The sequence below is a fragment of the Phoca vitulina genome, unplaced genomic scaffold (assembly GCF_004348235.1).
Source record: "Phoca vitulina isolate PV1807 unplaced genomic scaffold, GSC_HSeal_1.0 scaffold17, whole genome shotgun sequence".
NCBI classification, from domain to species: Eukaryota; Metazoa; Chordata; class Mammalia; order Carnivora; family Phocidae; genus Phoca; species Phoca vitulina.
This window is the reverse complement of record NW_022589720.1, coordinates 33,683,056-33,827,234: the sequence shown is the minus strand read 5'-3', so window position 1 is coordinate 33,827,234 and position 144,179 is coordinate 33,683,056. Positions and strand designations below refer to the sequence as shown.

General features: G+C 40.9%; 4 protein-coding genes and 1 long non-coding RNA gene across 11 annotated transcripts in view; 4 read left to right on the top strand and 1 right to left on the bottom strand.

Annotated features, from left to right (window-relative positions):
- The window catches only part of CUNH5orf34 (chromosome unknown C5orf34 homolog), a 35,280-nt gene extending 5,453 nt beyond the window's left edge, over positions 1-29,827 (top strand). Inside the window, exons 2-13 of the mRNA XM_032415311.1 lie at positions 384-617; positions 779-868; positions 3,445-4,091; positions 8,782-8,880; positions 9,983-10,106; positions 16,466-16,557; positions 17,050-17,119; positions 17,901-18,071; positions 18,481-18,575; positions 20,261-20,359; positions 24,846-24,886; positions 29,634-29,827. Of these exons, the coding sequence (XP_032271202.1) occupies positions 423-617; positions 779-868; positions 3,445-4,091; positions 8,782-8,880; positions 9,983-10,106; positions 16,466-16,557; positions 17,050-17,119; positions 17,901-18,071; positions 18,481-18,575; positions 20,261-20,359; positions 24,846-24,886; positions 29,634-29,827 (1,917 nt within the window). The 5' untranslated portion in view covers positions 384-422. The remainder of the gene's footprint in view (positions 1-383; positions 618-778; positions 869-3,444; positions 4,092-8,781; positions 8,881-9,982; positions 10,107-16,465; positions 16,558-17,049; positions 17,120-17,900; positions 18,072-18,480; positions 18,576-20,260; positions 20,360-24,845; positions 24,887-29,633) is intronic.
- Positions 29,828-31,483: 1,656 nt separating this feature from the next.
- TMEM267 (transmembrane protein 267) lies at positions 31,484-63,887 on the top strand. Of its 5 annotated transcripts, none has more exons than XM_032415397.1 (5): positions 32,275-32,309; positions 34,605-34,719; positions 44,120-44,507; positions 47,464-47,800; positions 63,819-63,887. In XM_032415397.1, exons 3-4 carry the CDS (start codon positions 44,196-44,198, stop codon positions 47,797-47,799), a joined length of 648 nt encoding a protein of 215 aa, XP_032271288.1. In that variant the 5' UTR covers positions 32,275-32,309; positions 34,605-34,719; positions 44,120-44,195; the 3' UTR covers position 47,800; positions 63,819-63,887. The 5 variants fall into 5 exon arrangements, with proteins under 5 accessions (XP_032271284.1, XP_032271288.1, XP_032271287.1 ...); XM_032415396.1 differs by lacking the exon at positions 63,819-63,887 and adding an exon at positions 47,956-47,990; XM_032415395.1 differs by lacking the exon at positions 63,819-63,887 and adding an exon at positions 41,634-41,727 and having other exon boundaries at positions 47,464-47,949.
- Positions 63,888-64,932: 1,045 nt separating this feature from the next.
- Positions 64,933-95,004, top strand: CCL28 (C-C motif chemokine ligand 28). Its single transcript, XM_032415306.1, has 3 exons — positions 64,933-66,002; positions 89,480-89,606; positions 94,812-95,004. The coding sequence occupies exons 1-3, from the start codon at positions 65,939-65,941 to the stop codon at positions 95,002-95,004; spliced, it is 384 nt and encodes a 127-aa protein (XP_032271197.1). The 5' UTR covers positions 64,933-65,938.
- On the bottom strand, positions 71,157-76,807 carry LOC116639157. The gene is made up of 3 exons (XR_004300775.1): positions 76,334-76,807; positions 72,567-72,753; positions 71,157-71,816 (listed from the first exon to the last, which is right to left on the bottom strand). It is a non-coding gene; the product is annotated as an uncharacterized LOC116639157 (long non-coding RNA).
- Positions 95,005-121,992: 26,988 nt separating the features above from the next.
- Positions 121,993-141,906, top strand: HMGCS1 (3-hydroxy-3-methylglutaryl-CoA synthase 1). Of its 3 annotated transcripts, XM_032415256.1 has the most exons (12): positions 121,993-122,128; positions 125,316-125,861; positions 127,796-127,856; positions 132,758-133,215; positions 133,541-133,666; positions 134,199-134,363; positions 135,466-135,631; positions 136,436-136,606; positions 137,295-137,401; positions 138,440-138,565; positions 138,793-138,956; positions 140,115-141,906. In XM_032415256.1, coding segments are annotated over exons 2-12 (1,635 nt in total). In that variant the 5' UTR covers positions 121,993-122,128; positions 125,316-125,860; the 3' UTR covers positions 140,205-141,906. The 3 variants fall into 3 exon arrangements, with proteins under 3 accessions (XP_032271147.1, XP_032271148.1, XP_032271149.1); XM_032415257.1 differs by lacking the exon at positions 125,316-125,861; XM_032415258.1 differs by lacking the exons at positions 125,316-125,861; positions 127,796-127,856.
- Positions 141,907-144,179: the final 2,273 nt, after the last annotated feature.

The following is a 144,179-nucleotide window of genomic DNA, read 5'->3' as shown; positions in this document are numbered from 1 at the left end:
GCCAAAGGCAGACGCTTAACGACTGAGCCACCCAGGCGACCGAAATTTTTTTTTATTTTAGAGAGAGAGAGAGAGCATGGGGAGAGGAGCAGAGGGGGAGGGAAAGGGAGGGGGGAAGAATCTCAAGCAGGCTCTGGGCTGAGTGCGGAGCCCAATGTGGGGCTCGATCTCACAACCCTGAGATAACAACCTGAGCCAAAATCAAGAGTTGGACGCTTCACCGACTGAACCACCCAGGTGCCCCAATAATCCCTTTTCCTCCAACAAAAATACAAGGGAAATACATTTTGCTTATGTTCTTAGAAAATGCATCCATTTTCTATTATAGAACTTTTGTACATTAAAGGAACTATTTGTGCTACCCTATTTCCTATTTCCTTCAGTCTTCACCCTGGAAGGACATTTTATCCATAGTCCTAGTAATGGCAGCGGAAGTGCGAATGGTACTTTATGAAGACGATTCAGTGCAAGTACAATATGTTGATGGTTCCAGACTGCAGCTTTCTCCATGTGGCTCTGAATTTTTATTTGAAAAGGCACCTCCTGTTTCAGCACATCCTTTAGAACAACCAGAAAGAATTCGTCAAAGGACACACTTTGTTATTAGCACTTACCGAGTAAGTAAAGATGACACAGAAACAACTCTTTCTGATGCCAGAATATTGTTGAGGTAGTCAGAATATGGAAAGTAATCAGTATTCCAGATTACTGTCACTCTAAATTGATTTTCAAATTATTTTACATTTTTTAAGGTTACATTATGTATTTCTTTTTGTAGGAGCAACTACAGCGAGCCCTAGATTTTCGAAATTCTTTTGCTGTTTGCCCTTTTTTATCTGAAAGCATCATACCTTCTGAAAGAAAAGAGGTAATTTTTCAAAGATTTTTTTATAAGTAATATTTGAGGGCAAGTAATTAGAAACAGGTAGTTTCATATTTAATCTTTTTCTTTATGAGACTTGGGAATACACATGTTGCTGTAGAATGCATAGGCTTATATTTTTCACCAGACTAGGGTGTTCTGGTATGTTAAATATTGATGAGACCCTGAAGGTACATAGTTCAGTAGTTTATGTGCAGTTACTGTTCAATAGAGATGTTTAATTACTTATAGATATGCACATTTTATTTTTTTGCTTATATTCTATTTTGAAGTTTTATGAATAATAATATAGCTATCATTTATTAGGATTTACTTTGTGCCAAGAATTAGAAATGATATTAAAAATATTTAATAACACCAGTCAGTATGGCATGGGTTCCTGATAATCAAAATGGATGTCCAGCCAGTCAAAACAGGTATATTCAGGTATATTTTTACAGGTGAGGGCACTAAATCTCAGAGAGTTTACCTAATCTGTTCGTGGACATTTTCTAAAAGGCAGTCAGGATTTGAACCAAGTTTATCTGACTCTGAAGGCTATGTCTTTTAATCACTTTCCACTACTGTCATGATGGCAAAGGAGCCAAGAAAAATTGTAAGCTGTAACTTAGTCTATAAGAGTATTTGCTGCTGATGCTGTAGTAGGATTATTAGATAATCTAATTCTGGAAGAGAGAACTTTTTTTTTTTTTAAGATTCATTCATTTATTTGAGAGAGAGAGAGCCCGAGTGAGGGGAGAGGCAGAGGAAGAGGGAGAAACAGACTCCCTGCAGAGCAGGGAGTCCGATATGGGGCTCAATGCAGAGCTCCATCCCAGGACCCTGGGACCATGACCTGAGCTGAAGGCAGACACTTAACCGACTGAGCCACCCAGGTGCCCTGAAGAGAGAACCTTCTTAACTGACCATCCTTACAAGCCAGCTTTGCCATCAGTGAATACTGTACTAACATCTGTACACATAAATAGCACTATAAGTTTAAGAAGCTTTCTTGACACTAGCTTTTGTACATTTAAGGTTTATATAAATGGAAGCTGAAGTGTTTAACTGTTGCCAAGATTAATTGATTAAAAGACTGTTACGTGAAAAACAAACTGAGGGTTCTAGAGGGGAGGGGGTGGGGGGATGGGTTAGCCTGGTGATGGGTATTAAAGAGGGCACGTTCTGTATGGAGCACTGGGTGTTATGCGCAAACAATGAATCATGGAACACTACATCTAAAACTAATGATGTCATGTATGGTGATATAACATAATAATAAGAAAAAATTTATGGGTTAAAAAAAAAAGACTGTTAGGTGACACCTCCTGTTTTTATCTTACATGAGGAGATGTAGGCCCTGGCACCTGTTACGAGTCTGTTTGCTATTGGTCAGGATCAGTTTACCTTTGAGTAATTTTTTTTTTTAGATTTATTTATTTATTTATTTGAGAGAGAGAGGGAGAGAGGGTGCGTGCAAGTGGGGGAGGGTCAGAGAGCGAGAACCTCCAAGCTGACTCCCTGCTGAACGCAGAGCCCGACACAGTTCGATGACACAGGGCTCGATCTCACGACACGTGAGATGATGAGCTGAGCTGAAACCAAGCGCCCGACGCTCAACTGACTGAGCCACCCAGGCATCCCTAGTAATTCAGTTTTTAAAAAATGTTGCCCTTTAAGCTACCTGGAATTTATTTTAGGGTATGGTATGCCAGGTGCTACCTAGGATAGGTACTTTATACATGTATTTAGTCTATTGGATAACCCTTTGAGGTAGCGTTTCCCACATGCTGTTCAGTAATTCCAGTACCATTCATTAAGTCATTCTCCCCTTCCCTCCTTGTTTTGGAAAGTTTATGTAATCACATGTAACATCTTAAGATATGGTTGATTCTGTTTCCTTATTATCTGAGTTGCTCTGTCAATGATTTTTATACTAGTTCCATACCATTTAAGTTGTGATTGCTTTTAATATAGTACATTGTGGTGGTGTTTGTACATTGTAGTGCTGGTCTTCCCTCATTAATATTCTTTTTCAGGGTAGACTTTTGGGAAGGGCTGAAAATCTATCTCTTTTTCTTCTCTTTCATTTTTTATCTCTGTGTGCGTGTGTGTGTTTTACATCTCTCTAAGAGAAATAATCTTTTTTTTTTTTAAATTTTTTTATTGTTATGTTAATCCCCATACATTACATCATTAGTTTTAGATATAGTGTTCCATGATTCATTGTTTGTGCATAACACCCAGTGCTCCATGCAGAACGTGCCCTCCTCAATACCCATCACCAGGCTAACCCATCCCCCCAACCCCCTCCCCTCTAGAACCCTCAGTTTGTTTTTCAGAGTCCATCGTCTCTCATGGTTCTTCTCCCCCTCTAAGAGAAATAATCTTAACAATATCAAATATTCTGTGGAAAAATACATATAGGCCGACACCTGGCTCGCCATTTTTCATTCTTTCTAGGTAGTAAAACACAAACCCAACTTCAAGAGCTTTCTTACGCAATATATAGGCATCAAATGTATGGAAACATTGGACTGCTGACAAAATGCTCCCCATCTCTCTTTCTCCCCTCCACTCAGCGTATCTTCATTGACTTCTCAGAAGTGAGATGGCCCAGTCCTGACACTGCTGATGGTGTGGTATGTACACAGAGGGGCAGCGTGAAGATAGCATCGTTGGATGGGCACGCATACCTTTGCCTTCCCAGATCGCAGCATGAATTTATAGTACATTTTTTGTGTAAAGTAAGCCAGAAGCCAGACTTGTCTATAGTATTGTCAGAAAAGAAGAATCAAGCCAGAAAGGACAAACTAGTTGAGAAAGCAGGCAAAATCTGTACATATGGAAGTTTATCAAGACAGAGACTGAAGAATAAAGAAAATGACCTTTATTGTCAGCTCACGAAATCCAAGGAACCTTTAGAGAAGAAGAGCTGTGTAGATGGAGCCGAAGGGAGGGAGGAGCCACCCCCACCTGGTACACGACACACGTGTGTATACGCATGGGTGAAGCAGCGCTGGCCTGTGGCCTCCTGTCCAGAGGAATGGAAATATCCTTTGTCTTTAGCACTTCATTTTCGTAATAAAATCAGCAGTATGTCAAGAAGTGATGCAGACATCACCCAGAGTAGAACGTTAACTTCTGAGATTTCAGAGGAAAGAGGAAAAGAGGTTTCTGCTCTTCCCAGGGCCCTGTTACTCAGCTGTCCTGTCCCCCACCTGCACAGGTAATGGAAGAATGGCTTCTTTGTCATCAAGCTCTTCTCAGAGCCAGTCCTTAACTAAAGATAATTTTTCTTTCTCAGTCATCTGCTACCATTCTTAAGGAAAGTTCATTGATCCAATATTTTGCTAATAACCGATAGTAAATCATTCCCCTAGCCCATGTGTTGCTTATGTTCCTTACTCTGTGCTCATGCATTGAGTGTTTATGGAAGGCTGACCGTACACTACATACTTTGTAAAGCACAGAGACTATAGAGATGACCAAGACACAGTCCTTGCTTTCTAGGAGCTTGGACTCTATGAAGGTCACTGTCACTGAAAAGATGATTAAAGTGTGGTAAGTGTTGGCACAGGGCTGTGGTGGGGAGCACAGAGGAACATCAGCTGCGTCTCTGTGGAGTCCTCCCATTGGTTGCTGGAGCATGGATCTGACTGATTTATGATCCTGGGTTCTTTCTTTCATACCTACTCTCAGAGGCCACACCTATCTTTGGTTAGCTGACTATAAATTGATTCATTGAACATTTTTGAAACAAGTGGTAAACGTGGAGAGGTTTCTGGAGGCCAGATATAAACCTTTTCCCTCGACTAAGAGGTGAATAACCTCTGTAAGTAGTACAGTAGTGATGGTAATAGCTGACACAAAGTGCTTACGTGCCAGGCACCTCGGTACTTCATCTATTGGATTATCATAGAAATTGTATGAGTTAAGTATGCTTATCACCCCATTTTGCAGAGGAACTTGAGACACAGGAAGGTTATGAATTTTTTTTTTATTATGTTATGTTAATCACCATACATTACATCATTAGTTTTTGATGTAGTGTAGTTTTAATGTAGTGTTCCATGATGCACTATTTGCGTATAATACCCAGTGCTCCATGCAGAACGTGCCCTCTTTAATACCCATCACCAGGCTAACCCATCCAGTACCATACTCTCTTGATGATGACAGCTTTGTAATAGAGCTTGAAGTCCGGAATTGTGATGCCGCCGGCTTTGCTTTTCTTTTTCAACATTCCTCTGGCTATTCAGGGTCTTTGCTGGTACCATACAAATTTTAGGATTATTTGTTCCATTTCTTTGAAAAAGTGGGTGGTATTTTGATGGGGATTGCATTGAAAGTGTAGATTGCTCTAGGTAGCATTGACATCTTCACAATATTTGTTCTTCCAATCCATGAGCATGGAACGTTTTTTCCATTTCTTTGTGTCTTCCTCAATTTCTTTCATGAGTATTTTATAGTTTTCTGAGTACAGATTCTTTGCCTCTTTGGTTAGATTCATTCCTAGGTATCTTACGGTTTTGGGTGCAATTGTAAATGGGATCGACTCCTTAATTTCTCTTTCTTCTATCTTGTTGTTGGTGTGTAGGAATGCCACTCATTTCTGTGCATTGATTTTATATCCTGCCACTTTACTGAATTCCTATATGAGTTCTAGCAGTTTTGGGGTGGAGTCTTTTGGGTTTTCCACATAAAGTATCATATCATCTGCAAAGAGTGAGAGTTTGACTTCTTCTTTGCCAATTTGGATGCCTTTTATTTCTTTTTGTTGCCTGATTGCTGTGGCTAGGACTTCTAATACTATGTTGAATAGCAGTGGTGATAGTGGACATCCCTGCCGTGTTCCTGACCTTAGGGGGAAAGCTCTCAGGTTTTCCCCATTGAGAATGATATTCGCTGTGGGTTTTTCATAGATGGCTTTTATGATATTGAGGTATGTACTCTCTATCCCTATACTCTGAAGAGTTTTGATCAAGAAAGGATGCTGTACTTTGTCAAATGCTTTTTCTGCCTCTATTGAGAGGATCATATGGTTCTTGTTCTTTCTTGTATTAATGTATTGTATCACATTGATTGATTTGCGGATGTTGAACCAACCTTGCAGCCCAGGGATAAATCCCACTTGGTCGTGGTGAATAATCCTTTTAATGTACTGTTGGATCCTACTGGCTAGTATTTTGGTGAGAATTTTTGCATCCATGTTCATCAAGGATATTGGTCTGTAATTCTCCTTTTTTTCTTTTTTTTAAGATTTTATTTATTTATTTGACAGAGAGAGAGAGAGATGGGGAGAGCAGGAACGCAAGCAGGGGGAGTGGGAGAGGGAGAAGCAGGCTTCCCACCAAGCAGGGAGCCCAATGCGGGGCTCGTTCCCAGGACCCTGGGATCATGACCTGAGCCGAAGGCAGACACTTACCGACTGAGCCACCCAGGTGCCCCTGTAATTCTCCTTTTTGATGGGGTCTTTGTCTGGTTTGGGGATCAAGGTAATGCTGGCCTCATAAAACGAGTTTGGAAGTTTTCCTTCCATTTCTATTTTTTGGAACAGTTTCAGAAGGATAGGTATTAATTCTTCTTTAAATGTTTGGTAGAATTCCCCTGGGAAGCTATCTGGCCCTGGGCTTTTGTTTGTTGGGAGATTTTTGATTACTGCTTCAATTTCCGTAGTGGTTATAGGTCTGTTCAGGTTTTCTATTTCTTCCTGGTTCAGTTTTGGTAGTTGATACATCTCTAGGAATGCATCCATTTCTTCCAGATTATCTAATTTGCTGGCATATAGTTGCTCATAATATGTTCTTGTAATTATTTGTATTTCTTTGGTGTTAGTTGTGATCTCTCCTCTTTCATTCGTGATTTTGTTTATTTGGGTCATTTCTCTTTTCTTTTTGATAAGTCTGGCCAGGGGTTTATCAATCTTGTTAATTCTTTCAAAGAACCGGCTCCTAGTTTCGTTGATCTGTTCTACTGTTCTTTTGGTTTCTATTTCATTGATTTCTGCTCTGATCTTTATTATTTCTCTTCTCTTGTTGGGTTTAGGCTTTATTTGCTGTTCTTTCTCCAGCTCCTTTAGGTGTAGGGTTAGGTTGTGTATTTGAGACCTTTCTTGTTTCTTGAGAAAGGCTTGTATTGCTATATACTTTCCTCTTAGGACTGCTTTTGCTGTATCCCGAAGATTTTGAACAGTTGTGTTTTCATTTTCATTTGTTTCCATGATTTTTTTTAATTCTTTAATTTCCTGGTTGACCCATTCATTCTTTAGTAGGATGCTCTTTAGCCTCCATGTATTTGAGTTCTTTCCGACTTTCCTCTTGTGATTGAGTTCTAGTTTCAAAGCATTGTGGTCTGAAAATATTCAGGGAATGTCCCAAACTTTTGGTACCAGTTGAGACCTGATTTGTGACCTAGGATGTAATCTATTCTGGAGAATGTTCCATGGGCACTAGAGAAGACTGTGTATTCTGTTGCTTTGGGATGGAATGTTCTGAATATATCTGTGAAGTCCATTTGGTCCAGTGTGTCATTTAAAGTCTTTATTTCCTTGTTGATCTTTTGCTTAGATGATCTGTCCATTTCAGTGAGGGGGGTGTTAAAGTCCCCCACTATTATTGTATTGTTGTCGATGTGTTTCTTTGCTTTTGTTATTAACTGCCTTATATAATTTGCTGCTCGCATGTTAGGGGCATAGATTTACAATTGTTAGATCTTCCTGTTGGATAGACCCTTTAAGTAGAATATAGTGTCCTTCCTCATCTCTTATTACAGTCTTCGGTTTAAAATCTAATTTGTCTGATGTAAGGATTGCCACCCCAGCTTTCTTTTGGTGTCCATTAGCATGGTAAATGGTTTTCCACCCCTTCACTTTCAATCTGGGGGTGTCTTTGGGTCTAAAATGAGTCTTGTAGACAGCATATCGATGGGTCTTGTTTCTTTATCCAATCTCATAGCCTGGAGAAACAGGAAGGTTAAATAACCTGAGCAGAGTCACATAGCTAGCACGTGTAGAATTGGGCTTTGATCCCAGATTGTCTCTGAATATATATTTGTTATTTAAAGCAAAACAGGGGAGTGATTTTTCAGGCTTGTCATGATTATCTAGTTAAAATTGGAAGTTCCAGTATTATAAATACACATTGAAAGAGATTTAGGCTTCCAGATGAATAGTTTTCAATAACTTGCTGCTAACCTTAAAGTCCATTATCTTTAAACATGGCCTAATAGGCCTTCCATTTTCTGATCCCTTCAACATCTGTAATCCTCACCACGCTTCCCTTGCTTTTTCTACTCTTGGCCTTTTTACAATCTCTAGAATGCCTGTCCAAGCTTTGTTTCCCACCTCACCTGCTCTGTCCTTGGCCAGGAGCACTGCTTTATCTTTCTCAGCTCACTAACTTGTGCGCATTTCCAGGTCTCAGCGGAAGTTTTCTTCCTTCGGGTGGTTGTCCTAAAGTTCCCAGACAGGATTAGGTTCTTCTCCAATCCCACAGCATCCAGCAATTCTCCTTTCTTTGTGTTCTGTATCTGCTGTTTAACATCCCTGCTTGATAAGAATCTTCACTGAGGGCAGTGACTGTGTCTGCTTTTTTGGGTGTTATATCCCCAGTGGGTGTGGCATAGATAGTGTAGGAAATATTTGTTGTTTGAATCCTAAATTTTAAATGTTAGTAAAACTGTTCATTTATGTAATTGTGCTGAGATTGAATAGTGAGATTGTTAAAAATACTGAAAAAAATACATGGAAAAATAAGTTTTCAATTTCCTTCATATACCTTTATGTTAATTTTTGCTTTTCTTTGCTCTAGCAAGTTAAGCAAGAAATACATCTTGTTACAGTAGCACTATTTTGTTGACTTCTAAAGGTAATTATGTTAAGTGACCAGAATTACAAGCTTGTACTTTGTCCTTCACAGGTGGAATTTTTGTGATTCACTTTCACAACGACAGTTTGATGTAGAATATTCCTATGCTGAGCTAGTGAAAGTGGTTTGGTACAAAGGTGTAACTTACCGGTAAGGCACCTGTGTTGGAGTGGGAGCTCTTCAGCGATGTCAGAGGGGAGGGGACTAGCCCTGCAGACAGACTCCCACAAAACAACAGTTTGGCCAGGGCCATCATTCTTCTGTTTGGTCCTAAATTTTATAGGTCCCAAAACTTAGTTTTATGAGTGTACATAGGGGTCTTGTGACTAATTCACATTAACCATATTCACAGGATTTTTGTGACAACTCCAGAGCCAGTGAGGACTAGTTTTCCTGGTGAATGAAATACTCATGTCAGTTATTTAGGATTCCTCTTCCAAGCATCAGGGGATCTAGCTGTCTGAATTAGTCACATCAAAATGTTGCCTGTTGAGCATGGAATTAGAGAAGATTAGAAGCTCCTCTGTGTCTGCACTATTCCATTGAATTATTCCTACCCCACCACAAAGTATACCTCTCCGGTGACTAGAATACTAATATTGGCTAGATTCATGGTTTCACTACTATAAATAATGCTGGAAGAGCACTGCAAAATTTTGTTCTTTGGGCTCTCCTTTTATACATGAAAGCCCACTCCCTCCTGACAATATATTCTTCATATATTTTTTTAAAAAAAATAGACTTGGCTGAAGTTTTTGTACGTTATATACCCAATACCTTGATTGTACTTGGCTGCTTCAGATATGATCAATCACCTTCTCTTAGAGATGGTTCCTTTTACACATGGCTAATCTCATTCATCAGATATTGATTCTACTAGTTTCATTATTGAAGAATAATCCTATTTTCGGGTTCTGGAGTTGTCATATTTAACTTCTTTGCAGTGGGCATTTCTTTGGTGATTAGTGTATGCCAGCTACCATGATTGGCAGTGGATACCAGGATGATAAGATGCCTGACTTCCAAAAAGTAGGCTTAGTTGTTGAAATAGGTATGTTAACCAATTCTATGTGTTTTATTTATTTTTTGGAAAAAATTTAATATAGCTGGTTGGGTGCAGAGTTTGCAATTATCCATTTTGCTGGGTAGGCAAAATCCCCTACTAATTTGTTTGTTTGTTTGTTTGATTGCTCTCATTTATGTTTTACTCTCAATTAGAAAAAAAAATTTAATGATTATTTTTCTTCCTTAGACTAAACCATAAAAATGTGAACTCAATAGAGATTTATCCTGGAGATGGATCTGTTTTCAAATCAGAGGGAGCTTATTTTGGGAAGTATTTTACGTATTATTCCATTCAAGAAGGATCAGAAGAGGTAAGCTGACAATTAGGTCTCAGCTCAAGAATTTGTATATAGCTGTTTCTAAATAATTCTGAATATATATAGGAAATTTGATCTTTACATAACATGGCTTGCCTACTACTACGCAGTCTGGAGAATTCATATAACCTTTTGCCAACATTGTCACAGTGATTACTAGCCACCTTATTTTTATTGCATTTTTATCCTGTATTCTGCCAGTCATTTGCCTAAGTAATTTGTGTTTGTTTGTTTGTTTTTTAAGATTTTCTTCTTAAGTTATAAGCTCCACACCCAAGGTAGGGCTCGAACTTAACAACCTTGAGATCAAGAGTCACACACTCTACCGACCGAGCCAGCCAGGTGCCCCAATTTATGTTTAAATCGGAAGTTAAATTTAAACTTCTCATGTCATAGAATTTATCAATAAGGAAACACTAAAACCAGCAGCATTACTTTGAATCAGTATTCCTCTTTGAATTAATATATGCACATTCTTTTTTTCCCCACCATGTAACTGTTTGCATATTTAAAATACCTCTTAACTCCTAAATCTTTATATACAACTAGAAAGTTGAACAAGGGACACCTGGGTGGCACAGTCAGTTGGGCATCCAACTCTTGGTTTTGGCTCAGGTTGTGATCTCAGGGTTGTGTGATTGAGCCCCGTGGTGGGCTCCATGCTGAGCATGGAGTCTGCTTGGGATTCCCTCTCCCTCGGCCCCTCCCAACCCTCTTTTAAAAAAAAAAAAGAAAGAAAGTTGAACAAGATTGTTCTCTGTTTTTGAAAGTAGTAAAACATAACATGATATATTTAATTTATCAGACCAAAATGTAGTCATATGGCTATATTATTAATAGTCTAAATTTGCTTATTCCCAATCTGACATTTGACATCCACCGTTATGTAAGGATCACCGTAGTATCACCTGGCTTTGCTTTGCAGGATGGAACATAATGAATATGTTTTCTTTCCATATTACAGAGTGGAATTTTGAGTGATCATTTGTTTATCCACTTGTTCCATCTATACTTCCCACTGCCCCTTCCACTCCCTATTTATATTTTAAGTAAATCCCAAATATCTTTCCGTTCATTAATATTTATATATATATAACATATATATAGGAACAGATTTCCCACTGGGTCTATTTGTAGGAAAGTATTCATTTATTCTATACATATTAATTGAATACTCCTAAGCAGACACTCTGTCAGGCACTGGGTAAGGATGAAGAACTCCTGCCCTCAAGCGTTCACAGCCTAGTAGTCATTCAGATAGGCAAACGAGCAAATGAAGTAGAAGTATGACCAGTATTCTGTGTGTGTGTGTGTGTGTGTGTCTAGTGCATGAGACAGTCAATTAAACAGGCAAATAGAGTGGGTATGCATACCTATACTGCTGACTGCTATGTATTGGGAATTTGAAAATGTATAAGATAAATACGCTACATCTTCCTGGAGCTTCAGTTTTACTCAAGGTATAAAGGGGAGGGATGATAATTTTTTTTTAAAGATTTTTATTTATTTGAGAGAGAGAGAAAGCACGAGTGGGGGGGAGGGGTAAAGGGAGAGGGAGAAGCAGACTCTCTGCTGAGCAAGGAGCTCGACACAGAGCTCGAGCCCAGGACTCTGAGATCATGACCTGAGCTGAAGGTGGACGCTTAACCGACTGAGCCACCCAGGTGCCCCAGTGATGATAATTTTTATACTGAAGCAAACATATCAGGGAGGAGAAACATGAGCTTTTGGGATAAAACAGAACGTCCAGACGAGTTGTGCCTTTGTGGTGGCCTGCTTCAGGCTTCACTCTCAGACCACCTCTGTGAGCAACACTTCAGCTCTGTCCACTGGAGTGAAGAGATTTAGGAACAATTGGCTGTCTTTTCAGGATAAAATTGTTTGCTCTTACTTTAACCCATACTCAAAAATAAATTCCAGATGGATTAAAGGGCTAAATGTAAGAAACCAAACTTTCTCATGTTAGAAAATATGGAAGAACAATATTTATAATCTTGGGGGAGGGAGGTCTTCTTAAGTACAGTACAAAACACCAGAAGGCATAAAATAAAAGTTTGGCAACCTTGAAATTTTCATACTTATGTTAAATTTTAAATATTTAACTTCTGTTAAATTAGATAAAGCTAAAAAGATAAGCAAAGGCCTAGAAGAAAATATTCTACACTATAAATCAGAATAAAAAGACCAAAAAACCCCCACAAACTCTTGTAGAAAAATGAGTAAACAATAAGAATGGTTAAGCCATAGAAAAGGCAATATAAATAACTCCTAATATGTGGAAACATATTAGGCTTTGCTGCTTGCATCAAAGAAATGCAAATTAACATGTTTTTACTCATGAAATTATCTAAAGTTTGATAGTGTCTACTATGGGCAAGGGTGTAGTGTAAAGGGTGTTTCACAGTGCTGGTTGGGGTGTAAATTGATTCACCCTTCATGAAAGACAATTTGAAATATCAAGTTAAATTGGCTAGAAATTCTGCCTCTAGGTATCTATTCTAGCAGAATATTAGCACATATATACAAAGAAATACGGCAAAGGCTGTGGATTGTAGCATTGTTTGTAGTAGCAAAAAACTGGATGCAGTCTAAATGCTTATCAGTAGAGAAATGGTGAAATGAGCTGTGTGGCCAGATTATGGGGATGCTGTGCAGCAGTTTAAAGGAATGAGGAAGATGTAGATGCATACAGAGAGAGAGAGATTGAAAGATCTCCAAGACACTGAAAAAGGAAAGTTGCAGAACAACATGTACAGTGGTATCTTCTGTAAAGAACAAAAACCCCAAACCCAAATATATTACTGTATAGAATACACATGTAAATGCACAGGGGAAGATCTGGGCAGATAAAAACCGAACTGAAGGGACACCTGGGTGGCTCAGTTGGTTAAGTGTCTGACTCTTGATTTTTGGCTCAGGTCATGATCTCGGGGTTGTGAGACTGAGCCCGGCATCAGGCTCCATGCTCAGCAAGGAGTCTGCTTGAGATTCTCTCTCTCCCTCTGCCTCTCCCACTCATGCTCTCTCTATCTCTCTCTCTCAAGTAAATAGATAAATCTCTTAAACCTTAAAACTGAAGTGGTTACTTTTGGGGAGGAGTGTGGGATTTTGTGAGGGAGGGACTTAAATCTTATATTTTTTTAGCTTTGTTTTCTTCCAAAAAAAAAAAAATAGTGATGTATTGCTGCTTGTACACTTAAATTTTTAAATAGGAAAGATGTAATTGCTTCTGTAGAGATAAGAACTTGGTGCTCTGGAACCACATAAGGAGGGGCACCTGACCTAGTTTGGGGGGAAAAGTCTTCTGGAGGATGACATGGCTGAGCTAGGATCTATAATTACATTATATTTTATTTTTTAAGTAGTCTCTACACCCAACATGGGGCTCAAACTCACAACCCCAAGATCAAGAGTTGGATCAAGAGTCAGATGCTCTATTCTGAACCAGGCAGGTGTCCCTAGACCTATGATTTTAAAGAAGGAGTTATACAGAAGAAGGGTAGAGGTTGGAGGAGTATATAGCTGAGGGAACACTACTTGCTCCAATCCTTGCATGGCTGGCTTCTTGTTGGTAAAATTTCTATTTAAATGTCATCTCCTCAAGGAGGCTTTTCCTGACTATCCAAATTCAAGAAGCTACCTATGACACTGTCTGTCATGGTACCCTCCTCTTTTTTTCTTCCCAGCAATTAATACTATGTGACATTTTCTTACTGATTAATGTTTGTTTGCTAACTAGCCCACACTAGAAGTCAGCCCTGTCTTGTTCAACACACTATTATTGCTAGAGCATCAAAGAGGTAGATGAATGTCACCTAACTAGAGGCTGGGGCGAGTGTGAGGTGTTGAAGGAAATGAAAATGCTATAGATAGACAGAATGCTGTAGAGATCGAGTGTTGGGGTAATGTCTGGGGAAGAGACTAAACCACTAAGTTTGGCCAGCTCATAAATGGGGCATGAGAAACCATATTGCTTTGCAGAGTCACTGAAGGATTTAAGTAGGGAAGTGACATCCTATTTTTGTTAGGTCATTTCAGAGGAAGATAAACTGGAGTGGGGAAGAGGTAGACCAGTTAGAAGACATTTATAGCAGTTCAGGGAAGAAAGTATGAGGACTAGGCAGTGGTAATGAGAATGGAAACACAGGAATGGACACAAGAAATATTAAGGAAACAGAACTGATGGCTGACTGGAGATTGGGGATGAGGAAGGAGTTGAAAATGATGGCAGATTATTGAATAAATCAATGAGTGGTGGTGGCAGGCACAGTATTAAACCAAAATTTTATCAAATCTAAATTGTTTTGATGATGACTGCTTTTTTATCTTGCTGGGAGGTGTCAATAAAACATTTAAATTCTGTTAGATCTCAACCCCATCTGCCTAAAAGTGAGATACTCTTAATTATAAGATGTATCCAGATGTCATAGAGGTTAAATTGTGAAAAATGAGCACCTTAGAATTGATGAAATAGGGCAGTGGAAAAGACAAGAACTCTCAAGGAACTCAGTATCCAACAGAAAAAGATGTAAATAGTTAAAATGCAATAGTTTGAGTGCCTATCATGTGCCTTAGCACATTGCTAATAAATGCTGGGGATACAGAGGTCAGTAAAACAGACACATCCCCTACCTTCATGAAGCTCTATTCTAGCAGGGAAGACAGACATTAAGTAAAAAAGTATTAAATTGAAATCATAATGAAAACCAAGAAGCTAGAGTGGAGGGTACTGTGCTTGTGGACATAACTAGGGATTTCACCTAGTCTGTGGGACCTCAGTAATGGCTTCCCTGAGAAGAAGGGAAAGTAGGCGTTAGACAAAGGGAGATGATGGAGGAGGGAACTGAATTCCAGGGAGAGGGAACACACCACGGGTATATACGAAGTAGAGAAGGAGAAAATGTGAATTTTGAAATGAAGGTAATTCCATTTTCTACATGTTATAGTGAGATATCCAGCGGAGAAGCCTAGTAGAGAAGAGGAGGGACTATTTTTTGAGTACCTACTATATACTAAATTCTGTCCTGGGTGCTTTATATATGTATTATATCGTTAATCCTCAGTCTAGGTGGTAGGTAGTATCCCCATTTCACAGGTTGTAGGCACCAAGGTTTAAAAAAGTCTGCATAAGGTGTGCCTGGGTGGCTCTGTCGGTTGGACCAATGACTCTTGGTTTCAGCTGGGGTCATGGTCTTCTCTCCTGGTTGTGAGATTGAGCCTGCCTGGGTGGGGCACCGGCTTACTGTGGAGTCTGCTTCAGATTCTTCCTCCCTCTCCTCCCCCGCTCTGCCCGCCCCCCCCCACCACCACCCTGCTGCGTGCACTTTCTCTCTCTCTCTCATGAATGAATGAATGGATGAATAAAATCTTAAAAAAACCCAAAAGGTTACATAAACCTGCCCGTCATTATAGTTAGTAAGAGGCATACTTGTGATTTGAATCCAGCTTTGTCTTAACTTCAAAGCCCATCTTCTCTCACTGATGGTAAAGCATGTATGGGCTATATTCTCTTGTGGTTCAAATTAGATCTGTGCTACTTCTTAGCCCTCAAATTTCGGTTTCCTCATCTAAAAGAAATAGGCATTAATAGTTCTTATCTCAGAATTGTTTTGAGGAGTAAATGAAATAACCATGTAAATTACATAGCATAGCACCTAGCATATAGTATCTGTTCAATAAATGTTAGCTGTTGATATTATATTTATTATGAACACAACTTTGGACTCTGCTGGTATTACCCAGGAAGAAGTCAGGAAATCAGAAAACAAGGCTGGAGACAGAACCCAGGGAAACACAAGTGTTAAAGAGCCTGAGAAAGAGGGAATTCAGAGGGAATAACAAAATTTTTTTTTTAATTCAAGAAGCTGAGCTTATACATAATATGTCTTCCACAAACTGTAGCAATAGTTCTTCCATTAAGAAAACATAATAAAATTATATAATTTGTTCAATTAAAATAGTTTTTTAAACCTATATAGGCTTTTTTTTTTTTTTTTTTTTTTTTTTTTGGTCTAAAGGTAAAGTGAGGCTTATATGATAAGTTTTCTGCTAAGGTGTAGGAAAATTAATTTGGTTGCCATATTAAGTATAGCCAAAATTTAAAGTGGGCAGTAAGTTATAGGGTATTAGAATGCAACTTTTGTAACTATCCAGGATGAAAGCTAGACTTAAAAAAAAATGGGAAAAAAGGAAAAGCATAAAATAACTTTAAAAATATACCTTTTATGGGCTTTTGATTAAGTTAAAATAACTGCTTGCATCGTCACAATATAAATACAAAATTTAAAAAGAAGAGTTAACTAATAATGGCCAGGATTTATTATTGAGCTATTTCATTTTAAATTAATTTTCAGAGAGAAGAGAAAACTTACTCAGTAAATAACCTTCCTCCGGACAGACCAGGAAGTCTGTTCTCTGTGTGTTCTCTACTTAAACAGGCAACCAGGTAAGTTCTTCACATTCATCTGACTCAAGTGTTATGTGTCTGAGAACCCTGATACATTTTCTGGTGGTTAGGGGAAGACTAAAAATTTGTAGGTACGGTGGAAATATGTGTCTTTGGTAGAATCTGTCAAGTTTTCTGGTCTCTTCATTTATAAAATAAGGTAATCACATCATTATAAGAGTACTTCTGGCTTTGACAAACCTTGCAGGTGCTGTGAATCCATCACCTCTTAGGAGCACCTGAAAAGTCTCCATTTGGAGTCATTTCATTGCTAAAAAATTAGAGGAGTAGCCTTCACTATGTAAGATTAACACAAAGGAAAGCAACCCCCCTTCCAGGGCATAAAGGATTTCTGGAAGAAAAGTGTTCTGAACATATTTTAGTGGAAATGAGTTACTTGCCTAACATGTTGTATAGCAGTAAGAATGCGATGCTAGAATTGGAAAATGCCATTATTTGCAAATGTTTAAGTACTGTTTTTCATGTTCACAGAATTCTTCAACACTGTGCCAAGACAAGGCTTTCTTTAAGCCATAATTATCGTATATGCTGCTGGAAAATGGTATCTTAAAATTATTATTATTTTAAAGATTTTTATTTTTAAGTAATCTCTATACCCAATTTAGGGCCCGACTCACAATCCTGAGATCAAGAGTCACATGCTCCACTGACTGAGCCAGCCAGGGGCCCCTTAAAATTATTTTAGAAAAAAGATCTTTAAAATTATTTTATTGTTTGCATACATACCTCTAAGTTCAATTTACTTTCATCTAAGTCATGTGAGAAATTCTTTGTAACATTAATATTGGTTTATTCAGAAAAATATCCACTTACTAGAAAAACACTGCAAAATCCAGCTTTTATGTTATACTTTGTCTATAATTTGTTTTTGTTTCTTTTTTCTTAGTGGAGGGGGAAGGGCAGGGAATTGATTGGATTTGAAGTTTGTGGAAACATAGTTCTTTTAAACTATGATATTACAGTATTCTACTGTATTTCCATAACTGTACAAGTAAATTCTTTAACGTTGACTTAAAGGAAGTGATTCTCAGACTTTGATTTCTATATCTCTACTAATTTAGTTATAAACCTATATGTTGCTGTAGTTCCTAATGTTTTTCTATGTTCTATGTAAAATTCAGCAGAACAGTGACTTTCCAAAGATATTAGAACTTAATCTGCTTGTAACAGACTAATTTGGGTATCCACTTCTGGAAAAGTCAAAATATATGTAAGGATTCTACAATATTCAACTTCTGAATAAAGTTGCCTCTTAGTTTATTAATCATTTAAGTAATAATGGATAACTCTCTTTCCTGCTATTTTTATTAACTTGGTTTTAGGTACCTGGGATAAATGATAGCAATATACTGCCTTTGCTTTTGAGAGAATCAATCATACCCAGCGTGGGAAGATTTCTTGCATACTCTGATGACAAAGTACATGCTGTCTTTTTAGATGGCATTACTCTAACCCTAAATTGGAATTTCAGCTCTTTTATTGAAAAGAGACAGGTGATTATATTTCAGACTGAAATCTATTTTTTATTGTTTTCTTATCTGTGGAAATAGAACAAAGAAAATAAAGTACCACACTATTTCAATTTATTTTTTGAACTATAAAGTCTGTTAAGAAGCTTTAGTGATCTCATTGGATTTCCTAGCAAAAATCAGAAAGGATGACAAAGAATCATTTTTATAAAGGTAACTGATTATATAGAGAAGGACTGGTATAGAGGGGTGGTTAAATAATACCCATAATCCATGTAAAAGATAACTTTTAAATTAATCAAAATAAAGTTTTAATGATTCATCTACTTATTTTTTAAATTGATAATTTAAAGAGGCTTTTGTTGCATTTCATGTTTGTTTTTTGTTTCAGTTTTGGAATGATAAAACTTACCTTTCCTCTTTGCTTCTTAAGGTAAATCAAGGTCTCAACTTAGGTTGGTGTAAGTTAACTTTTCCCGATGGACAAGATCAGTTAATTCAAATTGAACACCCTGGACCATATGAAAGGTACTGAAAAGCAGTTTTAAAAATTCTTTTCCTTTTCTTTTTTTTTTTAAGATTTTATTTATTTATTTGTCAGAGAGAGAGAGAGCACAAGCAGGGGGAGCGGCAGGCAAAGGGAGAGGGAGAAGCAGGCTCCCTACTGAGCAGAGAGCCCAACCTGGGGCTTGATCTCAGGACCCTGGGATTGTGACCTGAGCCAAAGGGAGACGGTTAACCTACTGAGCCACCCAAGTGCCCCTAAAAATTATTTTCATGATAGTAAGTAAATTTTACTTTTAGACAGAGGGGAAGCATATAAACATGATTTAAATGTTATATATATATTTTTAGTTTTTCCGGGTAGATAATGTACATGATGTCATTTCAACAGGTTTCAGAATTTACAGTAATATTGGCATCTAGCATAACTAAATAAATCAAGTCAACTTTAATCATTTCCATTTGTATTCAAATGGTTTGTCAAAATAAATGTTTTAAATATAACTGGCTTGCTGTGGAAATTGGACTGTGGACAGCTGTGTTACCAATTAACTAATTAATGCCTTAACCAATTTGAGGTAAGGTTTGCACAAATAACTAAACTTAGGTATATTTCTGTAAAGTGGAATAAAATTAATTCGCTGATGCTTAAGTTGGAGAAGATTCTTAAAATCAGCTTTTTATGAATATGCTTTTTTGCTTTTGTTTTATGTAATTTGTTATCAACTTGCAATGTTCTCGACATGTTAGTGATTTTACTTGAGAATATTCACAAAAGAATTGCTTTTTTACCTCATGAATTTATTTTTCTGTTGGGAGTTACTGCATTTTGGTGTAAATGCTCCAACATTCATTGCTAGTTTGAATAATTTGCATCAAAAATACAGTGTCTTGAGGCCCCTGGGTGGCTCAGTTGGTTAAGCATCTGACTCTTGATTTTGGCTGAGGTCATGATCTCAGGGTTGTGGGATCAAGCCCTGAGTCTGCTTGAAATTCTCTCCCTCTCCTCCTCTCCTCTCCCCTTCCTCTGCTTGCATGTGCACCCGAGCATGCTCTCTCTCTCTCTAAAATAAATAAATAAATCTTTTAAAAAACTAGTCTTTGGCAAACACCACTATTTGTTTCAGCCCATCACTTCAGATCATTCGTTTTATTGACCTTGATAGTTGTTTTGTATATTCAGTGAGTTATATATAATTACACATTTATGTATGTGTGTGGGGGGGAATTAATGGGTGTGTTCTGGTTTAAATTTTATTTTATTTTTTTATTTTTGGTGGGGGATTTTTGTTTTTTTTATATATATTTTTTTAATTTTAGAAAGCAAATGCTTGCTTAGTCATAAAGACATTTTCGTTATAAAACATAATGAAACTCATTTTACTTTGTAAAACTAAAAGGATACTTTAGACATTTGAATTTGAATTTTGAGTGAAATCGAAGTATCACTTTGTTCTGATTCTTAAATCTCATCTTTATTAATCATGACTATGAGTAAATCATTTTCTCCTTGCTGAATAATGAGAAAAACTTGCCTTTTCCATTTCCTTTAAAAAAGATTCAAAAAATTGCTCAGTAAATGCCTCACTTGGGAATTTCTTTATCCTTTTCCCCCAAGTTGTCTTAATGATTTTTCCTTTTTAAAAAAATGCTTTTATAAATATTATACAAGTTCATTTTTCAAATACCTCTTTTATTTTTCAATCTAGCTATGTGATAGCGGTTGTATCATGGTGCAGAAGACTGACCCAGACTGGTGAGAGAGAGATGCCCACACATTCTTCATCTTCTGTTATTGAAGAAAATTGGTATTTATATTTCTTTTAAGCTTCATCTGTGTAGAAGAGACACAAAAAATGTCAAATGGTAAACTCCTAAGACTTTTCCTGATAGCTTAAGCTTGAAAATAATTTATCTTTAATCAGATATCTAATTTATTTCATTTCATCATATTTTATCTGAGGTCAGAAAATTGCATTGAAAACTTCATATCAAAATGGGTGACTTTTAATGTGCTAAATTCATCCTGAAAACTTTGTGGAAAAATGTAAAGGAGATTTTTAAAATTTTAGTAATATTAAAAGAAATAGAATGTTGACTAACATAATAAACTTTCAGAAAAAGTTGATTTTGAAATCACTTCTATCGTGTTAATTACCTTTCCCAAATTAACTGGAAAATCAACAAATAAAGTATTTTAGTCCTTCCTGTGTGCCTTTCAGTGTGCAGGGGACTGGAACTGGGCTTCAAAGGAATATTTAGGGAAATTAAGACATTTTAGGGAAGGAGCAAGAGCAGAGGTAAAAAGCATATTTTGTCCTGTGGAGACAGTGAGAAAATAGTTTTTATGGAGCAGAAGCTATCTGTTAGGCGGTAGTGTGAGTTTCGGTGGGTAGAAATGGATCTTGTGATCAGTAGAGGAGCTCAGACTTGATAGAATTACAAGTTCCTAAGTAGAACAAATGGCAGAAAGAAAGGTCATTAGGAAGGTTAGTATCACTGAGAGGATAATCTGAATATACAGGTATCCCCCACTTTTTGAAAGTTTGCATTACACCACTTCGCTTTTACGAAAGACCTACATCAGTGTGTACCCATTTTTCTACGGACATACCACCCTGAACACACCTGATCTTTTCTCATATCAGAAACTAAGCAGGGTGGGGCCTCGTTAGTACTTGGATGGGAGTATGTACCTGTTTTTGCTAACTGAAAGAAATCCAAAAAGGATTTTTGCTTTTAAGAAAAAAGGCAAAAAGTGAAAATAGCATTCAGTATTTGTTTTGCAATGAGCTCTTATAGAGGCAGTTTGCACCCCAAGCAGGGAGAGTGGTACCTCCGAGCTCCTTCCCTGGAACTACACTCAGCATCTCAGCTTCAAGCCGCCATAGCTTTGAACGTGTCTGTGAGCCTCTGTGCTTCATCTCAATTTATTTTGTGCATCCATTAGCAAGATGAGTCGTCAGGTGTCAAAAAAAAGCCTAAGAGAGGTTATTTTTTGCATGTGGGAATGATCAAAAAATTTTCCGTAAAAATTAATGGTAATTGTTTTTCAGCTTTTGGATAGTGGAGGAAACCTGTATTGGGAAAGAGGGGAGGCGCTTGGGTAGCTCAGTCTGTTAAGCGTCTGCCTTTGGCTCAGGTCATGATCCCAGAGTCCTGGGATCGAGTCCTGCATGGGGCTCCCTGTTCAGTGGGGAGTCTGCTTCTCCCTCTCCCTCTGCTGCTCCCCCTGCCTGTGTGCTCTCTCTCTCTCTCTGTGTCAAATAAATAAATAAAATCTTTTTTAAAAAAAAGGAAAAGAGGTATAACAGGAACAATTTAGGAAGGTTTAGGGTAGTTTTGTAAGGTGTCTTAGCATAGCATGGTGAAAAAAATATAAACATTAAACCTGATCCTTCCTTATCACCTTTTCCTAAGTTACTTAGAGAAAGAGATACAAATCAAATCAGTCGATGTTATTTAATATCTTAGGTTTCCTAAGGATTCAGCTTTCCAGATCTTCCATTCTTCAGCTACAGCCTGTTTGGGAGCAGAAAAGTTGCCCAAGTAGCTGGCAAAAAATGTAGTTGGGATGAAAGGGAAATTGTATATGACTATAGGATTGGTCACTTCATCATCGCTCAGCTGACAAGGTTTTTAAGATGCTGGCCTTTTCATATGAAGGCTTTGAAGAGGATAACTGTCAAGACATACTACAAAGTGAGAGCGTGAGGGAAGTGCATATTGGTGATAGTAGCTCTGGGGGGAAGCAACAAGGAGCAGCAGAAAGACAAAGGAACTGAGGAAGAGTAGGGAGAGGAGAGGCAGTCCCTGACAATAGCTCCATTTCCCTTGCAATGCCTAAGACCTCTCCACTGTGATTTGTTTCCTTGTCAAAGAAGGAGGGTTGAAGGAAGACAAGTGATTGCACAATGAAGAGCTACCTGAATTTATTTCAGTATTTTTTTTCCAACTTACCTTCTATTTAGATTAATTTAGTGATTCAACTTTTTTTTTTTTTTTTTAATTTATTTGACAGAGAGAGAGAGAGCACAAGCAGGGGGAGCGGCAGAGGGAGAGGGAGAAGCAGATCCCCGCTGAGCAGGGAACCCGATGTGGGGCTCATTCCCAGGACCCTGGGATCATGACTGAGCTGAAGGCAGATGCTTAACCAACTGAGCCACCCAGGCACCCCTGATTCAACTTTTTAATAGGGATGCTAGTCAAAACATAGAACAGCAGATCGTTCACAAGAAGTTGGTTCATCATATGAGCAACAGCATAAAGGTAGTTTGTATTGTTTGCTTATGGCCAGAAAAATATGTCATATGTGGGGGAAAAAAGGTGTTTTGCAATGATGAAGAATCAGCAGGCTTTGGAGTAAGTCATATCCAAGTCTTTACCACAGATGCTTAAAATGTTGAAAGATCTCTTTCATTCTCCATCCATAGGCTAGAGTACAAGGAAGGAGTGCAAGTTGACAAGTACTGTAGTAAAGCCAGTAAAGCAGACAAGTTCTATACCCCTTTGTGAACTGTGAAGACTATTCTAGTGACTTGAATAGAGAGATCTTTTAGATATTAAAGTCCTCGTTAATTTTGCAGAGAGCTAGTTGAGTTACACTGTTTTCTAGTTGTGTCCACTGCTCATATTTCATTCTAGCTTAATGAGGAAAAAGAACACACACATAAGAGATTCTGCTGAAGTTGTACAAATTTAGCCCTCTGCCCCTTACCAGTTGCCCAATATCTGTTTCTGTGGAACATGTTAAGAGCTAATGTTCATCGTGTTAACCCTTCCAATCAAGGAGAAGAGAATGTTTAGTATGCTGTGTTTAATAAAACAATAGTCTATTCTAGAAGAAATTTAATAGAAAATACTTATTATTTGGGAGTACCTGGGTGGCTCAGTCGGTTAAGCGTCCAACTCTTGATTTTGGCTCAGGTCATGATCTCAGGGTTGTGAGATCGAGCCCTGTGTGGGGCTCCATGAGAGTTTAAGAGAAGGTATTGCAAATAAGTATATGATTAGTTGACATAAGGCTATAGGAATTTAAGGAAGGAGAGAGCACTCTTTTCATAGAAATGATAGGATTTTACTAGTTTTTATTTTTTTTAAAGATTTTATTTATTTATTTGAGAGAGAGAGAAGGAGAGAGTGTGTGCATGCACTCGCATGCAAGAATGGGGGGAGGGTCAGAGGAGGAGGTAGAGGGACAAGCCGACTCCCTACAGAGCATGGAGCTTGATGCGGGGCTCCATCCCATGACCCTGAGATCATGACCTGAGCCGAAATCAAGAGTCGGCTGCTTAACTGACTGAGCCACCCAGGCGCCCCTAATCTTAGTAGGTTTTTAAAGCTTGACTAAACTCTGAGGAGGAAAGCAGATGGTATGCCAGGTTAGTATTAAGAAGTTGTAGCAGGCAGGGCCTGTGGGTGGAGAGGGTCCTAAAGGAATGGTGCCTGGCACTCCAGCAGAATATGGTAGAGGGAGAGAAGAGTATGAAGGCCCAAACAAAAAGCTCTGATTTTATTTTATTTTTTTTTGATGTGATATCTATGTGATTTCATTCCAGTTTGTTTTTGTCTTTTCTTGGTTAGATACCAGTCCTTTAAATTCTTGCATTTTAGTGAGAAAGCTACCTCTTTATGGATGTTAGCAGTTTATTGACCTAATATTTGCAAATGGTCTGTTTGGGCAGGTAAAATTAGGTAATACAGTGTTTCAAACAGGGGAATTTTTTTCCCTTTTTATTTCCTTCCTTTATTAACTGTATAATGTCCCTCAAGTTATAGCAGTGTACCTTGTACTGCTGAATTTCCAAAGTGTACCTTTTTTTTTTTTACTGTGCTTCAAATAAATAGAAAAAAATGGTTATTTAAAAAAAAAAAAAAGAGTTATAGCAAGAATGCCCATTATATTCAAACATCAATACCCGATTCAAAAGTCCTTGAGGTGGGGACTTTTATTCATTTTCCTTATTCATTCAAAGCACTCAAGTATCGGTTGAGTCAAGTTGATGTGTTGCTAAATAAAGCCAATATAAAGAGAATTCTTTTTTTTTTAAGATTTTATTTTTAAGTAATTACACCCAACATGGGGCTTGAACTTACAACCCCAAGATCAAGAGTCACCACGCTGCACTGACTGAGCCAGCCAGGCACCCCTATAAAGAGAATTCTTAACTTCTGGGCTCTTCTACCTACAGTTCTAAATTTTATGAAAAAAAATCAAGTATGCCTATTTGAAATATTGTAGCTATAAAAGACTCAGATAACTATCATGAACTTACTTTTTTTCTTTTTGCACAGGTCTGTGGCCTCTGAACTTGAAAAGATAAAGAAATTTAACTGTATCCTTTAAACTGAATTTATTGTCCTGCATAATTACCCCTTTCCATTCTAGGCTTACTTCATGACTCTGTACTTTATATTAATCCATACTTATATATTCTGAAGCTTTATTGAATAACATTAAGATATATCTTGTCTATAGAAGGTACATCATGTCAATATTTATACTTTTGAGTGGGCTTAAAGAGGGCAAAAGACAGTGAACTAGGGATAGGTCTCCTACGAAGACTCATTCACTTATATAATTATATTCTAAATTATAACAGACCTATGTCTTTTTCTTTCTTTTTTTTAGGATATTTATTATGAATTATTTTTAATTTCAGCCTTATTGATGTATAATTGACAAAAATTGTAAGATATTTAAAGATATTAACAAAATTGTAAGATGTTTAAAGTGTACATCATGGTGATTTCACACACATATATATTTTGAAAGGATTACCCTGTCTTGTTAATTAACACCTACATCACCTCACATATCTGTCCCTTCCTCCCCACTCTTTTTTTGGTAAGAACATATGAGTTTCATCCTCCCAGCAAACCTCAACCATACAACACAATGTTATCTACTGTAGTCACCATGTTATATATTAGATCCTTAGACCTTATACTTTTTAAAGCTGAAAGTTTTTATCCTTTAACCAGTCTCTATTTTATCCACCTCCCAGCCCCTGGAAACCATCCTTTTTATACTTTGTTTCGGTCAGTTTGACTTTTGAAAAAAGTTCCATTCCACACATAAGTGACACTGTACAGTATTTGTCTTTCTCTGTCTGGCTTATTTCACTTAGCATAATGCCCTCAGGATCCATCTGTGTGGTTGTAAATGGCAGGATTTCCTTATTTCTCATGGTTGAATAGTATTCCATTGTGTACATATACCATATCTTTATCCATTCATTTGTTGATGGACACTTCGGTTGTTTCCATATCTTGGCTATTGTGAATAATGCTGCAGTGAACATGGGAGTGCAGATCTCTTTGAGATCCTAATGTCATTTCTTTTGGATATATATCCAGAATTGGGATTGCTGGATGGTATGGTAATTCTTTTTTTAAATTTTTTGAGGAGCTTCCATACTGTTTTCCAAAGTGGCTATACCAATTTACATTTACACTAAGGTACACAGGGTTTTCTTTTCTCCACATCCTCACCAACGCTTATTAACTATTATCTTTTGGATGATAGCCATTCTAATAGGTATGAGGTGATACCTCATTGTGGTTTTGATTTGCATTTCCATAATGATTAGTGATATTGAGCACTCTTCCGTATACCTGTTGACCATTTGTAGGTCTTTGGAAAAATGTCTATTTAGTTCCTCTGCCCATTTTTTAATCAGATTTTTTTGCTATTTGTATGAGCTCTTTATGTATTTTGGACATTAACCTCTTACCAGATATATATTTCAAATATATTCTCTGATTCCATAAGTTGTCTTTTCATTTTGTTGATGGTATCCTTTCCTGTGCAGAAGCTTTTTAGTATGATGTAGTTCCATTTGTTTATTTTTGCTTTTGTTGCCTTTGCTTTAGGTATCAGAACCAAAAAATCACTGCCAAGACTGATGTCAAAGAGCTTACCCCCTATTTTCCTCTAGGGGTTTTACGGTTTCAGGTCATATGTTCAAGTCTTCAGTCCATTTTGAGTTGATTTTTGTGTATGGTGTAAGATAGGGATCCAGTTCTCCCAACACCATTTATTGAAGAGCCTGTCTTTTCCCCACTGTGTATTCTTGGCTCCTTTGTTGTAAATCAGTTGGCCATGTATGCAGAGGTTCCTTTTTTTTTTTCTTTTAAGATTTTATTTGAGAGACAGAGAAAGCACACACATGCAGTCTAAGGGAGGAGCAGAGGGAGAGGGACAAGTAGACTCTGTGCTGGGCACAGAGCCCAATGTGGGGCTCGATCTCATGACCCAAAGATGATGACCTGAGCCAAAATCAAGAGTCAGATGCTCAACTGACTGAGCCACCCATGTGCACTGCATGGGTTTATTTCTAGGCTCTCTATTCTGTTCCATTGATCTATGTGTCTGTTTTTATGCCCATGCCATACTTTTGGGATTACTATAACTTTGTGTTATAGTTTGAAATCAGGAAGTATTATGCCTCCAGCTTTGTTTTTCTTAAGATTGTTCTGGCTCTTTGGGTTTTTTTATGGTTCCACAGAAATTTTAAGATTGTTTGTTCTATTTCTTTGTAAAATGCTGTTGGAATTTGATAGAGATTGCATTGAATTTGTAGATTGCTTTGGGTGGCATGGACATTTTTACAATATTAATTCTTCCAACTCATGAGTACAAGATATCTTTCCATTTATTTATGTCTTCTTCAGTTTCCATCATAAATGTCTTTCAGTATACAGATCTTTCACCTCCTTGCTTAAATATATTCCTAGGAATTTTATTCTTTTTCATATAATTATAAATGGGATTGTTTTCTTAATTTCTGAGAGTTATTAGTGAATAGAAATATAATTGATTTTTGTATATTGATTTTATATCCTGAAACCTTACTGAATTTATTAGTTCTTTTTTTTTCTAAGAGAGAGAGAGGAAGGGGAGGGGCAGAGAGAGAGAGAGAGAGAGAGAGAATTTTATTTATTTATTTATTTTTAAAGATTTTATTTATTTGAGAGAGAGCATGAGAGAGCACAAGCAATGGAGAGGGAGAAGCAGGCTGCCCATTGAGCAGGGAGCCCGATGCAGGACTTGATCTCAGGACCCCGAGATCATGACGAGCCGAAGGCAGACATTTAATGGACTGAGCCAACTGGTCCTGGGCTCTTATTAGTTGGGAGATTTTGGATTACTGATTCAATTTCCTTATTAGTGATTGGTCTATTCAGATTTTCTATTTTAAGATTCAGTCTTGGTAGGTTGTATGTTTATAGGAATTTTTTTTTTTTTAAGATTTTTTATTTTTTATTAGAGAGAGAGTACAAGCAGGGGGAGCAGCAGGCAGAGGGAGAGGGAGAAGCAGGCTCCCTGCTCAGCAGGGAGCCCGACATGGGGCTCGATCCCAGGACCCTGGAATCATGACCTGGACCAAAGGCAGCCGCTTAACCGACTGAGCCACCCAGGTGCCCCTGTTTCTAGGAATTTATCTGTTTCTTCTAGGTTGTCTAATTTCTTGGAATATAATTTGACTCATTTTTCTTATGAAATCTTTTGTTCTGTACATTCCTACCCCATTCATCTAATTTTTTATCATGTGATTTTTTAAAAGATTTTATTAATTTATTTGAGAGAGAGGGAGTGAGAGAGCATGAGAAGGGGGACGGTCAGAGGGAGAAGCAGACTCCCTGCTGAGCAGGGAGCTTGATGCGGGACTCAATCCCAGGAGTCCGGGATCATGACCTGAGCCCAAGGCAGTCGCCTAACCAACTGAGCCACCCAGGCGCCCTTATCATGTGATTTTTCTATAGTCCTATTCAAATAATAAAGTAGCCCTGCATCAGAGGACAGGTTTCTTTCCACTCTGTATCATTTATTTATTTATTTATTTATTCATTCATTCATTCATTCATTCATTCATTTATGCAGGTGAGGGGGCAGAGGGAGAGAGAGAATCTTTTTTTTTTTAAAGATTTTATTTATTTATTTGAGAGAGAGAGAATGAGAGAGAGCACATGAGAGCAGGGAGGGTCAGAGGGAGAAGCAGACTCCCTGCCGAGCAGGGAGCCCGATGCGGGACTCGATCCAGGGACTCCAGGATCATGACCTGAGCCGAAGGCAGTCGCTTAACCAACTGAGCCACCCAGGCGCCCTCTTTTTTTTTTTTTTTTTTAAGATTTTATTTGACAGAGAAAGAGATAGAGCAGGAATACAAACAGGGGGAGCTGGAGAGGGAGAAGCGGGCTTCCTGTGGAGCAGGGAGCCCAATGCGGGGCTGGATCCCAGGACCCTGGGATCATGACCTGAGCCAAAGGCAAACGCTTAACAACTGAGCCACCCAGGCGCCCCGAGAGAGAATCTTAAGAAGGCTCCATGCCCACTAGGAGTGCCTGGGTGGGTGGCTCAGTCAGTTAAGTGTCCGACTCTTGATTTTGGCTCAGGTCATGATCTCAGGGTTGTGAGATGAAGCCCTGCATCAGGCTCTCTGCTGGGTGCAGAGCCTGCTTAAGATTCTCTCTCTCCCTCCGCCACTCCCCCGGATCCCTCTCTTAAGAAAAATTTAAAAATACACTGCACAGATTATTTATATTCCTATCACTCCTACTTTTGTTCTTTTATTCCCACATCACTCTTCACTTAAAGAAATGTTGAGATTTTAATTCTTTTATCTCCTCCCTATCACCAAACTTCCATCCAAATACACATAGGTACTCTTTCTTCCTTTTTTAATTCTTTTTTTTTTAAGATATTATTTATTTGACAGAGAGAGACACAGCAAGAGAGGGAACACAAGCAGGGGGAGTGGGAGAGGGAGAAGCAGGCTTCCCGCTGAGCAGGGAGCCCGATGTGGGGCTCAATCCCAGGACCCTGGGATCATGACCTGAGCCAAAGGCAGACGCTTAATGACTGAGCCCCCCAGGCGCCCCTCCTCTCTTATATCTTAACCAGTTTCTTCATCTGTAAGGGGTAGACCTGATAAGTTCTGAAGTACCAAATCTATTATGAATCCAAGGGATCTTCCTAATAGAGAAATAATATTTTAATATGAAGACCAGGCTTTCTGAAATTAAATGTACTTATATAATGAAAAATGCGGGGAAAAACTCCTTAACTAACCAACTTAGTTTTATTGGAGAATAGTGGTATCCTAAACCAGATTTCTAACAAAAAAACCAAACAGTCATCTGATCATTATGAACCAAAATCTCCAGAAACCTTGCTGGAAGAAGTTAATGAAGAGAGAGTATCAGTGGCATTGAAAAAAACCTCTGAAATCCTTCAGGATATTGACTGTCTTCTATCAAGTTCTAAAAAGTGAAAAATGGAATTTTTATAAACCTTAAGGATGTTGTTTCAAGTGACTAGTATAAAATTACTAGTAAGCCAAGAAATTATATATATTACTTCTGTGCAATGATTATATAAAAAATGACATTTAACTTTGGAGGTTACCTAACTTGTAAATTTTAAACTATATGTTTATAATGTATTTTATTAATAAAGAACTGTTTTAGGATTTTGAACAATTTCTTATTTCAGATTTATGAGAAAAACTTATAAAATTATAGTTGCTGTTTTATCTTGTGGAGCATTCACTATTAATCTTCAAGTTTTTTTTTTTTTTCTTTTTAAATATGCAGAATTGTGTGTATTTGGTCATTTGCTTTTTGGTCTCCAAATATTTTTCAACAGAACTACCAAAAGAGAATTAGATCTTTATATATATATATATGCGCAATATTGCTTCAAGCTAAGAATCGGGCACTTCAGCAAAGACCAAATTTTATCTGAATTGTCTGATTATTTTCATTTCTTTTGAACATCTGAAAAAAATTTATGCTACACAAGTGTGTGAAACTAAAATAGCTCATCAAAAGTGCTATTTATAGCAACCTAGTGCTGTTTATTGGGAAAGCACAAAACCACGCATCTAAAGAGACTTCAAGATTAGACCAATATAGCAGAAATGTTCTAATTAACTTCTGATTTCTAGAAAAGACCAGCTTCTTGACATAAAAGAAACAACAGAGGAAACAAGGAGAAAAAGAACAAAGCAAGCAGAGCATAGATTAGGAGTGATAATGTCAATGATTTGAATGGGCACAATGTTCTCTTGTTAGCTCTTCTCACCCCGGGCTCCTTGCTACCTTCAGGTTTCAGCACAAATTACCACTTCTTCAGAAGGGCCTCCCCCACTTAGTCTCTACTACATCACCCTATTTATTTCCTTTACAGCACATACTACAGCCATCCAACTTTTGTCTCTTTGTGGTCTAGATCCTCCACTAGAACTTGAGCTCCATAAAGTCATTTTGTAGCCTGTTACCAAGCATTGCGCTTGGCACAAAGAGCATTCAGTATGTGTTGTATAAATGAATCAGTGCCTTTGGGCTGTAGAGTGATTACAGAGAAAAGAATTGTAACAATTTCGTTGTTTTGGTTGCAGGCAGCCATCCATGTTGTTCTTCAACAGCTCTAGTAAGCCTAGAGTATAAGACATGTACAGTGCTGCCATAAGGGCAATGCGAAATTGTTACTGCATTCAGACAGACAAACTGTCCTTAACATGACTAAAAGCACCCCATATTGTGGTTAATGTGTTCTTTGTAATTAGCTTTTAAACTATGTGGGTTAAAATGTGTGTCATTTTCCCCCTCAGTTGAGTCTTTTCCACTAAGAACCAAGACAAGCAATGAAAAGTTCTAGCATTGAGAAACTGAGCCACGCTTTAGGGTTCTGTGAGAGAGAGGCCTAGGAGTTTGCTTGAGATTGAAGATCTCACTTTCTACTATAGAATTGTCTTTCAACTGTAAAATTAATATAACCCCACTACTGCCGTTGCTTTCCATCTCACCCTTGTTTTGAGAAACTAGGTAGGAAGAAGAAAGCAATACACCTTTTTGAGACTATTCTTTTGCACCAGTGCTTCCTAGAGCCGATGCCAAGCTAGACATCTCCTTGGTGCTCACTCAGGCGGAAAGGCAGGCTGGGACCTGGTCATAGTCCCATTAAAAAGCTGCATGTTGAGTCCGGTTAATTAGGGTCAAGCTACCTTTTATGCAGTTCTTTTTCCAACTCCTGTGCGTTTAGTAGTCATGATTAAATGGTCCAGCTCTATCTGCTGCCACAATAAAGTGGTAGCCCCCCACCGTCTGCCCACAAAGTGGCAAAGAATAATTATCAAGAAATCCCCAAGGGGGCGTTGGAGCGCTATGAAGAAGAGGCGGATCCGCCGGATCGCGCGGTCCCTCCATCTCGTGGAAAAACTCCGGCGCCCAACCTGAAAGACCCGGTAAAGGAAGCCGGAAATTTCTCTATCCTTTCGAGACCCAAGATGGCCCGTGGCTCCTCGCTCAAGGTCTGGGTGTTGGGCCCGCACATCCAACATTAGGTGAGGTCACTTCGTCCCCAGCTTCCCAGCCGCCAGTAAGGGTGCGTCGTGAGTATGTCGGCTGCTAAGTCTGGGGCACGGCGCCGGCAAAGCCAAGAACGAATGCTCAGGTTTGACAGAGGAAACCAACCAAGGCACTTTGCACTTCTCACCCCGCTGTCCCAAAGGTTTCCTTATGGGGCACGGCGGGGAAGAACTCGTAGTACCCACCACCTCCTCCAAAGAAAAAACCCAGCTATCGGTTCTCGTCCGTTAGGCATGGGGCCGGTATCCCGGCGTCCTCTCCGCCGACGTTTGGGGGCTGGAGCCGCTCTGGCCGGCGGCCGGCTTCTCTATGGTGCCGGCCGCGGGGAGGGGAAAGGGGCGGGGCCGCCGTTAGCGCTGCGGGCTTCAGGCTGGAAAGACGAAGGTGGGCGCGGCTGAGCTCGGAGAGGGCCCGGGCGGGAGGGGGACGGAGTGGACTCCGCCAAACTGCGTCCTGAGGTGGGAAGCCGAAGCCCCAGGTTCCAGATGGGGAGGGCGTGAAGGGGCGGCGAGCGCGCGGGACTCCAGAGGCAGCGCGGTGTGCTTGACCGCCGGCACTGTCCGACGATCCCGGGATGTGCGCGAAGGTCCGGCTCCTTCCTCCGGCTTCGTGGAGCCTTCGAGATTCCACAGGCACCCAGTCCTCGCCTAGGCTCTGTGTCCCTGGCGTTTCCCTGGCCCAGAGCGGGGTGACGGGGTTCTTGTCGGAGTTGCCCATTGCCCTCTTTAACAGGCACGAGAGTCCCAAGCGCCCCGGGTCCCTGAAGGCGTGACTACTGTTAAGTGTGACAGGATCCCTTCTTTGCATAGGAAATGCTATGACGCCAGGGCTTCCTGCCCTATTTTCTTAATGGGCGTTTTAAAATTACTGCATCACACCAGCCTTGGGAAAGAATGATTTGGGGAATTTGCTGAGACTCGATAAATGTTTAAATTCAGAATTGTATGTTTTATTCCTAATGGTGTAGGAACTAAACAAAAGTTTCTGTGAAACTGAGCAGGATTTGTGTTTCTTTCCTTTGCAAATTAGCTGCATTTGGCATCTGCTTTAGGTATTATAGCATTAAAAAATTAAATATATTAGGGGCGCCTGGCTGGCTCAGTCGATGGAGTGTGTGACTTGATCTCCGGGTTGTGAGTTTAAGCCCCACCTCCGGTGTAGAGATTACTTTAAAAAATTAAAATTAAAAAAAAATTAAATATATTAACTTTCACAGCACTGACATTGAAAAAGACTTATTTGTAAAGCAATACTAAAGGTAGTTATCAGATTTTAGACTGCTTTTACCTCAGGTTTTTGTAAACATTTGTGTGATGGGAAGAGTGAAGCAGATGATATTTATTTTGGGAATTTGTTAGTTCTTTGTTTTGGCAGAAAGATTTGTCTAAGATTATTAACAAACTGTATAATAGTGCATAACTAAAGTGACTGGCTAATTATGTTTGTGGAGTTAAGGAAAGGGAAGATTACTACTATGTATACTTAAAAGGCCCCATAGTTGATGATATTTTACTATAATGGAATGGGGTGTGGCAGTTTGACCATCGTAGAAAGTGGCTGCAAGTCATAAGGACATGTTAGGCTATTATGAGATAAGAAGTCATCCCCAAAATATTTTTAGTTCATAGGCTGAGGGTTGCTTACCTGCTTACCCCTTGTATTAGTATAATGAAATATTTATTAAATACCTTCAGCACATTAGATTTTATGCATGAGAGGCTTAACAGAAAATTACAATTATTGGGCGCCTGGGTGGCTCAGTTGGTTAAGCGACTGCCTTCGGCTCAGGTCATGATCCTGGAGTCCCAGGATCGAGTCCCGCATCGGGCTCCCTCCTCAGCGGGGAGCCTGCTTCTCCCTCTCCCACTCTCCCCTCTCATGTGCTCTCTCTCTCTCTCTCAAATAAATAAATAAAATCTTTAAAAAAAAAAAAGAAAGAAAGAAAATTACAATTACTACTCTTAAGGGAACTACCCAACAAAAGTAAGTATGTAGAATAAACAAAGTTATGTTACAGTTTTTGAGGTTCCAGTGTCCATTCTATTTGTAGGGGAGTGGTAGGAAGTGGAAAAAGGAAGAAAAAGGTATGAAGAAAAATGGGTACACTTGGGTGTCTAAGAGACAGTAAATAAAAGGCAGTACACTTATAAATGTTCTTTCTCCCCCCCCAAAAAATGTTTTTTTCTTATCTTCATACTCAAAATCTAAGCTAAAGATGTTAAATATGTGCCCTAATAGAGTGGAATAGATGTCAGAATTGTGTTTCTGGGACCATAATTATACCTTTATAAAAATGGAAAGAGTATTGTGTTAGATACCTATTACTATATAACAAATCACCCCAAAACTTAGAGGCTTTAAACATTTAACAAGTATTATCTCACTGTGTCTGTGGGCTAGGACTTTGCAAGAGGCTTAGCTGGGTGATTCTGGCCCAGGGGCCCATGCAGTTGTAGTCCAGATGTTTGCAGGGCTCTAGTCATCTACAAACTTGACTGGGGCTGAAGGATCTCCTTCCATGTTCACTCATTAGCTTTTTGTTCCTCTGTCATCAAGCAAGCTGTTGTATACTCTCCATTTATAAAATGCATTTCGTGCTGCCCCATTATGTGTATGTGTTCCTATTCATAAACCATGATAGAGTTATATTATTATAAACAATAAGGTTTTCTTTTTCAGGTCACTAAATCTGGATCATCATTTAAAGACTTGAAGTGATCTTTTGATGTTTCACTTTGCTCGTAACACATCATTAGCCTCCCCATCTTTTTAAAATCTGAACTTAAAACACAAGGTTAGTAACATTTAAATATATTTGGGGTGATGAAAATTGTTTCAAGAGTAAAAGAAGATGGGTGTAATGCAGTGGCTTTATAGTGGCATCATGCAATTTGCAATTAAGTGGATAATGACCTCTTATTTTTGTCCCCTTTCTGGGATAAGATTTGAAAATAAATTTGTAATAAATGCAGATATAAGCATAGTTTGAGTGGCAGCAGAGCTTTTCTCTTGAACTTCTATGTAAGTGTGTCCAGCCTACATTCTTACGCTCTTTCACCTGAGTGACCTTCTTTCTTCTTTGGGCTAATTTGCAGGCCACAGCTTACTGAAGGAGGGGAATGTTTCTGCTAGTGTAGCACTTCTCTGGCGTGGTCATTCATTGAAATTTGTGTGTCCCAGTTCCCATCCAGCTAAGTGGATACTGGCATCTGTCTTTGGTTCAAAGGGATATTTTATAAACTTTAAGATTATATGCACCGAACCTTTAAACATGTTGACTTCTTTATCCATGCAAGTGTCAAGAGTTTATTTCGTAAAGTAAAAACAAATGCTTCATAATTTATGGGACTGTCAATCCTGAAGTTTATAGAAAGGTTTCATGACTTGGATGTATCTTTTGCCTTTTTTACATTTTGGTCTTGCTTGAAAGTACTTTGAAATCACTCATTTCCTCATCCTGGAAGAATCTGTACACTTTAACCCAATCTTAGTGCTTTTCAGAACAATTTTCATTATTGCAAATGACCAAGAATTTGAGGATTGTTGTAGACTCCATTATCATTAACAAAACAGTTATTCAGTGCAAAGCAAGTTTTCTTCACCATATGAAAGAATTAAAGGTGTCTGTATAACTTTATTTCACCTGGAGATATAGAAATCTTTTGTACAGACTTTGCATGTGTCAACTAATACATAAATATGAACAAATTATTTTTATATTATCAGTTTGACTTATAAGAATTGTATAAAATTTTATTAATGTTTATTGATGTTATATATGCTAATATTTTTATTAATATATATTTTTAATGTTATAAGTATGTTTCTACTTTTCAAAAATTATACCTTTAAGATACTGACTTTAGCATCATGGTCTGAGTTGTTTAATGACTTCTGACTAATTTCAGAGTAGCTTTATTTGTTTTGTGGTCATAATAGAAAGACATTAGAAATCTTTAGGGAGGGGCGCCTGGGTGGCTCAGTCATTAAGCGTCTGCCTTTAGCTCGGGTCATGATCCCAGGGTCCTGGGATCTCGTGCTACCCAAGCACCCATAATTCCCTAAAGATTTCTTTCTTTTTTTTTTTAAAGATTTGTTATTTATTTATTTGACAGAGAGACAGCTAGAGAGGGAACACAAGCAGGGGGAGTGGGAGAGGGAGAAGGAGGCTTCCCGCCGAGCAAGGAGCCCGATGCAGGGCTCGATCCCAGGACCCTGGGATCATGACCTGAGCTGAATGCAGACGCTTAACCCACTGAGCCACCCAGGCACCCCATATTTGCTTATTTTTAAGTGATTTTTGATATATATTGTCAAATTGTGTACTAGAAAATTATACTAACTTATACTCCTGTTAATAAACAGAACGAGTGATCATCTTCCTACCACTACTAACAGAAAGCATTAGCAATCTTTTGTCAATTGTACATTGAAATACTGTTTTAATATAATTCAATTGATTGCTAATAAAGTTGAAACCTTCTAATAATTTTTTTTGATCATTTGTATTTCTTCCTTTTCCAAATTGCCTTTTGATAGACATTGCCCACTTTATTATTGGAATACTGATTTTTTCCTCTTAATTTTAAGAGACCTTAATAAAGTAAAACTTTGAATCTTTCCCCATCATAAAGAGAATCACAATTCCTCCATTGTCTTTAACTTTGCCATGTATAAGTTTTATATTCTTATGTAGTCATGTCTATCAATATTTTAAAAATAATTTTGAGGGACACCTGGGTGGCTCAGTCGGTTAAACATCTGCCTTTGGCTCAGGTCATGATCCCGGGGTCCTGGGATCAAGTACTGCATCGGGCTCCTTGCTCAATGTGGAGCCTGCTTCTCCCCTCTGCCTGCCGTTCTCCCTGCTGGTACTGTCTCTCTGACAAATAAATAAAAAAAAAAATTTTTAATAAAAATAATTTTGAGCTCCTCTCTAAAAGTCAAGCTAGCTCGACTATGTAGAAGTCTGTTTACAAATTCATGTAAATATCCCAAACTTGATAACCAAACTGATTACAAAAGCTATCTAATCATAGACATTTTCCAGGGCTAGTCAACGACATTGATTCCCTTTGTTAATTTAACCAGGGAAATGTTCTATCATGTTGCAAAACTCTGATCCGTGTGGATGTGACATTTTAAAACCTAGAGTTGTTTGATTAAACAACTCTACTGTATTGAACTATGCGTTGCACAGATTGAAAGGAGATGATCCATTCTCAGGTTTCGTCTGATGATTGACTCTCTCCAGTATTACTTAGCAATTAAAGCCTAACAGACTGACTACTAGTGTGGACGGCTCTTCCTGTCCAGCATAGTATATTTGTGAGTATGCTGTTCTAATGCAACTGGAAGAAACAAAGAGCCCACTTTCCACAATATGTGCTGAGAAGGCCAAATACTGTCTTTTCCAGCCTCCCTTGTAGCTAGTCATGTGATGTAGGCCCAGCCAATCAGACACATATCCTGCCCCATCCAAATAGTGTATGAGTTCAAATAAGCAAATACAGTCAAGAGTCTTCCACGGCAGCAGTGGACAGGGCAGCACTGACTCAGTGCCGGTGGTAATACCTGGTGACAGGGGGTTAGGCAGTGTAAGCTGGGCTCCGTGCTGGGGAGGTCTTCATCAGACCAGTTGTCTGGTGTCATTTTCACTGAGGTGCTCGAGGCATAACTTTGAGGCCTGATTCTTGAAACCTGGCTGTGATTTCCCAGTATCCTTTTAATAAATTTGTTTTTTGCATTTACTGCCAGAGTGTTTTCTTTTCCATGCACTTAAGAATCCTAACCGATACAGGATCAGAGTTAAATAATAATTGTTCCTCTACCAATTTAGAATTATATACACATTCCCCACACCCCCATACACACACTTATTTGATTTCTAGACTTTGTGTTCACCTTTCAGTACTTACGTTACTCTGCTTTTCCAAGTTTATTGGCATTAACTCTTTTAAATGAAATTTAGAAACACTTTGTGAAGTTCCTAAAAGAAAATCCCTTTATGATTTTAATTAGATTAATATTAAATTTATGGATTTTATTTGAGGAGAATAACACCATCAGTGTCTTCTTACTCAATAAAATGGTCTGGCTCTTGTATTAGTTACATTCCATCAAAGAAGCAGAACTACTTTGCCTGGGATTTAGACAGGGGTTAGACCTTCTGTAATTGTGGGGACTGGGAAAGCAGTCTGGACAGACTCCTGCCTCTGAGTCTGTTGTTGAGCCTGAGGGGGTTACAAGCCAGCTAGACAGACACAGTCGAGAAGGGAAAGTGGATGTGGAGGAGAGCAGGGACAGAATGGAATCTGCATTGGCTTCTCACCAACTCCAGTTTTGATGCTGTGGGTGATGATCTACCAGGAGAGGCTAACACCCTTGACCCGGGGATTGCACATGCAGACCCAGGATTTGGAGAAGCTGAAGGAGCTGCAGGCCAGTCCGCTTCCCCATGCCAGCAAGGCAAGCTAACAGATCATGTGCAAGCTCCACATGCAAGGAAGAACTATACAAGAACTTTACAAGGAAGGGAATTGAAAAATGTGCTTCCAACTAAGCTGAGCTAACATAGTATGAAGCCACCAGAGCTCGAAAGAACTGATTGATCTTTTGTGTCCTTTAATACAGCTTTGTTGTTTTCTTCACAAATATTTCCTGTTTAGTTTATTCCTTGGTATTTGGGTTTTTATTGCTGTTGTGAATGTTTTTTCCCACTTTTTTCTTATGATGATTGCTTATATATTATAAAGATTATTTTAGTATTTATCTTGAATTAGCCACCATTTGCAACTTAAATTCTAATGGTTTTCAATGGATTCTCTTGAATAGGCAGTCATTTCACTTGCCAACTAATGTAATTATCCTGTTCTTCCTGGTAAGGTAATGATACATTTCCTTCCCCCCCTCCCTCTGTCCCTTCCTTGCCTCGTTAAGTGGAATGAAACTGCCAGAACAATATTCTGATAGCTTTACTGTTTCTAACTTTTAAGGTAATATTTCTCGGTTTTCATGATTTTGGTTTCTGGTAAACTAGTGTTTCTCAATGTTTAGTGAATATAAAAATTACTTGGTAGTCATACTTGCTAAAAATGCAGATCCCAGGAATGGATATTACATTTTGCTAAATGCCGTTTAAGTATTTAATATGCAGTTCCTGCTGGATAACAGATCCAGTATATGAAGATTTTTCATGAATTCATTCAACACTTATTGAGCACTTAGTATGCATGAAAGATATAGTAGTGAACAAAGTTGACTGAGTCCTTGCTCTCTGAACTTTTGTTTTCCTTCCTGAAATGTGTACAGAGCATAAATACTTGAAAACAAGTATTTTGGCTTTAAAGGTATTACTTGTACCATCATTTAAGCTTAGTTTCTTTGAGCTAACTAGGCCACTCTATTCTTTTTAACTAGGTCCCATTCCCCCTGCTTATGTTCCCTCTCTCACTGTGTCTCTTTCTGTCAAATAAATAAAATCTTTAAAAAAAAAAAAAGTGATGAATTATATTGCATTGTGGTCAGAGAATTTGGCCTGAACATTTCCAGTATTTAGATTTTATTGAAGTTTTTCTTGTGTAGTTTTCATTGTGAAACTTCATTGTGAAGTTTTTCTTGTGTAGAGTAAATGGGTAGTTAACTTTTGTAAATGTTTCATGGACAATTGGAAAGAATGTGTTTTCCATGTAAAATGTGTAATTTTAGACCTGCATATGAAATCAAACTTGTAATTATATTATTTAGATTATCTATACCTATTTTTGGCTACTTTATATAATTTACATATCTTACCTGTTTGTGGTTTGTCATGTAAGCATCTTTTTTTTTAAAGATTTTATTTATTTATTTATTTATTTATTTATTTATTTATTTATAGAGGGAGAGCAAGAATGCAAGAGAGAGCATGAGCGGGGGGAGGGACAGAGGGAGAGGGAGAAAGATTTTCAAGCAGACTCCACTCTGAACACGCAGCTTGACTCAGGGCTCGATCCAACGACCCTGAGTTCATGACCTGAGCCGAAATCGAGTCGGACGCTTAACCAACTGAGCTACCCCAGTGCCCTGTAAGCATCTTATATAACTTTATTTTATCCCTTTTAGTACCACTAAGTCTTTTGCCATGAATTTTGTATTTGATATTAATATTACCACGGCTGCTTTATTTGGCTTGTATATTCTAGATATATATTTTCTCATCTCTTTATTTTGTATATTGCTGAGACTTTTTGTTTGAGATATTTTCTTATGAACAATAACTGGGATGTTTCCTTTTGTCCCAATCTGTTTCTTTATAGATAAATTTAATACGTGTGTGTTTGATGTTTGGTCCCTTTTACTCTTTTGGGGGGTTGGGGTGACAGTAAATTCTTTTTTCTTTTTTTTCCTTTTATGTTTTGCTGTACTGATCAAGTTTTCTTTATTCCTCTTCTGTCTTCCTAGTGATTTAGAAGTCCTGTTCCTCCATCCTTTTTCCCCCAGAAATTGTATATAGCTGTTATAATTTCAAAGGCAAAATTATGAAATTCATGATTGTCACAGAGGTGCCATAATTTAGTTTATGTAGAATCCTACAGTCATAATCCATTTCTCTCAGAGCTTTAGTAATGTTGCCCCACAGTATTTTGGCATTTATTGTTGGTATTAATCACATTTTCCTTTTGCAGATAACCTTTTTGGCTGGGGCGGGGCAGGATTTGGAAACTCTAAAGGATTTTATGTTTATCTTTTGAATTTATTTTTTTCTTTCAGTGCTTAACTCTTTGTCATTTTTTTCCCCAACAAGCTTTGAGAAAATTCTTCAAAAATGTTCTTACTCACTAATTGTGTTTTTTGAAGCATTCATTTTATTATGCATTGTTCCTGTTGAGCTTTTATTTGGGCAATCAGACTTTTCATCTCCATAAGCTCTTGTTTTCAGAGTGCTCCTTTTACATGAAAGCCTGCTGTTGTTATTGACAATAAAATATATTCTCCTAACTTTTTAACATCTTTGTTGGAGTATAATTGACATAACATTTTGGTACATTTTGATGTATATATGAAACTATAAACCATGAAACTATCACCACAATCAAGATAATGAACACATCTGTTCCCCCAAAGTTTCTTAATGCTCCTTTTTTATCCTTCCAGCCCCACTGATCTGCTTTCTGTCACTTAAATTGGTTTACATTTTCTTGAATTTTATATAAATGGAATCATGTTCTGTACTCTTTTAAAAATATTTCCAAATGAAAATTTCAAATATATAGAAAAGTAGAAGATAATATAATGAACTATAGTATATCCATTACCTATATTAAACAGTTATAACATTTTCCATACTTACTTCATTTATTTACTTTTTAAAAATTAAGACTTTCTTTTTTATTGCAGTTCTTGGTTTACAGAAAAATTGAGCGGATTGTACAGAGTGTTCCCATATGTTACTTCTCCCTCCACACACATTTCTCCTTATTACTAACATTCTGCATTAGTGTGATACCTTGTGACAATTAATACACCAACATTGATATATTGATTGAAGTCTGTAGTTACATGAGGGTTCATTCTTTGTGTTGTATAGTTCCATGAGTTTTGACTGTGTACTCTATTTTTCTTTTCTTTTTGTTTGGCTTATTTCACTAAGTATTATTTTGAAATTCATCAATGTTTTTGTTTGTATTACTTTTTTGTCTCTTTTTATTCCATGTTTTGTTTATCCAGTTGGGTTGTTCCAGTTTGGAGCGAATGTAGATAAAGCTGCTGTGAACATTCATGTACAAGTCTGTGTGTGGGTGTATGCTTGCATTTCTCTCAGGTAAATACCTAGGAGTAGAATGACTGAATCTATGATAGAAGTATGTTTAACATTTTGAGAAACTGAAAAGTGGTTTATCATTTTAAATGTCCTCCAGCAGTGTATGAGAGTTCTGGTTGCTCCACATCTTTTCTACGTTTGGGATGATAAATCTTTAATTTTAGTCATTCTAATTAGGTATGTCTTGTATCTCATTGTGGTTTTAATTTGCATTTCCCTAATAATTAATGAGGTTGAGCATATTTCATGTGCTTATTGATCACCTGTATATCATCTTTGTAAAGTACCTTTTCAAATATTTTGCCCATTTTTGTATTAGTTTTTCTATTATTGTGTTTCCAGAATTCTTTGTTCTAGATATAAATCCTTTATCAAATATGAGATATACAGATATTTTCTCCCAGTCTGTGGGTTGTCTTTTCGTTCTCTTAACATAGTCTTTCAAAGAGCAGAAGTTCTTAATTTTGATGAAGTTCAACTTACCAATTTTTAAAAAACAGGTCGGCCTTTTGATGTTGCTTCTAAGAACTCTTTGCATAACCCAAGGACACAAAAATATTCTATGTTTTCTTCCAGGATTTTTATAGTTTTATGTTTTACTTTTAGTTCTGTGATCCGTTTTGACTTAATTTTTGTATATGGAGTGAAGTATGGTTTGAGAGTCATTATTTTTGCCTGTGGATATCCGCTTGTTTCAGCACCATTTGCTGAAAGGACTATCTTTTCTCCATTTACTTGCTTTTGCATGTTTGTCAAACATCAATTGACAGTGTATGTGTGGACCTATCTCTTCTTTTAATTTATTTTATACATATATATTTTTTAAGTAGGCTCCACACCCAGTGTGAAGCCCAACACAGGGCTTGAATTCACAACTCTGAGGTCAAGACCTGAGCTGAGATCAGGAATCAGGTGTTCAACCAGCTGAGCCACCCAGGCATCCCTGTGTGGATCTATTTCTGATCACACTTTCTATTCTGTTTCATTGCTCTATTTGTCTGTCCTTATTCCAATACCGCACTGTCGTTAATTACTGCAGCTGTGTAAGCCTTGAAGTCAGATGGTGTAAGTCCTTCAACTTAGCTCATCTTTTTCCAAGTTGTTTTCCTGTTCTAGTGTTTTGTGTTTCCCTATAAATTTTAGAATATATGTAATGAGCAATGGATAGTTTTTATTACAGAATGGAAGTTGAATCATCCTTAATACATCATTTAGTTATTCTTTAGTCTCAGAATTAAAACAATACAAAACAAAAACTTCAGGTATCACATAATATTGATAACTTTAACTGGATGAATGATTTCAGTATTCTATGCCAGGTAAGTACTCAGCACAGAATTATGATTGCCTTTTTATATCAATTAAAGTTCTGTGGTTAGAGGCAACAGAAAAGAAAAAGGGATTTATTGGAAGAATCCTGGGTTAGCTCATAGAAGTAAAGTAAAGGGTAAGCTGTAAGAACTAGGGCAGCTCTGAAAAACTTAAAGATTGGACCTGAGGAGTTGATGTCCTTATGATTCTTTTTTCTTAGGCTGCTCCATGTAGTGGGGCCCAGGTCTGTAAGAAGAAAAGGAACTTTCTCCCACCAGCTCCACTTAGGAAAATTCTAGAAGGAAGTCTGATTGGTCCAGCCTGGATCACCTTAATCACCAGATTATTTATCACTAGTCTAATCACTACTGGAAAATGATGACTAATTAGTCATTACTAATTAATTACTACTACTGATAAGAGAGACAGAGAATTCTAATTGGTCAGCTCCAGAGTTTGGGTATTGTGATGAGCAGTTTTCCTAAAGGAAGGAGATGCTGTTTTCAGAAGTTTGGAAAATAGTTGCTGGGTACAGAGACACAATGGGTACCCACTACCATGTAGCACACATTGCTGAGAGTTTTAGATGACCTCAAAGTAATAGATTACAGTTGGTGGGCTTTCTTAAATTCACCTTGATACATACTAACATGTAAACTGTTGTTCCTATAAAGCTAACCTATTCTCTTTGGGCTGTATGTCATATTGTATATAACATGTAAGAAGTACAGTTTTGTTATACTTGAAAGTTACTAGGAGAGTAGTCTTAATGTTCTCACCACATGCACAAAAAGGTAACTATGTGAGGTGATGGAGATGTTAACTAACCTTATTGTGGCCATCAGTTCACAATATGTCTGTATATGAAATCATCACAGTATACACCTTAAACTTAACAAGTATTATCTACCAACTATATCTCAATGAAGCTGGGAAAAATAAAATGAAATTACTGACAATGGTCAAAAAAAAAAAAAATACCAGTTTTTACAGCTTGGTTTTGTATTTGTGAAATTATTGCTGAAGTTGTTTTGTTTAAATGTTACGTGGCATTAATCTTTTCCTCTGCTTTCTATTTTAGGGTGACTGGGAATGTAAACAAGAATAAGCTATTTGTTTCCTGATGGCTTTTAGTATATACTGACGGATTGTCTGGGATGGCATCTGAGGCTGAGAAGACCCATGCTTTACTCCAGTCTTGTAGCACTGAGTCTCTTATTTCCAGCCTTGGTCTGGGGATATTTTGCCTAGTAGCCGATAGACTTCTTCAGTTTTCAATAATTCAGCAAAATGACTGGCTTCGAGCCCTCTCAGATAACGCTGTACATTGTGTGATTGGCATGTGGTTGTGGGCAATTGTCATTGGAGTCAAGAAGACAACTGACTTCGGAGAAATCATTTTAGCTGGATTTTTAGCCTCTGTTATTGATGTAGACCACTTTTTTCTAGCTGGATCTTTATCTTTAAAGGTAAGAAGCATATATGTTTAATTTTTCTGGTCTTTAATTTCTTTAGCACCATTATATTGATCTTCACAGCATCATTTTAGAACTAGAGAAGATTATCCTTATTTTAAAATAAGAAAGCCCATTCATCCAACTTTTTTTTGAGCACTTAGTACTTCCTTGAAGGCGAACACAGACATGTTGCTAATCAAGTTATTGGCATCACCAAGGGCCAAGGATGCATACAGAGCTCAGGACTCACTAAATGTACCTGAGGAGTTCTGTGCGGGCTTTACAGAGCATGGTCCCTAGCCAAGTCTTGAAGGAAGCATTAATCAACAGGTTTAAAGTAATGGGGGTCATTGTCAGGGTTCTCCTGGGTCTTTTTTCACTGTTCTTTCTTCAGGACCACACTTATAATTTCCCCCTTGTTCTTCATGTTTCACAGTTAGTATGCGGCTTCTGAGTGTTCCATAACAGGGGAAGAGCTTTAAGATGATTCCTAGTCCTGGGGAATGACTTCATTGGATTCATTTCCCAGTCCCTTGTGGAGCCAAAGGTGTGCATTTCAATGGGCTGATTAGGGCACAGTTCCTGGTGGAGAAGTTTGAGGAATTTCACTGAGGTGTTTAGCTATACAATGACCTATTAGCTTTGCAAATGAATGGAGCTTGAAATACAGTTAAGATCATATTTTCTAAGTGTCAACAGATTTGCCTGCCTTTTCCATGCTTATGACCTGTAAACACTCATAGAGCACGGACTTTGCTTTGTTCACCACTGGCCTGGAACAGTGCCTGGCTCATCTAGAAGGGGTTCAGTAGGTATTTGTTGAAAAAATGAGAAATGATCACTTCTTCCTTTTATGTGTCATATACCATGTATTTCTTAGAGGTTGTCTCACTTATTAAAAAACTTCAGTAAGGAATCAGTAATTCCTGATTAAAGACAAATTTTAGCTTTTTTGCTGTAGGTGAAGGCAGAATAACATTGTGTTTGAGATTGGACTCAGAAGACATGAGTTTGAATCCTAGTATGTGGTGTTAGAGCACTTTCTTGTCTCAATGTCTTCTTCTGTAAAGTGTGGATTCTGTCATTACTTACCTCACCTGGCGGTCATGGGTGTTAAATGAGCACATTAAAGGACAGACCCCAGCAAATAGTTCACAATAAATGTTAGAGTAGAGATTGGGATAAACTACCAAGCATCATAAAAAGTGTGGTTCCTAAATACATTCATCTAGAATTTATCGTAAGGGAGAAGGAAGAATGTAGCGTAAACTCTGACTGATATTCAGTCAGTAGGTGAAAGTTAAAGACACGGGTTTAAGGGTCGTGTGACTGCACTTGGTGAAGGTATAGTCTCTTTAATGGATGGCCTTGCATTTTAATGGTGGGAAGCTTATGCCTCTAATTTTTTTTTTATAGGTACCTAATTTTTTTTTTTTACTCCTTCTTTTCCTCTTTACACCCGGTGTCCAGATGATTCCCCACCCTTCCTTTCTGCCGTCTTCTGCCCCAGAACCAGTGCCTCCTAAAGCCTTGGAACATGCACACTTTTAAGTCCTTGCTTTGTAGCCAGTGCTCTGATCAACCAGGACCGTTTTCAGTGCTTCTCTTTCCAGTGGTAATTTTAGATCAATCGTAGGTCCCCTCATCTTTCCTGGCTTGTGGTGGGAGTGTGAGAGAAAGCGCACTGATGTGGTGTGTATTTTAATACTTTAGAGTATTTGAAGTTTTGGGCACTCTGGCTTCTGTCTATGCTGAGTGGGGTTTGGTATAGTTTTATTTGCCCTTGTCTGTAATGTTTTTGAGGATATGTGGGGAGATTCGGATTTAGGCAATCTTCACTGCCCTCGGCTTCCTTTTTATTTAGAAATTATCTAATTGAAAATTAGCCTTTAGAGTATGTGAGAGCAAAACCTTACTCAGGAATCATTCAGGGGGGCACCTGGGTGGCTCAGATGGTTGAGCGTCTGCCTTTGGCTCAGGGCATGATCCCAGGGTCCTGGGGTCGAGCCCCGCATCGGGCTCCCTGCTCATCAGGGAGTCTGCTTCTCCCTCTCCTTCTCCTGCTCCCCCTGGTTGTGCTCTGTCAAATAAGTACATAAAATCTTTTTTTTTTTTTTTTTTTTTTTAAAGATTTTATTTATTTATTTGACACAGAGAGAGATAGTGAGAGCAGGAACACAAGCAGGGGGAGTGGGAGAGGGAGAAGCAGGCTTCCTGCCGAGCAGGGAGCCCGATGTGGGACTCGATCCCAGGACCCTGGGATCATGACCTGAGCCGAAGGCAGACGCTTAACGACTGAGCCACCCAGGTGCCCAAATAAGTACATAAAATCTTAAAAAAAAAAAAAAAAAAAAAAAAAAAATCATTCAGGGCTTGGTTAACCCTGAAATTTTCATTTGTTTAGTTACTGATTAAATGTTTTGTACTGGTTTAAAATTTTTACTGGAATTTAACTCAACTTTGTAATACTTATTTAAAATAATACAATCTTTCTAAATGTTGTTTTAAGTGCATTCTGAAAATATTCAATGCTAATATAAAGTGGTTACAACAAAAACATTTCCTTTTCATGCCCTTGTTAATAGAATATTTTATTCAGTTGTGAGATTTTTTTCAATGCTTAGAGGCCCCAGATAATTCTCTAAAACTCCAAATTTACACAAACCAGACGTTTGGGATATAAATTACATTTGTATTGTGACTTTTCTAAGCAACTAATAGGAAGCTTTAAAAAATTAATCACCATGTTCTTGAGATCTTGGTTTCATTGTTAATGCAGAGAATATCCCACTCACTCTTCTTTGCTTTATATGTAACAGATTTAATACATGTGTTCATAGGTGATGCAGAAAATGTTTGCATTGTATTTCTAATAGACTCGTAGAAGATGTTTTAGAATATTAAGAAGCATCTACCAAATTTTGTTTGCCAAGAGGGAAATGATACTAGCTACTGCTCTCCCCGGCAGGCTGCTTTGACTCTTCCACGAAGACCTGTTCTTCACTGCTCTACGGTCATACCAGTTGTGGTTCTGACCCTGAGGCTTACTATGCACCTTTTCAAGCTCAAGGACTCATGGTGCTTTCTTCCCTGGATGTTATTTATATCGTGGACCTCACATCATATCCGAGATGGAATTCGTCACGGCCTGTGGATATGCCCATTTGGAAAAACCTCTCCTTTGCCATTCTGGCTTTATGTCATCATCACCTCCTCTTTACCTCACATCTGTTCGTTCGTTATGTATTTCACAGGGACCAGGCAAATGATGTCTTCAAAACATGGGATCCATATTGACGTCTGAGGTAACCGTATGCCAGTCTTAGAGAAGCAGGTGGTTCTGATAATGATAATTAAGGGTGGCTGACATTATCAAGTGAATTTTTAACAACATACTATATTTATTATTATAATTCCTGAATCCTCTTGCTCAGGAGGCATGTACACTTTTCTTTTTTAGGGCACCTGGGTGGTTGAGTTAAGCGTCTGCCTTCGGCTCAGGTCGTGATCCCAGGGTCCTGGGCTCCCTGTTCCACGAGGAGCCTGCTTTTCCCTCTGCTGCTCCCCCTGCTTGTGTTCCTGCTCTCGCTCTCTCTGTCTCTGTCTCTGTCAAATAAACAAATAGAATCTTTAGGGGGAAAAAAATATCTGATACTGAGAAACAAAACATATGTTTTTCAAAATGAAGGATTTTTAGGAAATTTGCTATTTCCTTTGTTCTTTCAGGTTGATCTGTTAAAAATGATTAACCTTTATTAGAGAAAGAAAATTTAGTTGCTATAAAATTTTACATTTTCATAGTTTAATGTTACTTTGGTATAAAAGTCAGTGTCCTGATGGCACTTGCTTTTTTTTCCCAGTACCATTTGTTGTCTTTAGATTTTCTTACACATTTGTGATTTGTAATGCTAGTGATTGTGTGCCTTATTCTCTGAGAAATGGTGAAGCAATGCCTTATCCAAAGCATATTTTTCTTATCTATTAAGTTAAACAGAGCTGTGTAAATTGTTGTAAAGGTTCACGTTCTTTAGTTTTTCTTTTTGTTGTTAACCAGTTGGTTGCAATCTAATTATGTTTTAGAATCTGTTAGATTTTACATCTGTTATCTTTCAAGAGCAATGATTGTGTCAGTTTGGTTGGTATAATAAATATTATATAGTGGGGGTAAATTTGAATAAGAGATTTTTTTTTAAGTATATAATTTCAGAAATCCATGGAAATAAAACATATATCTTGTATCACTTTTTCTGACTAAATTACAAAACTCTACTTTTTTCTTTCTCCATATTAAACAAAGGAATGCCATTAAAATATAGGGCCTTATATAAGAATATCACACTGGCATTTTGGGGGCTGTCCTCTAACTTTTTGTATTAGAATGGGAATTCACTGGGGCTCCTGGGTGGCTCAGTTGGTTGGGCGACTGCCTTCGGCTCAGGTCATGTTCCTGGAGTCCCTGGATCGAGTCCCGCATCAGGCTCCCTGCTCGGCAGGAAGCCTGCTTCTCCCTCTGACCCTCCCCTCTCTCATGTACTCGCTCTCTCTCATTCTCTCTCTCTCAAATAAATAAATAAAATCTTTAAAAAAAAAAAAAAAAAGAATGGGAATTCACTTTGACCATGACTCCTTGCTTAAACAGTAACTACAGATTTTAAGTGTGGGTTTATCCTTGTTCCTTCCTCTACCATCAGAAATGCTCCTTGTCCTCTAAATAGTCTATAACAGTTGTGGTGGTAACCTCTAGAAATATAACAGCCAACTTCCCATGCCACCATTTTGTTTTTTTATCTTATTGAAAAAGTTTGTGTCAGTATAACATTATATTGAAAATAGGATTATATCTTGTTTGCATGTATGTGTTTTCTCCATCCACTAGATGTCCTCCATTCATTTAATGGAGGCTGGTCCACTGATCTGACCTTCCAGTCTACTGTGTTCTTGAGGCCTGTTAGTTATGCTAACTACTCAGAACTTCCACCATTGAATTGTTCTCTACTCATCCTCAAGCCTAGTTACCTTTAAGTGGTGGGCTAAGTTAAAACTCCCACGTATCCTCACCTCCTTTCTTCAACTTAGGCAGCCACCATCACTACCTCCAATCAGGCAGACACTCCCTGGCTCCTTTTTCTTTTGACAATTAACTTAGTTTTTCCCATTTTCCCAACTAAAGAGGAGAGGAAATAGGGGCTATCTGGTCCTTGCTCACTACTGTCATGGCTAAACCTTTTATCTACCACAGTTCTCAGTTTCTTTCATTTGATATCCCAATATATTACTCATTCTCAATCTTTACCCTCACAGGCTATCCTCTAAGACTCACTTTCACCTTCTTTGATGATATGAGCGCCTGGATCTCTTTTTTCCTTTTATTCCAACCCTTGATTTTATCCTCAGCCATCAGATGACTCACCTGAATATTCCCTTCTTCTTTAACCACTGACTCATCACCACATCACATCAGCCATGAACCAGTACAACAGTCCTCTGTACCTCTTTGGAGGACACTGCTCATTGCTGAGATCTCAAACATTGTTTACTTTTTCTAGACCAGTGGTTCTCAAACTCTAACATACATCAAAATCACCTGTAAGACTTGTTAGAACAGGGATTGCTTGAGATCTACCTCCAGAGTTTTGACTCCGTAGGTCCCAAGAATTTGCATTTCTAATGAGTTCTCAGTTGATATTGTGAAAGGTGAAATGAAATGGGGTCACTTGTGTCAAGGGGTTTTAGAATGCAGCCGGGAGGCCATTAAGGAGGTGGGCCTTTTGCACGTCCTCACTGATGGAACCATGAACTTTTGAACTGGGTCAGACTGCAAATATTCCAAGGACTCAGCCTGAACACCTGCAACTTGCTATAGTAAGAGACTTTGCTTAGCGATAGCCTTAGTAACCAATTATATTGGGTCAAGAGTAGCTTTCTGCTGTCAACACCAATAAAAATTCTTTGTAAACAACCTATACAAACTTTACTTTTTTGCTTTAAAAACCCGACTTTGCTCTCTAATGGGACACTATTTGGGTTACTACCCAAATTTGTGTACCCCGAATTGCAATTCCTTGACCCCAAGTAAACGTTCTTTCTTAATTATTGCCTCCTGACAATTTTAGGTTGACTATAGGACGCAGCTGTTCAGGAACCCCACTTTAAGAACCATGACTGTAGACCCAACCTGTTTCTTTAACTTCATTCCCTTCCCTCCTCTTCCTTGAGCCAACTCTTTGTCTTACCGATACCTTTAATTTTTCCCAACCTTCCTTTGCCCCCAGGTCCATCCAGTCCTGTGCTAGGTACATTTAACTCTGTTCCTGTCCTACCTATGCAGTGCTAGAGGTTACTGTTTACTGTTTCAGCACTCCAATGCCCAGCTATCCTCGTGTACTGTCCAATTAGCCAATCCATATAATCCACATAGTCTGCTTTCCCCAGTTCTGCTTTAGGCCACATGTTTTGAAAGTTGTTACGAAACCCTGCTGACTCGACCGGCTACCTAACTTCAACTGGGGTTTTAATAATACTTTGCTCACTACTGAACAATTTTTTTTCAAGTATGGTACCAAACAAGACAATCCCCAGAATATCTGACCCTATTAGATCCAGCCCCAAGCCAGGAAGCTCACAGCATTCCACTGATCTGAGAAATTCATATTGATATTCAATCTCCGCAGTTACTTTGCACTTTGCATAAACCCAAGGCATTGCCCACCTATGTCCCCTTGGCATTTCTTTACTTCCCAGGAATAATGATGCTAATTTAAGTGTTTCTGAGGCATTTTACCCTTTGCCTGACCTTGCAAGGAGTTTTTTGGCTTACATACCCAGCAGCATTAAGAAATGTGGCTTCGACATTTGGCAAGAGGAGGGGAATGTCAAATTCAAGCTCTAACACCCATTCTGATCCCCCTCAGTACTCTGTGTGAGCTTTCAAAGAAAGTACCCATCTGAATTCACACACCCTTTCTCATTATTTATTTATTATTATGAATATTTGAGAATCATTTCTCAAATATTCATTTGACTTAATTCAAGCCCCACCCAGGTTCCCAGGTCAGCAACATTGGTGCCATGCACGTAACGTGGAAGGCAGAGAACACTTTCCGAAGATATCTGGGTGATGCCAAATAAAGTATAAATTGTGGGATAGTGGTTACATAACAGACCACATGCAGGTATAACATATCTAAATGACACAGGTCATACCTCACTACCCTCAGCTTTTGCACGAAGTCACAGGGAATGTTTGGAGCTTTTTAGAGTATTCGTGAGAGACCCTGCTATAAAAACCTCATTGTGTGCTGTAGAGGCCCTGCTCTTCTTGGAGAACCGTGTGTAAATACTACCCTTCCAACTTCCTGGACTGCCACGCTGTTTGTTTGCCCAGAGTCTGTAACAATTGTCCCTCAGTGCTGGGCCCGGTCTCCTGGCCAGCAGAGACTCTAGTGTTTCTCTAGATGCTAAACAGATTGGCACAGGACCGCTCTTTGTCAATCTGGCTTCATGAAGGGTGGCATGGAGCCCAGGCCAATCCTTCTGGAAAGGGCTCTGCCATTTCTCAGGGGTGACACCCAGAGCCAATCACTCTGCAAGCCCTCTGCTCCCATTTTCACCTATCAATCCAAGGGAGATGGGATTGAAATAAACCTCAGGGGAATCTTTGAAAGGGTAAAAATACTACAAGAGTGAGAAGAAGGAATGGAGAGAGATGGGAAGCCTGTCTACTTGGCCTGCTTAGGGGTTATAGGGTGCATGCCTGTGTGTGTCCCGAATTACTCTTCTTTTGCTTCTATAACAAATTACCATGAATTTAGTGGTTTAAAACAACATAAGTGTATTCTCTTACAGTTCTGCATGTCAGAAATCTAAAACAGGTCTCACTGGGTTAAAATCAAGGCATCAGCAGGGAGGTATTCCATCTGAGTTCCTAGGGAAGAATCTGTTTCCTTGGCTCCTTCAGCATCTAGATGGCCGCCTACATCCCTTGGCTAGTGGCCCCCTTATTCCATCTTCAAAGCTAGCAATGGTAGGTCAGTTTTCTTCACATGTGTCTTTCTGATCTTTGCACTACCAAACTCTTTCCATTGTCACCTCTCTCTCAGGCCACAGCTGGGAAGATTCTCTGATTCACAGATGCATGTGATTATCTTGAGCCCAGCTGGATAATCCAGGCCAAGTTCCCCATCTCAAGGTTCTTTATCACATTTGCAAAGCCTCTTTTGCCATGTAGGGTAATCTATTCACAGGTTCCAGGGATTAAGATGTGGAGATCTTTGGGGGCCATTCTTCTGCTTATCCCTAGAGATTTTTTTTTTTTTTTAAGATTTTATTTATTTATTTGAGAGAGAGAGCACATGAGAGGGGGGAGGGTCAGAGGGAGAAGCAGACTCCCTGCTGAGCAGGGAGCCCGATGCGGGACTCGATCCTGGGACTCGAGGATCATGACCTGAGCCGAAGGCAGTCGCTTAACCAACTGAGCCACCCAGGCGCCCCCCTAGAGATTTTTAATTGTTGTTTTGTTGCTGATGGTTTTGTTTGTTTAATATGAGCTGGCAGGACACCTCTCACATACTTAAGACTGCTCTTTTGAGTCCTGTGCACGGGACTGGAATCTAACCCTGATATCTTTGGACAAGTCACATGTCCTTTTTTGAGCCAATGAGGAATAGGCCAAATGCCTTCCAAGACTCTCTTCCTGCTCTAACTTTCTATAATCCCAGCTCTTGTCCCAATAATGGTGGGGCTCCTCGAGTTCTGGGGAGATAACCTCCAACTTGTCTTGCCAGAGTTAAGTTTACTCTTGGGAAGATAATATCCTCCTTTGTTCCTTTGCTATTGACATTATGGTTCTGTTTGTCCTCTATTTTCTCCATGTAGAACTGTTGAATCTTTGTACAAACTATTTCTCTATTCTCCATGAAAAAAAAAAAGATTTAAATTCATAAAAGCCTAGGCCAATTAAACATCCATAGTTCATTTGGGTGAAAATGAATACAGTACTTGCCCTCATACAACACTGTTTCAGTTGGCCACTGAACAAGTGTTTGATGTTTCTACTCTGTAGCAGGTTTTGTATTAAAAAGTAATGTTCTGGGTGCCTGGGTGCCTCAGTCGGTTAAGCGTCTGCCTTTGGTCATGATCCCAGGGTCCGGGATGGAGTCCTGCATCAGGTTCCTTGCTCAGCGGGAATCTGCTTGAGATTCTCCCTCTCCCTCTGCCCCTCCCCCTGTGCATTCTTTCTCTCTCTTTAAAATAAATAAATAAATCTTAAAAAAATTTAGTACACATTTGGGCATTTACCATATGGTCAGTTAAAGTAGAATGCTCAGTTGAGGCAAGTGGTAGCTTGGGATAATAGCCTCAGGATATTGGTTATCGAGCAACCAGTGCAAAAATATGTTAATGAACGGGATAGCACTTTCTCATCACACCAGAAGTTCAAATGGGAATTAATCTTGTGGGGGCTGAACCGACAATATCCCTAACCTTTCTTCCCTACCCTTACCGTTTACTGAGCAGCAATACCTGGGCAGAGGAGGCAAGGACAGGGATGCAAATCTGCATGTCACCACAAGGCACCTGTGAGGATCGAGACGTGATTATTTCCATAGGGAGGTGCCAGAGTGGAGCATGGGGTGAAGGAGTGCTATGGGGAGAAGGCTACCGAAAGGGAAGCAGAAGCAGGAAGAGATGGGAAATGATGCCTGCCTGAGGATCCCTCTGAAGGCCCAGGGAGAAGTCCCTTCAGGAGGCTCAAGGGATAAGGCTTTTTCCTAGAGAAAGAATGGCTCACACAGTGTGTGTTCACTTTGAAGCAAAATGTGAGGAAGTACCGGGAAGATTGATTGATAGATGAGTTACTCCAGAGGTTACCAAACTTTCTTGGCTTACAGTTGGTGTTCTTAACGTCAGTGATTTTTTCACCATACCACTAGGCCAAAAGAAATACCAAGTAGCTCTGGTTATTTAGTTTGATCCAGATGACTTAATAGTAGTAGTTGGGTGGTGTCCAACAGACATCTGTTGTTTCCCTCAATAATTTAGAATATCCCACAACACCCCTAAGAGTTCATCCCAGCACCCCAGGGTGCCTTGGCACACAGTTTAGGATCTTCCTTACTAATTTGAATGCAATGGCAGCCTTCTTTTTAAAGGCTCGGGTGCTGGGAAGCATCAGTCCCAGACAAGACAAAGATCCAGCTGGAGACCTGTAAGGGTGGTTGTCTTGATTTGGCCCACTTGAGAGAGTAACAAAAGACTCACCCTGAGGAACAGAAAAGGATGGACCCTACCATAGGAATTAATATTGAAATTGTTGTTTCTCTTTCTCTCTTCCTCCACCAGCATGGGTTTCTTGAGGGCAGAGTCATTGTCTGCATCTCTTCCCTAGGGCTGTGCTCAGTGCAAGGAGGAAACTCGAACATTCCATTGAATAAATGAATGACTGGATGGTTATATTTACTTCATCCTTCCCTATTTTCTTAGAAGATAAGAGCTGACATGTCCTAGATAGTCCTACCTCAGGCATCTTCCCTGAAATGTCAGCCAAAAGAAAGAAAACATAATTATTCAGGTCAGCAAAGACCCGATAGGAGCTTAAAATTTCATTTGTTCTCCACCCTAAGGGAAATGTAAGGGGGAAAGGTGATCTAGGAGTATAAAAACAGGAAAAAGAAAGACATTACTGTTTTATTATTTAAGATTGTGGGGCCTTTTTCTTGATGCTTTTGAAGAACAGAATAGCTAAATTATTGGGATGGTTTGAGTACAGACTAGCTCTGAGATGGAGGACTCAATTGATCAATCTTTTGTGGAAGATTGACAGCAATATTTTAGGTCCTCACGTTCTTCTAGAACCTTGCCACTCACCACTGAGAGGTGAAGTCTATTTCCCCTGCCCTTCAACACGGGTAGGACTTTTTGACTATCCAGATGAATCGAATGCAGTAGAAGTGAACCAGTATAAATTCCAAGATAGGTCATAAAGGGCAATACAGCTTCTCCCTGGCTCACTCTCTCACTCATGGGGCGCTCGCCCTTGGAAACCCACCACCATGCTGTGAGGAAGGCAAACTCGTCACACGGAGAGGCCCGCGTAAGAAACAACTAAGGTTCCCGGCCGACAGCCAGAGTCAAGTGCCTGTACAGGAATGAGTGAGCCCCTCCAGATGACTCTAACTTCCAGCCTTGAACCACTCGGGGTGATGCTGAGTGGAGCAGGTGTGAGCCATCCCCTGCCTGAAAAGTAGACTCATGAGCAAACCAAGTGCTGCGGTACTTTAAGCTACAAATGTTGGCATATTTGTTGTTTAGCCTCAGGTATTGGAACATTGAACTCTTTTTTATCACTGTCTGTATTTGCCAGATGTATGCAGGGGGTAGCAAGAAACACAGGACCGGACAGAACTGGACATAGACCGCCTGGCTTGCATCGCTAGCGCCAACATTTATAAGCTCTATGACCCTGGGAAACTATTTAAACTTATGCCTCTGTTTCCTTATCTGTAAAAGGGAGGAAGAGTTCCTACTTCATAGGATTGTCCTGACCTAATATATGCAAAATGTTTGAAACAGTGCCTACTACAAAATAAGCTCTACTTAAGTATTAGATAGTATTGTGGTGGTGATGGTGGTTTTACAGTTGGCCATATCGGTGTGGTAGGCAGAATTCTAAGAAGAGCCTGGGAACTCGGGCCTCCTGGTATCCACACCACCGTACAATACCCTGGTCTTGAGTGCGGGCGGGACCTGGGAGTTGCTTCTGACCAATAGAATGTGGCAATGATGAAGGAATTTTGCAGATGTAATTGAAGTCCTTAAAGTTGACTTTAAGTTAATCAAAGATGCGATTATCCTGGGTTGGCCTGATCTAATCAGGTGAGCTCTTTAAAAGAGGATCTGGAGATCAGGGATTCTCCTGCTGGCCATGAGGAAGAAGCCACCATGAGTTCAACTGCAAGGCAATGAATGCCAACTACCCCATGGGCTCGGAAAGGAGCCCAAGCCTCACATGAGACTGGGGCCCTGGCTGATACTTTGATGGCAGCCTGGTGAGATCCTGGCCAGATGATCCAGTTGAGTCACACTTGACCCCTGACCCATGGAAACTGCCAGCTAATAAAGAAACAGATGTTTTAAGTCACTAAGTTGGTGCTAATTTGTTATTCAGCAATAGAAAACTAATGTACTTAATAAAAATTCAAACAATAAAAAAGTATATAAAATGAAAAGGAGATTTGTCTACCACCCCAGACCTTTACCCTTCACAGGGGCAACTGCTAATAAGAACTTGTGCTTCATCATTCCAGAAATCTACGTATATACAAGCACATGCATGCATCTGTGTGTTGTGTGTAGATATGTAGTGAAACTCTTAAGTCAAAGGATATCTTCATTTTAAATTGACATGTATTGCCAAATTAATGTCCTAAGACTTTGCACCAATTTACACTCCTACTACCTACATACGAGTCAACACTTGCTAACACCATGTAATATGAAACACCTTACTCTTTGCCAGGCTTCGCAGGTGAAAAATATGTCTCATTTTGTTGTTTTTATGGGTGTTTAAATAATTTTGAATAACGTCAAGCATTAAGAAAATGTATATAAGCCTTTTTATTTCTGTGAACTACATGTTCATATCCATAGCCCATTTTCCCATTGGGTCACTGGCCTCTTCCTTATTGATATACAAGATCTCTTTATATAACAGCCCTTTGTCTGTTGTTTATTGTCTTACAAATGTCCTCTTTCCCACACACTAGGTTTTCTTTTTTTAAGATTTTTATTTATTTATTCATTTAAGTAATCTCTACACCCAATGTGGGGCTCAAACTCATGACCCTGGGATCAAGAGTTGCATGCTCTTCTGACTGAGCCAGCCAGGCGCCCCCTCCCACACACAACCTTTTGTCATTTGTCTTTTATTGAGTTTTATTTTTCCATTATGGAATTTCACTTTTTTGTACAGTCAAATTTTTCATTCTTTTCTTTTTGGTTTCTGAGTCTTGTTTTATGCTTATAAAGTCCTCCCCTGCCCCAAAACTTGAAAAAAAAAATCTGCAATATTTCCTTTGGACACTTTTATATTTAATTCTTTACATTAGATACTTAATACATCTGAAATTTAAAGCTTCAATTTAATTTTCTTCCACATGGTTAACCAGTTGTTTCAGAACATTCATTGAATAATCCACAGTTTTCCCTGATGTAAAATGTTAACTTTATTATATATTAAATTCTCACAAGCATTATACATATATATATGTATACACACACACACACACACACACACACACACACACACACACACACAGTATATTTTAACATCCAGAAAGGCTAGTTACCCACCATTGCTCTCCTTTTTAAGATTTTCCTGGGGGCATTCTTTTTGTTTTAACTAGATTGAGATAGTATTCTGCTCTATGATTCCCAATTTATTGACTAATCTAGTTAAGTCACCTAACTTCTGTGCCTCCGTATACTCAGTGTATACTTACCATTGTTATCACAATGATACTGGAATGAATTTGGATTATGTATGTATCTGGAAAGCATGAATGCTAAAAAAGAAAACAGTTATACATTCAAGTCTGAAAAGGAAACTAAAATGTTAACCAGGAATAAGAAATTCAGTGCGAGGGAAATTCCCTACTTTGGCTCTAGGTTCAAACTCTGTTCCCACTGATTAGTCCTGTGTTTTTTTCTTCCCTGTTTACTTTGGCATATCTGATGCCCCACCCTATCACATGTTTAACTACAGAGTATAAATCATGAAACCACAGCCTGGCTTCATGATTTATGAATTTCTCATAAATCTTCATGATTTTCTCTCCTAGAAGCCACCTCGGCTGGAAGATGTTCTATCTTGTTTCTAAAGGAAACAGATTTCTGAAATATCACACATACACACACACACACACATACACACTCACTCACTGCCCTTGGTCCTAGTTTCAAGCCTATAAATCTTCTGATGACATATATTTTTATCACTAATCATCCTCCATGCTTTAAGGAAAACTCCATGTCTAATTTTTTTGTTTTCTATATGGCATAGAAAACAATTCCTTCTGAGAAACAAACATTTAAAATATTATTATGAATTAGGCTATAGATACTCAGAAAAGAACAAAAGTACCAATTGTAGACTTCTGTGGCCACACTGGCAAGATTTTGCCCATATAGTGAAGGCCTGCTTATTTGAATAATCCAATTCCTTATTCATTCAACAAACTAAGCCTCTAGTATTTGTTGAGCACTGAACCAGGCACTGGGATAGAATGATGAATAAAATACAAGTCCTGCCCTCACTGAGCCCTACTCTGCTGGAGGAGAGAGGCACACACATAGGTGTTTACAATACTGTGAGATAACTTGGCAATGTATATTAAAAAGTGATTTAAATGGGCATACCCGGGGTGCCTGGGTAGCTCAGTCGGTTGAGCAGCTGCCTTCGGCTCAGGTCATGTTCTCAGGGCCCTGGGATCGAGCCCCGCGTCAGGCTCCCTGCTCGGCGGGAAGCCTGCTTCTCCCTCTCCCTCTGCTGCTCCCCCGCTTGTACTCTCTCGCTCTCTCACTCAAATAAATACATCTAAAAAAATAAATGAGCATACCCTTTGAGAAGTTCCATTTCTAAGAATTTATTTAAGAAAATATTGAGATGAATGAACAAAGCACATAGGACCAATTATTATTGCATCTCCATAATAGTAATAAACACTAGAAAGGTACCATAACCAAACTACCTAAATAGCCAGCATTTGGGGAAAATCAAGGAAATAAATTATAGCGAAACCACATGATTGAATACTATTAAACCACTGTAAGAAAAAAAAATTATAGATCTGTAAGTATGGCTATAGAAGACTATTCCTGATCTGTTAACTAAAAATAAATCTCACAAAATAGGAAGTGTTATATGACTCTATTTTTCTAAGAATAAAATATACTACTTAGAGACAAATGAAAAATATCTAAAAGGATATACATCCAAATGTTAAAGAGTTCGTATTTGATGGACTACTTGGTTATGAATGATTTTTATATTTTCATATAATAGATTGTTACATATATAATTATATATTAACATAAATAAAAATGATATTTTATATCGATATAAGTATTTTACAAAGAACTTTTTTTTTTGAAGATTTTATTTATTTATTTGACAGAGAGAGACACAGCAAGAGAAGGAACACAAGCAGGGGGAGTGGGAGACAGAGAAGCAGGCTTCCTGCCAAGCAGGGAGCCCGACGTGGGGCTCGATCCCAGGACCCCGGGATCATGACCCGAGCCAAAGGCAGACGCTTAACGACCGAGCCACCCAGGCCCCAAGAACTTTCTTTTTAAGTCAGAACAAAAGTTTATAAAAACATAAGGTATTGAGTACAGTAACAGTGATTAAACAGGCATTCTTTCACAAACGTGAGTGAAACACCTTCTATGTGTCTGGCCTGGGCTGCACTTGGGGGAGGCAAAGCTAACTGGAACTTTCCTGCTCTCAAGGTGCAGCCTGAAGACTAGACGTAAGAAAGCAAACAAGGAGGGCAGGAAGATGCAGAGTGACATTGGAGCTGTGCCTTAAAGAATAAGGAGTTTTCTAGATGGGATGAGAGAATGGGAGAGGATGCTTGTTCCAGGCAAGGGGAACGAGATCAGAGAAGAAACAGGAAAATCAGGGTTGCTGTGGACAGTTGTTCAGTTTGTGCACTGTGGAAGGCAACCTGCTGAGAAAGGACTGGGGGGTGAAAATACAGGGTGTTTGCGTGTTTGCTCGCCAAGTCATACACCCGAGTTCCATTTTCCCAGAGGAAGGGGCACACCCTCCCCCCTTTTTATAGAGAAAAGGAGCTTCTTTTTTTTTTTTTAAGATTTTATTTATTTGAGAGAGAGAGCACAAGTGGGGGGGGGGTGCAGAAGGAGAGAGAGAAGCAGACTCCCCACCGAGTAGGGAGCCTGACGTGGGGCTCCATCCCAGGACCCTGGGATCATGACCTGAACCAATCATGACCTGAGCCTAAGGCAGACGCTTAATTGACTGAGCACCCAGGTGCCCCGAGCAAAGGAGCTTTTGTTTCTGCAAGTACCTTCTGCTTGTCACGCTGTGGGTCCACCCAGAAAGGGACACCTTTTTCTATTTACACGAGGTGCACTGAGGGGGTCATAGGCCTTGCACAAGAAAGTCTTTAAATCCTGACTTGGGAGAGAGACCAGAGGACATAAGCGCCCTGCCATGTGCTCTCCAGAACCATTTTAAAGCACATAATTTGCTTTATATCATCAGAGCTATCATTGCAGGACACTGGAAAACTGTACAAAGTACTGGAGAAAAACATGTAGGTAAAATTTTCAGCCTCGCCTGAGTATGTATCAAAAGCCTTTCAAATAACTATAGCCTTTAACTATGCAGTCCTGCTTTTCAAAATTTATTCTGAAGAATCAGCATAAAGGTTTGAATTATAGAAGTGATCCGATGAGGAATTATTGATGATAGTGGGGAAAAAATCCACAATCTAAACGTTCAGTATTAAGAGGTGGGTTCGATAAAATACAATACCCCCGAATTATGAAATACTAAACTATGCAACAGTTAAAAAGCCTGGGTGGTTCAGTCGGTTGAGTGTCTGACTCTTGATCTCAGCTCAGGTCTTGATCTCAGGGTCGTGAGTTCAAGCCCTGCACCGGGCTCCATCCTGGGCATGGAGCCTACTTAAAAAAAAAAAAAGCATCTTTTCAAGCTGGTTCATTTCCAGACTGGGTAAAACATCCCTGCTCTGAGTACCCTAAGCACTTGCCTGTATTGGCACTTAAAAGACTATCGTTATGGCTTGCTTAATAATCCGGTCCTCCCTGGGGCGCCTGGGTGGCTCAGTCGTTGGGCGTCTGCCTTCGGCTCGGGTCATGATCCCAGGGTCCTGGGATTGAGCCCCACATTGGGCTCCCTGCTTGGCAGGAAGCCTGCTTCTCCCTCTCCCACTCCCCCTGCTTGTGTCCCCTCTCTTGCTCTCTCTCTCTCTCTCTCTGTCAAATAAATAAAATATTAAAAAAATAAATAAAAAAAAAATAATCCGGTCCTCCCTGTGCTAGGGACCATGGCCCCTTTGCCATCTGTCTAACACAACATCTTGCACATAGGAGAGTCCCAGTAAAAGTTTATCCAATGTGTGAATGACTAGATCTTCATGGAAAACTGGAAGGATATGCACCAACATAAGAAAGCTTATCTGGATATCTAAACGTTTTTCTTCCTTATACTTTTTTACAAGCTCCAAATTTTCTAAAATGGACCTAATATTCTGTAGTCAGAAAAGATAGCATACAATTACTAAACATAGTAACTCAGAGCGTGCCATGAAATACTTGGAGCCCAGTTTTTTGTGTTTTTTTTAAGACTTATTTATTTATTTGACAGAAAGACACAGCGAGAGAGGGAACACAAGCAGGGGGGAGTGGGAAATGGAGAAGCAGGCTTCCTGCTGAGCAGGGATCCCGATGCGGGACTCGATCCCAGGACCCTGGGATCATGACCTGAGCCGAAGGCAGACGCTTAATGACTGAGCCACCCAGGCGCCCCTGGAGCCCAGTTTTTAGTATGAGCTCCCTGTTAGGCTCTGTCCTGTTTCATCAAATCCATTATTTACAAATCAGAACTCAAATAACACATATATTAAAAGGTGATTTTTCTCAACACCAGAAGATTCATGGAAGGGGGTCCATTAAACTGTAAATTCTTCTAACACATGTTGACATCATTTCCTTTTTTTTTTTTTTAAGATTTTATTTATTTATTTGACAGAGAGAGAGAAAATAAGCAGGGGAGCGACAGGCGGCGGGAGGGGGGGCAGGAAGCAGGCTCCCCACTGAGCAGGGAACCCGATGCAGAGCTCCATCCCAGGACCCTGGGATCATGACCTGAGCTGAAGGCAGACGCTTAACCGGCTGAACCACCCAGGTGTCCCTGACATCATTTTCAAAATAGTCCATCTATCTACTTATTTTCAAGACAAATCTTCAAGGGAAGTTCACTGGCTTAATTTTATTTTGTGAAAGCTACTGTTTAGAAATCTTCATCCTCCTAATCCACTGGTCATTTTACCTAGAGCATGGATGGTATCAAGTATTTTTATGAAAGTCTGAGGTTTATACTTTACTTTTCTTTAAGGTGAAACGATTTGCTTTTTCCTGGTAAAATTTAAAAGAGAATTTTTTTTTTAAGATTTTATTTATTTATTTGAGAGAGAGAGAGCATGAGGGGAGAGGGTCAGAGGGAGAAGCAGCCTCCTCGTTCAGCAGGGAGCCTGATGTGGGACTTGATCCCGGGACTCCAGGATCATGACCTGAGCCGAAGGCAGTCGCTTAACCAAATGAGCCACCCAGGTGCCCTAAAAGAGAATTTTTTTAAAGTTTGCATCCTGGCATCCTTAGCCAGGGATGTTTCACAATGGAAAACACAAAACCATATTTAGTTTTAGGTTGTCCTCAAACTGTTTCATTCTATGGCTCTACCCTCTAACTATCCCCTAGGTCCTAAAGGTATACATTTCCCAGGCTTCTCCTCATTTGGTTTTGTAGAAGCTCCAAGCCCATATAAAAATATTTGAATAATCAAAGTTGTTCTGATCTCACTCTTTTTTTTTTAAATAGATCTTATTTATTTATTAGAGAGAGAGAGCGCGCATGAGAAAGGGAGACCATGAGCAGGGGGGGATGGGCAGAGGGGAGAGGGAGAGGGAGACGCAGACTCCCCATTGAGCAGGGAGCCCAAAGCAGGATTTGATCCCAGGACCCTGGGATCGTGGCCTGAGCCGAAGACAGACGCTAAACTGACTGATCCACCCAGGCGCCCCTGATCTCTCTCTTTTGAGGCTCCTTCCCAGTTAATTCTCTTCTGTGTGTGCCTAGTGAACATCCTGTCACACACACACATACCCCATAACTGTAGCTTGCACCGTGTACTCCCCAGGCAAAAATTCCATCCTTCCATTTGCCCTCACTCCAATCAAACTGATCTGCCCAGCATGCCTCTCATTCTCGTTACATAACAGTACAGCATAAGGTTTTCCAGTGGTTTATTGGTTCCTGCTGGTGGGTGTCAGGCTTGCCTTTTAACAGCAGGCTGACATAACAGCCTTGCCCCACGCTGTCGTTCTAATAATGGTGGTAATTTCATGCCTGTCTGCCATACCACCATCTCATTGCAGTGGCCCCCCGGGAAGAAGTGGGAAGGAGAGGGAAAACGCTAACCCTCTGAGACAACTCAAGGAGGAGCCCCAGTGTTGTCCAAGTGTTTGCATTTCTGTCCCTATGCCTTCTTCCTGGCAGGCCCTTGGTGACATTCCCTACCAGAAGAGCAGGCACGTGGTGAAATGGAAACTGTCCCATCAAATAGAGAAGCAAATAAGAACACAAGGGTAAGTACATTGAGCCCAGCCTTCCTGTTAGATTAAAATGGAGCCCAGCCTTCCTGTTGGATTAAAAATCTCTCTGGGTTATCCAATAGTCACCCTTCATTTTATCTGAACAGAGGCTTTTTTTCTACTGTGGAGAAGCAGGTCACCTCCACAGGTTCTCTGTGCTCTATTACCTAGACCTGTGGAAGGGTCCCCTTGCTTGTGGCAGAGTCTGGAACTGCTGCTCGGCAGGACTGGGTCATTCAGGCCGCCATCTTTGCCTAGACCCACGTGCTCCAAAGCTCCCTTTTCCTAGTTTACTATAACTCCAGTCCTTTTTCTTTTTAATTTGCTTCTCTTTCTTTTCAAAAAATTTTATTTATTTTTTAAATTGAAGTATAATTAACCTTCAGTGTTATATTAGTCTCAGGTGTACAGAATGTTTCTCAAGAATTCTGTACATTACTCAGTGCTCATCATGGTAAGTGTGCTCTTAATCCCCATCACCTATTTCACCCATCTCCTTACCCACCACCCCTTTGGTAACCACCAGTTTGTTCTCTATATTTTAAGAGTCTGGTTTTTTTGTTTGTCTCTTATTTTCTTTGTTTGTTTCATTTCTTAAATTCTACACATGAGTGAAATCATATGGTATTTGTCTTTCTCTGACTGATTTATTTCATTTAGCATTATACCCTCTGGATCCATCCGTATTGTTGCAAATGGCAAGATTTCATCCTCTTTTATGGTTGGTCTTGATGGTGACATTGGAGCTTGTTTAAGTACATCTTGACAGCTGGAGGGACAATTCTGACCTCTAGCCCTTGACCTTACAAAGCAACTGCCCAATGCAAATATAATGTAACCTACATATGTGACTTAAAATTTTCTGAGTAGTTATATCAAAAAAGTAAAAAGAAACAAGTGAAGTTAATTTTAATAGTATTTTATTCAACTCAATATATCCAAATACATTTATACCCAATTGCATTTCAGCATGTAATCAATATGAAAATTATTTATGAAATATTTTATATTTTTTGTACTAAGTCCTTGAAATCTGGTGTGTATTTTGTGCTCACAGTGCATCTGAATTTGGACTAGCACATTTCAAATGCCCAGGGGCCACATATGGACAAACGCTACTGCATGAAACCGGGCAATTATAGAGGAAATATGGCAGGATTTTGGAGATTGTCCAGCCTGACTCCTTATTTACAGAAAAGTTAAGTATATAACTCTGAAGTTATGCAACCAGTTAGTAAAAAAGGCGGGATTAGAAGCCAATTATCTTCACCCTACCTTATAGTCTTATTCTCGAAGCTGATTCACAGCAAAGCTGGACTAGAACCCAAACCTCCTTAGGCCTGCTCACACCTGCTCTGGACCTCTCTTTTTTACCAGGCAAGCCTAGAGGGAAGAAGCCTTTCTACCTGTCTTACTTTCCTCCTAAATAGACTAACAGCTCCACTGGAAGCAATTTGGCTGTAAACCAAGACCAGAGTGGGGTTGAATTTTTCCATATCTTTCCACCAGATAATGTTTTTTTTATGACTTGTCACCCTTGTCCCCGAAACCAGAAACTCATAGTTTCACCAAGCCACTTAAAAAACTCTGATTCCTTTAGGCAGTGGTTCTCAATAGAGGTGTCCATCAGAATCACCTACTCAAATGACTGGTCCCCCTCTCCAAATCCTGATGTATAGGTTTGTGGAGGAAGTCAAGTAGATCACTATTTTTTAATGGTTCCCAAGTGATTCTGATGCACACCCCCAACTCACAATGACCTCACCAAGTGCCAAATCCCTGCTGATGTTGCCAGACCTTCAGGTGTCTGACACTGTTGACCTTGCCAGACCAGACAGGTTGGGTCTTAAGAAAGAACCTGGTCTCAAGGAAAGAAACATGAGATAGGTACCCCAGCACCTCCGGGGGCGGGGCTTCCTGCTTCCTTTTCCTCCACACGCTCTGCTCCCAAGGCCACCTCCAGCCTCATTTCCTGATCCTCCAGCCTCTGCTGCAGCGCAGCCCCGGCTGGTGAGGCAGGCAGGAATGCAGCAGACAGGACTCGCTCTCGTGGCCTTGGCTGCCTGTGTGGCCCTTCCCTCCTCAGAAGGTGAGTGGGGGTGCTGGCTCTCTAAGCCTCCAGTGGAAAGAGGGGCTGCTGCCTCCCAAGATGGAGCTGGAAGGAGTGAGGTGCTGGCGGCAGTTTGGGGCAGGAAGTTCGATCTCTTCAGGTAGGAATTTCCAATTATCTACAAGAGAGCAGCGTAGGTTTAAGTTCCTGATCTTCAAGAAGGACAGAACCTCATTTGAACAGGCATATTAGTAATTTGCCACATGGAGGATGAGATCCTTCCATACAGCAACTTTAAGCTGTGTTTCCTTTTCTGACAACAGTATCTTAGAAAACCCCCAGGTAGAAGTTGGAGGAAAGCCCTTATTATTCCTCTGTCTCCCCCCTCACCCTAGCCTGCTACACTGGATACAAGTGTGCATGTTCCTACAGGAAACACAGACGTGACCTTCTGGGTTAGGGGTGTGGTAAGCAACAAAGTCAGCCCTGTGGATGCTGCAAACCAAAACTTCAATCTGACATTGAAAAAGGGATGCAGGAGAGGCGCGGCTGGGTGACTCAGTTGGTTAAGCCTCTGACTCTTGATTTTGGCTCAGGTCATGATCTTGGGGTCTTGGGGTCGTGGGATTGAGCCCCACTTGGGGCTCTGTGCTCAATGGGGCATCTGCTTCTCTCCCTCTCCCTCTGCCCCCTTCCACTGCCTTCTCTCTCTCTCTCTAAAATAAATAAGTGGGTCTTGGGGCGCCTGGGTGGCTCAATTGGTTAAGCGTCTGTGTTCAGCTCAGGTCATGATCTCAGGGTCCTGGGATCGAGCCCCACGTCGGGCTCCCTGCTCTGTGGGGAGCCTGCTTCCCTCTCTCCTCCCTGCTCCTGCGCTCTCTCGCTATCTCTGTCTCTCTCTCCAATAAATAAATAAAATTAAAAAAATAAAATAAATAAATGGGTCTTTATAAAAAAAGGGATGCAGGATAGAGGAGATCGAACCATACAAGTTATATCAAAGAGAACTTAATTTGTGAATTGCTAGCATATATATGGAGATTATAACTGCATTTGGACCAGAGGCAATGTTTGCTACTGTACTTAGGAAAACCTAAACATAAGTACTTATTACTTGACTGATTTGACTCTTATCCCCTTTATTCTGAATAGATTCTCTAAATCCAGAACAGAGGTGAGATATAAGTTTTATTTGGTCTGCTTTAGAAAACATTAAGCCAACATTTAAAAACTGACAGATTTCATGTACACATTCTCATACAGACACACAAACTGGATTTTTTAAAGCTTCTCTTGAAAAATCACAGCTGGCCACAATGGTTCCATGTTCCCTGGCAAAAACTGGCTGGAGCAGAGTAGCCTCTGTCCGCTGAAGTTGGCTCTCATCCTATTAACTGCCTGGTTCCTACAGGTGTTTGTTTAGGGGCCCCAGTAGAGTGCACCAGTGTACTGGGTTTTATATGACTGAGCACGGGGAAAAACTCTGGGTGATCTCTTCTTCACTTCTATCAATCTGTCTTATCAAGACAAAGACGCGGGTGTGTCATCTTATATGTTTCTGTAAAAATTTTTCCAGAAAAATTCACCATGGAAGTTTTAGGATTCGCTTTCACGGTCTCTCAAAGGTTTACCTGCTAAGGCTTTAGTCCTAGTTTTGGCAGTGCAAATTTTATTTTTTTCACATAAAACTTTTAAATAAAAGTGTATGTTTCTCCCTTCCGCTTCCTGACCTGTTTCCAACTGTCCCCGCAGCAGCCCCCCTCCGGGAGGGGAGGGAGAGAAGGGCGGGCGGAGGGGCAGGGGAGGTGGGGGTGCCCCCGCCGCACCCAGGACCCAGGGCCAAGCTTCGCGGGGGACCCAGTCCTGGCAGAGAGGGCGGGACCGCAAAACACAGAGGGGTTTGAAAAAGGAACGGTTGGTGATGGTAAGAAAGAAAGAGAACCGAGGAGACCCCGCGGTGGCCTTCTGGGTTATTCCCAGGGCTTTTTTTCCTAAGGCAGTTTGCGCCACCGGAAAATCACAGTGTCCTCTGCCATTTAAAGACAAGCAATGCCTGAGAGCAGCTGTGGAACCGAGAGGGGCAACCAGCTGCTTTCCAGAAAAGACTTCCGCGGACTACCTCTGTGTCCCGCGTGCCCTGTGGGAGGCTCTACGGGATTCCGGCCTGGGACGGGGAGGGGGGCAGGGAGGGGGGCATACTGAGCAGGGCAGGGAAGGAGGAACAGGTAGCTTTGGCAGTCGTCACAGGCTGGGGCTGGGCACCGGGAAGTGGTCTGTGCCCGCTGGAGACTTTGAACTACATTTTGTTCTTACAGGCATCACCCGTGTTCCATTATCTTACTGTTGCTGTAAGTGACCATTTTATTTTTATTTATTTTATTTATTTATTTTTTTAAAGATTCCATTTATTTATTTGACAGAGACACAGCGAGAGAGGGAACACAAGCAGGGGGAGTGGGGGAGAAGCAGGCTTCCCGCTGAGCAGGGAGCCCGATGCGGGGCTCGATCCCAGGACTCTGGGATCATGGCCTGAGCCGAAGGCAGACGCTTAATGACTGAGCCACCCAGGTGCCCCCGTAAATGACCATTTTAATGTTAGGGCTCAGTAATTGGCATTCCCTAAGTGTTGTGCATAAATCAGGAAGCAGTTGACTTACCTGTAATTAAAAGGCTTGGATTTCACCCAAAGGTAGGAGGGCAAGCTCTCTAGCTGCTGACGTGGCTGCTGGCTCCCAGAACTCAATGCTGAGTCCATAAAAATGTCTATCATCCATCCTCAGTGGCCCTGAGCCAGATGATTCAAAGCCGCAGTCTGGGGCTTTGTGGGCCTGGCGTTTTTAGTCTGTACGTGGAGACTAAGGCTCCGCTTGTGTGCGGCAGATGCAAGCTGGCGGATTTTGCTTCAGAACCCAAACGGACTTCTTTCTGACAACCTATTTTCTCAGAGTAGGATGGCTCCTCCTTACACAGACTCTTGCTAGGGACTTGCTGCTGGCATCTTTTTTTTTTTTTTTAAAGATTTTATTTATTTATTTGAGAGAGGGAGAGAGAACGAGCAGGGGGGTAGGCAGAGGGAGAGGGAGAAGCAGAATCCCCGCTGAGCAGGGAGCCCCGACTGGGGCTCAATCCCAGGACCCCGGGATCATGACCTGAGCCAAAGCCAGGAGTCACCCATTCAACTGACTGAGCCACCCAGGCGCCCCCAGGGGTTTTTTAAATGTCCTTTCTATGTCTGGAGAAGCAGAATGATATAACAGCAGTCTTCTCAAATCTGAGTCATATATGGGCCCCTTTAAAGGAAAACATTTTTACTCTCAATGATGACCTTTATATTATTTTACTATGTTACTTGATATATAAACATGAGACCAGTTATGAACGCCCAAATAAATTTAAATTTTACATAAAAACACAACTACAAAGCCAAGACTATGTCAATATAATAATATTAATTTAAATTAATAGTTAATGTTTGGCCAAAACTCACATCATCATTCCAAACATGAATATAGCACTGATTCTTAAGATGCAAATTTTGAGTTTTATGTGCATATACTACCGTGTTCAGAATGAGAAGTGCTTTATCCCCACGACTTTTTTGTTTGAACCACAATGATATAACTGAGTCCTCCCTTAGCATGAATGCGTTATGAAATTCCAGTCTGTTCTTTTCTGACTGACCTAGGACAATTAAGCTAGGGTCTCACTTGATAACAACACTAGCATAAACAAGCAAAATTTAAATGTCCTGAAAGTACTCTTTTAAGATGGTCTTCCAGAAGATCCAGAACGTGTCTATTTAAAGATTATGATTGAGATGACGTACTAAGATTTAGGAATTGTCTGTAGAGCTCATGAACCCTGAGAACACACCCAGAGGCCCCCTCCTATGAAACCCAGTTTGAGAAACACTGGCAAGACTGGGAAGAGTCACTTTGGACTCCAAAAAGCCAAGTCAAAATTCTAAATACATGAACTTAAGAAATTACTTAATCGCTCTGAGCCCATTTTCTTAATGGTGAAACAGGAATAATAATGCCTCTCTTACCTAGTTATTTTCATGATTAAATGAAATAACATAAGGAAAGTGTTTGGCATAGAGGATGTGCTCAATAATAGTTTCCAGGGCACCTGGGTGGCTCAGTAGGTTAAGTGTCTGCCTTTGGCTCAGGTCATGATCCCAGGGTCCTGGGATCAAGCCCCACATCAGGCTCCCCATTCAGCGGGGAGTCTGCTTCTCCCTCTCCCTCTGCTCCTCCCCTTGCTTGTGTGCTCTCTCTGTCAAATAAGTAAATAAAATATTAAAAAAAATAATAGTCTGTTTCCTTCCCTTTCCTCTCACCAGGTTCTATCACCAACTTTTTAAATTAAAATTATGAAAAGTCACAAAAATCAAAGAATTTAATTCCTAAAATTATAAAAATTATAAAAGTAACAAATAGTGTAAATTTTTAAAATAGAAAATATAGAATAAAAAATGTGAAAGTCCCCCTTCTCCATTCCTTTCATCCCTCTCCTCTATCCAGAGATAAGAACCCCTCTGGGTTCTCTGTATCCTTCCAGAACTCTCTCTATGCATTTGCAAATATGAACCCACACACATTCACACAGATTTTTGAAAACATAAAAAGGAAAACTATCTACACATTACCTACTATTTTCTTCATTTAATTTCTTTTTTTAAAATTTTATTTTGTTATGTTAATCACATTACATCATTAGTTTTTGATGTAGTGTTCCATGATTCATTGTTTGCGTATAACACCCAGTGCTCCATTCAATACATGCCCTCTAATACCCACCACCAGGCTAACCCCTCCCCCCACCCCCCTCCCCTCTAGAACCCTCAGTTTGTTTCTCAGAGTCCATAGTCTCTCAAGGTTCGTCTCCCCCTCCGATTCCCCCCCTTCATTTTTCCCTTCCTACTATCGTCTTCTTTTTTTTTTTAACATATAATGTATTATTTGTTTCAGAGGTACAGGTCTGTGATTCAACAGTTAAAGATTTTTATTTATTCATTTGAGAGGGAGAGAGAGAGAGAGCACAAGCAGGGGGAGCAGGAGAGGGAGAGGGAGAAGCAGACTTCCAGCTGAGCAGGGAGCCCAATGAGGGACTCAATCCCAGGACCCTGGAAACATGACCCGAGCCCAAGGCAGATGCTTAACCAAAAGAGCCACCCAGGTGCCCCTCCATTTAATTCATCATAGATAAGAGTACAGCTATTTAACACACAGTCATTTTTAAAAATTTGGATCATTCATCTTATAGGCAACATACAAACTTCTGGGAATAGTTTGGAATATTGAAGTTCCATTTATTCATTCATTATCAGCGAGAGTCTTATTAAGAGACAGAAACCTGATAAAAAATTTGAACAGGGTAAGTTTAATATATCAAATTATTAACTATAACAAGACATAGGCTAGAAGGAGGTAAACAGAACTCTAAAGAGTATAGGGATGGGTAGGGCTGATATTGGTAGAGCTGAAGTGGAGTTTTCAAGGGAAGAGATCCTGTCCCCCTTCCCTGCCCAGCTGAGATTCAGACCGTGTTGGAGAGGGCACAGCCGCGGCTCACCGAATGGCCAAGAAATCCCTTGGTCTGCCCTCCAGTGTGCAGGGGGCAAGTTCTTCATGGGGAGGTGTCCCGCTGGAGACATTCTGCCACCAAACTGCCTGGGCGGGTGCTGCTAGCTGTCCTGAGCTACCGGAGCGGGGGCCAGAGAAGCTGCAGCCCGGCGGGAGTGGGGCGGCATGAGCCCCCCGGGGAGGAGCACCTGCAGCCTGGAGGAGAACCCCTTCTCGCTGCAATGCATTCCAGTGTCCTCCATGACGGAGCTTAACATCAGGCCAGCTGGTGAAGGGAAGATATTTAAAGGGCTCATGTTACTTTCACAGAACTAGCAATTAAGGATGAATTTGAAGCTGAGGGGCAGTAAATGGACAATGGGCACATTTTACAAACACTTAATATTGACACCTGGATACCTACTATGGGGCAGGCAATGCAGTTTTGTTTCTAATTATTATTATTATTATTTTTAAAGATTTTATTTATTTATTTGACAGAGAGAGTGCACAAGCAGGGGGAGCGGCAGGGAGAGGGAGAGGAGAGGCAGGCTCCCTGCTGAGCAAGGAGCCTGATGCAGGGCTCAATCCCAAGACCCTGGGATCATGACCTGAGCCAAAGGCAGACGCTCAACGACTGAGCCACCCAGGCACCCCTTGTTTCTAATGATTGAGTGTTTACTATTTGTCACTTTGTTCTAAGCACTTAAGTATATAAAGCCATGCAATCTTCATAACACCCCTATGAGGTAGGTGCTATCACCACCCCCATATTACAGATAAAGAAACAGAATTAAGTAACTCATCCAACATAAGCTAGTAAGTGGTAAAGCCAGGAACTGAATCTGGTTGGTTGTCTCCATATGCTTTACTACTGTGCAGTAATGCCTTTCAGCATGTCCCTCTGGCACAAAATTATCCCCATCCCCTTCAGGACTATCCCCCGACCACTCCAAGTGTCCATGCTGTGAGAAGTACTAATGACCAAATGTCTTCACATTAAGGTAAAGAAAAAGCCTCATTCACTCTTCATTACCAAACATTATCCCATGGTTCCAAAAAGTATCTGGGAGGATATTAATTGGGCATAGCAATTTCGTGCATCATTGCTTGGTGAGTCCTTCCTGCGTCCTCGATGCTGGCAGTGGACACCTTCATCTGTAGGCATCCGTAGTGTGATGTGGCTCCGTAAGGTGAAGTCCACTAGGACAGGGCAATGTAACCTTAACCAAACACATTCAAAACATTATCTTTATTTACGTATTGGCCTTCTTAAATGGCACTCACAAACTTGAGATGCTGATAGCAGGCAAGTGAATCTTTCTTACTGTTTTTATCTTTATCCTGGGAATCCTTTCTCCAATAGTAGCATAAACCTTTGCTTTGTTTCTGTTTTACTATGTTCTATAAAGCGTTCTTTATACCAGTGTTTTTCAAACTGCATTTCTAATAAGCCCTCAAACGATGCCACTGCTGCAGCTCTGGCAATCACACTTCGAGCAGCAAGAGACTACACAGCTCAGTAAGAGGGGAAGCTGGTTCATCGCTCTGTAATAACAGGATCATTTCCTTAAAACCCTGAATCTAATTTTTATATCATGAATTTGATGTGCAGTGTTTTAGCATTAATCTTAACAGATCTTGAGCAGGAAATTTTTAAAGCCTTGATACAAAATTGGATCACAGACAGAACCAAATCGGGGACAGACATTCGTGGCAAATGACCCACCCAACTCTCTGAATACTGGAAATATTACAATAACAAAACTCAAAACCAACAGAATCCATAGCAATAACACTTTAATAAGACAAACAGTAATACTTTTAATTGAGATACCAATATCTTTATTATTATTAAATATAATTATTAAATTATTAATTATATTGGATTATTAAATTATTAATTATATTATCAAATTATTAAATATAATGGACAAATGATTTATCATATTGAGTTGACCCCTAATTACTTGAGTGATGGTGGAGGGATAATGTTTCTGAAAAGCATGTGTAATTTAAGGACATTTGGGACATAAGACCTTGATCAAATATAGGTAATCTTATTTCCTAAAAAAAAAAAAGGAAAATTATTTTAATAGCATTAAAAGCCTTAAAACAAGATACAATGAAATTAAGACAAAAGAGCTTAGTTCAGCTCAAGAGACATTTATTTAGCATTAATACCAGGTACTACGCTATGTAGTGTGGGTACAAATATATACTGAGGGAGCTCACAGTCAAAAGACAGTCAGAAACTCTTAATTTTATATATGGTAATGACAGGAAAGCACAGGATGCTGTGGGACCAGAGATTCACATAAGAAAACAGCAAGACTGGGAAAAAGGAGACAATTAATGACATCTTGAACTTGGTCATTAGTTAACAGGGATCAAAAGGGGGGAGACAAATCTGAGAAATGTTAGAGTAAAATATACAGGAGTTTGTGACTGGCTGGGGGAGTACAGAAGGAGGATGGAATGACACACGGGTTTCTGGGTAGCAGTAAATGACCATTATGTGAGATGAAAAAGGAAAGGAACAGATTTTCAGTGGTAAGAAATAATGCCTTCAGTTTGGGATTTATTAAGTTGGGGAGTCTGTGGAATATTCAAGTGTATGTTCAACAGCAGTTGAATATATGTCAGAATTATTGGGGTAGAGGCTAAAGCAAAGATATCTTAAAGTTACTGACACAGGTAGTAATTCAAAGCATGAGAAGATGTGAATGGACAGAAGAGTGGAAGGTCAAGGTTGGAACTTTGAGGAATGCTAACTATCGAGGAGAGGGCAAAGGAGGAGGAGTTCAAGAGCAGAGAACGTAATTTCTCAGTATTAGGAAAATTAGGAGAGATTAGTGACTTGTCAACCAGGGATATGGAAAATTCCCAGGAAGGACTGGGTACCAATGTCACATGCGGCAAGGAGGCCCTGAAAGATTAATGTGAGACAAACATCTGCTTTTGGAGGCATCCTGAGGGCAGGTACTTTGACTAATTTTTGTGTATTTAGTGCCTAGAACAATGAAAGACACAAGGTAGGCACTCCACAAATGCTTATGGAATTTTATTGACCTGGTAATCACTTTCATTAGTAAAATAATAAATTTACTCAAATGATTCAAACTCAAAAACTTTTGTGAGATGGTACTGATATTTTCCCAAGGGAGTTTTTCCTTAACCTAATCCAGGCTAAATTTTCAGTAAAAAATAAAATAAAGGAAATGTAGAAAACTCATCAATCCAATGAAGGAAAGGAGGAAAAAAATGATAAAAACACAAAATAAGGTGGGTAAGTAAATTTAACCAAAAGGTTAGTGTTACAGGATTAATATCAGAAAAGTAGAATTTAGGCAAAAACTTGCAATAGGACTAGAGGAATGTTACAGAAGGATAAAAAGTGTTAGTTCAGGGGTGCCTGGGTGGCTCAGTCATTGAGCGTCTGCCTTTGGCTCAGGTCATGATCTCAGTGTCCTGGGATCAAGCCCTACATCGGGCTCCCTGCTCCGCGGGAAGCCTGCTTCTCCCTCTCCCACTCTCCCTGCTTGTGTTCCCTCTCTCGCTATATCTCTCTCTGTCAAATAAATAAATTAAATCTTTAAAAAAATAAAAAAATAAAATTGTAGTAAGGTTGATCCTTGAACATCCCAGGGTTAGGGGCCCCCACGTCACCATACCCTAATGGAAAGTCCCCACATAACTTGACTCCCCCAAAACTTAATAGCCTACCATTGACAGAAAGCCTTACCAATAACATAAACAGCTGATAAATACATATTTTGTATGCTACATGTATTATATACTATGTTCTTAAAATAAAGTAAGCCAAAGAAAATGTTAAAATCATGAGGCAAATATATCTAGGTCACTATTTATCAAAAAGAAATCCCTTGGGTGCCTGGGTGGCTCAGTCATTGAGCATCTGCCTTCGGCTCAGGTCATGATCACAGGGTCCTAGGATCTAGGCCCACATCGGGCTTCCTGCTCTGCAGGACGCCTGCTTCTTCCTCTCTCGCTCCCCCTGCTTGTGTTCCCTCTCTCGCTGTGTCCCTCTCTGTCAAATAAATAAATAAAATCTTAAAAAAAAAAAAAAGAAATCCCTTATAGGTGGGCCCACACAGTCTAAACCCATGTTGTTCAAGGGTCAACTGTATTTTATTCATCACAAACTTTTTTGTATAAACTTTTATTTTTAAAAGTATTGCCTAAAAATATTATTTAATCTCAATTACTGAGTTTTTTGGGCACCCATTTAAATTTTGCCCCTCGTGCACCTGGGTGGCTCAGTCCGTTAGGAGTCTGCCTTGGGGGCACCTGGGTGACTCAGTCGTTCAGCGTCTGCCTGCGGCTCAGGTCATGATCCCAGGGTCCTGGGATCGAGCCCCGCATCGGGCTCCCTGCTCAGCGGGAAGCCTGCTTCTCCCTCTCCCACTCCCCCTGCTTGTGTTCCCTCTTTCAGTGTGTCTCTCTCTGTCAAACAAACAAACGAGTCTGCCTTCAGTTCAGGTCAGGATCCTGGGGTCCTGGGATCCTGCCAGTGGGCTCCCTGCTCAGTGGGGAGCCTGCTTCTCCCTCTCCCTCTGCCCCTACCTCCTGCTCATGCTGTCTCTCACGCGCGTTCTATCTCAAATAAGTAAAATCTTAAAAAAAAAAAAAATTGCCTGCAAGGCTAGTGCCTCACTCCAATCCCGGGTGTGGACAGGATACTTGTGCGTATCTGAAAATATAACCCCAAGTGATATACTGCAAAATCGTAAGAAAAAAATCTGACATAATCTCGACAATAGTGTAAGATTTTTAACATACCCGCATCAGAAACTGACTGATCAATCAAAAAACGACAATTTCCCCGCAGCTTTATGAAGGGCAGGCGTTAGTAGGCCAGGCCGGTGCTGGGCGCTCGGGGCCCTGTCCGGCCACCCAAACGCGCCCCTAGGACTCCGGGGCAGAGGCGGGACTCCGGCGAGCTCTCAGGCCACGCCGAGCAGGTGCACGCACTTCCTCCAAGCCTTCCCGGAAGAGGCCAGCGCTCGCGGGCGACCATGGCCCCTCCCCTGGGCGTATTCCTTATTCTACGTGGGCCGTTTCTTCCTGAAGGTCCTCTCCCTGCGCCGCGCGCACCACCCACGGGCTAACAGAAAAGTCGCCGGGATGTGGCCCCAGTATACGAAGAGAAACACCACCCGCTTCTCGTTGCAGCCGCTCTGGTGTGGGCTCTGGCTTGGGCTCCGGCTCGGGCTCCGGTTCCAGCACCAAGTATCCCGCTCCCAGCCTCTCCTACTCCACGGCCGCCATGACCGCAGACACGTGGGCGCGACAGCCGTAAAGCGCCCCGACGTCGTGCTTTTGTCTTTTCCCCCATCTTTGGTTTTGGTTTAGTTTCCTCTGATTTTTCTTTTCTAGGTTCTTGGGGAGAACGCTTACTTATTTTTCGTGAGTGTGTTTTAAATAAATGCACTTAGGCTAAATTTACATCCCACCCGATATAATAAGTAGTACTTCCATTTTTTGGAGTAAATATTTTGTGATTTTTTTTTTCTTTAACCTATGAATCGAATACAGTTTTGAGTTTCAAAACATGATATTTGTAAGTTTATAAATATTTTATATAATATTTAGATCCAAACTTTAAAAAAAAATTAAAAATATTTATTTGACAGAGGGAGAGAGCACAAGCAGGGGGAGCTGCAAGCAGGAGAGGGAGAAGCAGGCTACCCTAGGAGCAGGGAGCCGGCTGTGGGGCTCGATCCCAGGACCCCCGGATCGTGACCTGAGCCCAAGGCAGCCGCCTCACCGGCGGAGCTAACGAGGCGCCCCAAGATCCAAACTTTTAAACAGATACTTTGCACAGGAACCTCCTCTTCAAACACTATTAAGAAGAAGAATAAAAAAAAAAAAGCCCTAACTGCAGATAATGCTACATAATTTTGTGATGTAAGGGAGGAAAAAACCCTTTTCCTTCTTCCCTTCTACGTTCTTGACTGTGGCCCCTGTAACAAAAGACATTAAAAAGGGAAAAAGCATACAAATTTATGTAAGTTTTAGTTGACATGGGAGCCTTCATAAGGAAAGGAAGACCCAAAGGAGCAGTTTGAGTCAACGCTTATAAAGTTGGACTGAGTGGAAAATTGTGAAAAAGTAACAAGACAAAGGGACTTGGGCTAGGGCGGTTAATCATGAAAGTGACCGGGAAGATAAGGGTTAGTTTAACCGGGGTTGGTTTGTACAGATTTCTCTTCGCCTCAACTTGCCCTGGAGTGCAGTAACACCATCTCACTCCACCCAGAGGAGGGGTGAAGTGCCGCCCTCTGGTGATAAAAATGTCTTTCTTCCTCCAAGTGCAGGGAGGGCACCTTTTGCTTAAGAGTTTATCTCCTGCTTTTAGGAAGTTAGAATGCGGGGCGCCTGGGTGGCTCAGTCTTGGGCGTCTGCCTTCGCTCGTGTCATGATCTCAGGGTCCTGGGATCGAGCCCCACATCGGGCTCCCTGCTCAGCGGGAAGCCTGCTTCTCCCTCTTCCACTCCCCCTGCTTGTGTTCCCTCTCTTGCTGTGTCTCTGTCTGTCAAATAAAATCTTAAAAAAGAAAAAAAAAAAAGGAAAGGAAAGTTAGAATGCCCTTTTTGCATTGCTGTTTTTTTAAGTTAAGTTTTTAAACTTAAGATCAGTATGCCAGAGTGGCAATTTTTGGGGTGGAGTTTTCTGAATACCTTCAGTGAAAGTAAATTAGAAATTGAAGATGAAATGGACAATTTCTTAGAAAACTAAGATACCAAGATTGACTGGAGAAGATATAGAAAACCCAAAAAAGCATAACTATTAAAGAAATTAAATTAGAGTTGAACATATTTCCGTCAAATAGACACCAGGCCTGGATGGTTTCAGAGGTTTTACCAAGCACTGGAGGAACAGATAGTCCTCATCTTATTACAAACTCTTCAAATAATAGAATAACAGAGAAAGCTACTCAATGCATTGTTGAGATTAATATAACCTTAACACCCAAAACATTCAAGATTCATATCAGAGGATGAAAGTATGGACTGATCTTGTTTATGAAAATAAATGCAAAAATTTAAATAAATAGCAGATCAAACTCAAGAATCATATAAAAATTAATACCTTATGACCAAGTATGGTTTATCCCAGGAGGGCAGGGAAGAAAATAGATTAATCCATCATAGTAATTTAAAATCTTTGTATTGAGTTTACCATGGGCTAAGCACTGTTCTAGGCATCTAGCAAAGTAATGAATTAAAGGAAAAAAGCCTTGGGGTGCCTGGCTGGCTCAGTCTGTAGAGCATGTGACTCTTGTTCTTGGAGTTGTGAGTTCAAGCCCCACATTGGGTGTAGAGATTACTTTAAAATTTTTTTTAAAATGAAGGAGAAAAAAAGAGAAAAAATGGAGAAAAGCCTTTCATTGCTATATAGGAATTAAGAAGGAAGAGATAAAAACATCTTTTTACCTAGAAAACCAAAGAATGTCAACTCCAAATGATTATACCTATAAAAAGCTCAGCAAAGTTGCTGGATACAAGATCAACATAAAACAATCCACAGCATTTCTACACATCAAAAATAACTAGAAAAAGTAATTTTTCCAAAAACCACAATAGCATAAAACCTATAAGGTACTTAGGAATATATCTAAGATAAGATATATAACAATATTTTATTATTTTCTTTATAAAGGTCTGGAAGGACATCAAAGAAACCCTGAATAACTAGAGAGATAATTCAACATTTATGGAGGGGAAAACAATATTTTTCAGATGTCCGGCCTCCCAAAATAATAAATAAATTCAGTGTAATTCCAACCAAAATTTCAAAGATTTTTGCAGAACTTAACAAGCAGATTCTAAAATTTATAGAAATGGTAAAGGGCCAAGAATAGTCAAGACAATTTTGAAGAACAAGTTGGGTAAGGGGACTTAATTGTGTTAGGTATTAGGATTAATTAAAAAGTCATCTTAATTGAGACAGTATGAAACTGATGCAAAGATAGGTAAATAGAGCAACGAAACAAGAGAAAGCCCAGAAACAGCCCTATGTGTATGTGGGAACACGAAGACTTAAGGGGTGTCTACACATCAGTGAGACTGGGCAGTTCCACTGTGGAAAGGCAGCGATCTTGCCAACAGAAGATCCCTCTGTACAGACAAGAGAACACACCATATTACTGAGTGAGCATTAGCAGATTTACAAGCCTTTTGAAAGTGACTCTGAAGTTAGAATAGAATCGCACACATTTTATACAGGAAACAAGCAAGAATAACTTCTTATCTCCTCAAAAAACAGAGGTTTGCACCTTGTGGCAATCCCCGTACATCCTGTGAGAGACCCTGAGCTAATTCCAGAGGCACGTTTTTACACATCTAGAGGTTCTTTGGCAGTGACCTTAGATATATAGCTATAGTATAACAACTGGAGACTGGGTTTTAATACTTAGGGAAATTTGCCTCTGTTGCAAAAGTTAGGGTAAGAACTCAGACTCACTATGTCTCTAAGGAAACACTCTTTAAGAAAGAAGGGAAGGGGAAAATGATCTCTTTGTCCTTTATAAATGGAGAAAATAATTTTTATTTACCTCTATGGTTCTGAGATACTGGTTATCTTTATGCAAACAATTATTTTCCTGGCTCACAACATACATAAAATCTGGGTGTAAAAAGCAAAACTTTTTTTTTAATTAGAAAATACGTACTGAACACTAATTATGTCCTGGACACCACGGATATGAAAATGGATAAAGCACTGTCCTTTCAATCAAGGAGTGTAGATTCTAGCAAAGGAAATAGATCTATAAACCAAAAAATGATGATGAACACCCTATAAAGAAGTAAACACTCTAAAAGAAGTATAGGGCGCCTGGGGAAAGCCTGTTGAGATTTGATGATGGGATCTGATGTCAGGTCCCAAGTCCTCAACTGGCCACCCTAAGCTACGTTTGCGGGGGAAATTGTCCAGAAGGCTGCTTTAGTTAAGGAAAGATTCACACTGGCTGGAACTTTAGCCTCAAGCCTGGTGGGCTGGCCTCTGTGGCTGAGAACTGGCAGGCTCAGTTGCTAAAAAGCAAAGCTTTTAAAACAAAATGTTATTTTTATGACCTCCAGCTAGATAAGGATTTGCTAAATATGATATAATAGTGAACTATAAAGAAAAACTTTAAACATAGTTAAAAGATAAGCTACCAAGTGGGAGAAATAGTATCTAATAAAAAAGATTGGAACCCAAGATATTTTAGGAATTCCTTTAAATAAATAAGGGGAGGGAAACAAACTAAAAACCAAACAAAAAAAACTGGTAAAAGAGGATTCAGCAATTTAAAGAGGTAATTTAATAGCCAATCATTTCACTCATATGGAAATAGCAAATTTAGGCCACATTGCGATATCATTTCAATCCCACCAGATTGGCAAAATTTTAAAGTGACATTATGAAGTGTTGTGGAGAATGTACAGAAATGGAACTTTAGGGGCACCTGAGTGGCTCAGTCGTTAAGCGTCTGCCTTCGGCTTAGGTCATGATCCCAGGGTCTTGGGATCGAGCCCTGCATCAGGCTCTCTGCTCAGCGGGGAGTCTGCTTCTCCCTCTCCCACTCCCTCTGCTTGTCTCTCACTCCCCCTGCTTGTCTCCCACTCCCCCAGCTTGTGTTCCCTCTCTCGCTGTGTCTCTCTCTGTCAAATAAATAAATAAAATCTTTAAAAAAGAAAAAGAACAGAAATGGAACTTTAATCTACTGCAGGTGGGAGTGTAAGTAGGTATAATCACTTTGAGAGCAATTTGCCAGTATCACAGGATAAGGTGCATATTTCCTCTCTGTAGCCTTCCGATTTTAGTCTATGTGCTGCCAAAGCAAGTATATCCTACAACCTAGTGATTCCATGCAGTCTGTTCTCTAGAGCAGTGGTTCTCCAAGAGTGTTCCAGAACTGGCAGAATCAGCATCACTTGGGGAGTTGTTAGATGTGCACATTTTCAGGCCTCATCCCAGATTTACTGAATCAGAAACCTAAAGTGGGGGAGAGATTGACAGCAATTGGGTTGAAAAAGCTCTCCAAATGATTCTGATGCACGTTTAATTTTGAGGACCACTGCCTTAGAGAACTTCTCATACAGCCCTGGGGGAGACACAGAAGACCAAGCAAAGCTTAGCTTAAGGTGCCAGACCTTCTGGTATCTGGATTCCAATCCCAGCCCCACCATTTCTTGGCCCCCCCCTTTAAGCTGGAGAAAGTTATGTAACTTTTCTTTTTATTAGTGACCCATCTCTGAGATGGGGATAAATATAGTACCTTCGGCATGGAGTTGCTGTGAATGAAGTAATTCACACATGGCAGTGGATGGCCCAGAGTAAGCACTCAACAAATGTAGGCTCTTATTATCATTAGGGTATTTATTGCAGCCCTACTTGTTAACACTAAAGTATTGAAAACATATTTCTTAAAAGTAAGACTGAAACCAAGCATGGAAAAGGATTAAAATTGGTAAAATTTGGTTAGTGGGTATATAGGTGTTGTATCATCCTTTGTACTTTTCTAGGTGTTATTTCGCAAGCAAAGAAGAATAGCAGAAGTGTTATTAGTATCCCTCCACAGTTAGATTTCTACATAAGATTGTTTAAGTAAATCATGATGTCTTCATTAGAAATGTTTCCATAGAGGTTACTGAACTTGTGTTTTTGGCAGAAGATATAAGGTGATGTGGTCCCAGCACACTTTTCACATCTTCCTCTCATAACTTGCACTCATAATATCCTATAATCCCCACTAAATGTGCATAAATTCTGTCTTTTCCCACTTTTGTGCCTTTATACCCATTCTCATCCACTTTTACAGCCCTATTCAAACTCTCCATCTTTCAAGTTCCCAGCTCAAATGTCACCTCCTTGATAAAGATGTACGTGGATCTGTTATCTTTTCTGCCTCTGAATGTTCCAGATTTGAAAGATGATGCAGGGACGCCTGGGTGGCTCAGTCAATTAAGCATCCGATTCTTCATTTTGGCTCAGGTCATGATCTCAGGATTGTGAGATCGAGCCCTGCATCTTTCTCCGCGCTGAGCATGGAACCTGCTTAGACTCTCTCTCTCCCTCTCCCTCTGCCCCCACCCACCTGGCTCATGCTCTCTCTCTCTAAAAAAAAAAAAAAAAAAAAAAAGATGATTCAAACATCAACTTCAATTCACTGAATACACACATCAGATGCTACCCATGGAAACTGTATGGTCCAGGCTTCACTGACCGGTGAATTGGTGAATAGAAATTATGATGTTCTGAGTCCTGGCCTTCTTCCCTAGTCAGTCATTACAGGGTTTTTCCCAGGATCCGCAATACAAATATTCTTGATAATTCTCAAATTGCGGGTCATAGAGAAGGGTCTTTCCCTCTAGGAGTCTGGGAAAGGTGGTCTGAAGTGATGAAGGATAGCTGGAAGGCAGGCAGGCAGGCAGGTAGGGACAAGGAACCCCCGCCCTAAGAGGAAACCACCCTGAAAAGGATTTTACATCACCCTGGAAGGAGCCTTCCACCCTTTCCCATGTGATAGACAGATGACAAAAACCTGATTGGATGGCAGGTGCATGGAGGGTTAATCAGATGAAAACAGCCCACCAACAAGCCCATAAGAACCCCTAGACTTAGAAACTCCGGTGGCAACCCTCTCGGGTCTCCTTCCTCTTGGGGAGCTTTATACTATCGCTCAATAAACTTTACTATCGCTCAATAAACTGCTTTGCTGCCCACAGCTCTTCGTCTGGTCTACCTCTTCATTCTTTGAAGCGGCATGACCAAGAACTGTGGGCAATGAAGGGGAAGGAAATCCTGTAACAATAGGTTCGAGAGGCTGACCTCTCACATAATCAGTGCCCCGACCTGCAGGTTTTTGTGCCTCTGCTGGGCAGCCGCTGTTGACCCACTGCCTACCCACCGGTGGGTCCCTTTTCCCCAGAGGAATAACCTTAGGACAGCACGGAAGTGCATCTACTGTTCTCATAAACCACCTCTCCAAAGAGATTCCCAGATGGAGCTGTTAGGCCGACACACTCTGGAGTGTCCTTTCCTTTTTTTTTTTTTTTAAAGATTTTATTTATTTATTTGACAGAGAGAGACACAGCGAGAGAGGGAACACAAGCAGGGGGAGTGGGAGAGGGAGAAGCAGGCTTCCCGCTGAGCAGGGAGCCCGATGCGGGGCTCGATCCCAGGACCCTGGGATCATGACCTGAGCCGAAGGCAGACGCTTAACGACTGAGCCACCCAGGCGCCCCTGGAGTGTCCTTTCCAAAGCAAAGACGCATGTCTGGGGCAGTTAGGAAAGGGGGTGGGTGTGGAGCAGAAAAAGCCTCACAATAAACCGAAGATCATTGCTTGTTCACACCTCTGGGCCCTGCAGTTTTATTAAGCCCACTCTGCAAGACTTCTTTTTTATTTGCAATAATTTTCTTCCCATATTTCCCTCGGGGAACCCCTACTCCATCAGACAGTCTGTGTCTGTGTAAACTCCAGCTTGGGAACAAAAGCAGGTTCTTTCCCGTGGGATTCCTTGCTTTAGGCAGTGGTAGACCAGGGTGGTGTTTTGGGGAAGGCTTAGCTTTCTAATCTCATATCAGCTTGCTTTCCCAACCAAGTAACTGTATCAATTGGATTAAAACTATGTAAATGCGGAAGAAACGTCACCTGATCCCTTTTCTCAACCTTATTGTCATCTCTAAATCTTTCCTATCTGGAAATTCTGGATCATCATTGAAATAGAGGGAGTTGCTGACCACTCTGAAATGGAAATATTCTGACAGGAGGCCGAATGAAAAAACCTGTAGGAGGCGCTGTTCCCCAGAATAATCTTAACGTTGCCCCAGTCTGAACTGCCCTGATAACAGTTTTGGTTGCCTGACTTTTTGAGCACTCTTCAAAGGATTCCATCTCTCTTGGTTTTTTTACATTTCCAGCTGCCTCAGGAGGGCACCAGTCACTTCTGCCAACATGTAATAAATCTGGCCTGCCTCTTGCCTTTTGATAGTTAATCCAGTTTAGATTAAAGGATCTCCAGGTGTGTCCATCCTACCTTAACATAGGAGAAATGTAATCCAGTTTACTAAGTGCATATAGGTCCTGGGTGCTTTTCTGGCTTAAAACTATTCCTTGAATTGATGTCACCACTCAGATAACTCAAATTCCTAATCACACGGGTTTGCCTATGATTCTTAATTCCCACAATGCTTCTGAAAGTCCATTTCATATTTTATAGCTGCTCAGGTCAAAACTAATAGCAGGGTTCTGAGTATTAGCTCTCTGAAGCTAGTAACTCTTCATCTTTCTACTCCCAGGGCTAGCATAGTGATTCACTATATAAGAACTTATAGGGACACCTGGGTGGCTCAGTTGGTTAAGCATCTGCCTTCGGCTCAGGTCATGATCCTAGGGTCCTGGGATCGAGTCCCACATCGGGCTTCCTGCTCAGCGAGGAGCCTGCTTCTCCCTCTGCCCCTACCCCTGCTCATGCTCTCTCTCTCTCTCTGACAAATAAATAAAATCTTTAAAAAAAAAAAAAAAAGAACTTATAAGTATATATATATATATAAGAGAGAGATCATTCTATAAGAATTCACCTGTAATTCTTACATAGTGAGATGATGAATGAATGGATGGCTACATGAATAAACCCGAAACTTTGGGATATCAAACTTGACTTGGAGAATAGGAAGCATAGCGTAGCTAAATAAGCAATTAGTTTTAAGAAATCAATTCATTAATAAATGTAAGGACAACCAATGTTCTGTTCTCCTATAGCACTTAAAAAATGGAAATATAATTCACATACCATAAAATTCAACATTTTAAAGTGTACGATTCAGTGGTTTTTAGTATATTCACAGATTTGTACAACCATCACTACTATCCAATTCCAACAAGTTTCATTAACCCCAGAAGACACCATGCACCTGCTAGCAGTCACTCCCCATTCCCGCCTGCCCCCAACCCCTGGCTACAATTAATCTGCTTTCTGTCTCTGTGGATTTGCCTCTCCTGGACATTTCCTATAAATGGAATTGTATACTATGCGGCCTTTTGAATCTGGCTTCTTTCACTTGTAACCTCATTCCACTTTGACCGTCAGTCTGTTAACATTTGTTTTGCTGTGTTGTGACTATTTGTTGACCTCCCTGCCTCCCACCGGACTATTAAATATCACAAGGACAGAAACTATGCCTTGTTTATTTCAACATTTCTAATGCAGAGTTCAGGACCTGGCACAGAGCGGACACTCAGTAAATGTTTGCTTTTCCCATTCTGGTGAATCTGGTTGTTTGGTGCTTGGGTATTCCTCTCTGCACATATGCATAACATTGCATAACAATGCAATATGCATATATTATATGCATAACAAAATGAAAAGCCCCTTACTTGGTCTAGATTGAGAGGAAAGAGGCAGATCCTTGTGGCATGACATGGCTTGCACTGGGAAAGGTAAACATTTTCCTCATTTGGGCTGCTGCAGACTTGCTTGACAGCTAAATTAAAACAAGTGAGGCTGAGCAGGACCATTAATGCTCTGTATCATTTATGTGGATATATTTCAACTATATGAATTCAAATTAGTGGCTTAAAAGTTATTGAGGGGCATGTGGGATGCCAACCTTGTCTTCCCTACTTAGAGTTAATTTTTCTAATTTTCTATGTTTCTATAGTAGGACTTGGTTCAGATTTCCATAACAGTGGAGGTTTAAAAAAATAGAAATATTGCATGCTTGTTGAAAACTGGCCCCCTCTCTAGAAGTAGCTTTTGCTTATAAATTTGGGCATATATATTTCCATAATTTTTCCTTTGTGTATGTGTCACATTCTTTTTATAAAAATGGGATCATTTACAGTTCTTGGACTGAAACTTGCTTTTCTCACTTAACAATAAATTATGGGCATTCATTTATCTTAGTGTATATATCCATATATACCTCATCCTTTATTCCATTTGGATGTACTATTACTTATTTAACTCTTGGTAGACATTTAGGTGGGCTCTAATGTTTTGCTATAGTGAACAGCTGTGCACCTGTCTTTAAGTCTTGTGGGAGTCTTTTGGAAGGACAGAATTCCAGAAGTACAATTGTAGTGGGCCAAGAGGATTGTATCCTAAGCATTTAGTTCCAAATGTGCCTCCTCTACTATAGCCCCTTGAGGACAGGGACATACTATTTTATTTATTCTTGTACCTCCTACTTATTGGTATTGTGCCTGGAACATTTTAACTGCTCAATAAATGTTGTTGAATAATTGAATGAGTAAGTGAATAAATGAGTAATAATGGAAAGTTTTGATGCTCAAAGAGTGGGACACATAAACATTTTTTTGAGTCACATAAACATTTTTTTTTTTTTAAGATTTTATTTATTTACTTGACAGAGAGAGACACAGCGAGAGAGGGAACACAAGCAGGGGGAGTGGGAGAGGGAGAAGCAGGCTTCCTGCAGAGCAGGGAGCCCGATGCGGGGCTCGATCCCAGGACTTTGGGATCATGACCTGAGGTGAAGGCAGATGCTTAACAACTGAGCCACCCAGGCACCCCTCACATAAACATTCTTAATTTCATAATCAGCTCCTTCTCTACTCCGTTGTTGTGAGTGACCTGATGTTTCCATGTGGACAAAGCATGGATATAGAGATCTTCCCCTATCCTAAGGGCAGATACCTCTGTTGCTTAGAGCTGACACTGTGGAGGGATCTAAACATTTCTTTTAGCACCTAATTCAGTGGCTAACTTCTGTTATGAGGCTGACATCTGCACCCACTATTGGCTGTAATTTCTGAAAAATACTTTTAAAATTTACTACCTGCTTGGTGGAATGGGAAGCGTAGGAGAATACTGTGTGCATGAGGCCCGTAGGGATCTGCAGATACACGTTTTAGTAGGGGATTGGATTTCCTTTCATATTTGTGTTGCCCTCCTTACATCAGGGGAACATAAGCTCCTCCTAGCTTGACCTCCTTCTCTAGTCACTCCCCACCTTAATGCATCTTGCTTATCATTGCAAGATGGATTTTCCTAAAATCCTTCTCCTTTCCCAAATCTCTAATGGTCCCCATTTCATAAAAACTAACCCTCCTTAGACTCACATTCAGGGCCTCAGTAGTGTGATCTCAGTCTATCTTTTGAACCAAATCTCCCATCGCTCACCTTCCTAACTACCCAGTTCAGATGAAGTGGTTGATTTTTCTCCAGACCCTCAATGCATCTTGGGCTTTTCTGTCTCAGAATTCTTGACCATGCGCTTCCTTTAGTATTGACAAGTTGTCTTCGTTTTTCTCCACCCGTCCAAATCCTTAAAGATTCATCCGAGTCCTTCCCGTAGGAAACGCAAACCTGCTCCAGGGACCCATGTGGTCCTTCTCTTCTAAACTCTGTGGGACACTCTGTCCACCTCACTTCTTTCATCTCTTCACTGGTTTTGTGTCTTTGTCTGTACTTAATGTTTTATCTTCCCCAAATACAATGTAAGTTCTGGAAGGGAGAGACATGTCTTGTCCCAGGTCTGCAATCACAAAGCCCTTAGTAAGTTTCTGCCCCTTGCTTGGGTGGATTGGCATTCTGTTTCTCTGGAATCTAAGAAGAGAGCCAGACATGATGTAATGAGCACTGGGTGTTATATGCAACTGACGAATCACTGAACTCTACCTCTGAAACTAATAATACACTATATGTTAATTAATTGAATTTAAATAAAATAAAATAAAAAAAGAAGAGAGCCAGGCCATTATTTGTTTGTTGTTTTTGTTTTTTAAATGCCGGTATAATTAACAGACAATGTTATATTAGTTTCAGGTGTACAATATAGTGATTCAACACTTCCATGCATCACCCGGTGCTCATCGCAAGTGCCCTCCTTCATCCCCATCACCTATTTTACCCAGCCCCCCACCCATCTCCCCTCTGGTGACCATCAGTTTGTTCTCTATAGTCAAGAGTCTGTTTCTTGGCTTGCCTCTCTCTCTCTTCCTTCCTTCTTTTCTTTCCTTCCTTCCTTCCTTTTTTTTACCTTTGCTTATTTGTTTTGTTTCTTAAATTCCACATATGAGTGAAATCACGTGGTATTTCTCTTTCTCTGACCGACTTATTTCACTTAGCATTATACTCTCCGGCTCTATCCATGTTGTTGCAAATGGCAATATTTCATTCTTTTTGATGGCTGAATAATGTTCCCACACACACACACACACACATACACACACACACTCTCTCTCTCTCTCTCTTTCTCTCTCTCCATCTTCTTTATCCATTCATCTATTGATGGATACTTGGGCTGCTTCCATAATTTGGCTATTGTAAATAATGCTGCTATAAACACAGGGTTACATGTATCTCTTTGAATTAGTGTTTTTGTATTTTTTGGGTAAGTACCCAGTAGTGTGATTACTGGATTGTAAGGTAGTTGTATTTTTTACTTTTTGAGGAACCTCCATACTGTTTTCCAGAGTGGCTGCACCAGTTTGCATTCCCACCAACAGTGCACGAAGATTCCTTTTTCTCCACATCCTCAGCGACACTTGTTGTTTCTTGTGGTGTTGATTTTAGCCCTTCTGACAGGTGTGAGGTGATATCTCATTGTGGTTTTGATTTGCATTTCCCTGATGATCAGTGCTGTTGAGCATCTCTTCATGTGTCTGTTGGCCATCTGTGTGTCTTCTTTGGAGAAATGTCTGTTCATGTCTTCTGCCCATTTTTTAATTGGATTATTGGTTTTTTTTTTTTAAGATTTTATTTATTTATTTGAGAGAGAGAGAGTGAGAGAGAGCCCAAGAGGGGGTAGGGTCAGAGGGAGAAGCAGACTCCCTACTGAGCAGGGAGCCCGACGTGGGACTCGATTCCGGGACTCTGGGATCATGACCTGAGCCGAAGGCAGTCGCTTAACCAACTGAGCCACCCAGGTGCCCTGCAAGATGTAACATTTTCTTTCTTTCTTCTTTCAGCCATACTTCCCATTGCCTCCAGCTGTTGCACTGAGGTTTCTCATCATGTCTCCCGAAGGCTTCTGGAGAGAGTGAATCTGTGCCGCATCCAGAGAGCCGACGGGGACTGTGACTTGGCTGCTGTCATGTGAGCACTCTTCCGCAGGGAGGGTCTAAACCTGTCCGGGGATCCTCTCTCCGCCCGTGCGCAGTAGGCTGGGCAGGCATTGCCCGCTGTGCAGCATGCAAAGAATCATTCAAACAAGGGAGGGGAGAGTAAATATTCCACCTTCTTTCCGGCCCCAGGCTCCCCAGAGTGAGCACACTGTGTCTCAGGAGGGGCATGTCCAGAGCCCCCCGCTTGCCTCCACTGCCCGCACTGCAGTGTGGGATTCAGGATAAACACCTTCAGTCACTGGACAGTGTGTATGACTTTCCCAAGCAACACCAGGGACCTTCTGAGCGAGAAAACAAAACAAAAATGAAAACAGAAGGTGTCTCTGTTCTATTTTCTGGCTTTACCTGTAGCTTTTTCCAGGCAAGTTTATGGGTTGCCGTCATTTTTTACTCTCTGAATGCATCAAGAGTGTGTACAAGGTTCAAGGAGAAGTAGAGAGATGTCTGTACCTGTCACATGCAATCAGGCACAAATGCCCATCTTTGCTCTTGATTCTGGGCTGTTGGCTCATGGTGAACCCTTTTCAAGCTTACCTCTGGCTCAGTTATTAAACACTTCAGATTTCTGGAACGGCTGGGTGGCTCAGTCGTTGAGTGTCTGCCTTCAGCTCAGGTCATGATCCCGGGGTCCTGGGATCGAGCCCCGCATCGGGCTCCCCGCTCAACGGGGAGTCTGCTTCTCCCTCTGCCCCTTCCCCAGCTCACGCTTTCTCTCAAATAAATAAATAAAATCTTAAAATAAAATAAAAACTTTAGATTTCTGTGTTCTTCATATCCCCATAGAAACTTTAAAATCTGAAATGCATTGGAATGTAGCAAATCTGGATTCTGACAACAATACTGTGAGAAAGGCATAAATTATCTCCACGTCACACAAGATAGAGCTGTGCCTGAGGAGTATATAGTTAACCTGGTGACATACAGCTAGAGAATTGCAGAGATGGGCTAGGAACCAGGTCTTGTCGTTCAGAACACCATATACTTCAAAGATCTCTCAAAAGTGATGGTGGGACCCACCATAAAATGCTCTCCCTAAACTTCATTTTATCTGGCACCTTCAAATCATAAGGACAGTGTATTAGGCATCTCTCTGGTGTGCTGGTTTTCACACCACTTATGGCTACAGGGGATGCTAGTGAGCCATTTGGTATCCCCTTCTTGGGGCTACAAATAAACCTACTGCTTATGCCTGAGTTCCTGAGTCACTGAGAAGCCTCTTTATTTATTCAATGAATTCAACAAGTAGTTATTGATTAATGTTTCTGTACCAAGCACCATTCTATCTCATCTTGTGCTGGGGATGCAGCAGCAACCAAATGGACTCTGCCCTCCTAGAGTCTCCAGTGACTCTATTCAGCTGAGTCCTGCAGACCATTCTCTGAGATTTAAGGTCCATTTTTCCCCCTTTCAGAGGGATCCATCTATTACCCAACTTTGAGAAACACTGCTCCAAGACAAGATTCTTAGAAGTTCAGAGGAAGAGTTTGTAAGATGTCCACTGATAGATTTCCTTCAGGTCAGGGGGCGGTGAACTCCCTGAAATTAGTGGGTCTGAATGTATGAGCATTGTTTTCTGAGGAGAAGGTTCACAGATTTTATAAGATCCACAAAAAGATCGTAGATATGATATAGTTTAAAAATCACAATTGGGAGGGGAGCACCTGGGTGGCTCAGTCAGTTAAATGTCTAACTCTGGATTTTGGCTCAGGTTATGATCTCAGGGTCGTGAGATCAAGCCCCACATCAACATGGAGCTTACTTGAGATCCTCTCTCCCTCTCTCTCTGCTCCCCCAACCCCCACTTGCACTCTTTTTCTTAAAAAAAAAAAAATCACACTTGGGGTTAGATGTACAGAGGAAGATAATTCTGGCTCAAACTTTTAGTGAGCGTGAGTGTCTGTGTGGCAGGAGGGTAAGGACTGAGGACTCTGCTTCTCCTCAGTTCCTGTTACCACACTGGATCCATTGGCTTAGGTGGTTTACACTGGGAACCAGTGGTTCCTATAGCAATCCAGGGAGCACTTACTAATGAGGTACTTTCTGAGGGTTGCTTCAAGTTCCCAATTTCTTTGAGAAACTCTCTTAGTACATGGCCGAGATCCTAACAGTCTTTTATTTAATCTTAATAAATTAGTGTTGGTAATAGCTGGAGAGTGAAAATCCGTAGGCAGTTCATGGATAGACAGTACTCTGGAGAATTGGAAACATCTCGATGTTTGTGTCAGGTCTACCTACCTATCTTCCTGGCTACTCTCAGAAACACCAAATGCTCAACTGTCTCTTCTGGCACACGTCTCACTGGCACACGTCACCTCAGACTGTAGGAGCCTTCGAACTTGTAAGGGATCCCATGAGACTCCCAGGAAGGCATGGGGAAAGAAGGAGAGGAAGTTTCTCTCTGTATGTAAGAGTAAGAACAGATCCTGGGAACTAGCAGAGGATGCCATTGGTAACAGGATTTTCAGGGAAAAAGGTATAGGAAGAGAAATGATATAAGTTCTCATTTTGATAAGGGAAAATATTTAAAAAAACATGACTTTTCATTTTAAAAAGCACTTAATTTTAATTAAAGGGAAACCATGAAGTCAATCACTTGGATCTAAAAATGATTTATTCAAGTACAGATTTTTAGATACAGAAAACATTGCAAGTGTTGGAAATATAACTCCCCAAAAGCATGTATTATTAACCACAACTAACAGATATAAATGAGCTTATAGTGAACTCACTAGATTTCTTTCCTTTTCCTTTTCTGCCTAGAATAGGTCCTTTGTTTCACACCCTATAGATGATCATTGTAATTTTTGTTCTCTGAGAGGGGAGTTTGCTTGTTTAAACCCTTCTACAGCCACTTCATTAAAGAGCTTCTGGTTATTTCTTAACATAAACACAGTGCAGAGTTGTTTATCTTGGGCAGAGGGCTGAGGTTTTTGAAGCACACAGATATCTGTTGGGAAGAAAACTTGGAGTTATTAAATAAAGTTATCTGGGAAGCTTGAGCATTTTTTGAAAAGTGATTGTTGAGGGGCTGCTCTGCTTCGGGGAAGGGGTAAAGAAATCAGGTTCAGGGGACAATTACAGGTTTGATCTCTGTGGTAGGGCCACCCCGTAGGTCCCTGGGACCGTCTCTAGCTACTCTCTTTTGGGCAAAAGAATCAGGGGATCAGCCTTATGGTTTCTCAGAGCCCAAACTCTCCACCAAGAAACACACAACAGGCTGGGTCAGCGCCCAGCAGAATACTGTGGAGTCGGGGTGGAGGAGGGAGTGTGGGATGGGCCACCTCCTCGTCCAACATTACCTCATCTCTTTTCATCCTGATGATGGAGTACACCCGGGATACAAGTGCAGGTTTAAGCAGGCTTTAAACTTTAAGATTTGAAAACATCCTAGCATCTTGGATTTGGGAGCTGTGTTCTGGGAGCTGCTTTTCCCCCCTTGTATTACCTTGAGAGCTTGAGGCCCCATGGGGCAGGCCTTTGCAAAGGGTACTGCACGGTAGCTGTTGCCCGTTTTCTTCTGGCTCTCCACCCCCGTGGCCCTCTGTCCGCGCTGCCCCCATCCAGGGCTCACCTTCAGCTCCAGGGCCGTGCCCCTCCCTGAAGCTCCTCATTCCTCACGGACTGAGGGAGTCAAGCGCTAGTTCCCTCCTGTGAACCCTGTGGGCTTAACTGGAGGTCAGTGGAGTCTTTCTCCGCTGGATGTCTGCTCAGGTTCTTGCTGGCACCACAGGGAAAGGAAGCGTTTTAGTCCTTTGGGAAGGATAGGAGTTTCAACTCTTTTTTGTTCTCCCCCACTGAGCACTACCGCCGGGTTCTCTCCTCTAGCAGCCAAAGGCAAACCAACTGGCCGCAGGAGAGGGACCTTTCCTGTGGAAGACCTCTCAGTGTGAGACACTTAGCGAATGTATTGTCCTCCTATCAAGAAGCCTCACTTCTTTCAAATTAATATTCCCACAGGCTGGCTTTATTTTGCTTAAGCTCATTGAGGCCTTTCACAGCTTTTCCCCCATTTCAAGAGTCCCCATATTAGCTTGGAGTGGATTGGAATCATTAGGATGATTCCTCTCGGGTCATCTGGAGAAACGGCAACCTACCCTCTATCCCTCGGGGTTCCCCCCCATCCAGTAACAGGGGCAGGGGTTCATTGTATCCAGACACAGAATGTTGTCGGCAGCATCTGTGACATTTAGTAAGAGCTGGATGGCACCTGGGGGCAAATTAAAAGTCACAATATCTTTTGTAACAAGAAATGCTTCCAGTTCCTAGAAATTGTGAATGCTGCTTTGTGGTTGTCTCACCCCAAGGTAAAAATTTAAAACATGAAAACACTTGAGAAGGGGTATGAATCTATAATGTATTAAAATCTTATCAAACACCTAGAACATTTTAGTTGATTGTTTCGTTTAAAACAAAACCAGACTGTTTTTATTTTGAACAATTTTCACTTCATATCTATAACTAATTACTGAATTCCTACTGTGAACAAGGCCCTTTTTCAAGACAATTCCAGACTATTCCTCCTTCAAGAAGCATCACACCCTAGAACAAGGAGAAGGTTTAAAACAAAAAGTCATACAAAAACAGCATAAGCTAAGTCCTAGAGGAGAGGTAATACTGAGAGACCCAAAGGGAAAACAGGGCACTTAGCTGAGAGAATCTAGAAAAACTGCACAGAGATGTTTGAGGTGGGCTGTGAGGTGTGAGTTGATTTTGTTGGGTGAAGCTCTGGGTCAGGAAGACCATTGTTTTCCCTTGGTTTCCCTCCTTCCCCTCATTCCTGCCTTCCTCCTCCTCCTTTTTTTTTTTTTTTTTTTTTAATTTTATTTATTTATTTGACAGAAAAAGAGAGGGAGAGGACAAGTAGGCAGAGCGAGAGGGAGAAGGAGGCTCCCTGCTGAGCAGGGAGGCTGATGCGGGACTCGATCCCAGGACCCTGGGATCATGACCTGAGCTGAAGGTAGACGCTTAACAGACTGAGCCACCCAGGCACCCCCTTCCTCCTCCTTTTAACGCTGCCATCTGAGGAACCGCGGGCCACAGGATAGTGAGGATTCAGCCATGGGCTCCATGGTTTTAGGATCCAGTCCTGTATCTCAAAGTGGGAACTGCCTCTGAGTCACTAAGTTTTTACTTCGACTTTCCATCAGTGACTTTGTTTATCTTCCCTCCTTGGCAGCCTTCACGTCAGGCGCAGAAGAATCTGTGTCAGCCCGCACAGTCATGTTATTAAGCAGTGGATGAAAGAACAAACAGCCAAGAAAGACGCTAAGGGCAACTTCTGCCACAAGAAGAAACACGCCGGTCAGAGGAAAAGTAAAGGGGCACGTCAGGGGAAACCAGAAATCCACAGCCATGAAAGTTCTTATTAAAGTGTTTGCAAACGAACCTACACAGACAGTTCCTCAACTGGACTTGGCCATGGTTGCTTATAAATTTATCTCGTGAATGTTCCTTATTGGGAGTCAACAGGGCAAAACAAACTTTATGTCTTAAAGGAAAAATTATACAGGAGAAAAATGTAGCCAATAATATACTCATCTGAAAATGAAATGAAAAGATAGTACTTCTCTTTATATCCTATTTTAAGAGCAGCATACAGATCTAATTTCTCCCAACTTTTATTATGAAGGTTTGCAAACCTACAGAGAAGTTGAAAGATTGGCACAATGAACACTTGTATACCTTTCACGTAGATTAATAATTGTTAATATTTTGCCACATTTGTTTTCTCTCTCTTTTCTCTCTTTGCATGCACGTGTGTATAAAACATTTTATATATAAATACATATTTTTTTTTGCTAAACCGTTTGATAGTAAGTTGCAAATGTCGTGATACTTCTAACTTTTTTTTAGTGTTACAACTTGACATCCCCAAGAATAAAGACCTTTTGTATATAATCACACTATCAGCTTTATACCTAAATATATATATACCTAATATATATTAGGTATATATATATTAGGAATATATATATATTTAATTTTTAAATTAAATTAAATTTTAATTTAATTTTTCCCCAACTATTTCCAGAGTATAATTTTTGTATAGTTTTTTTAATCAATCAAGGTTCACATATTGCAATTAATTCTTATATTTCTTTAATAACTTTTACTCTAAGAAAGTCCCCCCTGCTTTTTCTCTTTTTGCTTTCTTTCCATGGCTCAAACTTTTTAAAAGAGAGTCTAGGGCAGAATCTGTTCCACATTCTGGGTTTGTCTGTTTCCTCATGACCACGTTCAGGTTTAACAGTTTCAGTAAGAATGCTTTCTATGTGAATTTGTGTATTTCTTATTGCATTATTTAGAGTTTGTAAACATTGGAGTTCATTTTCTACATAGAAAAGTTTTAGCTGCATATCATTTTAATATCACATCTAGTTTGAGTAACTACCGTTGTTGGATTGATAAACTCTGATGCTGAAAAAAAAAGTCTGCTTTGCTCAGAGAGCCATCTGGCTCCCACAGTGAGTTCTTAGTGCACTAGGGAAGGATCCAGAGTTGGATGCCATGTGGGATTATCTTACACTCTCCTAACAAGGAGCCTACATCTCTTAACTCCTGGCCCATCTTTCCCACACCTTGTTGGTGGATCCTGTTGCATGGCTTGTCTTTTGGCCTCCTTGTGTGTCCACAGAAGCTTCCAGATGCAGAGTAAGACGTAGTTTTCACAAACAGCCGTCAGATGGCAGGAACACGGTGTCCATCTTGCCAGGTGTCCGGTGTCCTGTGGCCAGTTCCAAGCAGCGGTATTGCCAGGCTGACTTGGAGGTGGTCATGGGTCGCATGGAAGTGCTGAGCCCCATGTAGGTTAAAATGTCATCAAATGGGCTTTGTCCAATTCCCCTCATCGACACTAATTTAGCATGTGATTTGTTTATTCTCACCAACAATCCTGCGAGCTCTGTACTGATATTTCTACTTTATGGATGAGGAAATTTGAAGCTCATAGAGGTAAAATGACTTGCCCATGCTCCCACAGGAAGTGGCAGAGACAAGCTTCGTATCCAGATCCCCAGACCCTCCCCAGTCCAGTAGCCCCAGCAGTGGGCCCTAAAAGGTGTGCAGGCGGAGGTGGGGCAGAGGGAGACGAAATCAGATCAAAATCTGTGCACCTGGTGCTTCACAAAGGGCTAGGGGGAGCCGGCCGACGGTTCTACCGGGAAGCCTAGTACTGAAACCTGCAGCTCCCGGCATCGTGGGTGCTGAGACTGGCAACAAGCATCTTCACAGAGTAAAATAGCCCCAACCTGACTGTACGCAATTTCACACCCCTAGGCAGTGGAGGAAATTGCACAGTATTTGTAACCCTTGTTCTGCAAAATCTCCCTCACCACGTTTTTCTTTTCAATGGAAAGACAGATTTTGTAAAAAAAAAATAGGGCATTCTTCCACTTAAACCCATCATGCTTTTTAATATGATAATTCAGGCGAACCTAAGGAAAATGGTTCCTAAATGTCTTACCCGTTCAGGCTGCTAGAAGAACATGCCAGAGGCTGGGGAGCTAGTAAACAACAAACATTTTTTTCTCCTGTTTCTGGAGGCATTGGCAGATTGGGTGTCTGGTGAAAGCCCTCTTGTGGGGTTGCAGACTGCTGACTTCTCCCTGTGTCCTTACAAGGTGGAAAGGACTCAGGGGGGGCTCTCTGGAACTTCTTTTATCAGACACGAATCCCATTCCTGAGGGCTCCAGCCTCACGACTTCCCAAAGGCCACACTTACTAATACCATCCACCTCGGGGGTTGAGATTTCAACACATGGGTTTTAGCGGGGCACAAACATTCAGACTAGAGCACTAAATAGTCCTTCTTAATCTTGTAGTAATATCATCCAGGGTCATCAAATGACAGGTTTCAAATGCTGGAGAAAGCAGCATTAAATAAAAAAATAATAATAATAAAGTAATGGGAGAGTAACTTGAAAACAAACCACAAGTTTCTAAATGAATCCTAATAATCAACATTACTGAAAAGTTAAGATAAAATAAAAACATTGGTTAAGAGGTAAAATTTCCAGTTATAAAATAAAAAAGTTACGGAGTTGGAAAGTACAGCATAGGAAACATAGTCAAGAAAAAATTTTTAAAAATTGGTCTCTAAGACTCTCAACCGAGAACTTGAATTATTTTAAATTTTGTCTCTTTTTCCAGGGCAGATCCATAATTCTACACAATTTGGGAGCAGCCATAATGACAGTAGGTTTCTATGCTATATTTTTAAAATGCGATTTTACTGCAATGTAGGTGAAACTTTGTATGAGGATCTTGTGCCTGGGCAAGCAGCTTCTTAAAGAAATTCTATTTTATAGGCTATCACACTTACTAAAACATTATTGTGTCATCAATACTGTTACTTTTCCTATACAAATAGATCATCTGGGTTAACCCCCTCAGTTTTTTTAAGGTTATATTTTTATAAAGTAACAAGTGAGTAGTAAAAAAAAAAAAAAAAATCAAAAGTACAGCAGAATTTATCATTTAAAAACATTTTCTCACTGTATCCTCCTTATTCCCAGACCTACTTCTTGGATACAACCTTTTAAAATCTCTTTAAAAGTTTTAGTTCTGGTGTTACAAGGGAAGAGAAGTTTTCCTTGATCCTCTTAGGGTCCCTAAATGGGTCTGAAAATTAAGCTGACAAAGGCATTAACAGAAGAAAAACATATACATTTATTTAATAAGTTTTCATCTTGTATCTGAGGGTTTTATGACCTGTTTCAAGGAGAAGGATAGGGAGAAGGTCAGAGTGACCTTCTTGCTTGTCCCGTTTTCTTGAAGTCCTTCAGCTTAAAATATTCAATATGTCAACATGCCATATTTGGGGGTAACCCATCAGTGGTTACTTCCATCATTTTAAATGAAATGCTGAAAGTATTTTTTGTTTATCAATTTTAGGCAATGTCTACTGTCTTCTTACTACTCCCAACTTCCCTTCCCTTCTCCCTCCCCATCTTGAGTTTTATTACTATTCTTTTTCTTTATCTTTGTAACTGAATAATATACCCACCATATACCATCCATTAACCTATGGATTCTAGAATTTAAGTTTCCTCTGTATGTAAGATGTAGATAATACTCCAGATCCTTTTCCTTCTGTCTTTTTTTATCTTCCATCTGTGTCACATCTGCAGTACTTTTACATTTACGTGGCTGAGGGTGATAACGATAATTCTGTAAAGGAAGAGGAGAAGGTGTAGGGAGGGGGAGTGGGAGGGGGAGGAGGAGGAGGAGAATGTTCCTTCACGCTTTCTTTAAGGTGGGATTTCTCAACCCTGATGCTACTGACATCTTGGGCTGGATATTTATTTTGGGGACTCTCTTATCCATTATAGGTGGATTAGCTGTTCTCCAGATGTTACTAAATGCTCCCTATGAGAGGAGAGCAAAATCACTACCTACCCCAGTTGAGAATCACTGGTCTAGAATCTAAGGTAGATTCAAAAATTGAAAACCAATGTAGTTGGAAAAATTCTAAAGCTGACCCCCTCCACACATGCACCACACCAATTTCCTGCCCTGGTATACACGTGCCTTCTCCCAAACACTAATCTAGGTGTTGCAGGGAAGGTAATTTTCAGATGTAATTAAGGTCACAAATCTGTTGACCTTAAGATAGGGAGATTATCTGCATGGGTGTGACTTAATCACAGGAGTTCTCTAAGTCTGGGTCTAGAAGTCAAGAGACAGGGTAGTCAAGAGAAATTCAAAACATAAGGATTCAACATGCCATTGCTAACTTTGAAGATGGAGGCGGGCAAGTGAAGGGGTTCAGGACAGCCCCTCCCAGCCCCACCCCCCTTAACTATATAGAAGAATCTAAATTGGGGGTCTTTCCCAGAATAAGTGTATTAACAGAGAAATTTTATCTGTGTGACCCATCTGTATGGTAGGGCAAATATCTTAATTCCCAAACCTTGCTCTTCTTATCACCCTGTGAAATGTATTCATTTCTTCTGAAATCCCAGACACTTAACCCCTTCTCCTTGGTTCAGAATGACATATATACCTCATTTTGCCTGACTGTCTTTGGAATTTCCATGTCTATGTGGATTCCCCTTATGTACACTTATTAAATTGGATCTTCTCCTGCTAATCTGTCTCATGTCGATTTGATTCTTAGCCCAGCTAGAAGGACCTTTGAGGGGACAGGAATTCTTGCTCCCCAATACAAGTCAGGTGAGAGCAGCCTCCAACTGGCAGTTACCAAGGAAACAAGGACCTCAGTCCTACACCCACAAGGAACTGAATTTAGCCAGGAACAAAAATGAGCTTGAAGCAGATTGTTTCATGGAGCCTCCAGAGGGAATGCAACCCAGCTAATATCTTGATTTCAGCATTGTGAGACCTAAGCAGAGAACCTAGTCATGCCATGTCTGGACTTCTGACTTACAGACTGTAAGCTAATAAGTAGGTGTTATTTTAGGTAGGTAGTATGTGGTACTTTGTTATGCAGCATTAGAAAATTAACACAATCAATAAACAGCATTTGAACCACTGTGACTATGTAAGTTTTGTTCTCTGCTCGGCCAAGTAGTGTGTTAGAGTGTAATACCCTTCTCTAATAATGAACTGTATATATAATTCACTATTCAGGCAACCAGAGTCTGATAAGCTACAACTACTTTCTATATTATTCATCTGGTATGGATATTTTACTTCTTTCCCAGGTATGGCCAGGCTTCCAGATTATTTATATCTGCTCATCTTGTTTTTGTCAGTCACTCACTGGAGATATCAGGGTTCCTCCTCCTAATTGCAGAGAATTCTGCATTTGTGTATTAGAAGTTGTTCAAAATTCTAAGTTTTTCAAATAATAGGATTCTTATCAATTCTTTTGCTGGAGAGAGCTATGCCCTTCAATAATGCAAAATGTCTGCACTACGTCTGTCTCCAAATACCTAAAATTTGGCAATGGCCTGTCTATCAGCATAGCCCCCAGCTTTCTCTTTCTGAGATAAAAGCCTGCCTCTGTGTTCTGGTCACCCTGAGGTGGTGGGTAAGTTTTTTATTTACCCCTTTTGATGGGAAGACTACTGTAGCTTTCAATCTAATCTAAGTTGAAAAGGATCTTCCATTTTGTAGAAACATGGACTCTATGTAGCACCATCAAACATCCACTAAATATTCCAGTCCAAATTGGGTTGGCTAGAAGACAATTTAGAATGCTTCCACTCATCATATCAGGAAGCTTGACTAGCACATGTGGGAAGGTGGGTAAAGATGACCTAAGACTGGTATTAGTACACCTCCTTGTGAGATCTGGATTTTTATATATCACAGAACAAATAGTACTATGGCATATGTTTCACACTTTATATAATCAACTGGATGCTCTTTTGACAACCATAGCACTTTTTTTATTTTTATTTTTTTATTTTTTAAAGATTTTATTTATTTATTTGACAGAGAGAGACACAGTGAGAGAGGGAACACAAGCAGGGGGAGTGGGAGAGAGAGGAGCAGGCTTCCCGCAGAGCAGGGAGCCCGATGCGGGGCTCGATCCCAGGACCCTGGGATCACGACCTGAGCCGAAGGCAGACGCTTAACGACTGAGCCACCCAGGCGTCCCCCATAGCACTTTTTAAAAAGATTTTATTTTAAGTAATCTCTACACCCAACATGGGGCTCAAACTTACAACCCTGAGATCAAGAGTTGTGTGCTCTACAGACTAAGACAGCCAGGCGCCCCGATTATAACATTTTTTTTTTTTAAAGATTTTATTTATTTATTTGAGAGAGAGAGAATGAGAGACAGAGAGCATGAGAGGGAGGAGGGTCAGAGGGAGAAGCAGACTCCCTGCCGAGCAGGGAGCCCGATGCGGGACTCGATCCTGGGACTCCAGGATCATGACCTGAGCCGAAGGCAGTCGCTTAACCAACTGAGCCACCCAGGCGCCCCGGATTATAACATTTTTAAAATCACATGGTTTCCCTCTGGTAAACTTAAGAGAACTCCAAGCTCACCACAACCTATCCTAAATGCTGTGATTATACTCTTTCTCACAAATCATTGGCAGATAATTCGATTAATTGGTATATTGTAGCTTTTCCATCTTGTTGCCACTCTACCTCTGCATAAACCACTGAGCGAGTAAATATCTTCTTCCTTCATCCAGGATTTAGCACTTAGTAGGCACTCAATAAATATTTAGTGATAAAATTTATATAGGCAGGTGACCTCTCATTCGGCCAATTACAATGAAAACAAGACACCACAGAACAGTCATGCCCTCCTATAACCACCCTCTACTGAAGAGTGAGAACGGTACTAAGGGTTAAATTCCACCAAGACCTGGCCTGAGAGAGTACATTAAATAAACCCAGTGGGACTGGGCTCTAGTGTTCTCAAGTTTTTTCTTTCTTTCTTTCTTTCTTTCTTTCTTTCTTTCTTTCTTTCTTTCTTTCTTTCTTTCTTTCTTTCTCTTTCTTTTTTCTTTCTTTCTTTCTTAGATTTATTTATTTATTTGTGAGAGAGAGAGAGAGCACATGTGAGCAAGCAGGAGAGGGAAAGGGAGAGAATCTCAAGCAGACTCCCAGCTGAGTGCAGACCCTGATGCGGGGCTCGATCCCACGATCCTGAGATCACGACTTGAGCCAAAACCAGGAGTTGGATGCTTAACTGACTGAGCCACCCAGGTGCCCCTCAAGTTTTTTTTTTTTTTTAAAGATTTTATTTATTTATTTGACAGAGAGAGACACAGCGAGAGAGGGAATACAAGCAGGGGGAATGGGAGAGGGAGAAGCAGGCTTCCCGCTGAGCAGGGAGCCCGATGTGGGGCTCGATTCCAGGACCCTGGGATCATGACCTGAGCCAAAGGCAGACGCCCAATGACTGAGCCACCCAGGCACCCCTCAAGTTTTCTTAATCTCAGAATTTTTATGTTCTTTAACTCTTCCTTATAGCTCTGACATCAGCCTATCCATAAAACGGACTTTATCTCCATTTTTGTTCATCTTTCTCCCAGGGCATAACGATCTATATCAGTGAGTTAAAGAACATTCTTTGTAGAGGAGGAAGGGCAGAAGAAATAGTTTCTGATGGACTGATTTGGCTAAACCCAGATCACAGTGCAGACAAATTGTACAATCTGCAAGAAAATATAGGTGTTTGGGAAGAAAATGGGATCATGGAGGCCTTGGGAATTATAAAGGGTGAAGGAAACAGATGAGTCCCTGTTTGATTCTCTACTTTCAGAGTTGCCCTGGACCTACCAGAATAGGTTTTTTTTGTTTTGTTTTGTTTTGTTTTTTTCAAGTGCTAACATTTTATTGGGAATTCAATCTCAGGAGAGCAGGAGTAAGGGGAAAAGGAAGTGAGAGAAGCAAAGAGGGAAACAAATACTAAGGGAGGGCATCATGAGTTGGCTGCTGCTATCTTGGGAGATGTCCTCAGAGAGCTGTATGAGGTGACTGGCCTCCAACCAGTCCAGAGGAGGCAGGGAGAAGAATTTGTCTTCTGGCTTCCATCTCTCATTGGTCAAAGTTCACCTGTGCAGAGTGTCAATTCTCCTGTCCTTCTAGGCTGTGCCACCTGGCCCTAGTTCAGGAAGCTGGAGGCTTCAGATCAGGGCACTGCCATGGTTGGGATTCTGGTGAGAGTTCTCTTTTCCTGGCTTGCAGATGGCCACCTTCTCACTGTGTCCTCCTGCAGCAGAGAGAGAGAGAACCAGAATGGGTTTAATTAAAAAAATGAAAATACCAAGTGTTGACAAGGATGTGGAGCAACTAGAAATCTGTGTGCTGAAGGGGGTATAAATTAATAAAATCACTTTGGAAAACTGTCTAGAAGTATCTACTAAAATTATATACCTATGCTACGTCCCCAAATCCTACACTTAAGTAATATCTAGTTTAGTGAATATATTCACCAAAATACATGTAAAAGAATGTTCACAGGGCATCCAGGTGGCTCAGTCGGTTAAGCGTCTGCCTTCGGCTCAGGTCATGATCCTGGAGTCCCAGGATCGAGTCCCGCTTTGGGTTCCCTGTTCAGCGGGGAGTCTCCTTCTTCCTTTGTCCCCCTACCCCCACTCGTGCATGCTCTCTCTCTGTCTCTTTTGCAAAAATAAATAAATAAAATCTTAAAAAAAAAAAAGGAAAGAAAAGAACGTTCACAGCAGCCAGAAAATGGGAAAATACCTAGGTGCCCATCAACAGTAGGATGGATAGGTTTAGAATGTTACATTCATAAAATGAAATACTATCCATCAACGAGAAAGGACAATCTATAATTCATGCAACAATATGGATGTATCTCCCAAGTATATTGATGAAGGAACAGGATTCAATGCAAAGGAATCAGTATCACTAACAGTGGCGAGTAGCAAGCTGGCTGGCTTAGCTTTTTGCTTAACTTTAATTCACTTCATTGTCAGTTTGGGTTAGTGATTTGACGATCTGTATGGGAGACATCAGAAATGCCCATTTCTAGACTTCATGGGTTAGCAGACAGGCAATCAACATTTCATAAATAAAACATGCAATGGCATAAATATACAAAATATTTTGTATTTATATATAACACCTTACGTCACACACATACACACACACAGACATTTTGCTTTTGTGGAAAATTACTGTCCTCTCTTTCTCCCCTCCTCCCCCACCCAAGGCATCACTGTCCTTTCTTTCTCCCCCCCCACCCATGGCTCTAATTAACAAAAGATCACATATGATCTTACTTGTATGTGGAATCTAAAAATCCCTGGACTTGTAGATTCAGAGAACAGACTGATGGTTGCCAGAGGCAGGGGGTAAGAGATGAGTGAAATAGGTGAAGGGAGCCAAAAGGTATGAAATTCCAGTTATAAAATAAATAAGTCATGGTGATATAATGTATAGCATGGTGACTATAGTTAATACTGTTTTGTACACTTGAAAGTTGCTAAGAATGTAGATTTTTTTTTAAAAAAAGATTTTATTTATTTATTTGACACAGAGAGAGACAGCCAGAGAGGGAACACAAGCAGGGGGAGTGGGAGAGGGAGAAGCAGGCTTCCCGCTGAGCAGGGAGCCCGATGTGGGGCTCGATCCCAGGACCCTGGGATCATGACCTGAGCCAAAGGCAGACGCTTAATGACTGAGCCACCCAGGCGCCCCAAGAATGTAGATCTTAAAGGTTCTCGTCACAAGGAAAATAATTGTAACACTTGTGGTGAATATTAACTAAATGTATTGTGATCGTTTTGCAGTATATACATCTATCAAATTATTATGTTGTACACCTGAAACTGATGCAATGTTATATGTCGATTATATCTGTTAAAAAAAAACAAAAAACTCAAGGTTTATTAGCAAATACAGTCTGTAAATAAGAATTCTCTGGAGCATGCAGTGCTACTATGGTTTCAATGATCTCAGCCCCTTTTTTTCTAGGCAGAAACAGGAAGTCACCTTGCAATGGTGACTCGCTGGTCTTACTTGTTCTGTGAAGGGTTTCCTGAGTGGCTTCCATTTGCTGCATGGATATAAGATCAGTGAGTGAAGGCAAAGGTCACACAGTAAGATCTCCCTCCCTCCCTTTATGGCTTAGCAGCAGTTTCTTCCACTGATCAATGCAACATTCTGCGGAAGAAGCGTATAATGGGCCCAAGGAGGTCAGAGCATCTGGGAAAAGGGATCAACACTCTCACCTGAACTGCCGAAATGGGGGTTAGGCAAAACTGTCAGAGTAACCTGCCAAAACCCACTGGCAGGCAAGGCACCAACTGCTACTAAAAACAAAAACCCAACTCAGCTGAAGGGCAGGATTCTTCTCCGCTGATGACTCAGGGTTGATAACGGAGCCTTAGTGTCTGGGCACGGAGGCGGATTCCTTTCTACCTCGGGGTGTGGGTGAGAGTCAAAGCTCTCAAGACCCTGCCACTCAAGTTTTAGTGTCTGAGCCTGGTTGTGACCCTGGAGAGCCATACCTGTGGAACCAAAGCATAGAGCATTTCCATAAGCCGCTCTGTGCGTCTGGGCCAGTAATCCTGTGGACTCCATGGTACTGGGACAGGCTCATGAGGACAGAAGCCATGTTTAGGGTGTCCCCAGCTACACTCCTGGTGCTTAGCCCAGCGTCTGGCACATAGATGGGGCTCCGTGGATATCTGACCCATAAAGTTGCTAATAAAGGATTCTGGAAATGGAATACAGTAACAGCACCTTATGGTAGCAAGCACATCGACTGTGCTGGGAGACTCCAACCTCTCTCTCTATCTGGCGTCTGGAAAACAGGAGTGCTCTGTTTTGCACTGAATTCTCAGACTATTCAGGTGGAAGAGAGAGAGAGGTCTCGAGAAGGAAATACTCTAGTGGTGGAGAATAAAGGTAAATTAATTTGCAATCAGTTGAAAATAAAAGAAATCTAACTGTATTTACATTCCAAGACAGTGGAGCAAGTAGTAATGGTTACGTAAGAGACTATTTCAGGTATCTGACTCTTGGGGATCACAGGCAACCTTCTGATTCCCTGACAGGACATGTCTGAATAAGGCTTATTTCAACTGGGTTTGCCCTCAACACAACCACACTCATGTTTTATGTTAGAAATAGCTCCTCACTCCAAAATGGGCTCAAGTTACATTTTAGGGATAAAAGGAGAAACTCAGCATTTCTCGTTCCCCACACCAAATCCCCAAATCAGGCCAATCTTCCCATATTTCAGGCTGAGAAACCAGAGGCCGTGAAGACACAGCAAATATACTTTCTGGAACTAATATACTCACAATAACCATTATGTAAATAATTCCAATAAAATATGTGTTGTAATAGTCCTGCATGAGTTTTTATGGAGTTAAAAATTGCTATTTAAAACACACACGCAACTTAGAAGCTGTATGTGACGCTGTCTTCTATAAACTAAACATCCCTGAAATACTATGAAATACTTAAAAACGATGTCAGTATTCAATTTATTACCATAAGTTGAATTACATTTTAAAATGAGTATTATTTTTTTAGGAGCTAATGTTGATCTTTGATTTTGTTTTGTTTGTGCCGCATTATGTGGTGGAGAAAGCATCGGGTTGTTTTGATCAGACCTTGCTTGCAGTCCTTATACAGAATGTTGGATTGTTTGTCTGTAAATGGAGATAGGAAAATCTAGCTCAAAAGATGGTGCGGCCAGAGAAGGAGATGCGACCCCCTGAAGAATAAATAGTCTGTCTCTAAGAAGAATGGTGATGTGCTGTGACGGAATCCGACCCTCTCATGCTGGCTGAGGGGCTTGGGGCGGGGGGGGGGGGGGGGGGGGGGGTGCGGAACAGCTGAAGCCCACACACATGGCAGCCTCTGGGAGCTGGAAAAGGCAAGGAAACGGATCCCCTCCCAGAGTCTCCAGAAGAAACGCGGCCCCGGACACACCTTGATTTTAGCCCAGTGACACTCATTTCAGACCTCTGACCTCCAGAACTTTAAGGTAATCAATTTGTGTTGTCTTAAGTCATTAAAAAAAAAAAAAAAGATTGTTGTGAGGATTTACGATAAAACACAGTGCTTGATATGTAAGAGGTGCCCAGTAACTATTAGTTGTGTTTTAAGGAAAACTGTATGCTGGTTTGTTTAAAGTAAGAAAGACCTCTGAGGTGAAGGTATTCTCCCCAGCTCGACTCTCGCCTTCCGATTGCTAACCCCGGAGCCCCTGTGAGACAGTTACAACCTGGCCTCAGTTCTGCTGTGGAGGTTGGCAGGGGTCTGCCTTGTGCTTCAGAAAGAATAGCCAAGGGGAGAGCAGTGTCCTCCCAAGACCCGAGTGGTGACACCGGGGCCGTCACCAATAGAACAGAGGAGGTCTGTGCCCCTCAGAGCAGCAACTTCATGTGGGTCATTGGTAGCTGAGGCTGCAAAGGGCAGCAGGAATAAGGCAGAAAGTACACAAATTGCCTGTCCCTCAGCACAGTTGGGATAATACCCTTGGGCTCTGGTGGGGGCGGTGGTCACATGGAAGAAAAGTAAAACCTGACCATAAGGTTGGTGGAATTACGCGATCTCTCCATTGAGCATTGAAATAACACGTCCCTATCTTTTAGGCACACGCTTTATTTGTTCCGTTGGGCTGGAAAGAAGTTTGAGGAAATGTCACTGTCTACCCTCCCTTTGTCTTTTCTTTATCAAGAACATCCAAGAAGACCTAGATGGGAAGAGTTAGAGAGACAGTGAGCACAATAGCAAAGGATAAAGTTACAAAGGATAAAGCAACAGCTCTTTGAGATAAGGGAGCCTGTAATGTTTTTGCTTGTATTTGTTTTCCCTCTGCTTCCACTTTTCACCGAGCCTGCTTCCCCAAAGCCATAGCTAAAGATCAATGCCAATAACTGGTACCTGTTCTCCTGTGTTGTTGGGAGTGGTGTCAGATCACTGAACTTGACATCTACTATGATCATCCGTGCTATACTGAATTAGTGGCCCCAATTCTTTGTCCTTCCCTGTACCCACATGTGACTTTGCAGTTCCTGCCACAAAAGCAGAGTGTATTACCCTTCCCCTTGACTTTGGACTTGACCCCATGACTTACTTTGGCAAGGTAGCAGATGTGACACAATTAGGAGCTTAAAAAATGCCTGCGTGGTGAGGCTGGCCTCTTGCACTCTGTTATTGGAGAAGAATCCTCCACTCTGGGTAGCTTCTCCCTCCAGTCTGGGTCCCAGAATGAAAACACACAGAGAAAAGGTCTGAGCTGGCCAGACCCACAGCTTGAATGGAGCTTCTCTGCTGACCCCTGCCTAAACCTCTGGTTAGCCTGTGGGCACGTGGACACATAAATGATTGCTGTCGTAAATCACTGAGTTTGGGGGTGATTTTATTACACAGTGGTAGCTGACTAATACACCCCATTTCTGGTGGAATGGAGGTAGAGAGAAAGGAATGCTTTTTGATAGGAATTCATTTGTCAACGGGGAAATGCCACTACATCAAAAGCTGGAGAGGAAAAAAGGTAATGGGGCTAGGGTGACAAGGAGGCTATAAGAAAAACAAGATGAATCTGGAGGATGAGAGAAAATAAAATCAGAGCAGTATCACCCCTAGGAGTGGGCTGTGCAGAGTGACTTCCTTTCAAAGAGTATAGTATGGGGAAGGGGGACTTGGCAGTGGACTACCTCAGCCCGTGACCAAGGTCGACATTATCAGTGGTGAGTCAGGCTGACAGTGTGTAAGCCGGGTGTGATATGATGAGAATGGCGCCTTAACCTCTGGTCTTCCCCAAACCCACAACCCCAGTCTAAGCATGGCAAAAACATCAAACTCCAATTGAGGGCCATTCTATAAGATAGCTGACCAGCATTTCTCAAAACTGCCAAGGTTAACAGAAACAGGGGAAGTCTGCGGGGAGGAGAATTGGATGAAGATGGTCAAAAGGTACAACCTTCCAGTTATAAGATGAAGAAGTACTGGGGATGGAGTATACAGCATAGTGACTATAGATGACCCTGCTGTGTGGTTTGCAAGTTGCTGAGAGATTAGATCCTGAAGGTTCTCCTCAAAAGGAAAAAAAATTTCTTTTTCTTTTCTTTTTCTTTTCTTTTCCTTTCCCTTTTCTTTCTCTCTCTCTCTCTCTCTTTCTTTCTTTCTTTCTTTCTTTCTTTCTTTCTTTCTTTCTTTCTATACAAGATGATGGTATTAACTGAACTTATTGTGGTCATCATTTCACAGTATATGTAAGTCAAGTCATTACGCTGTACACCTTAAACTTACACAGTGCTGTATGTCAATTATATCTCAATTAAACTGAAAGAAAAAATATTTAAAAGCAAAAACAAAACAGGAAAAGTCTGAGAAACTGTCAGAGCTTAAGGCAACATGATAATGTAATGTGGTATCATGGATGGTATGCTGAAGAGATAAAGAAAAGCTGAGGAAATCTAAATTAGTTCATGATAATGTATCAATGTGGATTTATTAGTTGTGACGAATGTACCATATGTAGGACATTAACAATAGGGGAATCTGGGTGCGGAGTGCAGGAGAACTCTGTACAATATTTGCCTTTTTCTGTAAACCTAAAACTCGTCTAAATTAAAAGTATACTTTTAACAATTAGAAAAGTAAGATTTTCTTAACCAAATTCTCACTTTTCCCCCCAAAGACTTTTCAAATTTTTTTTGCTTTGATTTCACTCATTGATATCATTTCTTTCTCTTTCCTTAAGGCTTGGAAATCCCAGTTCACTCATCTCTCTTTGAGATAGTGTGTTCAATTTCTCTCCCTGCCCTTCATTTGCTCCCATGTCACCTGCTGTCATCCTAGCACATCTGACCAGTTTTCCTGTTCCCTGCTTTGTGGGCGTCGATAGCATGCCACCCTGGCCAGGGCAAGACCGGGCAGGTCAGGGCAGCCAACCCACCATCATCTCAGCCACTCAAACTTTGTCACCTTAAAGAGCGTATCTTGTTTTCTTTGAGCAAAGATTATTTCTTTGAGGAACTCTGAAAACAACCCAGCATTCTCATTCTAGGCACCAAAAAAATCTTAGAAGTTAAGAACATCATAGCAGGAACTCTGAAAATCATCTGGCCTACACCTCTCATTTTAAAGATGAGGGCCAGAAAAAATAAAGTTAACAGGGTTAAGCTCAAAACCAGGTTTCCTAATTCAGACATTATATGTGCAGTTCCTTACACGAACTTGTTAGAGAAATAATGACCCAGATCAACTACATTCGTATCAGAAAATAGCTATTAAGTAGCTACTTTGGGCAAAGCATTGTGCTAGATGTTGGAGGCAATAGAAACATGAGCCAGAACTGTGTCTGCTCCCAGGGAGCTTCCACTCTAGGGATGGGTAGAAAATAACACCCATATGTGGAATAAATATAATAGAAGCAAGAATAATGTATGTGCCATAAGTAGTATAAGGTTGTGAGGAGGGAGGCATGACATCCAACTGAGGCTATCAAGAAAGGATTCATGGAGGGGGTTTCATTTGTGGTGGACTTGGAAGGATGGCTGATCTTGGTAGGTGGAGTTGAGGGCAGAGGTGGGGAGTGGGCGAGACACTGGGAACAGAAGAGTATGAGCCACGTCAGAAACATGGAAAAGGATAGTCTGCATTTGAGGAAAAACAAACCATTGGGTTTGGTAAGAAGATTCTTCAATAGACTAGAATAGCATGATGTAGGGCTTTCAGTGACTGTGGCTTTGGTATTTAATTCTGTAAGGAATAAGGGATGCCCAGGGGCGCCTGGGTGGCTCAGTCGTTAAGCGTCTGCCTTCGGCTCAGGTCATGGTCCCAGGGTCCTGGGATCGAGCCCCGCATCAGGCTCCCTGCTCCGCGGGAAGCCTGCTTCTCCCTCTCCCACTCCCCCTGCTTGTGTTCCCTCTCTCGCTGTGTCTCTCTCTGTCAAATAAATAAATAAAATCTTTAAAAAAAAAAAAAAAAGGAATAAGGGCTGCCCAATTTGTGGCACAGGGAATGAAGATGTGGGACTTTCCCTGGCTTGGTGTTTTTCACTACAGAGGAGCAAGGTTAGAGCCACACTTTACTTCCAGCGCGGGAACCCAGAGAACATGGGGCTTAAGTGGACCAGCACAAGCATGGCCAGTTATACGATGAGGAGGGAGTTATGCAACAAGATGAGGGCGAGGCTGGGAGGGTCAGGAAACTACAAATAAGAGGCTCATTTGTCTGGAATATTCTCTTATGTTGAGCATCAGGAGGGTACTTAAGGAAATTAAATTGCTATAATAGACACAAAATTCCAAAATGAGTGCTAGAATAAGTTGCAGATTTTCAAAGGAAAGGCTCAAACACTAGTTTCATAATTCTAAAAATACCCACCCCATAATAAGGCTGTCATGGTCAATTTTATGTGTCAGTAGGGCCAGACTACAGTCCCCAGTCACTCAGTCAAACAGAAATCTAGGTGTTGCTGAGAAGGTCTTTTGTAGGTGTAATTAAAATCCAAAGTCAGGGGCACCTGGGTGGCACAGTCGGTTAAGCATCTGACTCTTGGTTTTGGCTCAGGCCGTGATCTCAGGGTCGTGAGATAGAGTCCCATATCGGGCTCAGAGTCTGCTTGAGATTCTCTCTCCCTCTCCCTCTGCCCTTCCTGCTCATGCTCTCTCTCTCTGAAATAAATAAATAAGTCTTTGAAAAAAAACCCAATCCAAAATCAATTGACTTTAAGTGAGATTATCTAGGTAATCTGTGTGGGCCTGATTCAGTCAACTAAAGTTGAAAAGCTTTAAGAGCAGAGCTGAGGTTTCTCCGAAGAAAAAGAAGTTTCACTTGTGGGGTACAGCTTTGGCCGTGGCCAGAGATTTCCAGCCTGCCCTTCTGGACGGCCTGCCCTATGGATTTGCCTCCACAGTCATGTAACTCAATGCTTGCAATAAATTTCTTAATATGTATCCCCTGTTGGTTGTTTCTCTGGTTGAACCCTGACTGACAGAACGAGTTGAAAGAGGAGTACTCAAAAGACCAGTTAGTGAGGAGAATTCCTTTGGACAGAGGTGTGCTTTGACCATCTTACCTCAACTGAGGTGCGGCTGTGGTGGGACCCCCAAGATTTTGACATGTGTTCCCTGAAGTTGAGGGCAGCTTGGACCCATAGCAACAGTCGAGGCTGAGAGTTGGTGAGCTTTCTCCTTTAGCAGAGGGGCCACCAAAACCAGGACGGAGACTTCCAAGTAAAGATATGAATGAAGCAACATTGACATTTGCTTCCTAGTGAAAACTGACTAATATGATCACATGTGGGCTTTCTCAAAAGCCATACATCCATAAAAATAGAAAGCCTCGAAAAAGAGACAAAAGGAACAAAATTTTGTGGGCAAGCAAATAAAGGAGTGATAAAAATCCTAGCAGAACCTGTGGTGGACCAGGGCAGGCCTTTTTCAGAAGGGCCAGGCTGACATTGCACCGTTCCTACCTGGTGAAGAACCGCTGGGAGCACCCTCTTTCTGCGAGTCAGCAGCTCTCAACAGGAAGGGGGGAGTATATCCCTAGCGTCTTCTTCCAAAGTCTCTAGTTAGGTAAGTCACTCCTTCCTGTCAGGGGAGGGGACAGTAAGTGGGTACAGAGGGGCCAGGAGAATTATATAGTCATACCCTCCACGTGCCATCCCCCCCCCCAACAAGGGCTACACCATCTTTGTGTTATCTTTCTGGGTTTCACAAGGACCAATTTTAAAAAGACACAGACACAGTTGGATTAAAACACCTATCAGTTAAAATCCCACACTCATACTCTCCCAATAACAACACAGAGAATGAAATAACTTCAGAGGTTTTTTTTTAAAACCTAAATTCAGCAAAGTACAATTAATTCAGCAAAGTACAACCATAGAAAGTCAGCCGTTGTATCCGACACCAGTTCTGGCTGGGTTTAAACAGAAAAGGGATTTACTGCAACGATAGGGTGCGTCTTAGAGACCTTCAGGGAAGGCTGAAAAGGCAGGATTGGAAAATGGACAGAAACGAAAGGAGGCTCTCCCGTCAGGAGGGGCCTGATGCGCCCGCCGCACGGGTGCAAGGGCCGTGGCCTGCATCACTGCTGTTGAGCACACTTCTGGCCTTTGGCCCCCAGAAAACGGGCGGTGCGGCCACTGTCAGGATTCTCTCCTTGCCTTGCTTCTTTGCAACACTAACCTCGGATTCAAAGACCCAGGTGGATGCATCTGAGAGGCTAAATGCTTTCTCCTCGTTAGGTGATCTGGGAAAGTAAATATCTGCTGTTTTCATCTGATTGTAGGAGGAAAAGAATTCATGGGGAATTCCTTAAATATGGGAAAGAGGTCCACATGCGAAGAAGGGAAAAGAAAAAGCGACAAATGTGTACTACAACAATTTTTGGCAGTAGGGCAAATAACCAAATATTCTCATGTATTAAAACAGGTCATACCTAACCCCACAGTTTCATATTCTATAGCGCTTTTATTATCACTGGAGAGATCAAACACGAAATTCAACTTATCAAGAATTAAAGCCCAGGGGCGCCTGGGTGGCTCAGTTGGTTAAGCATCTGATTCTTGATTTCTGCTCAGGTCATGATCTCAGGGTCATGCACACACTCTCTCTAAAATAAATCTTTATATATATAAAACAATTAAAGTCCACAAAACAAAAAGTTAATACAACAATAAATCTTGGTCCCAAGTAGGAGAATCAAGTAAGAAAATAGCTAAAATAAGAAATATTGAAGTTCTCATGCTCATTATATCATATTTTTTCTACTTTTTAAACTAGAAGCATTCAGTATGTGGGTACAGTAATTTAACATCCATTTCTGTGTTCAGAAACTGAGCCTCAAGCCAATATTTAAAGATTTTATTTATTTATTTGACAGAGAGACACAGCGAGAGAGGGATCGTGGGAGAGGGAGAAGCAGGCTTCCCACTGAGTAGGGAGACCGATGCAGGGCTCGATGCGGGGCTCGATGTGGGGCTGGATCCCAGGACCCTGGGATCATGACCTGAGCCGAAAGCAGACGCTTAACGACTGAGCCACCCAGGCGCCCCTCAAGCCAATATTTAAAAATGGCAACCAAACTTTCATTTTATTTCTTCCTGACTTTTTCTTAAATATTCAGCTTTCAGTAACAATGTTGATAACCGTTCTGGGCATATTGATCCTTAATTATTCTTTATTTTAACATTTGCTACAATTTAGGACTCTCATTTTGAGAGTAAGGGTATTCTGGAATATAAACAGTTACTATTTTATTTTTTTAAGAGTTATTTATTGGAGAGAGAGAGGGCTCATGTGCCCACACAACCAAGTGGGGAAAAGGGCAGAGGGAGAGAGAGATCTTTCATGCAGACTCCCCACTGAACCAGGAGCACAGCCTGACTCAGGGCTTGATCTCATGATCCATGAGATCGTGACCTGAGCGGAAACCAAGAATTGGACGCTTAACTGACTGAGCCACCCAGGCGCCCCAAAGTTACTATTTTAAAACAACTTTTGCATAGTAGCACTTCCTTTGCTCAGTTGGAAGCCCTGAAAGTTAGAGCTCTCTGTACTTTCCCCACATAAACACATCAATCCTGGACAGGACATGCCTGCATGTATCAAAGATATTTTCAAAAATATATTTTTAAACATGTTTGTGAATTGGCATTCCATATTCTTGATTACATATTTTATTTGCCTGCACTTCTCCAGGCAACCATCGTCGAAACTGGCATTCCGAGTGTATCATAATAAGCATTGAAAACTTGGTTGACGTTGAGTGTACTTCTGGTTAAAGTTATGGTTCCTGTACTTGCTACTATTCTCTTTGCCTAAAATAAATTATGACTATCCCCCCTCTCCATCTCCAAGTCTGGCTAACACCTATTAGTTCTTTAAACTCAGCTCAGTCACCCTGTCTTTTGTTTGTTCTTCAAACACAAGAAGTTTATGTTCGTCTCAGAAACTTTGTACTTGCTGTTCTTGCAACACCCAGCGTTTCGTATGGCTGGCTCCTTCTGATCATTTCTCAGCTCCACTGTCACAAAAAAATGACTGTTTTCCTCATCACCTCATGTATCACCATCCTCCTCCCAGCCAATAATATTCTCCTGCTTTATTTGCTTAATACTATTTTATCTGGAAATATTTCAGCTTATTAATTAATTAATTTATATATTTGCTTACATATTTCTCTGGCTCCTTCCCAACTTTAATATTGTGATTTATAATTAGAAATGTATTTTTGGTCTGTGTCCCATTTCTGGCACAGAGCTCCTAAAACCCTTGGAATATCCTAAGTGATGAGTGATAAAGGTGTCGTTATTCATAACAAACCTTTCAACCACACCTGAGTTTATGTTGATGAGGTAAATTTTGGAAAGCACCTAAGGATGCTGGCTGGTTGTCAGGGGAACCAACATTGTGTTTAGAGGATTGGAACTTTCATTCCTCCCCCCCACCCCGGTCCCCCCCTCCCCGACCCCCAGAGAGGGGAGAGGGGCTGGAGATTGAATTCGATCAACCATGTCTAAGAAATGAAGCCTCCATAAAACCCCAAAAGGACAGAGTTTGGAGAGCTTCTGGGTTAGTGACCCACCCAATGCTGGGAGGATGACACACTCCAAACTCCGTGGGGACAGAAGCTCTTGTACTTGAGACACTTCTGGATCTTGCCCTATGTATCTCTTCATTTGGCTATTGGTTTGTACCCTTAAAATCCTTTGTAACAAGCCAATGATCTAGTAAGTAAACTGGTTTCCTGAGTTCTGTGAGTTGCTCTAACAAATTAATGAAACCTAAGGAAGGTGCTGTGGGAATCTCTGATGTATAGGTGGTGGGTCAGAAGCACAGGTAATAACCAGGACTTGTGATTGGGATCTGAAGTGGTTTGAGAGGGGGGTAGTCTCATGAGACTGAGCCTTGAAACTGTAAGATCGGATGCTATTTCCAGGTAGGCAGTGTCAGAATTGAGTTAAATTGCAGGACAGCTAGCTGGTGTCAAAGAATTACTTAATGTGTGGGAAACCCACATGTCTGGTGTCAGAAGTGAAGTAGTGTTCGAGGACTGAGAGTAGAGGAAACACATAGGAGTGTGTTTTTCTTTAGACCACCCCACTAGAAAGAAAGCTCTATGGGAACTAGGACTTTGCTTGTCTTGTTTCCACCTGTTAACCTTGTGGGATGGGAATCTTGAGCAAGAAAGGGTGCCTTTCTGAGAAAAATGCCAACACCAAGGAAATCACTCTTCAACGTTGGAGAGCACTGTAATAGTAAAAGACATCAACTGACCTCTTGAATCCAATAATCCTTGAAATAAAACCAACCTCCTGATTTTTCATTATGCGAACAAATTGATTAAGCTAGTTTATGTTGGTTTCTGTTCTTTGCAACCAAAAGAGTATTAACTAATACACCAGTAAATGGCATCTCCAAATTAAATCAACCAGCAACCAATTAGGGCTTAAAGGGAGTGTCTTGCCATAAAATCCCACATCTGGTAGGAAGAGTTCTGTGATTACTCACCCTCGATGCAGCCCCCAGACACCCATATCCACACATAGGAAGGTGACTGTGGTACAGCTCCCAGCTGGGGACTCCTCCACATGGCAGACACAGTTCCTGCCTATCTTTTAGTCCTTTGATCCACATTCCTTGTAAATAGAATCCAGAAATTCTTTTTTATTTTATTTTTAAAATTGTTTTAGAGAGAGAGAGAACGTGAACAGTGGGGGGAGGGGCAGAGAAAGAGGGAGAGAGAGATTATCGCAAGAAGGCTCCACGCCTGATGCGGGGCTCAATATCGTGACCCTGAGATTATGACCTGAGCTGAAATCAAGAGTTGGACACTCAACCAACTGAGCCATCCAGGCGCCCCAGAATCCAGAAATTCTTTTTCGGAAGGCTGAAGCTAATACTGATGATGGCATTCTCCCATCATGATTGATTTAGGAACAGGCATGTGATGCAATTCTGCCCAATGAAATATGAGAGGAAGTCTAAGGAGGCTTCTGGAAAAGTTGTCTTTGCTCTTCCAAAGGGATTTAGGGAAGGATGCCCTTTTTCCTTCTTCCAGGCTTTGGATATTGTTAGGCGAGGACATGCTTAGACCTGTTGCAACCATCTTGTGATGGGACTAAATAAGCCTGAGATAAAAGTCAACCAAAGCCACGGGGTTAGTGGAACGAAACCATGGGGAGATGGGTACCCAGCAGCCACAGAGCTCTTGCTCCTTGTGTACTACGAACGCCTTTACATGGAGCTGTGGGAACCTCCGAGGCTCTCTTTCATACTCCCTTATTGTTGTAGTATCAGGATAGGGTTGGTCTTCTTCCCAGGCACCTCCTCATGCGACCTCGTGCGACTGGTCCAACATGTTTTCTTTCAAAAATCTACGGACCAATAGCAGACCCTAATCTTTATATTTAATGTGCTCCTCCCCTCCCCCCGGGATATATGTAAAATTCGTCCAAGACTTGTTCCTCCTTGCCCCGAAATGTTCCCAAGGCAGCAGTGGAACAGGACTTGAGGCTCTACAGCTCAGCAATCAGGCAGCGGGGGAGGGGAATGCCAGTCTCCTCTTCCGGTGAACAACCCCAAACTTTGATTTAACCTGGTAGTAATGGAGAGAGAACCACCCTTCCTCCAGAGGGCAAGAAGATATTGTCCTCTCCCTGGAATCCCAAACTCCTCCCTGGACTGATGTCTCTTGACCTCCCTCTCTTCCTACCCTCACCACCCCATGGTGGTGAGGGCAGGTGGTGGTTGATGGTAGAAAGGTTTTTCTTTCACCAGTTCAAAAGCCCTTTGTAGGAATGAAACTGGCTTCAGTATGGCTCTTTACAGTGTGAAGTATTTAGTGTCTCTTTACTTCTCAGCTTTGGGCCTCAGTGTTCATGCCTGCCTGTGTGCTCCAAATCTAGGGTTACTCACTTGTAACCACATTGCATTACTCAGGCTATTTGTGGGCTGGGCACTGTCTTAATACATTCCTTCCATACACTGCTGTGAGGGAGACTGAAGGCAGAGCATTCTTTCAGGATGTGGAGTCTTCTGTGAGTTGTCCTCTAAGGACCTGGAAGCAGGGTCATCTGCTGAAGAATAAGCTTTAAAAAGTTGACGCACACTGAAGCAGAGATAAAAAAAAAAAGTCACTTTAAAGAAACCAAATGTTGCTCAGGCAGTTAGGACTAGACTTTAACCTGATTGATTGTACTGACTTGTTTAGAGAACAGACAGGGGAAGTAGAGATGGTCGGCCATGGACTAATAAAAAAGGAGATAGATACAAATGCAAATGGTGTCCAATTAAGGATGGGTCACAGAAAAAAGAGATTAGGAGTGGATTTTAAATATTCTTGAGTCAATGGCAAAGCCAGTCTTAAGGTGGCATGGGTGAAGTTCATTGGTAGTTTCATGGCCTTGGCATATCTTCACTCCTGTTGGGAAGACCATCCTATTGAAAAATGGATACATAATGTTATCTTAACCTGATGAGAAGAAGAGCTTGAAAGAACTGTGTTTCTAATTTTCTTCCCAATTCCATGTTTACCAATCAATGTTCTGAGGATGACATGACTTCCCATGTTGGTTAACCTAGAGGGTGAGTCATGTAGACTTCAAGGGTTGTGGTCCCTTTTGTACTATAAATAGTAAAGGGGCATTCTGATTTTATGCATCATAAACTTGGTGAGTGTAGTGCAACCCTCAGAGATGGACTTGTTCTTAGCAAGCTGATGAAAAAAGTCTGCGGAGCCCATGAGCCAGGCACCAAACTGTTGTATGGTAAGAGTCCCCAGACTAGTAAGTGCTGTCCTCTGAGGCCTCTCGGGAGAAGTTACTTACCTTCCTTTACTCAACATCTACCACCCACCCCAGTCTACCTTCTTTGAACACAACTGTGTTTTTGTATATAGAACATAGAAGAAACATGGGTTTTGACATCACAAGACCTGGATAGGAACTCATCTTTTCTACTTTGTAACTGAGTAACTTGAAACAAGTCACCTAACCTCTCTGCACCTCAGTTTCCCCAGTGGTAAACTGGAGGGATAGTGTATATAAGACGCATACTACCATCCCTGAAAAACAGCTGATACTCAGGAAACTCTTATTACAATGTTGACAAGTGAGAAGGAGATTAACCTCAGGATCACACTGTGGGAAGAATATTCCATTGAACTCACTCCTTTCCCTCCAAGCGGTAAGGAAAAAATATCAGATGCTGTTCTATTAACACTCCTTTTACCTCCTACTCCACCCTCTCCTACTCTTTACCTAGTGAGAAAAAGGCTGGAAGCCCAGCCTTTTGCTATATTTACTTTTCTCTTCTCCATTCTTTAGACTATGAACTCTTTGAGGAAAGAGTCTTTCATTGTGTCTTCTCACTGTCTAGCACAAATGGGAGCCACAAATGGGAGTCCACATAAAATTTTACATTTCTTAGCAGCTACACTAAAACTAAAACAGATGAAACTAATTTTAGTATTATATTTTATTTAACCCCATATAGTCAAAATATTATCATTATAACATATATCAATATAAAAATAATGAAGGTGATATTTCCTGTTTTTGTACTAAGTCTTTATTTTTTTTTAAAGATTTTATTTATTTATTAGAAAGAGACACAGCGAGAGAGGGAACACAAGCAGGGGGAGTGGGAGAGGGAGAAGCAGGCTTCCTGCAGAGCAGGGAGCCTGATGTGGGGCTCGATCCCAGGACCCTGGGATCATGACCCAAGCCGAAGGCAGACGCTTAGCGACTGAGTCACCCAGGCGCCCCTGGACTAAGTCTTTAAAATGTGGTGTGTGTTTGACACTTATATCTCATCTCACTTTGCACTAGCCACCTTTCAAGTACTCAAGAGCCACATGTAACTAATGCTTGTCATTGGACAGCAGGGGTCTAGCACAATCCCTGCCACAGAGTAAGGAAAAAGTAAATGTTCAGTGAATGAATTTATAATACAAAATGTTATCATTACATCTTCCTGCCTCTTAATAAACTTGTTCCTTTCGTGGGCAGAACAATAAACTATATTTTGCCTTTGATGTAAAGCATCTATAGTGCGTGACCAACATGACTTAGCATTAAATTTAGAAACTATAATAAAACAAAGATCTTAATATGCACATTCTAGTATGACATTGACTCCACTGTGCTTGTGTAAAATTGTGGCTCAAAAAACTTTCAGCCCCTTCGAAAATAAATATATGTATATTTTGTCCTCATTCGCATGGGCCATAGCTAATATTTCTGTAGCCTGGTATTATCTGCTATTATATTCCACAGAATCTCAGAAGCTTGTTCTTAAAAATTCAATTGAGATGCTCTACATCTAATTATTAACCCATTTCATTGTTCATTGCTTAGCTTCCCTGTACCATGCTCACTTTGCTTAATTGAAGATTAATTTGATCAAAAAGACAATCTGTGCCTTGTGGGACTTTTTTGTTTGTTCAAGATGATCATCCTCACAGCTATCTGGCTAATCATTTCCTACTATGAACTCCTGGAGTTGGTACTATTTGCTATCCCTTTCTAAGGACAAAGCTGTATCTACTTTCTTGTGTTTGTCCTCAATGCCTTTCAGTACATTCTAATATGCCAAGAATGTTTAATTCCCCCCTCACAATTGCTGATGATCACAACCAGGCAATTTTCCTCTCTCTATCACCCAGTTACTTTATGAGAGTCTGAAATGGGCAATAATACTACGGAGTGATAACCATTGAGTGGTCCGTTCCCACGAGTAACTTATGCCACCACTTCCCAGCGGTTCCACTGCCAATATATTTTGCCACTTTGCTGCTGAGAATGTCCTTACTAGGTTAGTATCTATAGTGGATAATAAATTTCCTATAACGGTAGTTGTGTGATGCACAGAATCATCAATGGCCTCTTATCAACAGCATTCCTGGGTCTCAATAAAACAGAGCGAGAGAGATATAAACAACTCTGAATCTCTCATGGTCCCCATCAAAGCTAAGTTTTACGGTTTCTCAATCTGAGGAGATGAGGTAGAGTCTAATTTAAAGCCATAATTGTCCTCCTTTGGATTCTCACAGTCTTCCAGTGATTTCCTCCAACTTGCTCCTCTCTGTTTTCTGGGGGAGCTAGGCAGTTTATATCCTATGGATTTGCTGTACCAATTATGGGGCCCCTTCCTTCTTCCAACAATTTGGCACCTACCACATATCTAGCTCAGAAGATACACTGGGGTCAGATGGAGCCACTTCCTTCAGAGTGCATGAGCTAGTAAAACTCCTAGAATCAGGATCAATTTCCCTGCTCAGGCAAGGCCCCTTACTGTCCTCACTGGTGTGTCTAACCCCAAACTATCTTGTTTCCAGTTTACTTAGGAAGAATTGTCCCAATAGCAGTCTCTTAAAAAGTCAAGGTAGTTTTGAATAGAGGTATTAGGTATTTACAAATCGGGTGTCTAGAATACTTACACATTTACAAATTCTGAGTGACATCCTGTTCAAACTTGTCATGCAGGCGCGTTTGGCTGCTCTGGAAATTAGAAGACGTTAAGATTGAATTCAAATAAAGTATTGCAGAAATCTCACAGGTGAAGCCCAGCTCTGTTGCTAGGCAACCTGACAGACTCGCAAGTGGGGACCAACTTGCCTCCCACACTTGACCATCTCTCCCCAGTGGTGGGACGCGGAGACCTCATTGGCTCCCGTCTCCTCTCACTAAACTCCAATTGGTCGGAGAACCTCTCACTCCGTTCCCGTTGGCTCTCGCTGTCTCTCGCCGCTCTGTAATTGGCAGGCCGGCTCTCGGGCCACCCCACGTCACTCTCTCACCCCACTTCCTCGGCCCTCCAACTTTGTCCCCGCCCCTTCCCCCGCCCTTCCAGCCACGAGGGAAAACCCTAGCAAGAGCCCGCCTCTAGTTTTCTTCGGATTGGTAGAAGCCGGACCAGGGGGCGGGCACTGCCGGACTACTCTGCGGGCTGCGATTGGCTGCTGGAACCCCTGTCCAGCCTCCCACCGACTCCCGGCCGTGCCGGAGTCGGGTGGGTCGGCAGCTATAAAGCTGGTGGCGGAGGGGAGGCGCCGCGTATTGGCCTTTCGTGGCTCACTCCCTTTCCACGGCCACCGCCCGGTCACATTTGGGTGAGTGCCCCACGAGGGGGAGAGCTGGGCTGCTGCGGCGCCGGGCTGGGTGAAGGCCGGGCGGAGGCGGTGTCCTTGACTAGGCCCGAAGGAGCTGCAGCTCCGTCCGGGTGGGGCGGACGCATGGACCCGGCCCGGGAGGATGGGGGCGCCGCGAACAGGGCCGTGCGGGGCCTCCCCTGCCAGGGGCCTGGGGCCGACTGCGGCGGGTTTGACGAGGGGCTGGGGAGTGGCGGCGGGGAGAAGGCGAAAGGGCGTTGAGGGCTAGGGTTCAAATGACATAGTCAGCCAGGGGCTGGAGGTGCCAGGGACGTGGCTGTGATCTCCTTGAGGGGGTTGGGGCTGGGGAGGCGCATCAGGAGGGGATGAGGAAGGAGCTGGGCTGCCTGGGCGTTCCCAGAGCTTTGGGTTAAGGGTGGACGCCGAGGGATGGGGAAGATCACGCCTAAATAGATGGAGGCTTGTAGGTTGGCAGGGGGTGTGTCCCTTTGCAGCCACATCTAGAGAGTTGCTGGGAGAAAGGGAAGTGGGCAAGCATAACTTTTCTTCCCCAGCTCAGGTGCAAGAAAGCATCAAAACCGTGATTTAACCTGGCTGAATACTTGGGCTGTTGACTGCTTCAGTCGGCTTGCTTCATAGCTCACAAATTCCTGCCTCCCACCTTCCTGCCTCCATATATTTTATGCCCATATTAAGGAAAAAATGGGTTTCCTTGGTGTTCTGAAATCCCGTACCCCTCCCTCCTGCTAAGAGCTTCAGGGCCAGCCTGACCTGATATGATGTAATGGGCAGGCACCCAGAGGGCCTTCACACAGTGGGGTTTGGGGTTAAGCCAAGTATAAGGTGTCTTTGAAAAACGGGTGTCCTTCTTTGACCAGTGGTAGAGAAAAGGATTACTCTCATCTACCCTGAAGGAGGGATTTGGACAACAGGTAATGAGGTTGTCTCTGCTTGTCATGTTTGCCCTGTGGCCTTGGCCTTAGGCCATCCCAGGCTTCTTTGACTGCCCACCTCTGCCGCAGCTCCTTTCAGCTGCTGGTGTTCTTGTCAGCCTGCTGCAGTAGGATGATGTGCTCTGGCTGCTGCTGAGTACCATTTGCTCCATCACACTGATGAACTGTGAAAAACAATGGCAGGATAAAGGACGAAATTAAGACAAATGGAAGTGTTCATATAGTTAACAGGTTTTTCCTTCCGATATGGAGTTTGGACTTCCATTGTGCAGATTCTGTTAGAGAGCAGATTGAAAGTCCTTAACATGGATCTGTCCAAATGGTTCTTTGTATCTTGAGACCTCTAAGCAGTTTGTGTTCTTTATTTGAGCAAAACTTTGTTTTTTAAAATTTCAGTTATATTTGTAAGGGTAAGGAGGGCAGGGATAGCGTATTTTATGGGAGAGGAGAAAGACTTTATTTTCTTGGTGTGTAACCTTTGTAGGTCTCTTTCTCCTAAATTTGTAGGTTTGCCCTTTATTCAGTTCTAGTTTAATCAGTAACCCCAGGTCTTAGGAAGAGGTTTCCAATGGGGAGAAATTATGGGATATTTTGTTTGGGACCATAGAAGGCCACGTCATCTGCTGGCTATTTCTGAGCCTTGCTTTTGATTTTGTTTTCTTCTTACAGATTCCTCCAGAGTGCTTTTACATCTTTCTCTTAACTGTGGGATGGACTTTAAGATATTTTTTTAAGATTTTATTTATTTCAGAGAGAGAGAGAGAGAGCACGAGTGGGGTGAGGGGCAGAGGGAGAAGCAGGCTCTCTGCTGAGCAGGGAGCCCGATGCCGGGCTCAATCCAGGGACTCTGGCGTCATGACCTGAGCCGGAGGCAGACGCTCAACCGACTGAACCACCCAGGCGCCCCAGACTTTAAGATTTGTTGATTGAGATTTTAGATAGCTATTTCCTCAGTGCCCTAGAATTATTTAAAACCATAAAGCAGTGGAACTGAATGAGGGGAGATACAGTTGAGGTTCTGGTTTGAGGAATTTGATGGGCTGTGTATCAGAATCTATAGTTTCATGTGGAAAAGAACAGAGGCTTATAATTTTATGTTGGGTTACTAACAAACCAAATATCATAGAAGGGTGTGATTTTTATTTTTAAGATTTATTTATTTATTTTAGAGAGAGAGTGGGGGGTGGGCAGAAGGAGAGGGAGCGAGAATCTCAAGCAGACTCCTCTGCCGAGCATGGAGCCCTCAGTGGGGCTTGATCTCACAACCCTGAGATCATGACCTGAGCAGAAACCAAGAGTCAGACACTTAACCAACTGAGCCACCCAGGCATCCTGCGTGATATTTTATGTCTCTCAAGATGGTGGTACAGATTCAGAAGGTTGAAAAACATGTTACCCAATCTAATGAGAGGATAGTAGGACTCAACTCAAATCTGTTCTTTCTGAGACTTCTTGATATGTGGTGATGCTCACTTGCTGTCTGTCAGCTGAGTGTAGTTAGAGCAGTAGAGGAGAAGCTAATTTTTCAAAGTCTTCATCTTTGCAAGTCTTGTGATTGGGGATGTGTGCCTATGGGAATGATGGTAAGAACAGCAAATGTTGTCTTACTCCATTTGGATCCCTTACATTTTTCGGTAGAAAGCCAATTTGCTTAAACACTTTCTGGGCACTGTTTGGTGCAGCAGCTCATTTAAAAAGTGATAGCAAAAAGAACTTACTAATGAGGGCTGCTACAAGTACTCGAATCTAAAAGATTTGTCTTCTGTGATAACTCCAAATTCGGCCCCTCAAAAAAATGGCAGTTGAATGCCCGTTACTCCAAGATCTCAAAGGGATTTCAAAAGAATCAAAATACAGCCCCTCTCCCAGCAGAAGTCTAGGAATCAAGTGTGGCTAGGAAGACTGCCCATAACTAGTTTTCGTTGAGAGTAGACTATGAGGACTTTGTGTGAATGACTTATACCTGCTGTAGAAGTGCGGGGCCCTGATTAGAAACTTGAGGAAACCTTGGAAGAGGTAGCTTAGAACAGGCCCTTGAAGTAGGAGTTGAATTTATAAGCAGCCCGGGAACTCTGGGGAGAGCCAGGAATGTCTGTTTTTTACTGAGAGAACTAGACCGGAGTGTGCGGGCATGGGCAAAGCCTTACCAGTAGTTGTGCTTGCTTGTTCCTAAGGAGGAAAGGTTGCCAGCTTTTCCTCATTAAAAAGGATGTCCCGGATTTCTCTCCTGTTAGAGTGAAAAAGATCAGCAGGCAACTGCTTCTGGTTTACCATGTACCTAAAGGTGTGCTGGATGCACTTCTCGGACTACTTGTTTGAATCAAGGCTGAGGAGGGATCCAGAAGAAGGAATTCAGAACTCTGGGTCAACCCCAGGAGAAAGCATCATTGCCTGAACCTGGCTGGTTGGGCCCAGCAGTCTCCGCATTCTTCAGTGTTTATCTTTGCCAAACCAGGAATCCCATACTGTGGCTCTGGAGGCTCGGGAGGCTCCGGACATGCTTTGTGGTCACCTGCCCAGCCACTTGCGCTTCATTACCTGCTTCCTGCCCTGGCCCGCTGCCCTGCATCCAGTGCTCTGAAAAGACCTGTTAGAAAGAAGCGGATGCCCTGGGGGAGACTGTGGCAGTGCTCTTTCAGTCAGGGTAGAGAACCCTCCCAGCAGTTGCAGAAGAGGAGGGAAAGCCTCACCGCTTTCTAATGGACTGTTTCCGAGAGTGGCATTTACCGCCTCCATTTCCGTCCCTGGTCTCCAGGCCTCTCTTTCTCCTGAGAGCTTAAGTATGCAGCAGTCTTCTGTGAATCTTCTTTTCTTCGGTTTCTTTCTTTGCTCTAATGTCCTCCTCTCTCTCTCTCCTCCTCTTGGCCCCTCCTCTCTTCCCCATCCTATCTATACCCTCCTCCCCTCCTCTTTTCTTGGCCCGGCTCTCTCCACCTAAACTCTCCCCAGTTGAAATGATCAAAATTGAAAGAGGGAATATTGGCAGTTTGGGAGAAATTTCCTTGATGAAAATAGCGTCAAACGCATATACATACATGGTTTCAAGAAGAAATATTACTAAGTTATTTAGTCTCACCATGGAGGGGGAATCATGTTTTCCCCTCACCAGTGAGAGCCAGTCTCTGTGGTCTACTTAATTTGCAAGTTACAAAAGCGTAATTTGAGATAATAAAGAACAAAATAAAGGTTATTTTCTCAAAATATATGTATAATTCTGTAATCAAAGAGGTTTCTTGGAATGTAGAAGTCTTTATCTTTTCCTACAAAACTCAGGGTTTATTTATTTGGGGGGCAGGGTAAACTTAATGAAGTAAAAGGAACTAAATCTGTAAAGAGCTCTTAAATGATCTAATCATGTAAAAGAAAGCTTACTAAATTATTTACTAAAAGTAATTCAGAGTACTGAATGTAGTCTCTGGTTAATCAGGCAAGGGCAGAAGCTAAATTTGCCAGCAGTTAAGTAGAGAGCAAAGGTAATTGTGTTTTCATAAAGCATAGAAACTGTTGTCTCAAGTAACAATCCTTCAGAACAGATGGCCTGAAGAAAATGCTTCAGTGTCACCTTCCCTTTTTATTTCCACATAATTTAAATGATGCGAAAGCTTAATGCTCTTTTTTTTTTTTTTTTTAAAGATTTTATTAATTTGACAGAGACACAGCGAGAGAGGGAACACAAGCAGGGGGAGCGGGAGAGGGAGAAGCAGGCCTCCTGCTGAGCAGGGAGCCTGATGTGGGGCTGGATCCCAGGACTCTGGGATCATGACCTGAGCCGAAGGCAGACGCTTAACGACTGAGCCACCCAAGAGCCCCGCTTAATGCTCTTTTATCTTGATATCACATGCTTATCTTTTTAATACAAGCACTGTAGGGAAAATCACTTTTAAAAGGTTGGGGAGGGTGGAGGTGGACATGTTGAAAAGTAGGAGCATAAGATTTAAATAAATGAAGGTAATTAGGTCTTGCTACAGAGATATGTGTTTTGTTGAAAAATACTAAGAACTAGAATAATGATGTATTGGTACTTTATATTACAAAGTGTAATTCACATATTTTATCTTCTCAACCATTTGGGAGGGCAGTTTAACTACATTTTATAGATGAGAAAACTGAAGCTCATAGAGGCACACATTGCTAAAGCCACAAACTCCTAAGGGTAGAGCAAACTTTCTTTTTTTTTAAGATTTTATTTATTTAAGAGAAAGAGAGCATGAGTGGGGGCAAGGGGGCAGAGGGAGAAGCAGACTCCCCGCTGAGGACCCCGGGGATCATGGCCTGAGCTGAAGGAAGGCAGACACTTCACGGACTGAGCCACCCAGGCGCCCCTAGAGCAAACTCTTGAATGTGGGAGTCTCATTACTCCAGAGCTTGCTATTTATTTATATTCCTTTCCTTTAATTCTTAATAATTCAAATTTAGTAAAGACAACTAATAACTCCCCTAGCATCACCGTTGGTTTCAAGCCTGAATCAGTGATATGAACCTCGCATGTCAGTTCATTATCAGGACTGAACCTACCACTCTAAACACTCATGAACTAGGGGGGAAAAGTTTTATAAGCTTTAAGTACCATTTTTCTAAGCAAAATAAAATTCTGTTCTATGCAATGTAATGGGAAAAAGAAATGTTTATTTTAACTTATTTTGAATTGGAGTCATTATTTGAATTTGTGCGGTGATTTATGACTTTAAAAGAAGTTCTTATTTGAAATTCCTAGTGCCTGAAGGAGGAAACAGAGTGACAGACCTGGAGACTGCAGTTCTTTATTCCTCACACAGGTATGGCATCCTGTCATGCTGCTAAAGAAAGCCTTCCTCTCTAATGGAAGGGGGAAATTTAATTTTTATCCCAGGGCAAATAACCACTTGTGTGCCCCACACATTCTTAAAACCCATTACAGTGTTGTGTTAGTTATTAAATATTAGTTAATGCCCTAGTGCTTTGGGAGACTGTCCAGTGTTGTGATTATTAGACTAATGTTTGAAATCTAGAAACTAATTTTTTAACCTTTTTAAAGATAAAATTTTAAAAGAAAATTTACACATTTTATTATAAATACGGAGTCCCCATTATCCTTCTTAGATTTTTTTTTTTTTATTGTGGATACAATGCTCTGAAAAATAGTGAAGTACCTTTTTAATCAGCAAAAAGTTATACAGGTAATTTTTTAAACTGTCAGATTTTTAAACTATATTCTATTTAGAAATTTTTTGTGATATTTAGTGAATTGACTAGAATACCCCATTGTGTATGGAGTTAACACCATAATGTGAACATCTCAGATCTTCAGCTGGCCTTTTTCTTATTGAATCTGGTCTACTTCAGAGAGCATTTGAGAGGACAGCGTAAGAGCATACACTTAATAGGATGGTTAAAAGTAGAGATTACAGATCACAAACTATATCAAACTTTTTGTTGTTTGAAATGCCATGGAAACAATTACTTCCCTGTATTAATTTTCCATGCTTGTCCTACTTAATCTTACTCCTCCTTAATTTCAACCAAAAGCTAACTATTTCAAATTGGACAGCTTTTTATCAGGAATATAATGAGAACATCTTGGGCGTCAAAACCCCTCCGAGAATGAGCAATATTGACCGAATTAGAAAATGTAAAAATTTTTTCCACACTAAGATCAGAGTCATGATTCACTTTCAGCTTGATGTATGTGGGTTAGTTAAGCTACGTTTTTCCCCCAAATGAAATAAGGCACTTATTTAACCTCTCCGAGGTTTAAGCGTAACAGAGTTATGCCTTATTTCTTAAGTACAATAATGTAAGAACTGATCAGAGCTAGTCAGATTATGGTAAATATGGATTAATTCTGGAATCAAAGCCTTGCATTGCGGCTTTTAATAAACTGGTTTATATGTTCAGGAAGATTGTATATACTTGTCCATTTTATTTCCAAAAGCATTGCAAGCTGCTGGGCAAGGCAGAGAAAATCACACTGTCCTCAGTGTGTTTAGAGCAGTTTGAAGAGTGGAAAGAGTCCAAAGTGATAACCTTGTGGGAAAGGCTGGGAAGGTGCCTAATCCTCCTGCTTCTGGTTTGGCGACTTAGAGGGTAGCATATAGGAGGGGTTCCTCCTATAAGGACATGGACTGGTCTTTGGTTTTGAACACTAGTTGTAGAGCTCTTTTCTATGGATTATGCAGAGGACTTAATCTTGTTTTACTATAAAATTAGAATCTGCCTGGTGACATTTTAGTTCCTTTGTCTTTATTTCAACTCCGGTGTAGCACAGTTTAGATTATCATAAGCAGATAGGTTTTTGTGGAAGACGGGAAAGGGTACAACAGAGTAAAGAGGTGGTTCTCTGTTCGCTTAGCTGTTATGACAGCGAGCCTGTGACGTCATTAAACGGCTGAGGCTAGAAATCTTCCTCCTTTTCCTGGCTTCTAGTCAATCACAATTTCTGCCAGTTTTTTGCTTGCATAGTTTTTGAAGCTGTTCCTTCTTCACCCCTCATGTAGTAATTGCTCTAGTACATGACCTGTCTTATCTGGACTGCGCGGTCTGCCCCCTCACCCAAATCCGTTCTCCACACGGCTCCGGTGGTTGTGCAGAACGGTGACTCTCAAGCTTTTTTGGCTATGACCCTCAGTAAGAAATATACTTTATATTGCAGCCTAGGATATGTCTGAATAATCGAAACATTTTTCATGGAAGAATTCTTAAAGTTACTGTGTGCTGTGCAATTTGTTGTTTTCTGTTCTTTTCTACTACGTTTTAAAAGGTGTTGTTCGCCATCCACTAAATTGATTCCGGAGTTGGAAAAACATTGACCCACACACGAATATGACCCTGTTAACTCCTGTCTGAAACCCTTGATGGCTTCTTTTTGTCTTCATGATGACTTCGAAGCCCCCTGACAGCAGCATACCAGAGCCGTTATAACCCGACTCGGGTCTAGTTCTCTTGACCTACTGCTTGCCTGCTCTACTCACTGGGCCTCACATTTCACTTCAGGAAATCAGTAAAACTTTTCATAGCTCTTTGTACTCTGCCCTTTTGTACGTTGTCCACCCTGTTGACAATCTCCTACCGCTGTTCGCTTCTGCAGAGCTTTACTGATAACTCCTTACTCATTCTGAAGACTCAAGGCAGCACCAAGAAGCCTCTCTTCCCACTGCTCCCCTTTCCTCCAGGCTGGGTTAGGTGGTTCTCATAACATAATGTGACTGTCTCTGTTGTTTCACTTGTTTATTATTAGGTGTTTGTATCCTACACATGGAGATGGTGACTATTTGAAAAGGGAAGGGTTATCTCCTATGAAGCTTATCCCAAATGTTTGGCATGTAACATGTTGTCATTGTTTGAATAAATGAAAAAACATATAAATTCTTATATTTAGTAGGAAGATTCAGTGGTATCCCTTGGGACCTTTAACTTAGATTTTGTGATTATATTTCTAGGTGCTTATTTTTTAGGTTTTAATATACTTACAACTTTTTAAAAAATATTTATTTGTCAGAGAGAGAGGGAGAGAGCACAAGCAGGGGGAGTGGCAGGCAGAGGGAGAAGCAGGCTCCCCGCTGAGCAGGGAGCCCGATACGGGACTCGATCCCAGGACCCTGGGATCGTGACCTGAGCTGAAGGTAGACACCTAACTGACTGAGCCACCCAGGCATCCCAATACACTTATAACTTGATGACCTATGGGCTAAGGGTAGATTACATGATTTAAAAATAACCTCTCTGCTTTAGATGTTCTCTCAAGATTTCAATAATTAACAACTCACCAAGGCAGTAGTCTGTAATTTCATTATACCTAATACTATCCCAGAGTTTGCACAAATGACATAAATATAGGATTTGACTTTTCATTTTTAGGAGTCAAAGTAGTAGTTGGTAAATGCTAAAGAACGTTGGTGAACCAGTAGGACCCAGGTAATTCTCATAAGCCAAGACCTTTAGGTGAATGAAGACCTGAAATTTTGTCATGGAAGGTGCACCTTCCAATTAATGTGATGCCTAAAAAGGAAATTGAGTTGTAGAAGTTTAAATGGGGAAACAAATTCTTTCTCTAAAACTAATAGGCTGTGCCATTCTTCAAAGCCTGACACCTAGGTATTTCGGACTCCTACGCTAGCTGGGTTCTGGGTAGACTGCCCACGGAAGTACTCAAGGGAGAGAGAAGATGGGAAGACGAGGCCGGCTTGTTTTTGTCAGTGGCGACAGCGGGAAGGGCAGGGGGAGGCGGGTCGAGGCTCGAGCTCCGCAGCAGAGGTGCTCGTCCTAGTAGCTCTGGCAGCGTCAGTAGGAGTGTGAGCTCTTGGGATCTAAATAACCACCTTCCCCCTTGACTCCTCTGGCCCTGCCAACAAGTTTGTAACCAGTTCCCTGTATTAAGTCCTCCCGTTTGAAATATCTAGAATGACTTCTCTTTTCCTGATGAATACAGTCTCTAAAGAAATTGAGGAGGCTCTGATAGGTTATGTGACTTGCCCATACGCACACAGCAATGCTCTTGAGTGGCACATTTATTTTACTGTTAGTAAATAAATCTAGATACTACTGAAAGTATTTACAGTGTGGCAACAGTCTTTTTTAGTGCCCTTTTTAAAAAAGAGAGGGGTGGTTTTAAGAAGTGTTACCTAGATGCCACACAAATAATATGTGGATTACCAGTTTTCAAATGTGAATCAGAGTTTGGTTTTTTTCCCTGATTTAGAAGCTAAGTGATACCTTGTGGTTCTACGATCATTTATTGCCTATAGACTAGCTGTAGAAAGTATAGGATATTGGCATATGACCCTGTGATGAGTCCTAGAACTTACTTTTGCTTAAAATTTTCATCATTTGGGTTGTGGGGGGCTTCTTTATAATAACAGGGGCTTGTAGAGATTTACTTGGTAGACTTCTGTAGTGTGGCTTTTCTACTTGCTGAAATTGTTTAGATCATTGAAGAATGCAATATATTTCTGATGAATAACTGACTGGCCAATTTAAATGTTCTTGGGTGGCCAGGAATAGATCAGGTACTTGAATTCTGATTTGTGGACCATATTACTAAATTGTCATTGTATTTTATCTTGTAGTTTTTTACAATAGAAGAATCTTACTTGAGTTTTCTTTACCTTTAATAATCCTGTCTTAAATCTAAAGAGACCTAGGTGGGGTTTTGTTTGTTTGTTTGTTTTAAAAGATTTTATTTTTAAGTACTCTCTCCACCCAATGTGGGCTTGAACTCAAAACCGTGAGATCGAGTGTCACATGTTCCACTGACTGAGCCAGCCAGGCGCCCCTGAAGAGGTCTAGTTTTTAAAAAGTGCAAATCTTTTTAACAGACAGTAATTTTAAATAGTAGTATTGCATTCATACTGTAATTGCTGCTTTCACATATTAAAATTGCCCCTAATATAGTCAGTGGTATTGTAATAGCATTATATGGTGACAGATGGTAGCTACACTTAAACCGTGAGCATAGCATAATGCATGGAGTTGTCAAATAAAATATGTTGGACACCTGAAACTAATGTAACATTGTGTGTCAACTGTACTTCAATTAAGAAAAATAATAATAAAATAAAATCACCCTAAATAAAATATACTAAACTTAGAAACTAAATTAACGTTTCAGGCTGTAGTTGAACTTTTAATGTTGATTTCTCAAGTTTGACAATCTGGAATTTATAACCTAAAACAGTGTTTTCTTCTGTTTTTCTTTCTAAAGCTCTTTCACCATGCCTGGGTCACTTCCTTTGAATGCAGAAGCCTGCTGGCCAAAAGATGTGGGAATTGTTGCCCTTGAGATCTATTTTCCTTCTCAATATGTTGATCAAGCAGAGTTGGAAAAATACGATGGTGTAGATGCTGGAAAGTATACTATTGGCTTGGGCCAGGCCAAGATGGGCTTCTGCACAGATAGAGAAGATATCAACTCTCTTTGCCTGACTGTGGTTCAGAATCTTATGGAGAGACATAGCCTTTCGTATGATTGCATTGGGCGTTTAGAAGTTGGAACAGAGACAATCATCGACAAATCAAAGTCCGTGAAGACTAATTTGATGCAGCTCTTTGAGGAGTCTGGGAACACAGACGTAGAAGGCATAGACACAACGAATGCGTGCTATGGAGGCACGGCGGCTGTCTTCAACGCTGTTAATTGGATTGAGTCCAGTTCTTGGGATGGTATGTTACATGTTATTCCAAAGAAACTCTCCAGGATAGGTAGGCCCAAATGACCTTTCAGTGAATGCCCCATGCACACTTACCAGGGAGGCTTGTTCGAGTATGGTCAGAAATGTAGCTCTTTCAACTTAACCTGAATTATAAACTGGTTATCTTTATCACGTAGGACAAAATTATAAAAATTTAGAATTTTTTTTGCTTTGCCAAAGATGGGAAAGCATATTCTAGGAAAATAGAAGACTAGGAAAATAGAAGACTTCAGTGTATATGTATGATACTTCTAGCGGTGATCGCCTTCTTGTGTATTAACAAAAATCTTTTTCAGGACGGTATGCGCTGGTAGTTGCGGGAGATATTGCTGTATATGCCACAGGAAATGCTAGACCTACAGGTGGAGTGGGAGCTGTTGCTCTGCTGATTGGGCCAAACGCTCCTTTAATTTTTGACCGAGGTGAGTGTTTGGGAGAGCATTTCTTTTTTTTACTAGCAAGGTATGCTGAGAAAGTTGAAAATACAACCAGAAGCTAGTACTTACTGAGTGTTCATTAAGTGCCCGCACTACCTGCTCGGTGGTTTATATGTGCTCTAGCGGGTTTGGTCTTCATAGCAATTTTATGAGGTAAGTAATGCCATTCTCCTCTTACAGAGCAGTAAAATGGGTTTGAGCAATAAAGAGTAACTTGCCCACAGTCACTCATCAGTGACAAGTTTAATTTGTTTTCAGTTCAGTAGAGTAATTGTGATCTCCCAGTTAGAGATAGGAAACTTGCATAAAATGTTGTGTATCAAAGGAGTCTTAGGCCTGTCCTGGATACTGTTAGGTTTCATTTCAATTACATGTCGGTTTCACCTTGTGATTTCCATGCTGCAAGTGGCAAGAGTTGACTAGAGAGTTTAGGAAAGTCCCTAGATAATGCAATCAGCTGACTAACACAGTCATCAAGGAGCAGAAATAATGTCATCTCCCTTTTTCGTTCTAATAGGACTTCGTGGGACACATATGCAACACGCCTATGACTTTTACAAGCCTGATATGCTTTCGGAATATCCTATAGTGGATGGGAAACTCTCCATACAGTGCTACCTCAGTGCGCTAGACCGCTGCTATTCCGTCTACCGCAAGAAGATCCGTGCCCAGTGGCAGAAGGGTGGGTTTCATCCATGTGCCTTGGTTTGGGTATCTGTTGAGGGGGCAGTGTGTAGTGCTGAGTGTCTTTAGTGAGATGATGCTTTGTGGGCATCCTTCATTAGTGTCCTTGAACTATTTCTTCCTCACCCACCAGATTGCATTTCCCCACAGATTCGGGGAATGTGTAATTTAGGGATACAAGGAAGCTTTGGAAATGAGGTATATCTATGCAAAAACGCTTATTTAGACTTACCCCCAGTTAAAAAAAAAAAAAATCAAAACTAGGGTAAAAGAAAGTAACTTGAATCATTTTCATCTTCGAGGGAGGTACTTTTACAAGGCTTTAGTTTGCAGCTGTGATAAATAAATTACTGAAGTGACCCCTTTCCTCCCACAGGTTGTTTGCATTTGACCTGTGAATTCATACTTGCTTTTCCAGTATCCTCATTAATCTCTGTCTTTAACCCTGAAGAAGTTCTTAAGATACTCAAAAGGACAGCATTTGAATTAGTGCCATTAAAACACACAGTATCATACAAATTAGGCTTTTTCCATAGACCAACTTTGCTTTATAGAGGTTGTAAGAGAGGGTTAAAAAAAGTAGTGAATAATGTAATAAGATTCACAGTGGCCCTGGAGAAGAAGCATTCTTGCAGTGTGTAAAATGTCATACTGTTTGCCAGTATTGAACAGGATAGTGATTTTCTAACGTTATTAGGCCCCACAGTGAGAAGGACACTCTGCCTTGTCTGTGCGTGCTCAACTCACCCAAAAATATCATGAAATCACTTAGCATGCCACAACTTAATGCAGTTTGCTATCTTCTACCCTATTCTATTTCATTTAAAAGAATATCCTAAGGTTTAAAAAAAAAAAAAAAAACTGGCCCCAACCCACTAACTGAATTACAGACTCTTAAGACTCTGAAGTTTGAAAACAGTGATATTCTATCCCTGGATGTCTTTTTGATATGCATTTTAAGCCCTAGAGATATTTCATTATACAGTATATTTTTGGTTGCTGTTTAAAGATAGAAGAACATCCTAGCCTTGTTCTAAAATCAGACTTCAAAAGTTAGTGTTTTAAATGAATTTCATAATTTCTTTGGTTTTCTCTTTCAGAGGGAAATGATAAAGATTTTACCTTGAATGATTTTGGTTTCATGATCTTCCACTCGCCCTACTGTAAGCTGGTTCAGAAATCTCTAGCTCGGATGTTGCTGAATGACTTCCTTAACGACCAGAACAGAGATAAAAATAGTATCTATAGTGGCCTGGAAGCCTTTGGGTAAGAGAAGTTTATTAGGATTTTTTTTTCTTCTCTGTGTGAATATTTTATCCATCTGTTAAACTGTTCTTTTTATAGACATGAACACTTTAAAAGAATCTTAAAAGTCTTCAAGTCTAAGCATTTATGTCATCAGTGAAGAAACAGTCCCAGAGAGGTGGAAGCATATCTCCATGAATTCTTTAGTCATTTCTACTCATATTTTCGGATTTCGTCCTTTTCGATCTGTTCCCGTTGTCACCATGATAGTAGAGCCCCATGAGTGCCTGGGTGTATTTCCTACGACAGCCTCTGAAATCTCTCCTGCCTCTCTAGCCCCTGTGCCCCATCCCATCCTGCAGCCGCCAAACTGAAGTCGGCTTTCCTGCTTCTTCCACATTTCCCCACTTGTAAGGCTCCCTAACGCGCCATGCCTGTTAAACTCATTCTGTCCCTTCTACATCTAGTAAAATTCTACTCAACTTTTTAAGACTCGGCTCCTGCAATATCCTGACTTTTGTAACGAAATAGACATTATGATGGACTTGAAATAGTAGTGTATTCTGTTTGCTGACAACAGAGCTTTTGTGAGTTTATTGACCCATGAGAATGCAGTTGTCTTAACTTGATAAAAAGCTTTGACAAAAAGGACCATATGTGTGCAACTGTTACATCTTCCCTGACAATCAGCATATTGCTACTTGGCTTTTAATAAATAGGCAAACCGAATCGTACACGCAGATTAGAATATTAGTTACATCGGCTAGTATAATAAAAATGTAGTCTTTGAACATTGTAAGATGGCCTTTTTTCTAAATCTTTCAGGGATGTTAAATTGGAAGATACCTACTTTGATAGAGATGTGGAAAAAGCATTTATGAAGGCTAGTTCTGAACTCTTTAATCAGAAAACAAAGGCATCTTTGCTTGTGTCAAATCAGAATGGAAATATGTACACATCGTCTGTGTACGGCTCCCTCGCTTCTGTTCTAGCACAGTAAGTACATAGTTCCTCTGCCTCCTCTCATCGGGGGCTGTTAGGTTTTGAACACCAAAGCTGGTGGCAGGCATGTTGGTGGCAGGTCACGGGGTGACATTTTATTTCCAGGTTCTGTAGCCTGCTGTCCATTGACTTAAAGGATGAGTGGGACAAGGCTACAGTTACCCCTGAGTACTTGAGTTCATGCTGGCTTTCCTGGCTGCTCTTTTCATGGTTGTCTTCTTCTTGACCTGCAGTTGAGCTGTAAATCCCTAGTTGACAAAGTAACTTATTTTATGGCGTAGTAACTTTCATGAGCCCCATCATTCCCAAAGAGACAGAAACTCTTGTTTTCAATCTCCTTATTGTAAAGCTTCAGGTCAGCTTCCTAAGGCTACAGGATGAATTTTTACTCCCAACTTCTGTCTTCCCACACATTATAGTTTTGGATCAGTGAGACTTTTTATTGTTCTTTATTTTTATTTACTTATTTGTAAAGATTTTATTTATTTATCTGAGAGAGAGAGTGTGCGTGCGTGCACACAAGCTGGGGGAGGGGCAGGCTCCCCGTGGAGCAGGGAGCCCCATGCGGGGCCCGATCCCGCGACCCCGGGACCATGACCTGAGCCGAAGGCAGACGCCTAATGACTGAGCCCCCGGGCGCCCATCGGTGAGGCTGTTTCGTAGCTCTTCTTCCCCTACACAGGCACTCACCTCTGCAGCTGGCAGGAAAGAGGATTGGCGTGTTCTCTTATGGTTCTGGTTTGGCTGCCACCCTGTACTCCCTTAAAGTCACGCAAGACGCCACACCAGGTAAATGCTGACTCTTCCAGCCGGAACGTGTTGGGAACACTCCATGCTGAGTGCTAAGGCCTTCTCAGGGGAGCACTGGATTCCGTCCCGTAGAGCGTTACATTTGTGTCTTCATCACTTCTTTCAACACAGCCAGATTTTTACTCTGTACTCTTAAGAATCTGCCTTAACCGGGTAAATGGCAGGATTTTGTCCGAGTCAGGATCTCTTCTTTCCTTTTTTCCAAGTCAGAAAAAAATATATAATGAACTTAAAAAATCTTTTGATGGCATTATGTTTGACTTTTCCTTCTTCAGCAAGTAACTTTAATTTTTACCTTTTATCTCGTTCGTAAAGCATTTATAACCAGGGGGATGATGCAGGCAGGGAAAGGGAATGTGTCTGTCTAATGCAGGCAGCTGTGGAGTCTGATCATATGAGTGAGTAATACCAAATCTTTCCTTGTTGGTTTGGTTTTATACAAGATACCTAATTTTTATAGATTTACGGTCCTGACTTACATTCCTGAGCAGGAAGGAGCAAAAACATGGAGAAAAACTGATGAAACACTTGGCATTACATGAAAACTGTGTCATGGATTGACTGTAGACAAGTTATTTATAGTTTCAAATCCCATCTATTTCCTAATTAGTCTACTGGCTGACACTGAACAGATGTCTAGTCAGAGATCATAGGAAGCTGCGCCAAACAGATACCATTTTTTCTTTCGACTAAATAGTATCTGGTAGCTCTATAAGAAATGACAAGTTGTCTTTCCGTTTGGCAGCATCCTGTTCAGGTTTTGGGGTATGCTACTTTTGTCTTTTTCTCTTTTTTTCTTTTAGAGAGAGTGTGAGGGGGTGTGGGGAGGGGGATAGAGAGAGAGGGGGAGAGAGAATCCTAAGCAGGATCCACACCCAGTGCAGAGCCCGATGCGGGGCTCAGTCTCATGAACCCTGAGATCATGACCTGAGCCTGAGTCAAGAGTCAGACACTTAACTGACTGAGCCACCCGATGCCCCTACTTTTGTCTTTTAATATTGGGATTTACTCTTTTAGGGTCTGCTCTTGATAAAATAACAGCAAGTTTATGTGATCTTAAATCAAGACTTGACTCAAGAACTTGTGTGGCACCAGATGTCTTTGCTGAAAACATGAAGCTCAGAGAGGACACTCATCACTTGGGTAAAAATATTAAATTTTGTTTAAATATATAGGTATACACCCAAAGCCTATTGGAGGGTGCTAATAACCTGAAACATGTTATATATAAGATAAGGGTATTTAGGCTTTATTCAGTACTAATCTGATGTCAGTGAAAATTGTGGGGAAATAGGTAACTTCTTACCTCTAGTTTTACGGGTGACTTGTATATCATAACTGATTTTTCATGTTCTCTGCCTTTCCTTTAGTCAACTATATTCCCCAAAGTTCAGTAGATTCGCTCTTCGAAGGAACATGGTACCTAGTCAGAGTGGATGAGAAGCACAGGAGGACCTATGCCCGGCGCCCCTCTCCCAGTGACGGCACGCTGGGGGAAGGAGTAGGACTTGTCCATTCAAGTACAGCCACTGAGGTAGGTAAAGCGCGTCGTGTTTGCTCTTGGCCTCTGACAGGGTAAGAAATTTCCATCCCCAGATCTCAGGGCTTAGGGGACCTGAGACTGAGCCACTTAAAGGAATGTCTATAAAGCAGAGTCCTTCAGAGCAAGGGATCTGGCACTGGATTCCCGCTGTGCCATTTTCTAAGTCTAATTTCTTAAATTACTAGCATTTTTAAAACTTTTTAAAAAAAGTTTTTTACTTATTTAATTGCCAGAGAGAGACACAGCGAGAGAGGGAACACAGGCAGGGGGAGTGGGAGAGGGAGAAGCAAGCTTCCCGCCGAGCAGGGAGCCCGATGCGGGGCTCGATCCCAGGACCCCAGGATCACAACCCAAGCCGAAGGCAGATGCTTAACGACTGAGCCACCCAGGCACCCCAGATTACTAGCATTTTTAAAACGTGCAGTAAATACTAGGTTCTGTTAATAATACCAACATTTAAAGGAAGACTGGTGTAGAGAGAAGGCCCGTCATGCCTGGGTGAGGGCAGAATTTGGAGGCTCTCATCTCTTCTCAGGCCATTGTCAAATCTGTCTACAGATTGTCAAGAAGTAACACTAATAGCAGTAATTTGAATTCCTGTTATATGCTAGGAACTTTATTTACATTTTCTAATTTAATCCTTACAAAATCCATCTTGAGGTAAATGATACTATCCCCATTTTAGAGACAAAGCTGCAAGGAATTAAATGGCTTGCCAAGGATCATGGCCACAATTCAACCTGAAAACTTTATAACCCCGAAGTTGTTTATTTTATCTGCTCAGCACAGATTTGATGAATGCATAGTCTTGCTTCTTGCTATTACACCAATTAGGTAGCTAGGCAGGCCACCAGAGTCAGAGCTGGGGATGCGAGAGTAACAAGGAGAATACCGTGTACGGTGGCTCTCTGTGGCCTTCTCTCCCTTGCTCTGTATTTGTATAATAACTTCATTAGAAAGTAAAGAATAGCTACTTAGTTCCTTCCACGAAAAGCTCTAGAGAATATACATTTAGCATAAACCTCTGCAAAATTGTCCTTTCTCAGTTTTTTGACTAGAACTTGGCGCCAGGACTCTTTAAAAAGAAACAAAAAACCAACAAACAAAAAAAACTTCAAGAGTCAACAACTTTGTTTCCTTTGATTTTAGCATATTCCAAGTCCTGCCAAGAAAGTGCCAAGACTCCCTGCCACGGCAGCAGAACCCGAAGCGGCTGTCATTAGTAATGGGGAGCATTGAGATACTTGCGTGCGGTGGAAGACTTCAGTGTGGGTTGGGTTGGGGGGTGTACGGGAACAGTTCTGGGAATGTGGGATGTCTGGGGACAGTTGTAAAGGATTACATGTTGCGTGACTTTTTATGTGACTGACATGGAGCCTGGAAAACTATCGTGTTCTTGGGAAAGTCTCTTTGCTCAATTTGCTAACGTGCTTCCTCTTGTGGTCTACAGCCAATGCTTAATGTCCGGGAATGTTTAAGGGCTCTGTAAACTTCATACCTCTCTGGCCATTTGTATGCATGAAGCTTAGTTTTTCAATGTGCTTTGATGAATCGTGTGCTTCAGGCAAAGAAAGCAGAGATACTAGTCTCCAATTTTAATTTTTTTAAACACGAAAGAATTTTGTACTTTGAACAAACAAGCTTACTGAAAGTACCTCTGGTTTTTGAAAAAAAGTTTCTAGTTTAGGAAACGTAGTCTTAAAATGTGATATGCACAAACCCTGTTTAAAAATGGCAAGACAAACATGCTCTTTTTCTATAATTTATAAATTCTGAAGAGGGAGAGAGATGGGATGGTAGCACTGGTTCTGGAAGCTGTAATGTTGTTCCAACTCCAGGCCGGCAGTGGCGAGTTATTGCCATGAGCTCTGTGAACAGAGAGATGCTAGCATTGAGCAGGCGTCTGGTACAGACAACGGGGCACGTCGGGAAGCTACGGACGTAGCTCTGGTTCACCCCGGAATCATTGGTTCAAGGTGGAGAGGTCAGTGGAGCGGTGTATGAGGAAGTTGGTGCAAGCCTTCTTTGCACCTTAGTTTGAAGAATAAATAAAACACTTTCCTGGCTGCTTTTTAAAATTTTAAAGCAAAATGGAAGGATGGGGCGCAGGGCATTGTTAGGTTACCTCTGATGCTCCAGTGTTATAAATTCAACTTAAAGACTGACAGCCTAAATTCATGGTGTAAGTATTCTTTTTCCTTTCTTTTCTCTTTTTTTGGGGGTATCTTTTCAATGAACATTAAAAAGTACAACCCAAGTTTTATATAGTATGACCAGCCAAAAAAAGTACTCCATTTCAAGGTCTGGAAGTAGGATTTATAAAGCATTTTTTTTTTTCAGACTGTCACCTTAAAAAAAACAACAAAAACTATCACATGGGATGAATAAGCCGACTGGTTAGACAGTTTTGTAGATTTTCTTGGTGCTGATCTATGACATGAGCCTTATAGATTGTAAAATAGAGATAGTTGGAACTAATGTACAGAACTAAATTTTTTAAACTTTATTTGCTGTTAAATTCTGTGAAGTTTCAGTTATCTAAAACTTACACAAATATGAACTGTAATGTTTCAGACTGCAAGGTAATATGTAATGTAGTGTTTGTAAAATACTCTTGTCTGATATTAACTAGTGGTATTGTGATTTGTACAGTCATAATTTGTTAAAATGACTTCATTTTAACATCCACTGATGTAGATTAATAATGTAAGTTCACATTTAAAGATTAATGGGGAAATGGTGCATGTAATACTTTCACAAGTATTGGGAGTTTGGTATGTTTTGAAAAGAGTAATTTAACTTTTGGGTGTCAGGAAATGGGTTTTTCTCAAAGTCCATTGCCGGCAATGGGCAAGCCTGGTAATATTGGCACAGCATTAACTGTACACCTTATTAACAGTGAGGTGAATAACTTTGAATAAAGTTTTAGAGAAATATTTCAGATATTTGCGTATTCTTTTCCCCTCCTGAACTAACAGTTTAGGCAAGAAATCAGCTAATATGCTATTTTTAAATGTGGGTGTTTGTTTCATTTCTATTCATTCACTCACTAATTTATTCATTCACCTTTTTTGTAAGATTTTATTTATTTATTTGACAGAGAGAGCACAAGCAGGGGGAGCAGCAGGCAGAGGGAGAGGGAGAACCAGACTCCCTGCTGAGCAGGGAGCCTGACGTGGGGCTCGATCCCAGGACCCTGGGATCATGACCTGAGCTAAAGGCAGATGCTTAACTGACTGAGCCACCCAGATGCCTCTATTTATCATTTAACAGACATTTGAAAACCTGATATAAGCAAGATACTCTGAATTAAAGAGTTAAAAGATATATGGTCTTGGCTTCAAGGAGCTATTCATCTAGTATAAAAGAATTTGTACTGATAACTTATTATTCTTACACTTCAAACAAAGACATTAACTCCCAAATTGGGTAGCAAACGTGTAAACTTTGCCGTAAGTATTTATGAAGAGAATTACTATGTTTTCCTAAAAACAACCTAAGATTTAGGGTTGCCAAGTAAAGATTAAAAGCAAATTTAACAGCCCATATAGAATGGCCTACTATCAGCAAGAGCCTCTGACCTAAGAGCCACATGTTTTGTTTTAAGATTTATTTATTTTAGACAGCATGAGCAGGGGAGAGGCAGAGGGAGAGGGAGACTCTCAAGCAGAATCCCCACTGAGCATGGAGCCTGACGTGGGGGCTTGATCCCATGACCCTGAGATCATGACCTGAGCCGAGATCAAGAGCTGGACACTCACCCAGCTGAACCATGCAGGCGCCCCTAAGAGCCACACGTTGCTGGTGCTTACAGGGGTTTTATAGAGAGTTTTTGCAGTGGCAGTTAACACTGGACTAGGTCACCTCTAAGAGCCTATCCACTCTCAGGATTGTATGAATTAGAAATTAACCCAGACTATTTTCTAGCCCTGTTCAGCTCATATCATCATGTCATGTGTAGACTCAACACTTAGTGGTAATTTCTTTTATTTTCTGGGCCAGTCTATCCTTCTGGGTCATTTAGAAAATGGGCTAGTGTTATTTCTCTAAGGTCACTTTTGCAAATTCTTCCATCCTAATTAATGTGCTTTAGGAGTTCTATCCTTCCCTCTGCTTGTTGGAATTTTGTGCTTTCTCTATTTGGGCACTTAACTTTTGTTTTTAACCTTCTGGGTTTTTGTTTTTATGAGCACTAATGAGTAAGTTTAAGATTAACAGGAGATAAAACTCAGATGCAAACAGCTACTTTTGATCTTCCTGTGACTCAGTTGAAACACTTCCTTTTTTTTTTTTTAGATTTTTAAAAAAATTTTTATTTGACAGAGAGAGATAGCGAGAGCAGGAACACGAGCAGGGGGAGTGGGAGAGGGAGAAGCAGGCTTCCCAGCGAGCAGCAAGCCCGATGCGGGGCTCCATCCCAGGACCCTGGGACCATGACCTGAGCCGAAGGCAGACGCTTAACGACTGAGCCACCCAGGCCTCCTGGTTGAAACACCTCATGTCTGCTATTTGAAATGTCCTGAAAAAAACACTGAAGAAGTCAGTAGAGCAGGGAACGTAACAGGATCTTTAAATAATTTAGAGCTAGGTAATCTGGACATAAAAATGAACACTTTAAAATTTCTAGCAACTACCTTTTTTACTATGTTCAATTAGCTAACATACAGTACATCATCAACTGAATGGGAAGAAATCTAGCAACTACTTTTAATTAAACCTTGGGTTCCTCATTTTTTCCCTAATTGGTGGTCAAAGTAAATAGTTGACCTGTGATTCCTCCCCACCGCCACAAAAAATTATTATAAAGGTAGTAATTTGGTGCTGAAGATTATGAATACCAATCCTCAGGAAGTTTATAGATCAGCAGGGCTCCAGCTTATAGTAATAAAAAATACATTTCATTTTAAATGTTTAGAAGTAAAAAGGAATTCATCTTTGTCCTATTTCATCAGTGTGCAGGCATCTATAGTTAAAAAGGAATAGAAGTTTTGTTAGACGGGGCACCTGGGTGACTCAGTCATTAAGCGTCTGCCTTCGGCTCAGATCATGATCCCAGGGTCCTGGGATCGAGCCCCGCATCGGGCTCCCTGCTCGGCAGGAAGCCTGCTTCTCCCTCTCCCACTCCCTCTGCTTGTGTTCCTGCTCTCACTATCTCTCTCTCTGTCAAATAAATAAAATCTTAAAAAAAAAAAAAGTTTTGTTAGACGAATTTTG

Excerpts from the sequence above, each read along its gene's own strand:
- TMEM267 (XM_032415397.1), top strand. The coding sequence starts at position 44,196 with ATGGCATCTGAGGCTGAGAAGACCCATGCTTTACTCCAGTCTTGTAGC. Across the intron at positions 44,508-47,463 it reads CTGGATCTTTATCTTTAAAG|GCTGCTTTGACTCTTCCACG; the intron begins GTAAGAAGCATA and ends TCTCCCCGGCAG.
- CCL28 (XM_032415306.1), top strand. The coding sequence starts at position 65,939 with ATGCAGCAGACAGGACTCGCTCTCGTGGCCTTGGCTGCCTGTGTGGCC. Across the intron at positions 66,003-89,479 it reads GGCCCTTCCCTCCTCAGAAG|CCATACTTCCCATTGCCTCC; the intron begins GTGAGTGGGGGT and ends TTCTTCTTTCAG. Across the intron at positions 89,607-94,811 it reads TGTGACTTGGCTGCTGTCAT|CCTTCACGTCAGGCGCAGAA; the intron begins GTGAGCACTCTT and ends CCTCCTTGGCAG.
- HMGCS1 (XM_032415256.1), top strand. Across the intron at positions 135,632-136,435 it reads AGTGGCCTGGAAGCCTTTGG|GGATGTTAAATTGGAAGATA; the intron begins GTAAGAGAAGTT and ends TAAATCTTTCAG. Across the intron at positions 137,402-138,439 it reads CACGCAAGACGCCACACCAG|GGTCTGCTCTTGATAAAATA; the intron begins GTAAATGCTGAC and ends TTACTCTTTTAG.